Here is a 103,059-nt window from a genome sequence, read left to right as displayed (position 1 = left end):
CCTGTCTTCCTTCTTGCCTCAGATGGAGAAGTGGTTCCAGGAAAAACTGATCAATGGTGACAGATGTCAGAAGAGTGAGTACCTGGAAGGGGCATGAGGAACCTTCTGGAAACGATTCTTGCTCTGGGTGGTGGTGACATGGGTGTGCACGTATGTGAAGTGTTGACGAAATGTACACTTCACACTAGCACATTCCCCTCGATCTGGAAAGTATATGCCACCGAGAGCTCTGTAAGCAGTAGCCAAAGTGAGTAACGACCAAAACCACAACATAACGTTTTGCAGCCCAGTGGACCTGCACTGAAAACCTGGCTCTATTTTCTAGCTGTGCAACCTTAAGCAAGTTACTTAACCTCTCCGAGCCTCCCCTTTCTTATTGAGGTGTAGACTGTGAAGATTAGAAACACCACTTTTTTTTTTTAAAGATTTTATTTATTTATTTGACAGAGATAGAGACAGCCAGTGAGAGAGGGAACACAAGCAGGGGGAGTGGGAGAGGAAGAAGCAGGCTCACAGCGGAGGAGCCTGATGTGGGGCTCGATCCCGTAACGCCAGGATCACGCCCTGAGCCGAAGGCAGACGCTTAACCGCTGTGCCACCCAGGCGCCCCAGAAACACCACTTTTTATTTAAAAAAGTACCTAGCACAGAGCTGGCTTCCTGTGCATGCCCTTTACGTAATCACTTTCGTTGTTTTTAAAACCAGTGGTCCTCGCAAGGACAGAGCACGGAGTGGTTTTCCCTGCGTGCAGGCAGTACGAGGGGCACATGGTCTGCAGAGAGTTTAAAGATAAGATGAAACTGATGAGAAGTCAGTATATAACTATAAATCATGTCAGTATAGACGTGTAAATCCTGTCAATCATCAAGTACTTGTCTTGGTACAAATGTCTTGTCTTGGTCCAAGTTCTAAACAATTGATGCGGTAACTTTTGAATTTTAAGTAAGCTTCGAATTTTGTACATTTTAATTTCTTATCCTTTTTTTTTCTTTTAGAGAGAGAGCAAGAGAGAGCGAGTGCAGGGGAGGGGCAGAGGGAGAGAGAGACTCTCAAGCAGACTCCGTGCGGGGCCCAATCTCACAATCCTGAGATGGTGACATGAGCTGAAATCAAGGAGTCAGACACTTCACCAACTGAGCCACCCAGGCGCTCCCTAATTTCTTACCCTTTAATAAACCTATCCTGTGTGGAAGGGAATTTGCAGATGGCTAGGAGGACAGCTGCCCAGCGCACATGGACTCAGGAGCATGCGTTCACTGGGAGCAGAAGCTCTAGACAGCTCAGAATCTTGCTCAGCCCTGTCTCCGACCCTGGGGGTGCGGTTCTGCGCCCTGACAGCAGACTCACAGCAGCAACGGTCGCAGAGCGACGGTGAAGATACAGCTATTTCAATTCTCTCATTCTATGTGAGTTTGGGTTTGTGCTTAAAATTTCAAACAGTGGAACGGTGTGACCATGAAGCAGGGGGGAGCTGTTTTTATTTGGTAAATGCAATCTTTAGTTCCTACGTGAAAACTATTTGTCTGATCTCCTAGTTATTATTGAAAATAATCCTGTCGTGCAAAGGAGCGGGGTGCTCAGCAATGAGGAACGGGGCATAGAGCGCCCTCGGCATGCCTCGGACTCACACATAAGCGTGGACAAACAAACATATCTCCTTCCCTCCAGGCCTGGGGACACCGCCACCGCCACCCTGCCCTCCTCCCCCAGCCAGAACCCACCGAGACCCAGCATGCATTTCCACCTTCATCCTTCATCCTGTCGCCTCCCTCCCCAGGACTGCAGCTGGGATGGAGTCCCCCCTGAGCACATCACTTGGTCTGACCCTTTATCAGGTCACTCTTCTTTTTCCTCACCCACCACCCATTCTGGAAGCCAGTGCCCTCACTTTGAGGTTTGGGGTCCTGGTGGAGATTATGGGGACCAAAGCCTTCCTCAGCCTGCTCTCGACACCACCTGTTATTATCTTTACTAAATTCTATGGTCCAAGCCCTTGTCCTCATACCCCTTACCCCCGGCGGCTAGAACAATGGAGACGCCCCCAGAAACTGGGGGGTTTGAATTTGGGTGTCCTGCTCCCACACTTACAACACCACTCCTCACCTCCCTCAGCTCCAGCCGCACCTTGGCTCCCAGAATAGGCACGTTATCACGCTCACTCCCGCCTAGGCATACATGCTGTTCCCTCTGCCTGCAACATTCTGCCTTCTCTTACCCCCTCTGTCTGTGGCTCTCTGTAAAGACACCTCCTCCAGAAAGCCGTCCCTCACCTTCCATCGGAACAAAGACCCCTCCTCAGGATGCCCAGGAATTCCCCGTTTTCCCACTGTTGTCTCCCACTCTGGGCTTTGTCCCAAGGTCACTGTTGTGTCTCCCGTTCCTACAGAGGGGGCAGGATTAAACAGAATAGATTTGGTTCTTCCAGATCATCTGGCAGGGCCCGGCAAGTGCCGGCACACAGTAGGTCCAACCAGCAGGGGCTCCTCCACCGTGGGCCACCTTCCAGAGCCCAGGCAAGCAGGCCGGAGGGAGGCCCCTTGTTGCCAAAAGCAAACAGGCCGCCCAGGGAAGTTTTGCTCTGGGTCACACCCGCCTCTGGGTGGCTGCCAATCTTCCTGCCAGAAACCACAGGCCCAGCCGAAACTGCCCAGAGTCCAGGCCACAGGGCTTCGGAGGACTTGGGTCAGCGCTGCAAAGGGGGTATCTGTGGAGCTCTTGCTGGGTCCACAGCGCCCCGGGGCTTGGGCAGGGGTCTGGGGCAGGGCTGCAGCAGCCACAGAGGCGGCTCGGAAGCCCCCCTTGGGCTGGGAGGAGCAAGAGAGGCCCCTGCCAGCCTGTCACAGGCTCTTGGCACTGGCACTGGCCCTGGCTTTCACACACACACACACACACTCACACTCACACTGGCAGGTACCCTCTTGGTGGCCTCCACGGACTCATCTTCAGGTAAATGGGCTCATCAGTGGGAGCATGAGGATGGGGAGAGGAGCGGGAACGCAGAGACCAGCCCGTGTGTGCGTGTGTGTGTGTGTGTGTGTGTGTGTGTGTGTGCCCGGGAGTGACCTCACAGCCGCCGGAACATAAAGACTTACAGGTCCTGCCTCCCAGGCTCAAAGCTGGCTCCGTGGGGGACACAGTGACATGAGAGGCATGCCACAGACCCACCTTCTGGCTTTCTCCATCCTCTGCCTCCTGTCAAAGGTAAGGGGGCCCCGGGCCCCAAAACGTCCTGCTGACTTCCTTGGTGTGGTGGGGGAGGTGTAAAATCACTGCAAGGATCCCCTGGAAGAATTCCTGCAGGTCCCCAGGGGTGGGCACAGCTCAGCTTCCCTCCCCGGTGCCCAGACACTTGCCTCTGGCCAGCTCTGCTGTGTCACCACAGACGAGTCCCTTCTCTCGGAGCCTCAGCTGCTTCCTCAGCTAAATGGGCGTCATGACCATGAGACCTTTGTGAGGCTCACTGATGTAATTCATCAGAAGTGCTCAGCACAGGACCTGGAACGTGGCAGGTGTTCAAAAGAAGAGGGCCATGGGTATTCGCCGTCCTCAGAGCCCTTCTACAAAGCTGAAGGGGGTGTCCTCATTACACATGGGGAGACGCAGCATAAAACCTGCATTGCCTAACTGTGAGCCAGGATTTGAATGGGGGCTGGTGTCTAGCTGATTAGAAAGTTCACACTGCAAGGGCATTAATGCCGTTGGTGGTGAGTGACTGCAGACCTGGGCTGAAGGGGGGCAGGGACACACCTCATGGAATAATGATCTCCTCTTATGGAACATTTTTCAAAAGGTTTGTGAAATATCTACCTTGCCTAACATATCCAACAACCTCATAAGGAATTATTACCCCCTGTTTTTGGGCAAGCAAGGCTCAGAGAGGGCAAGCAACTTGCCTAAAATCACACAGCAAGAAACATCAGAGTGCTAGAGGAGGTGGAGCCCAGGCCAGGCTTGGGTGTGAGGGGGCTGGGGAAGGGGCACTTCTATTTGTGCTTCTCCTGCTGCCTGTGCCTCTTCCCCTACCTGGACCAAGGCCACAGCTGCCAAGCCCCATCATTCCCTCAGCAAATGCTGAGTTCCCGATGCCATGGAGATTGGCCCCACCATAAGCCATGATCTCACTGTATGATTATGCTTCTTTGAGGAGCACGGCAGGAGCGTTTCTCCCTGGGTCCTGAGCAGGAGTGGGGGCAAGGCTACAAACCCTACTGGCATCCCAATCCCACTGGTTCTTCTCCCGCAGGGGCTGAGCGAAACATGATGCCCAGGTGGGTGGCTTGGGTAGTTGGAGTGGGGGACTTGGGGTTCTGGGCCCTGGCTTAAGTGAAAGACCAAAACGCAGCCCTCTGGGACTCCTTGTCCACCCCTCCCTTCTTCCCTGTCCCAGGGAGCCGGGCGGCATCCCGCGCAGAATCAGGGACTTAGTCATCACGAACACGGAAAGCCACAACCATCCCCAGGGAGAGAATTCTAAGTCTTCCAGCAGCCTGTGGGCTCCTGGGCTCAGGCCTGTGAACAGGGGCAGGTGGCAGAGACCTGGAAACGGACAAAGTCACGGTGACTAAGAGCTAGCCATTAATCCCTGTCACCATTTCACGATAGGTGGTCTCCACCCCCATTTACTGAAAAGGAAACAGCTCCCTCCCCATGAAGCAGGGAAGCAGCGTGTTGAAGGTCACACAGCCCATCAGTGGTCCAACTTGGATTTCAACTTTCTCTAGAATATTCCACGTCTAGGGCTCTTCCCCCTGGTGATTGTAGCAAGTGTCTGGGGAAACTGCATGTGCCCGGGGTGGTGAGGAAGGCCCTGGAGATCCAGGGAGTCCAGAGAGGGCCTATCTCTCCTTGGCTGGGCTCCCTTGACCTGTCACCATCCCTCCTGAACATACAGGTAAATTGAGGCAGAGGCTAAGCTGCAACAGAGCTGCCCAAGGTCAAGAGGTAGGCGTGGTAATAAGAGCCCGGGCCTTGGATTCACATGCACCCAGATTCCAGTCTCTACCTGTTATTGGCTGTGTAGAGAGCCCACGGCGGGAATCCGAGTACAAAGCGGAAGGCCTGTAGCCTGGCAACCCTGCTGTTGGGTGCGAGGGACTCGAGAGCCAATTCTGGTGAGGGTCCCCACTTCTCCCTAACCAAGGAAGCCCAACCTCACTAAGCAAGGGAACCTCAAAGTCCAGCTCATGACTCCTCAGGCCAATTCCATGAGAATCATGTCCAGATTTATTACAATGCAGCACTGGATTCATACAGAGGGGTCCTAGGTGCTGCCGCAGACTTCCAGGTGATGCTGATGCTGTTGGTCCAGACCAGACTTTGGGGGGCAAGTCTAGGCCATCTTCTCTAGAATCGCTTTGGTATCACCCCGTCTCCAGCTTGGAATTCCTGCAGAGATGGAGACTCACTCCCCTGTGAGGCCCTGGGCACAGAGCTGCCCACCTGCCTCATTACCCGTGCTGTCCCAGTCTGGAACACCCCCACTCCCCAGGGCTGGTTGGCCAGTTTGGGGCAGCCCCTGGTGGCCAGGGTGCAAGCTGCATGCCACTGACCGCAGGTTTGCAGGACTGGGGGTTCCTAGGGGTGGGACAAAGTGGGCACTAGGCACAGAAGTTAGGAGGGGATTCATTCCATTTTTGCAAACTGTAAGTCTTCCAATCTCCAGATAAAACCCCCTGGTCCTCCAAGGATCCTACTGAACTAAAGATTGGTCCCTCGCCAAGAGGGCTGCGGGGAGCATCTTGAATTATGCCTGCCTCTGGGTCCCCACCTTCAAATGGATATATGGGGATACCCCGGCATCTGGTTTCTGGTTTGGTTATTTCTCTGTCCTGAATGTGGAGGAGCAACCAGGACACTTGGGTCGATACCTTGACCCTGTCCCTGGGGGGTGGGTCCCTGGCTCAGGCTTTTCCCTATTACAGGATCCTTAAGGAGGAGGCGGGCTCCCAGCTCAGCAACTAACACGCTGTGACTTTTGGCAAGACCCCCTCTCTTTCTGGAGCTCAGTTTCCCCCATCTCTCAGTACCCTGCCATTGTAATCCTTTGTTTCGCTGCTTTTGCCTTTCTGTGAGCTTCTAGAGGGCAGGGCCTAAGTCCCTCCTTGTAATTACCGATGGCGATCAGCATAGCTAAACGCACTGGGCCTCTACTGCAGGCCGGGCTGTGCGCTCAGGGTTTAACACGCATCATCTTATGTACTCCTAAAAACAACCCTCCAAGTTAAATATTACTATTGTCCCCTTTTCACAGATGAAGAAACTGAGGCTTGGAGAGCTTAAGTAACTTGCCCAAGGTCACTCAGCTAATAAGGAGCAGAGACAGGACTGCAACTCTAGTCCAAAGTCTTTGCTCATGACCACAAGGCCACACTGTGTTTTAGGCAGTCACCAGACTGCCAGGGTTCAAGGCCAGGTCTGTGTGACCCTGGGGCCAAAGCGTGGACCCCTCACTGCCCACCTGGAATGACTGTGGCCGAGTGACATGCTCTGTCTCTGCAGGTGTGTGCCCAGCTGTGCCCAACGCCATGTGCCTGCCCCTGGCCACCACCCCGATGCCCACTGGGGGTGCCCCTGGTGCTGGATGGCTGCGGCTGCTGTCGAGTGTGCGCACGGCGGCTAGGGGAGCCCTGTGACCATCTCCACGTCTGCGACCCCAGCCAGGGCCTGGTCTGCCAGCCCAGGGCGGGCCCTGGTGGCCGAGGGTCCGTGTGCCTCTGTAAGCAGGTTTGCGGAACCAATGGTGGGTGTGTTTGGGAGGGTCAAGGCTGAGGGGTCCTGAGTCAAAGAGAAGCTCTTCTCTCTCTACCTCCTCACTGCAGGTACACCATCCATTCCAGACAAACCTGGTGACCTATGTTTCCCTAGGCCCTCCCTCAGCTCCTCCCCTCTTGTCTTTGCTCCGACGATGCCCCCCACCTGAACGGCATCCCCCCCATTCCTACGTGTCCAAATCACAACCAACTGTTAAAGCCAAGCTCAAACACTCCTCCCCCGAGAAGTCCTCCCAGATTCCTCAAACCAGGAATCACTATCCTTTCTCAGGACCTTCACACTTCTGAGAAAATAAAAGTGCCACCGTTTATCTAGGGAGGGCGTAGAGTAATAGGTCTCAGGCTGTACGCTGAAACTTCCCACACGATCCTCGCATAAATCCCACAATCCTCACAAGGATCCTATGAGGTGAGTCCTTTCAGACTCATTTTACAGATGAGCAAACAGTCTCAGTAATATTCACGGGCATGATAGCTGTTACACAGCTTGGGACCGGGTCACACGGGTTCTGAAGCAACATTTCATTCTGTCTTCCTCCTGGATTGGGAGCCCTTGGACCAGAGTTTGAATCCTGAGCTTGCCATTTATAGTGACCTTGGGCGTGCGACATCTCCCACTACTCAAGCCTTGGTGCGCTCAGAGCTTCTCAACTTTGCTTTTTGCGCCAGATAATTCTCTGTTATAATTCTTTATCGGGGTGGGGGGCTGTCCTGTACGTGGTAGGACTTTCAGCAGCATCCCTGGTCTCTACTCACTGGATGCCACTACCATGTCCCCCACCTTCAAGTCGTGACAAATGTCCCCTGGGGAACAAAATCATCTCTAACAGAGAACCACTGCTCTAGAAAAACAGAAAAACGTGAGGGTGATCTTTCTTTTTTTAAAAATAAGTCTTGTAGAGCAATCTACGTCTTTCATCTATTTGCATGTATCACTTTAAAAAAAGAACGAGAGAGAGAAGGGCTCATGAATCACTGATAATGAGTCCACTTATAGAAAAAAACAAGGTTTAGGGGCGCCTGGGTGGCACAGCGGTTAAGCATCTGCCTTCGGCTCAGGGCGTGATCCCGGCGTTCTGGGATCAAGCCCCACATCGGGCTCCTCCACTATGAGCCTGCTTCTTCCTCTCCCACTCCCCCTGCTTGTGTTCCCTCTCTCGCTGGCTGTCTCTATCTCTGTCAAATAAATTTAAAAAATTTAAAAAAAAAACAAGGTTTAAAAAAACCAACAAGACTAGTAGACATAAAGTTATCAATATTTTTAAATCAGGGGAGTATAATCATGAGAAAATAGTGATTTATTTTATAAACTCATAGATGATTGCTAATAAAAAATGTATCCAGGGAAAAAATGAGATAAGTACTTCTTATCTTACCAGGCTGCTGTTTCAATGAGCCAGGACACATATAAAGCATTTGGCTGAACTTTAGTTATCGAACACTTGCATAGCACTTACCACGTGCCAGGCACTAAGGGCTTCATAAATATCACCTCATTTAATCTTGCAACAACCATATGAGGTTGGTACTAATGTCATCCGCATTTCATAAATGGAAAAAAAAAAAGGAGGCACAGAGAGGTTAGGCAATTTGCCCAAGGTCACACAGCTCATAACTGGCTGAGTGGGATTTGAACTCAGGGAGCTGGCTCCACAATCTTAATTTCCATCACTCTATGGCCTGACACTCAGCATTCGATGAGTACATATTGGCTGTTATTGTCACTAAGTTTATTAAGGGGCTTTTCTTTTTCTATCTTGATTCAGACTTCAGACAGCAGGAGGTCAAAAATCTACTTGGTCTTTGCTTCTTCCTACAACTTCCAGCCCTGGTCAGGCAGCATAGTTGGTACTTATGAGCCAGATCTGGGGGCTTGTGAACCCCACAGATGAGACCTCACAGAGGTGGAGTCTAGATCTTTGCTCTAGAGGGAATATGCTGCCCCAGACTTTCCTCTCAATTCCTAGTCGGGTGGACCTCTGACAGCAGACTCCAAGCTGTGCGTGTGTCCACCGTAAGCTCCTCATGCCCCACACCCCGAGTGTGCAGCCCCCCCCCCCCCAGCTCAGTCAAGGGCATCTCCACCCTTCCTGGGCTTGCGTTCAGAACCTTACAGTCATTCTTTTTTTTTTTTTTTAAGATTTTATTTATTTATTTGACAGAGATAGAGACAGCCAGTGAGAGAGGGAACACAAGCAGGGGGAGTAGGAGAGGAAGAAGCAGGCTCCTAGCGGAGGAGCCTGATGTGGGGCTCGATCCCATAACGCCGGGATCACGCCCTGAGCTGAAGGCAGACGCTTAACCGCTGTGCCACCCAGACGCCCCAGAACCTTACAGTCATTCTTGACATCTCTCGTTTTGCACACCCCACATACCGGCCACCAGCGAAGTCTTCACAATATTCTAGAACCTGAGATTGTAGTCTCTTCTTAGTCCATCCACTGCTACGCGCCTGGTCTGAGCCTTGTCATCACATGCTGGATGTTGCAGCAACCCTTAACAGTCTCCCCGCTTCTGTCCTTGCTCCCTGCTCCGTTCCCAACACTGCAGCCACAGGACCCCTTTCAATACATACATCAGATCACATCCTTCCTTCTCCCCCTCCCCTCCTCCTCCAGGCCTCCAATAGCTTCCCACCGCCTCCAAGTGGCTACAAAGTGGCTACAAGTGGCTACAAGGCCCCACAGGGTCCTGCTCCTGTTTTCTCTCTAACCTCATCTAACTCCCTCTCTCTCTCCTGCTGTCTGATTCAGCCATGCTGGCCTATTTTGTTCCTTAAATACCCAAGGGGGGCTCCCACCTCAGGGCCTTTGCACTGGCTGCTTGCTCTACCAGTGTTCTTTCTCCCCCAGATATCTGCATGGCAAGCTCCTGCATCTCCTTCACATCTTTACTCAAATACCACCTTCTCGGGGAGGCCTTCCCCGATCACCACATGCAACACCCCATTCCTGAACCCTGCCCTCCACTATTTTTCTAGCTCTAATCACCATTGGGCATCATAGACTACTTGTTGATGGTGTTTATTTCCACTAGAGCAAAAGCTCCAACGAGGGCAAGAGTTTTGCCTGTTTCAGTCATTGCTGTATCATGAGTCCCTGGAACAGTGCCTGGCACATAGTAGGCCCCCGGTAAACAAGGACTGAGTGAATGAATGATAGCAAGAGCTCTGGAGAGGCTAGCAGTAACAGATACCATTCAGTGAGAGTGTCCTTCAAACATGTGATTTCATTTTACCCTTAATCACGAGGTAGGTCCTATTATTAAACCAACTTTGCAGTTGCCGGAACTGGGGTTCAGAGAGGTGAAGTCACCTGCCTGAGGTCACACAGTGTGCAAGTGGCTAAAGGTTAGAAGCAAAAACAAAAACAAAAACAAAAAAACCCTCTGTTGTTCCTTCTCCTGCAACGGACTCTCAGAGGGAAAGAGGGACGCAGGGATCACCAGAAGACACAACTGGGCTCTGAAGTTATTTGAGGGAGGTTGCTGGACAAGGGGGCATTGGAAGGACCTGGAAGAGGAAGTAGGGTTTTGGCAACTCTATGTGTATATAGTTGGGGGGGGGTGGATTGAAGAGGGAGTACGTTTGGAGGTGCCTCCTGGTGTTTGGGACCATGCACAAAGGTGCACACAGCCCCCAGGGTGGGCAGTGGCCGCCCAGGGATCATGAGCCCCACCCCCAGCCAGCTCTGGGCTGGAGGACCAGGAGAGGTGCCAGGAAACCTTGCTAAAAGTATCACCCCTCCAGCTGACTTTCCGAAACAATCCCTGTGTTTACCAGGTCCTCCTGGAGACCAGGAGGCCCCAGGGCTGTGTCTCCAGGACTCTGGTGGGAGACCCCTCAGGATTAAGGTGCAGCTGCCCCTAGTTTCCAGGAAACCAGCAGCCACATGATCCAGGCCAAAGGTCAGGGATTTGGCATCAGAGGGCTGTGGCCTGGAAGGAGCAGGGAGAGAGCTGGCTCTGGTTCTGTCCTCCCCAGAGGAATGAGCATCCCCTATTCCTGTTCATTGAGCATCTGCTATGTTCCAGGCTTGCAGCGAAATGCTTTAAGTAACTAGTTCATTTCATCCTCCCGGGGTCCTGTGAGCTGGGTACGGCGGCTCAGAGACATGCAGTGATCTGCCCCAGGCCCCACAGTTAGCAAGTGGGAACAGGGGCTGGCACCCACATCTATGCAGGTCCCAAATTACTGCATGGGTCTGGGCCTGTTGGAGGTTTTTCTCTGAAGACCTGGGAAAACCTGCCTTTGGGCAAATCTCTCCCCAGACCCAACTGAACTGCCACCCGTGTCTCCAGGACCTCTGGAATCCTCACTCTGCCCTCCCTGGGCGGCTCACCTCTGCCTCTCCACGGCTTTTCATTCTGTCCTGCAGACGGTGACTTTCACATTTCTCCCCTGCCTGGCCCTCCATCTCTCAAGACAAGGACTGTGTCTTAGTCCTGTCTCGGAGCCCAGTGCTTGGCAGCCAGGAAGGGCACACTACGTATCTCTGGAACTATAGGAAATCAGAACTCTTTCATTAGTGTCTCTTCTGTGCAGGGCCTTGGACGAGGCATTCATTTAAAGGGCATTTCCTGAGGGTCTGTGTGTCCCATCCATGCTCTGAGCCAGCGCAGGGAGGAGCGGGGGAGGGTGCCAGCCTGAACACTCTCAGCCCCAGCCCTCAAGGAGTGCTTGTCCAGTGGAGGAAGCGGGGATTACGCCCGTATCTTGAGGGCTTCGTTTGAAGAGTGTTTCTTGAGCACCTACTATATGCCTAGCACAGTGACAATGCTATGGACATATTATGTCCTGTACCTGAAGGTACCGAGCTGTTCTCATCATTGCTGTTGTTAAGGTGACTCAGAGACGATAAGCAACTTATGCAAAGTCACAAAGACAGTAAGTTAAGTCCGGGCCTGACAGTGATGACTACAGCATAGCAGATGCACAATGAAGGTGTGTTGCATGAATTCTCAGTGTGATGTAAGTCCTATGTTATTCATATATAGTAATTAATTATGTTAATAGTAACAAGAGAGCAGCTGGGATCTACTGAAGGTCTCTTTTATGTTGGATTCATTACATACATCATTTCATTTAGTCTCTACCACAACCCTGTGAAATAAGTGCCATTATAACCCATTTTGCAGATAAGGAAACTGAGGCAAGAAGTGAAGTCGCTTGGCCAAGCTCCATAGCTAATAAAAAGCAGGGTGGGGGCTCCAACCAGGCCAGTGTCCCCACAGTTCCTGTGCCAGGATGTGGTACGCCACACTGCCTTCCCGCGGATGCCACAGCAGCCTGGCAATAGGGACGGGGTGCCTATGGCGGGCTGGAGCCCCTTGGCAGTGCACAGATGCCTAAGGGCCCTGGTCCCCAGCAGGATCTGGGCCAGCTCTGCAGAGACACCGTGTGCAGGATGTGGCTGGCACGGTCTTGCCCAGGGGAAAGTTGGGGGTCCTGAATGGGGGTCTGGTTTCTCCTCTGCAGGGGGAGAGGATGACAGGAGCTGTGAGGTGAACGGCCGCCTGTACCGGGATGGGGAGACCTTCCAGCCCCACTGCAGGATTCGCTGCCAATGTGAGGACGGCGGCTTCACCTGTGTGCCACTGTGCAGTGAGGACATCCGGCTGCCCAGCTGGGACTGCCCGAATCCCAGGAGGGTGGAAGTCCCCGGCAAGTGCTGCCCTGAGTGGGTGTGCGACCAGGGAAGGGAGCTGGGGGTCCAGCGCCTCCCGGCCCAAGGTGAGCACTGGGCCAGCCCAAGACTGGGCCAAGGCCACCTGGGGGCAGGGGCGGGGCTTCTCAGGAGCCGGGACACCTGGACCTGCCAAAGCCCAGGTTTCCCTGACCGCAGCTGGGAGGGGCTGGTGGTTGAGGAGACTAGGAAAACTGAGTGGGGAGTCACCAGACCTCTTAAAACTGACAAAACAGCAAGTATATAATTTTAAATCACAAATAATGGAAAGTAAAAATTGGTGGCGGAGCGGGGAAGGGAAAGGAGGGCTAGGATACTTGAACGCTCATACTTCATAGCAGAGGTATACTATTACGACATATACTATTATTCTATTTCTAATACATTGATATGTACTAATATTACATTTATATAATTTGAATATTACATAATATTAATAATATGTAGTTATTTGGGCTTATCCAAAGAGGAACTCAAAACTGAACCAGGTGAGGCCTCTGGGATGTGGGCTTAGGGTGGGCAGAGGTGGAGGAAAGACAGTTACTTCATGCTATAAACTCTTTAGTTTTAAAGAATTTGTTACTGTTACATCACTGGGTTATTATAATTATATGAACATGATCTTTTTAAAGAAAGGCATCCGAAAAGAAGGCATTGGTCCATTGATGACGGTGCCACATGAGAGGAGAGCATGGTGGGTTCAGCACAGAGCCTGCCCGGGTTCTAAGCCCAGCGTTGCTATTTCCTAGCTGTGTGACTCTGAGAAAGTTGCTTCACTTCTCTGTGCCTCAGTTCCTCCAACTGTAAGATGTGAGTAAGGGCGTCCACCTTGCAGAGTTGTGGAGGACTGGATGAGTAATGCCAAGGAAAGCAGTCACCGTGCCTTGCACCCAGAGCTTCAGCCGTGGTGGCTGTCACATCCCTACGATGGGATGGGACACATCCACTTAAACACACAGGAGAATGCCAGCGAATTCATCTCATGTATAAACCAGCAGGATGGGACACTGTAGATGCAAATCTGATCTCCGATATGTGTGTCCGTGTGTGTGCGCCCATTCACCCTGCACAAACGGGCCTATCGGGCTTTCTCGACCACGGCACCTGTGACACACCGGCTGGGTGATGCTCTGTCGTGTGGGAGCTGTCCCGTGCACTGCAGGGGGTTTAGCCGCACCCCTGATGGATTCCAGTACCCCCACGCCCAGTCGTGACCACCAAGATGTCTCCGGACATTACCAAATGTCCCGGGGCAGGGGGGCAAAATCGCCCCCCGTTGAGAACTATCTGGTTAATAAGGACCAGAAGAAAGGACACCATGATATTAAGAGAGCAGAATAAATGTGAGGAGGAGGAGAAGCTAGTCAGTGCTGAACCCCCCATCTTCTTCCAGGTACAGCCTCAGAAAGTCTAGCAGCTTTGCCACTGGGTCCCAGCACCTCTACACGCAGGCCACAACCTCCTTCCTGGAAGATGCCATGGGGTGCAGAAATGAGAAACCCACCACGGACTGGGGGACCATCACGGCCAGCACCATCGTAGTTGCCTAGTAACCGACACAAATGAGGTGCTTACAGCACCTTTCTAAGCATGTCCCCGCCGTTCTTTGATTCAGTGCTAACAATTGCCCATTAGGAAACTTACATAGGAAGAAACTGAGGTCCAGAGAGGCTAAGCCGCTTGACCAAGATGGCACCGCTAGCGGCTGGGTTGACTTGGCTGCCAAGCCCTGACCTCATAGTGCTGACCTCTCTTTCTTCTCCCCAGGACCCCAGTTTTCTGGCCTTGTCGCTCCCCTGCCCCCTGGTGTCCCCTGCCCAGAATGGAGCACGGCCTGGGGCCCCTGCTCCACCACCTGCGGGCTGGGCGTGGCCACTCGGGTGTCCAACCAGAACCGCCTCTGCCGACTGGAGACCCAGCACCGCCTGTGCCTGCCTGGGCCCTGTCCACCTGCCAGGGGCCGCGGCCCACGGAACGGTGCCTTCTAGAGCAGGGCTGGGCATACAGAGGCTCCGTGCCCGCCCTCCCCAACAGGCAGGCCAGTGCTTGGGCCCTGAGTAGAAGGAGGACGGCCCCTCCCCGCACCCTTGGCTGGGGCAACGGCATCCAGGTGCTGGAGGACAAGAATGGTCACAAGCCGTCTGGTCCATCTGGACCCTGAGATCGAGCCGGGATGTATGCCCCAGTCCCCCTTCCTCTACCTCACAGCCTAGGGGGCTGGCCAAGGTTTCCAGGGTCTTCTGGTCCATTCCCAGCCTTCACACAGCCTTTATCGAACATGTGCGTAGGCAAGGTTTCCAGCAGATAGGGCAACCAGCTGTCCCTTAGTCATGAGGCCGAGGCAGGTGCTGGCCTGGACTATTTTTCTGGGGCTGTGGTGAAGAGGGGCACACAGATATTCTGAATCTCCTGCTTCCTTTCCTGGAGTGACATACAAACGTCCCTGAATACACACCTAGGCAAGAGCTTGTAGGCCAGGCTCATGCTGTCTGAGAAAGCCCTCCCCATCCAGGGCAGAATTCAGAGGCTGCGTGCTTTGTGCAAATCACAAGGTGAAATCGCACTGTCTTGAAGAAAATCAGAAAACAGGCCTGAGAGTGAAACCCAACTTGTATTAATAAGAATGAACCTTTCTCAGGCACCTGCCATGTGCCAGGCGCTGAGCTATAGACACTTTATATATAGGTTGGTGCTTTGCAACATTTAAGACCACAGAAAAGTAGGGGAGAATGAAGGATAGCCCCTGGGGACTGGGGACGTGGCCTGAAATAAACCAACCCAAGCGTGAAATTCTGTCTGAAGTCTCATGTGTTACTGGTTTTTGGTTTTTTTTTTTAAACCCTACATATAAATTTTCCATCCTCCTCTGAGATCTACATGTTATGTTTAAAAATAAAAACTGTGTTTTCATCAGACTCCAGCCAGGAAATCAGAGAACACTCTCAGTATTTAAACAGGGATTTCTTCTTGGTAAACCAATTTTATCGAGGCATGATTTACACACAGTGAAACACGCAGGTCTTAACGTACGGCTTACCGAGTCTTGTAAACGTGAACACCTGTGTAATCAACACCTCAATCAAGGTACATGTTTCCAAAATCTCCGGAAGTTTCCTTTGGCCCCTTCCCGGCCGTCCCCTCCGCCCCTGAAGGCAACCCTTGTTCTGAGTTTTACCACCAAAGAGGATGGATGGCCAGTTCTCGAACCTCACATCAACAGAACCATGCCGTAGGTATGCTCCTATGAATGGCTTCTTTCACTTGGCACCAGCTGTTGGGACACAGGGTTTGAGGGACAGCCCAGAAGCTGGGACAGAATCACAGCAGGGCCTTCCCGTCGTCCACTGGGAGCAGGAGCATCGTTGTGGACCTAACACAAAGCCAAGAGAGCTGGGGAGGCAGACCTGGCTTCCGCTCTCTCCTGCCCCCAGTTTCTGGTAGTGCCTCCCATTGGTCAGCCCACTGGGAAGGTGAGACGCAAGGGAGCCGGGGAGTGTGGGGTGTTGAGGTATAAAGCGGAGCAGGGGAAGGGCACCCCCAGCTCCCAGGACCTGCATGACCCGCCCCTCGGAGTAGCTGCCTCTCGTACTTCGCTCAGGTTCCGCCTCCTCCCCAAAAACCAGATTGCCCGTCACAGACAGCACTGAGCCACCTGACGGTCACAAAATAGAACTAACTTTAGTTCACAGAGGAGGGGACTGCTTGGGAAAGCGACGCGCCCAAAAGCTGGTCGGCAGCTGAGGAGAGGCCAAGCTGGCCTGACTCAAGGCTGGGTGGATGGTCTCTCACAGGCTGAGTTTCAGTGGGTCAGGCTCCGCAAGGGTAAACGCTGAACACGTCGCTGGGAAAAATTCCAGTAATATCTCTAGAAATGGTGACAGCCAGGATGGAGACCACAGACCTGCACTGAGTGATTCCTGCACGTGGGGCCTTTGCTGCCAGGGGCTTTACCCACAGTTGCATGTTGCTCTTGGGACACCCCTGAAAGGAAAGTGCTACTGATGTTCCCATTTTAGAGATAGGTAAGCCGAGACTCCGAGCAATGCATGAGTTGTCCTGGGGTTGTGGTGCAGGACCCCGGGGCCAGCTGGCTGCAAGGCCCACGACCTCACTACCGAGCAGCTGGGAACAGAGCTGCATGGAGTGGACTCAGCCACCTGCCCTTGTCTTTGCTCTGCTGTTTCCTAATGTGATCTTAGGCAGGGTACCCAACTTCTTTGTGCCTCAGTGTCCTTTCCTCTAAAATGGGGATGAGGGCAGCACTCTACACAGAGGGTCGCTGAGTATTGTGTGATTTAAATAACAATTTTCGCTATCATTCTATTGACCTTTTAGTGCTTTAGTCTTTTCATCTGTAAAATGGGCATAAATAGCAGAGCCCACCCTAGAGGATCACTGTGTTGAGTGAGCTCCCATCACATAGGGGTGTTGTATTATAATGGTCAGTAATTCCTCTGTGTTCACTTATATAACCTATATAATCCTGCCTCCATGATTCTTTGCAAGTCGGAGATTGATATGAGGCAAAGGCTGGGAATTTTTTCATTTGTAAAGAAGAGGAGGTGGTGTTGGGGGCAAGGTCACAGGTGAAAATCAGACTAACCCCACTGAAACCTGTAGCCCAGAGTTACCAGGCCCAGCCATTCCCCATTACATATTTATTTTTTATATTTATATATAAATTATATATATTTTAATATATATTATATATAAATTTTAAATTATGAAATATACATATTTTATATATTATATCTAAATTTTCAATTATATAAAAATAAATTTTATATATGTATAAATATGTATATATTTAAAGATTTTATTTACTAAGTAATCTCCATACCCAATGTGGGGCTCGAACTCACAACCCCAAGATCAAGAGTCACATGCTCCACCGACTGAGCCAGCCAGGCACCGCCCCTCCCCCTGTTATATTTATATTTGTAATATCCATGTCATTGCAAGTAACAATAGTGCATTCCTTCTCAACACTGTATGGTATTCCATTGTATGAATATACTACATTTCATTTATCCATTCTATACTTGATGGCGTCCAGTCTGGCGCTATTATGAAAAGGGTTATTGTGAACATTCTAGCCCATGTCTTCTGCTGGACATTGGTGAACATTTTTCTGTTGGATAAACATCCAGGAGTGGAATTGCTAGGGTCTCCACTCTTTACCCGGGGTCAGGCTATCTCCCAGTACAATGCAGGTCTCTATACAGTAAGTGCTCAATAAAGACTGACTGCATAAATAATAAAAGTAAGAGCTAACATTTATTGAGTTCTAACCACATACAAGACTCTGTTCCAAGCATCTTCTATGTAATCACTCACTTGACCCTCCTAATAACCATGTGAAGTATAATTATGCCCAGTTTCACAGATGGAGAAACTGAGATATGGCAAATTAAAGAAATAGCCCAAGTTCACAGAGTTCACAGTTGGCAGAACCAGGATTGAGAGAGGCCTGCTCTAGAGCCCATGGCCTTGGCCACGAGGCTGCCCTGTGGGCAGTCGCTGCGGCGTTCAGGGGTAAGGCAGGAGGATATGGACAGGTGGTGGGAGTGGGAAAGAGGGAACGGATGGGAGAATCACCATGGCCCGACACTGCCTGTGAGATCTGGTTTGAAGGATGGATGTGAGCAGCAGGGGAACTAGGATACACAGCACATCCCTGGGCTTTGTGCTGGAGGATGGCGGAACGGAAGGGCCACGCTGGCAGACACCGGGGAGAGCGCGGGAGCCCCTGCAGGTGGCAGATGGTTCTGTCCTGGGTACTGTTCTATGTCCTCAATGCTTTGAGTTTGAGGAGGAAGTGGTCACCCAGGACAGTGTGGCTGGAGGCCGCTGGAGATCAACAATGGGTCAGGTGGACATGGACAGACACAGACACAAGCATTCAGGTCGGGAATTAGAGTCACTCACACAGAGAGGAGTCGATCACCAGATTGCCCTGGCCATTTAGTTACGGAAACACAGACAAGTACGTGTGTATGCTGTCCTGCCTTATCACCCCTGTCCTTCCACTGCTCCCCCAGGCGGGGCCACCGCCATCTCTGCCCTGATGACCCCTGCAGCCTCCTCTTGCTCTCCTGGCTTCCACCCTGCCCCTCAGCGTGTCAGAGGGATCCTGTGACCACCAAGCCAGACCATGCCACACAACCCACGGCCCCGCTCCGTGCCCCAGTCACCTCTCTGCCCTCATCCCCTTGCTCATGCTGGTCTGACCTCATTGTCCTCCTGGCTGATTCTTGAACATGCCAGACACACTCCCACCTCAGGACTTTTGCACTGGCTGTTCCCTCTGCCTGACATTGTCTTCCCCCGGGTAGCCCCATGAGTGATCCCCTTGCTGTCTTTCAGGTTTGACTCACAAGTTAACACTTCACGGAGAACCCACTCGGCCACTCTTCCATCCCCCCGATGCATGCAGCACATATGGTTTAACACGCTACCTGACTTGCTTGTAACACTTATTATTTGTTGCCTGACTCCACAAGCACTGGCTGAGACTTCTTTTTCCTGCTTTGTTCCCTGATGGATTCCCAGGACCTAGAACAGTGCCCAGGACAGAACCAGGCTTGGTCCTTATTGAATGAATGAAATAATATATCTTCCTTTTGAAAAGGGGATTTAATGAGGCTTAGAAAAGTAAATACGTCATTGTCAAATGGGAGTGGCTGCCCAGTTGACAGTGATTTCCCAGTGGCCACGTCTGGGTGGGTGAGTGCTCCCCCCATCCCCACCCAACGTCCAACCACAGTAGTTCTCAAAGTCAGGTCCCCAGACCAGAAGCATCGGCATCACCTGGGAACTGATTAGAAATGCAAATATCCTGTGTCCCAGTCCAGACTCACAGAAACTCTTGGGATGGGACCAGAAGTCTGTGTTATTTGAATAAGTCCTCCACCTAGTTAAAGTCTGTGTAAGATTATAGTGTGGCTCTGGAGGAGAATGGGAGAAGACGGTGGTGTGCTGCTGCCCCCTTGTGGCACTGCCGTGCACGAACGGACCAGCTCCCGGGCAGGGAGGAGCCCTCCCCCTGCGGCCCGCCCACGGGGAGTCTCAGCCCGCTCAGGGCCTTGGAGTGAGGCAGTGACGGAGCTGGGCCTGGGATTCCTCCCTATTTGCTCCAATACCGCAGTTTTCTTTACTTCAAATACTACACAGATGCCAGTGAGGACCCCTGCACTGCCCTGAGCCAGAGTCCCTTCTTCGGTCCCAGATGACTCCCAGTCCCTCTGCGCACAGCCCAGCTCCCTCCCCCCAGCCCTCAGACTCTGCAGCCCGAGGCTCTTTCTGGGGCACAGTTACGGTTACCTCACTCTGCTCAAACCCCTCCGAGGCTCAGCGCTGCCCTCTGGGATGGGTCCAGGCTCCTTCCATGACTCACGGGCCTCCTCTGTGCCCCACCACACTGGATGGTTGGGGCTCCCCACTCCAACCCAGGGGCATTCTTTTCCCCACATCTAGCCTGGATGACCCCCCATTATTCTCCATGAGTCCCATGTCCACCTGAGGCCCACCCTCCCCTTGTGCACTGGCTCCCACCCCTCTCGCCTTCTTGGGTGATGAAGCCCTGCCATGCCCCCTCTCCCCTCCCAGGCCTTCAATTTCTCCCTCTCTTCCAGATCATTCCCATCAACACACACACACACACACACACACACACACACACACACACGTTGACTACTCCGCTAACAAGAGGTAGGGTGCCCTCTTAAAAGGGCAGCTCCAGTAGCCTCAAAGGGGGGTTCAGGTGCTATCAAAAAATCCACCTTCTTCTTGATGGCTAAAATGGGGTCCAAGGTCTCAGCCACATTCTCAGCAACAGGGTTGTGATTTAGCTGATTCTCAGGAACTTTCTCTTCTTCTGCTACAATTAATGACAACATCAGGGGGAACCCAAGGGCAGGAACCCAACCTCTTGGATACCTTGAGGTTGGCCAATGTGCACAGTTGTAAGTGGTCCCATCATGTTGATATGGTTCCTAGCCGTGGCCCATCACTGCCTCCTGGCCCCTCGCTACTGGCTTTCATGAAAGCATTCTGAATCGCACCGCTGGGCTAGGTCTTTCCATCCACTCTGGGTGGGATGGGCAACATGAACACGAGCTGCTTCTCCCCAGCCCTGAAGCCAGCGGCAGCCAAGCGCAGGTGGTGGACTTTGACTTTCACCCTCTTCTCCCCTCAACGACGGACCTCCATGTCCTGATAACCCTCCTGCATCCCCCAGTCTTGGAGACATCCTCTTCACATCCCGTGACCCTCCTGTCCCCTCTTGGTCCCTGTTCTGTGCACCACCCTCACTCCCATCGAAGCCCAAGGTTTGGAACCGATGCGTCGTCTCACCGCTTACTCCACAAGCCCAGTCCGGGATCCTGACGGGACGTCTCCCTGGGGCCGTTCACTGAACAGATTTCTCAGCTATCCAAATTTGATCTCCAAAAGAAACCTACATTTATTTTAAAATTTCACGTCAACAGCCCTATGTGTAATGCTTCCTTAATCGCAGTGGGGTACATATGGGCCTTCGTCACAGTGCTACTTAGACCCTGATGTAGGTCTTTATCAACTAGGGTGAACCAGATCCCAGCAGCAAACAGGCCCCAGACAGGGAGCGTTCTTCCTGGGGAAGGAATATTTTAATGCTGACAATGTTTAGATTTATGGGTATGTGGTGATAATAAAAAGCAGATCGAATTTAGCCAGTTTTATTATAGTTTTAAAAGTCTTTAAAGACAGGGTACCCCTTTGTCACCTGCAACTGGGGGCAGACCTCTCCACCACCATGACCCCCCTTGGCACACCACGGCTTACTAGCTAAACCACAATTTCTCAGTTACATAACATTACTAGCAGGTGTTTCTGGAAGGTGGTCTCCTCCACAAAATGATTAAGAGACTCAGGCTCCTTCGATCTAATGCCCGCACCCCACCCCCACATTACCTGCACCCAGAATGGCATGAACAGGTCAGGTAGGTGGTTCGGCCATTCCATGCAAAGCCTCAAAACTGTTTCTGGAACAACTGGGATAGGGTTACCACCATTTTGACTCAAGTAGCCAAACTATTACAGGGTAAGCCTTCGATTGCCAGAGGCTATGTCTGCCACCCTGAGAAGAGACTGCCTCAAAAATAAAATCACACAGAGCCAAGTAATTAAGAGAAACAGATGCCAGGCAATAGGGCTTGAGCTGCTGGATCCAGCCATGCCTGAAGTTATACATCCCTAAACGTTTCGGTTATGTGAACTAATAAATTCCATTTATATTTAAACGAGTCTGAGTTGGGTTTCTATCACTTGAACTAAAAGAGTCTTGACAGATATAATTGTATAATGGCAGTGTAATTACCGGTCTATTCTTGGCTTTCTGTTGGGCTTTGCTCCCTAGAAGCCAAGTAGATTTCTGATTCATCCTTGTGTCCCTGAAGCCAGCACAGGACCTGGCACATGGTAGGTGTTTACCACGTGCCTGCTGAATGGTGACGGACACTTGGGTTCCAGCCCCGATTCTGCCTCTGGTTTGGGACCCTTGAGCATCTCATTCTCCTTTCTGAGCCGTTTCCAGCTGCAGTGGACACGGTCATCTCTGCCCTGCCTTGCTCGAGGGCTGTGGTGAGGACCAGATAAGTCCAGGCTTATGAAAGTGCTTGGCAAACTGAAGCTCTACAAACATGGAGCTATAATTATATTTTCAAGGATGTACATTTTGTCCTAATTTCACCAGCCCCCAACAGACTGTGGGTTCTTGGGACACAAAGCAGACAGTATGTTGGAAGAACAGAAGGAAGATCTGAGAAGAGCAGCCTCGGCTGCCCCCAGCACCACCTCCCTGCCACATCAGATTTGACGTACCTACAGGTGAGGCAAGCAAGACTGGCCCCTGCTGCCCAGCACCTGCCTCCCACAGAAATCACTGAGACGAGGGTCCCAGGGTCTCCTCAAATTTGAGTCCTTGGAAGTGACGTGATAATGGGGCAGAGGCTGGCTGCTTGTTCTCCAAACTGTCTCTCTTTTCCTCCTGGGCACCCAGAGAGAGACCACATCTTTGACCAGGTGACTAAGGTCTGGCCCTGGGCTATGATTCCAGATCTGAACCATAAGCCACCTGTACAATCCACCACACTCCCTCTCTGCCCCGTCTGCTGGTCCCATGCAGGGGACCCAGTGGAGGACTTCAAGGCTCTAGAACACTAACTGTTCTTCAGGAGCCTAGGTCTTCTCAGGTTGTTGGGGAACACGATCAAAAACACGTGACTACAGATTGACCCCTGAGCCCACCCGGCATTCAGAGGCTCCCCACCCCCTCCCCGGTCCTTGGAATGTGGCTTCCACTTGCCTTCCCCACTCCCAGAGACCATTCCAAGGACGCAGTCTTGAGATGGTGATGTGGCATGGAAAACACCTGCACGGCGTATGTGACTGAGCCCAGGTAGAGCCGCTTTATAAGCTTTTAAGATTTGGCGGGCTGGTGCAGGGAGCCACTAGTCTTGCTGCTGCCCAAGACGAGCCTCGTGTGTGAGTTCCCTTGGCTACTATTAAAACTGCCACCTACCTCCTTGGAGTGGCCTGCCTCTCCCTTGGGTCTCTCCCTGCCCTCTGCATATGGGGGCCGGCTTCAGTCTACAAACAGGAAGCTCCCAAGAGGGTTGTGAGCCTATGCTGGTAAAAATCTATGATCTCCTTCTCAGACTAGTAATATTACATGCATAAAATAAAATATATGGCATTACAAGGGAAACAAATGATCCAACTATGCTCACTAAAACAAAGAGGTTGAGACAACTACATATATCCTTCTTCTTTTAACACAGTAAATAAGATCGAGCCTAGTTATTGTACTTTTAGTGTGATGGATAAGGAGGAGAGGAGTATTTTGGCATGTCTGCGGTAACTGCAATGAGATGTGAAAGTCCCTGTGATTTCTACTGGCAACAAGTAGGTATGGCTAATACTGCTTTAAATTCCATCCCCAGCCCCCTCATCTCCAGGATAAGAGTCTCTGCGTTAGGGCATGATGGAACCACAAGAAAGAAGGAGCCTGGGTCCCTGGGTGACCGTGTGGAGGCCCCTGCAACATGTATTCAACCCAGAGGAAAAGACGAGTCTGTTCCAGGATCACTGAGGCTCTGGGTGAGTCTCAACGAGTCTTCCAAGCTCTCTGAGCCACAACAGCCTCATAAAGAAAATGTACACCACGGTCCCAGTCTTACAGGCCAGCCATGAGGATAGGGGACAAGAGCTCTAGATGCTTGCGAACTCTATGTCATTGGTATGTGAGGTCTTCCGACACCAGCCTGTGAACTGGGACTACGAATAAGGTCAACATGGTGGAATCTCATTAAGTTAAATGGATGTCATCTGTAGCATTGTCCTTTACTCTGAACTGATGACCTTCCTAATTGGAGGGGTTATGAAATTCATTCTTTTATAAGCTGAGGGTGATTATAAATAATACTTGTGGATTTTTCCCCCATTGTTCTTACTTTGCAAATGGGAGTTGGGAGTCTTAACATGAATTCACCCATATTTTATGAAATTTGGTGGTTTACGAAGACCAAAAAGTAGGAGACCACAAAAATCGCGATTTGTATTATCGCCTCAAACTAATCAAGCTTAGAGAGGATTTGATCCCCAACCTGGCAGAAGTTCGAATAACAATATTTAACATGTATTGAGGGTTTCAGTGTGCCCCAAATTGATCTAAATACTTGACCTATATCATTGGTTTCTTGAGTAATCTGAACTTGGGGAAGGACACACAGAAATGGGTTTAGTTTTTCTTCAACCACTGGCTTCGAATACATTCTGTCAAACCTCTCCTTGCCTGCACCTTCCAGTCTAGCTTGAACATCTCACCATATCCTATTGAACGTTTCTGCTTAATCAGGACTGACCCTTCACCTCAAGAATGCATTGCTATTTAACTTAACCTGTTAGTGGCCTAACGAGGTGCACCTTGCAACACCATGTGGTGGGTACTATTATTAATACCAGCTTACAGATACGAAGGCCCAGAGAGGTGAGGTAACTTGCTCCAGATCACACAGCTAGTAAGTTATAGACACAGCATTCAAACCCAGGCTGTCTGGCTCCAGAATCTTGCCCTTAATCTCTGCCTTATAGTCCTCTGCAGCCCTGAGAGTGGTGTGAGGGTCCCTTTCACACCTTTCTCACCCCCACCCCGTCCAAGTTCTAGCTTCTCCTGTTTATGAGGCCAGAAAGGAACAGTGGAGGGAAGGGGACAAAAATCTAGCTGGTGTTGCTTCAGGTCCTCTCAGGGGGATAAATTCCTTCTGTGTGGCAAGTGTTCAAGGGCTGGTATCTCTGGGTCACATGAGGAGGCTATTCAGGGCCCCTGTAGTGGTCCCCTGTCTGTTGGGGGAGACCCAGAACCCCTTGACCTCTCTCAAACTCTGTCCCCAAAGTACACTTCCCAGCCTCTTTCTGCCAGAGTCCTCTTTCCTGGAAAGCAAAACAATCATCCCTTTTGGGCAGGATACTGAGCAGATGGCCCAGCACCTACTCAGCTCATGGGAAGCTCGCCCATCCTCGCACGGCCAAATGGTTGGGTGTGCAGGACGCACACCCCCCCCCCCCCCCCCCGCCTGCCCTGCCATCTCTCTTGAACCACTTTCTCCGGGCTCAAACAGACACGGGGCAGATGTGCAAGCCTGCTTGATAAGTAGTCAGAGAATCAGATACCACTCACCACTTCTGGCAGGAACCCCAAATCTCTACCAGCAGAATCTCTCAGGACAAGGGGCGTACCCCTTTCTTCTTTCCCCAAGAAAACAGAAAAAGAAAAGGTATGTCATTTCTCTCCCTACTCTAGAAAATCATTCTCAAATTCTTATCTTCTGCTTATGGGGAAAAATCTTCTGCTTATGCTGAGGGGGCAGGGATGGGGTGGGAGAATTTTGGTATGACGTCCCTCAGGAGGTCCTACAGACATGGGTCTTGTGGCTTTCTGGACTATGGGGGCATTTAGCACCTTGAGGTTTTAACTGGATATATGAGGCAACAATTAAAGTCTCATTTAAGAGTCTGTGACGTATAGTCATCAAATTTCATCCTCACAACAGCCCAATTCAGTAAGTTTATTAATTAGGGTAATGGCAGTTGCTATAACAAGCAAACCCCAAAATTCAGCTGCTCAACGCAATGGAAGTTTATTTCTTACTCACATGATGTTCCAAGGCAGGTGGTTTCTGGCTGGAGTTCCTTCGTGTGGTGAGCCAGGAGGCATACAGGTTGTGACTCCGCAGAGCTCCTGGGCCTGAGGGCCTCCTGCAGCCAGCTCGCAGGCAGGGACGGAGAAACTCACCTTCTCCCTAAAGGCCCCGCCTGGAGATGACACTCAGCACGCCCACTCCCACTCTCACCCCATTGGTGGGGACGAGTCACGTGGTCGTGCTAGGACGCAAAGGAGGCTGGGAAGTGTAGTCTCTGTCTGGAAAGAGTCTCTCAGACCAGTCTTTCTTTAAAAAAAAAAACAAACTTTTTTTATTCATTGGAGAGAGAGTGAGTGAGCATGAGCAGGGGAGGGGCAGAGGGAAAGGGAGAAGCAGACTCTTCCCTGAGCAGGGAGCCCAAGGTGGGGCTCGAATCCAGGACCAGGAGATCAGGACCTGAGCTGAAGGCAGCCGCTTAACCATCTGAGCCACCCAGGTGTCCCACAAAAAAAAAACTTTCTTAATCAGCCCAACAGGCTAACCCGCGTTCTGCATTCCTGCCGAACACAACACTCCTGCCCGGGACAGAATGAATGCTTACAGCTGGTGGGCCACTCTCTGGGGTTCTTGCCCCCTTCTGCTCCCTCCCCCCACAGAATGATGTTATGAATTGAAAGTCTGTACACTCCCCACCCCCAAATCCATCCGTTGAAATCCTAATCCTCAATGATGGTATCAGGAGGTAGGGTCAAGAGAGTAGAGTCATCACGAATGGGATTAGCGCCCTTATAGGAAGAGGTAGGAGAGGGCTTGCTTCCTCTCTGTTCTCTGCCATGGCCAGCGAAAAGGAGGAGACAGCCGTCTGTAAACCAGGAAGAAGGCTTTCCCCAAGAACCCGGCATGCTGGCACCGTCATCTCAGACTTCCAGCTTCCGTCACCGTGAGAAATAAGCCACCTAGTCTATGGTATTCTGTTATAGCTGCCTGAGCTAAGACAAATGGCACGTTTGCCAAGAATCTGTTGGGTTCGTTCCCAAACCAGTTTGCACCGGCCACACTTGTTATTGTAACGATATTCCACAGGCTGATGAAATATGAGTGCAGAAAGGAAGAGATTTGTTTTCATGAAAAGTCGATAGAGACGAGTTGCTAAAAAATACTGTCAATTTAGGCACGGAAGAAACAATGACAAGAGAGCCAGAAAAAAGTTGCCACGAGAATCTAGAGAGATTCTGCACTCGAGTGGCTGTACAACATCTTCAAATGCTTGTTCTGCTTGAAATAAACCCAAACTGGAAATCAGAAGAGAGATTCGGTAGCTTATGTAAAGAGGGCAATGTGAAAAGTGAATTAGCAGCCCCACGCTCGAAGATACGAATGGCTCATGTTCAAGGTGTATATCATTTAAAATAATTCCGTGTTTTCATCAACTACCCCTGGTTCAGGCTCAGCTGGATAGGGAGGCTCTATAGGATTATTAGCCTCATTTTACAGGTGAACGAACTGAGGCCCAGGATAACAGCAGCTCAAGGGTGGAGCCGGGATTCAAAAGCAGCCAGTCTGGTCGCAAAGTCTGTGCTGACTCCCTACACCAGCGATGTCCAATGGAAGTTTCTGAGATGATGGAGATGCTCTGACCTGCTCGGTCCAATGTCCTAGCCCCTGGCATTGTGGCGAATGAGCATGTGAAATGCGTCTAGTATGATTGAAGAACTGAATTTTAAAGCTGAATTGAATTTTAATTAAGGTAAAGATCAATGGCCACCTAGGGCCAGTGGCTCCCACAGGGGACAGAGCAGCTCTGTGCTGCACTAACTTTAACCCATGCCTTGCTGAGCGAGCATCTCTTAATGTCTTTGCCTTGATCCTTTCCAGACAATGATGTCATCTGAAATCAAACCCCGCCCCCTTTGATTCAGATGTCCCTTGATTCCAATGCATTATGCTGACTTTGGAACAGAAGGAGAAGGGACAGGCCTGTCAGCAATGGCTGAACCCCAATGGCCATGTGGCCACGACCGCCATCCTCAGGACGGGGGGCGGGGGGGGACACACACGACTGTGGCCTTTTGGAGCAAGAGCTTGCCAGCAGGACAGGACGGCTCCCTCCCCTCTTGACAGCAGCGGCAGCTTCCTCCCCTGGGAGGTGGGATGAAAAGTCCCTGTGTGAGGAAGAGACACCTGCTGAGGGCCCAGCTCCCCACTTGGATCCTAGTAACTGCTCTGTAAATGTCCTTCCATTTGGTCCTTCCACTCCAACCCGCAGAGTAACCCTCCGGCTCAGACCAAAGGAAGAGCGGGAACAAAAGGGGGTGGGGATGGAGAGAGAGAAAAGATTCTCTTAAAAAACAATTTTATTGTGAAAATTCTCCATCGTACATGAAAGGCTACAGAATGGTTTAATAACTCCCCACACTCCTATCGTTCATTTTTAAAATTATTAACCAGAGAAAAGGTTTTAATCTCTCCATTAAACCAAAGATACCCACTCTCAGGAAAGTGAAGAACTCCCCGAGGCTCCAACTGAATGGCCACAAACTCACGTCAGGAATCCTTTGAGCAGCTCTGGTGGGTCCCAACAGTCAGAGACAGGGTCACGCTCAGACAGTTGCCACTTGTCCCCCGAGTAGTATTTGCATTAGCCTGGGAACAGTGGTGCCCCCCACACTGGGTAGGGCTATGGTGTTTCCCTGGTGGTAGGTTCTGTCTCTCTGGGTCCCTCGAACCATACAGTTGGTCATCCAGTGCCTAGAAGATTCTGCAAGAACCCCAGATCCTGCCTATAACGTTCTTTAAATTAGCAAGAGGCAGCTTTTGATTTCTTGCAACCGGGATCCCTAAGTGATACTCAGGCTGCAAAAGGTTACAGCTGCCATCTCCTGTGGCCAAAATAATCGTTCTTTGAGGACAGAGACAAGAGAGAGATCTTATCAGGAAACACACCTGGGTCCTCTGGGCTTCTGGGAAATTACTGAACTATATTCTAACTATAAAAATCAATCCTTTAAGATCCCAGGAGGCCTGGGGAATAAGCAGCATGGAAAAGGAAAACAAAAAATCAGTTGGGCAAAAGGGGTACTAACATTTGCTGGGCACCTACTCCGTGCTGAGCGCTCCTTCAGACTTTCATCTACTCTTCACAGAAACACTGAGAGGCCGATATCCTTACGCCCAAGCCACAGATGAGGAAACTGAGGCTCGAAGGTGAAGTTGCTTGTCGGAGAAGGAACTGAAGTCTGGCTCACTCAGAAACTCCTGTTCTCCTGCCCTACCCTGCACCACCCTACGTGGCAGCCACTTCCGCTCTGAGTCCGTGTCTTCTCTCTGACGTGGGAACCGCAAGGCCTGCCTGGCTCACAAAGCTTTCAGAAGGCGCTAGACTCCTCAGGGATGTGGAGTGCTTTCTTTGAAAGGCACCCAGGGTCCAGCCGGGGACTGGGATCACCGTCCTTGTTGTCCTCCAAGCTGACAACCCTGGGACCCTGGAAGACGATCCAAGGCCTCGTTGGGGGGCCACGCTTGTGACTCTGGCAGGAAGGGACAGAGGAAAATCACTGGGTCCCCTCAGGCTCCCGAAGGAGGAAGGAGGGGGGAGGCGGAGGGAGGGGCAGCTGAAGGGGGTGCCCTGGAGTGCTGCTGTTTTTGGTGACTGCTCAGCTGACGGTTCTGCAAGCTGCGAAATACACATCCTCGAACTCTAACCTCTTCCGGCTTAAAATAGAGCTGCTGAGCCCAACCGCCAAGCGCAGGGCGGAGTCACCTGCCCGGGAGGGCCAGACAGCTCCCCCCTGGCCCCAACAACACCCACCCCCAGCGGGCACACCCGACAAGACGCCGCTCAGCTGTGTGTCACAGGGGCCTCACGATGGTGGGGGCAGGCAGCCTGCCAGGGCTCTCAGCTCCGCCTTCGAGACGAGGAAGGTGGAGGCCAGAGAGGCAATGGGAGGGGTGGTAAAGCCGGGGGCATGATGCCTGATGAAGCGGTGTGGTGTATTGGAAGGACCATGACCTTGGGGACCACACGGCCCTGAGTTCAAGTCTTGGCAAGTGGGGCAACTTCTCTGTGCCTTGGTTTCCCGCACTGGCAAGTGAGGGCTCCGTTAGTAATGTCTGTGACTATGCCTAGCACAGACACGTGCTTCCAGAAAAAGAATTTTTTTTTTTTTAAAGATTTTATTTATTTATTTGACAGAGACAGAGACAGCCAGCGAGAGAGGGAACACAAGCAGGGGGAGTGGGAGAGGAAGAAGCAGGCTCATAGCGGAGGAGCCTGATGTGGGGCTCGATCCCACAACGCTGGGATCACGCCCTGAGCCGAAGGCAGACGCTTAACCGCTGTGCCACCCAGGTGCCCCATAGAAAAAGAATTCTTGACATCTACAAGCAGACAGTCAGTTGTACAAAGGGAGGACTCGCGGCTACTGCTACCAGGCTCCTGGAAAATGACACACAAGATCTTTCATGTTCCTCGGCCTGGTCCTCTGAGGTGGGCATTATTATCACCTGCGTTCCTCGGATAGGAAAACCAAGGCCAGAGAAGTGTTCTAGTCACATTCACCCACCTAGAAAGTAGAGGAGCTGGAATGTGAGCCCAGGCCTCGTTAACTGGCCCTGGAAGGCTCTTTTCAGACCCTTCTTGGGCAGTAAATTCATGGTGTACCTTCCCCACCCCCGCCGCCGAGACTACGGCCCAGGCTCTGGCTCCTCTGAAGGCTGGGCAGGAATCAGAAAAGCAAACTTGCTGATGCCACTGTTGCAAATGAGGCTTCTGGGCCCCGGAGCTGCAGTCTGGCTTCCCAGGGGAGCAGGGTGCAAGGCCCCCCATTCAGCCCCAGAGCTGAGTCAGAGCACCCGCTATAACGTCTCTGCGGGCCCGGGCGTTCGCTCACTTGTGATATTTGAGACACTGGCTAACACATGAGTCCTCAGGGCCAGATGCTTCTTCGTGCTTCCTGCCTACGGGCTCCTCCACCCTCACAGTCACTCAAGTCATTCCCTGCTGCTGCTCAAAGAATGACGGCCAGTGCAGCGGCCTGACAACACCAACGCGCCATCTTCCCACTTCCGTAGGATGGAGGGCTACACAGGTCCCCCACTGGCCTAAAACCGAGGGATTTGCAGGACTGCGTTCCCTTCTGGAGGCTCTAGGGAGGCATTTCTTTGCCTTTTCCAGATTCTCGAAGTCACCTGCACTCCTTGGCTTGTGGCCCCTTTCTCCATCTCCAAAGCCAGCAACCTCGGGCCAATTCCTTCTCGTATCTCCTTGGTTGTCCCTCTTCTGCCTCCTGTGTCCACGTATGAGGACCCTTGTGATGACACCGGGCCCACCCAGATAGTCCAGGATAACCTCCCATCACCAGGTCAACGGATTAGCAACCTTCATGCCACCTGCAACCCTCCCTCCTCTCTGCTGTGTATCCTAAGCTATTTATAGGTGCCAGGGAAAGAATTGGGCACCTTTGGTGGGGGTGCACAGCATCTTATGAGATAGGAACTTTTCTAACCCTGTTTTACTGGGGGGGGGGGGCACTGAGTCATGTGCATGTTTGCACACTGGTAAGCAGCACACTGGTAACCAGGCAGTCGCTGTGCAGAGTCCGGGCCCTTAACGTCTACAGGCTGCTCCGGCTCTCATCGGTGTGTGCTGTGCCCGAGCTGGGTGCCGGGGACAGAGAGGTGACCAAGGTAGGAGGAACACAGATATGGAATGTGGGGATCACACTGCAGTGGGACGAAGGCAAAACAGCAGGAGCTCGGAGGCCTCTGGCAGCACAGAGGAAGGCTATCTGTGGAGGGGCCGGGGAAGGACACGTACAGTAAACCGGGAGCTGAAGGATGGACGGGGCATCCGCCAGCCATGCCTACAGTGTAAGGAGACTGTCGCGATAAAATGCATTGACACTTGCAAAGCGCTTCACCCGGCGTCTAGCCCCTGGCAGCCATTTGATAAATGTGGGCTGTTGAGTGTGATGGGAAGGGAACTGTTCTAAGCAAAGCAAGAGTTTGTGCAAGGAGCTGATAGTTTAGTGTGACTGAAGAAAAAAAAATCACAAAGGGGCTGCAGGGAGAGAGGCTGGAGGAGAGATGGGGGGACAAGGGATACATGCCAAGGCTGCAGCAGAGACCAGGCCACGCAGGTGCTCTAGACACCTGCAGGAGAGGCTGTCGTGTGCTTGCTCAGAATCTCCACAATGACCCACCCTGGACTCTGGTGCTGGGTGGCAGGAGTAGATTCCTTGGGGAGTGAGGTCAATGGAAGGCTCCCCAAGCACCCAGCTGTTCAGGCCAAGGAGCCAGGGGTCATCCGGAGTCCCCCTTTGCCCTCCAGATCCAGCCCATCAGCAGGTGCTGCTGCTCCACGAATCAGCGTAACAGCAGCTGGGGTAACAGACTGAGCCCATAGCTCAGCAGCTCAATAACCAGAAGTTCAGAATTCGTGCTCCTGGCGTGGGGACAGCCTTGCGCTGTCATTCGGGCACCCAGGCTCCTTCCACCCTCCTTGGGGCTGTGCCTTCTCCTAAAGACTTTACACCCCCCCCCTTCAGCCTGCAGGTGGGGGAGGAGAGGTGGAGCAGAGCCCGGGGAGGAGCTTACCTCCTGGGAGTTGACACAGGTCACGTCTGCCCACAGGCCATTGATGATAGCTCTAAATGCAAAGGATGCTGGGAAATGTGGCTAGCTGTGTGTGCCCAGCTCCAGCTCCCCACCCTATCTCCTGTCCACGGGCTTCTCGGCAGCTCCAGTGCCGTGCCCCTGGTGCGCACCACCCCCCACCATGCACGTGGACTACAGAGTTTCCTAAGTGGCCTCACTCTTAGCCAGCACCCCTTTTCCATGGGACAGCCAGGATGCTCTTTTTGAAAAAATGTCAATCAAATCACTGGTGCCTGTTTGTTTTCCTGCTTACAGCCTTTCCACGCTAAGGGCCTGTAAGACCCTGTGTGAAGTTCCCTCTCTGGCTTCCTTCTGCTCCCTGCGCCTCCACCCCCCAGCACCCCAATTCCCTGCGTTCCAGCCACACCGGTTCTGGGCTTGAAGGATTTGCACTTGCTGCTTGGACACTTCCTTCCCAGTCACTCCTCAGCGAGGCCTTTCCCACCACCTCAGCTGGCAGAGCCCACCTCCCCCCAGAAACCGTTTCCCTCCTCACACTTGTCTGCAATGATCTTTGTGTGTCTGTTAGCTAAGCCTCGTTTCTAGGGTATCAGCTCTATGTACCCCAGGACGCTTGTTTGTCCGAGTAGGTGCTCAGTGAAATTTTGCTGGATGACTGGTTCAAGGTCACAGGACCATAGCGGTGGAGACCGGATCGCTGCACACCCCGGCTTTGCGCGCTCTGCTCCAGCCGGCACTGTTTGGAGACACCTGCTCTCGGAGCGCCGGCGGGGAAACAAAGGCAGGTGCTGCGAGGGGGCGGGGCGGCAGGAGGAGCCCTCTCGGCCCTCCGCGCCCCCCCCGAAGCCCCGCCTCCGTCCCCCCCCCACCTCCGTCCCCCCCCCCCACCTCCCCTGCGTCCGGCCGCCCGCAGCCCGCTCCCGCCGCGCGGGGCGGAGCGCGGGGCGGCCGTCGGGGCGCATGGACGGGCCCGGGGCGCGGGGCCCGCGGCGCCGCCATGAGGAAGCAGAGCGTGCGCACGGCCGCGCTCATCCTGTGCATCCTGTCCTACCTGCTGGTGGGCGCCGCCGTCTTCGACGCGCTCGAGTCCGAGGCGGAGCGCGGCCGCCAGCGGCTGCTGGCCCAGAAGCGCGGCGAGTTCCGGAGGAAGTACGGCTTCTCGGCCGAGGACTACCGCGAGCTGGAGCGCCTGGCGCTGCAGGCCGAGCCGCACCGCGCCGGCCGCCAGTGGAAGTTCGCCGGCTCCTTCTACTTCGCCATCACCGTCATCACCACCATCGGTGAGCGGCCCCGCGCCTCCCCGCGACGCCCCCCGAGCTCGAACCCCTCCTCTGCCCCTGCCTGGCTGGGTGGCTTTGGACCAGTCGTTTCAGCAGCCCTCCGCCGAAGGGGGCCGGCGTCCCACGCGGGCGGGGCTGGGAGGAGTCAGGCGCTCAAGTTCGCCCAGAGGTGGCACGCGGGAGTGCTCCGAAAACCTCCGGGGGCTGGGAGACAGATGGAGCGGGGCGAAGCGCCAGTAGCTGGAGATGGAGGCTTCCTTGCCGGGCTGCATCACCCTAGCTGTGTGACCTCAGACAAGTTGCTTAACCTCTCTGAGCCTCAATCTCCCCCTCTGGAAAGTAGGGCTGCTAATAGCCTTATCTCGGGGCTGTGCTGAGATCATTATTGTCAAGGAGATAATGTATGCAGAAAGTTTTAGCGCAGGGTCTGACACATACGAAGCACTGAAAAAGAGAGATTGATTTTTGTATTATAATTATTCTGTTACTCCATGAGAACGGGAGCTGGTCTGTCTTAGTCACTGCAGTGTACCCAGCCTAGCGCATAGTAGACACTCAATAAATATTTGTTGAAGGAATGACTGATTACCACAAGCTTTGGACCTCACCCTCGGGGATCCAGAGCAGTTTCTCTGCAGCATCTGGACCGGCAGCCGTTGCCATGGCTACCGTCTGGCTGGTACCTGCTGAGCAGAAGCCTGGGGAAGCAGGAAAGGAGAGAAGCAGGCTCTGCAGGGCTCCAGGCCGGGTGTCAGCTGCTTTCCAGGTCCCAGCTGTGGATGTCTAGGCATTCCCCCCCCCCGCCCCCAGGGCTTGGATCACCACTTTGGAAGTCTGAGCATTGGAGAAAGTTTTTTCATAATGCCCTTGCAAGTGGATGTGAGCTGTGGGTTAAAAGCCTGAGTTCTGCAATTACATAGCCCAGAGTTCCGTTCTCATCTCTGTTGCCGCCTGTCTTCTCTGGCAATTGGATGTACCTCTCTGAGCCCTAGTTTTCTCGACTGCAAATGCAGTTCTTGCTGCCTCACTGGGTGGTTGCCAGGTTTAAATGAGGTCAAGTGTGTAAAATGCTTGGCACGGTGCCCGAGGCTAAATAGGCACTATTAATTAGTAATAATAACAATTCATTGTTTGCCAGCTGTGGGCACAGCTCCCATTCAGCCCTTTATGCCCTCTCCTGTCAACATGGGCACCCTTACTTCCCTACCTGGGCTCAGCCCAAGACACCGTGCCCAGTGGGTGGGACCCCATCCACCTCTTCTGCCCACCCCCACGCTATCTGGAGAACTCTGGAGCTTCCTTTGGTCTTCTCTGCTGGCGGTTCCTCGCTGATATCTGGGAGCCTGGGGAAAGGGACAGAGTGGAAATAGCCAGAGTTTTGCCTTTTCTGGCCACCTGGGGGCGCTAGCTTGTGCTGTGTGATCCGGGCTGCATAAGCCAGCCTTGCAGAGAGCCAGGCGCCAGAACCCAGGAGTTAGAGCCCTGCATGAATGGGAGAGGCACTGAGAAGCCGGAGAAGGGTGGCTAATGGCTCAGGCCCTGTGACCTTTAGGCAGCTTCCTCGCTCTGAACCTCACTTCCTTCTCTGCAGAATGGGGGTAATAATATCATCTCATACAGTTACTGGGAGGGTAAAATAATCTATGCAGAGTACCTAGCATGCTTAGTTATCACCATTGTTTGCTTAACAGTGTCAAAGCCCGCTATACCCCCAAACAGCTGGACACAGCACTGCCGGGCCTCTTACTGCCAAAGAGGCTCCTCTGTCTCACGCTTAGCACCTCTTTCGATTTGATTTGATTACTGATGATGATTATTGATTATTAAACAGCCATTGAGCCCCTAGTCTGTGTCAGGCTCTGTGCAGGGCTGACTGTGCAGCGTGACTAGGGACACAGAGAATTGATTGGCATGGTCTCTGGCCTCCAGGAGCTCCCACTCTAGGGGTAGGTGGAGCTCCCCCAATAACAGATGGAGGCAAAGCGATAGGGCCATGCAACAGAAATGTGGACGTGGAGCCACAAGTCTTTAAAAACATGTATTGTGTTGATATTTTGAATAAATTACATGAGCCCACAGCACACACACACAAACACCTCACAGGGTACAAAAGAGTATAGAATGAACAGGAAGTCTCCCTCTCACCCTGTCCTTCAACCCATAAATTCCTGTCCCTGGATTAAATACAGTTACCAATTCTGTGGGCATCCTTCCAGATACATTCTCTGCTCATGTGTTCCTTTAAAACACGCCCATTATACAGACCTTAGGTTGTACACACTGTGTGGCCTCTTGCTTTTTATCACCTAATGTTTTTTGGTGATTTTTTTAAAAGTTCCCTAAAACCTGTGTCACCTTGGGGCGCCCGGGTGGCTCGGTCAGTTAAGTGTCGGACTCTTGATCTCAGCTCAGATCCTGATGTCAGGATCCTGAGTTTGAGCCCTGTGCTGGGCTATTTAAAAAAAAAAAAAAAAAAAAAAGCCGTGTCATGTTTTCCATGGCTGTAGAGTGGGGTTCCTCACCTTGGCACTAGTGACATGCTGGACTGGGTAGCTCTGTCGAGGGGCTGCCCTGTGCATTGTGGGACGTTTGGCAGCATCCGTGGTCTCCACCCGGTAGATGCCAATAGCGCACAGCACGGCCTCCCAGCCGTGACAACCAGGAGTGTCTCCAGACATTGGCAGATGTCCCCCTCACGCAAAATTACCCCTGGTTGGAGCCACTGCTGTGTAGGGTTCTGTCATCCGGTTGACACCATGATTGATTTCACCAGACCCCTCTCGACGGACGCTCAGGTCGTCCAGTTTTCACCATGAGCAGCGATGCTTCGGTGACGACGCTCGTGCGTATATCACTTTGCACACGTGTGCATTCCGGAGGACTAGCTTGCTCACCGTGGCACTGCACGGCTCAGGGGTTTGTCTATTTACATTTTGGCAGATGGTGCCCATTTGCTAGAGGAGGCATGTTCTTCTGGGGGAAGGTCCGCCTGACTTTTCCTGGGTTACGCACCCCTTTGAGAATACCATGAAAGTGTTCGCTCCTCTCTCCAGGAATGCTTATTCTCGGCGATGGCACCGTGGTCCAGGATTCAAGGATGCCCACTCACGTGTAGGTCCCCTACCACAGGGCAGAACTGCTACACCAGGCTGAAGAACTGCTTAGTGAGGGCTGGCTTGGGGCAGGGTGTGGGAAGGAGAAGTGGACCAGGGGGAGGGAGGGAAAGGGCGATCCAGGGGAGGAAAAACCATGAGAAGAGGCATGGGAAGGTGGGACATGCAGGTTGGGGAGCAATATGGGGTGAGGCTGGACAGGTGGGAGGGGAGTCACATCACCATGGAGCTCGGACACCATGTGAGAACTGGTGGATGCTTTAGCCTGTGGGGACTGGGGCACCATGGAAGATTTTGCTTTATTTTTAAATCAAGGCATAATTTACACACAGTGAAATGCACCACTTTCCAGTGCAGCAGCCTTCTGCCAGTTCTGACAAATGAAGGCCTGTCAGGCAACTGCAGCCACCACCAAGACAGAGTAGGCTTCCATCACCCCCAAATTTGTCTTGCCTCTTTCTGGTTACCCCTTCCTCAAGCACCACGACTGGCAACCACAGATCTGCTCTCTGTCGCCATAGTTTTGCCAGAATGTTTGCAGAATGTCATTTCAATGGGGCCATGCCGTATGTACTCTTTTGAGCTTGGCTTTCACTCTGCATAACGCAGCTGAGATCCATCCTTTGTGGCAGCAGGTAACCCTAGTCCTTTCTGTTCGGAACAGAACTGCATTGTATGGATGTACCGCACGTTGTTTATCCTTCCCCGGCTGAGGGACGCTGGGTTGTTTACAATTTGGGGCGATTAGGGAGAGCCACGCAAGGTTTCAAAGGCGGGGGATGACCTAGTTAGAAGCCGCATTTCAAGCTGCTGCGCCGGCTCGGCTCGGGCTCCGGGGCTGGGGAGGGAGCCCGGGCGGGGCGGCCGCGGCCGGCGCTCACCCGTCCCTCCCCTCCGCTCTCCCTCCAGGGTACGGCCACGCCGCGCCGGGCACCGACTCGGGCAAGGTCTTCTGCATGTTCTATGCGCTCCTGGGCATCCCCCTGACGCTGGTCACCTTCCAGAGCCTGGGCGAGCGCCTGAACACGCTGGTGCGGCGCCTCCTGCTGGCGGCCAAGCGCTGCCTGGGGCTGCGGCGGCCGCGCGTGTCCACCGAGAACATGGTGGTGGCCGGGCTGCTGGTGTGCGCCGCCACCCTGGCCCTCGGGGCCGCCGCCTTCGCGCACTTCGAGGGCTGGACCTTCTTCCACGCCTACTACTACTGCTTCATCACCCTCACCACCATTGGCTTCGGCGACTTCGTGGCGCTGCAGAGCGACGAAGCGCTGCAGAGGAAGCCGCCCTACGTGGCCTTCAGCTTCCTCTACATCCTCCTGGGGCTCACGGTCATTGGCGCCTTCCTCAACCTCGTGGTCCTGCGCTTCCTGGCGGCCAGCACCGACGCGCCCGAGCGCGCCGCCCGCCGCTCCAGCCCGCTCCGCCTGGGGGCGCCCGAGAGCCGCGGCCGCTCCCCGCCCCGCCGGCCAGCCCGCGCCGGGGGCTCCTGCGTCTCCTCCCGCGTGCACCAGCGGCAGGTGGGGGCCCGCGACAACCTGGGCTTCTCGCCCCCCTCGAGCCCTGGGACTGTGGGCGGCGGCGGGGCGGGCAGGCCCCCGGCCCGGCGGAAGTCCATCTGACCGCCCGGCTCCGGCCCAGAGCTTGGAGAGGGGTGAGGGGCCGTGGCCTCAAGGCCGTCTTCAGCCACGGGCAGTGCCTCCTTCCCCTCTGCGGCCAGCCCCTCCCTGCTCTCCAGAAATACATTAAAGCCGCACCATAAGCACAAGTGCGACTCTCAAGTCGCCCTGTAGGTGAAAATCCCTTGTGGTCCAAATTGTTTCAGCAAAGCGTGGCCACGCCAGCCTCCCGGGAGAGGCTCTCCACGGGCCCGCGTCAGCAGCTGGCCCTCTGGAGTGCAAACAGCTGTGGCCGTGTTTCTGTGGCGAGAAGAGGCAGGTTTTCCGTGTTGCAGGGGAGACGGGCGACTTTCGACGCGGGAATCCTAGCAGTGAGGCCCGCCGCTCACAGCACGAGAAGCATGGAAATCGGATGGACGGCAGGGAAACATCTGTCCAGTGGGGAGGAGTGGGCAAATCTGCACTATTTAAATGATCGTTCATTCTCTTGCTCAGTTGGTGTGGTGTGGACTGGCCCGTGTGTGAATGAAGCATACCCGCCCCCCCCCAAACCTGCAGCTCTTTGTCCTTGGCCATGCCACCTCAGGATGAGGGGGGCCTTGCTGACAGCCACCGCATCACTGGGGCCCCTGGACGCAGCAGCGTGCTGTGGGAAGAGCCTTCATCTAGGAACTGCCCGTGGGGAATGTCATCCCCCACCTGGGCTTCACTTTCCACCTCTGTAATAGGACTGGGCTCACCTGGAATAATGCCCCGCCCCCACCGCGCGCCTCTAGAAGGATCACGTGCCCTGCGCCCCAAGGTGCTCCTTTGAACACCAACTACCCTTGGCTTCCCCAACAGACCTCTCAGCACAAAGCAGAGCGAGCCAGGTTAGAAAAGCCAAAAACTTTAATTTTCAACATGAGCTACATGGTCATGAACACAATGCAACGTGACCCACGCCAACCCAGGGGCCCCGGAAACCCTCCCTCCCCCAAGTCCCGAGCAGCTCCAGCTCCCGGAGAGGAAGTGAGGGAAACGTGGGTGGATGGAAAGGCCCCTCAGCCCGAGGACCCGGGCTCCGGCCTCCCTGCCATCCCCTTGGGAGGCAGCCATAGAGCGAAAGGGTTCCAGATGGGATGCCTGGGGCCCCGGGTTCAAGTCTCCACTTCGCCCTCACAGAAGCTAGTACAATGGGCACAGCCTGCCTCCCCCACAGGGCTTGTGAGTCAGATGAGCTCATGGACATGGCAGCTTTCCGTCCACTCCGAGGTGCTGCTATACAGACAAGGGGCCCTCCCAGAGAGCCAAGGGGAGCACTGCAGGGGAACGGGAGGGGGCTCGGTCCCCTGGGCCGGGCACAGCGCCGCTGCTCAATAAATAAATGCAGGTAGCCTTGCGTGACGCAGCAGCTGTGCTCCAAGGGGGGGGGGCTCAGCGCCGCCTCAGCACTGGGGGGTGCCCAGGAGCTCCTGGTTTCAGGAACTGGATGGTGAACCAGCTTGTGAAGTGTGTAACCATCCCCTCAACGATCTGCCTCACCGCCTCATACAGCTCTCAACTGCTGGAGAACTGAGTTCTAGTCCCGGCTCAGCCCCGACCCCACGGTGGGACCTCAGCAGGTGCCCTCCCTCCCAGGGCTTCAGCTCCCTCCTCGGTAAAGCAGGGCTGATAATACTGGGCCCCTCTACTGCCCAGGGGCTCTTGGGAGGGTATACTTGACATAAAAGCACTTTGAAAGCAAAAGTCTGAAAAGCACTACAGGAAGGTCGGATAGCGTTACCTCTGAAGGTTTTGTGAGGCTTAAGATGAGGTGTGCCACGGCTGCCTCACTCCCACACAGCCCCAGGCAGGACATGGTGCTTCTCACCTCCCTCAGCGGGAGCCCTACCCAGACAGACACTGAGGCCTAGACCAAATCCTGTGCACCCTCAGTCGGCTGGGCCAGACCCCAGGAAAGCTAAGTGTCTAGGGCAGCCCTCTCCCCCAAACCCGGGCCCTCGGAGATGGAACCAAGCGGGGCTGGGGGCCCAGGGCTCAAAGGCCACAAATACTTATCACGGCAGACATGCCTGGGCAGTGGCTTCCGGTCCCAGGAAGAAGGGAAGCAGGACAGAGCCCCTGTTCTGTCCCCACTGATCATTTGTTGAAGGGTCTTGGGCAAGCCACTTCCTGATTCAGGGCTTTAATTGCCTCACTTCTCGGAGGGGCTACAATTTGCCCATCTTTTCTGGGCTGCTGGGAGGCTCTACAGAGAGAAGGGAGGAGGAAGTGTTGCGGGAAATGGCGGCCTCACTTGGTCCTGCTCTGGCTCCAGCTCAGCCTGGGGTGGGGGGAGGCCCAAGCTGGGGGAGCCAGTGAATTCACAGGTGATCCCAGAGGCAGGCCTTACCAGGCCTCGGTCCTCATCTGTAAAATGGACTTCATTAATGGTCCCAAAGGCCTTTTCCCAACTGTATGAAAGGCGGATTCTGGCGAAGGGAAATGGAGACTTCCTCCCACAGTACCCCTGCATGTGACTTTTGGCCCAGTGATTGAAAAAAGAATCAGCCCCTATAGACGCCAGGTCCTGGCTCCCAAATCCCTACAATTCCCCGTCTCTGCTCCTCTCCAGATGGAGTGAGAGTGGACAAAGGATCAGGAAGCAGGAGGGATGGGCTGGGCTTGAAGGTTCCCCAAAGCTAATACTGAGAACAGTCGCCCCTCCCCAAACCCCCATCTCTTGGTGAGGACAGACAGTGGTTCCTGCACCAAATGGTCAGAGCCCCTTGGAAGCAGGGCACGTGCTCACAACAATTATACAAAGAAACAGGGCTCCAGCCCCCACCCCACCCCACCAGGAGGTGAACTGAGATTTCACAGAACAAACAAGAAAGTCATTGAGGGGGGCCCTCGGTGACCACCCCCAGGATGTTGTTATTGCTTTGGAGCGCGCTCTCTCTCTTTATAAAGGCTGTGCAGACACCAGAGGGTAGGCTCGGGCCGGGTTGGGGGGGTGGGCACCAAGCCCTCTCTCCCTCTGTTTGGGACAGCCAGGCTCTGCCCCGTCTTTGAAAAGCTACCCCTGAACAACCAGAGCAGCGACGGCTGGAGAGAGAAGGCGCTCTCCTGGCTCAAAATATTCCAAATGGTGAGTCATAAACGAACATCAGAGAAATCACACTGGTTAAAAAACAAACGGGGGAGGGGCTGATTCTGGGCCTCAGACTGGAGGCCATCCAGAGCCCTGCTGCCTCCTGCCCCAGCACAATCCCAGGAAGCTCGGGAGAGCTCATCGATAAAAGAAAGGGGCATCTCCATCTCCCCTTCCCAGTGCAGCATGGGAAGCTCCATGGAGGCGATATAACTCATCCAGAACGTTCAAGGCTCCCCAGGGCTTAAATGGGCGGAGAGGAGGGGGTGGGGGAGAGGACGGAAGGGGTTTCAGGTGGAAGAAATGGCCTGGTCAAGAGCCTAGAGTGAGTCCAAGGACAAGGCGGATCTGGACACAGCTGGGCATCCCGGTGGAAGATGACGTTGTCCGATGGAGCCCAGGCCTCTCCACCGAGGCCCACAACCCTCAGGAGTGCTTCACAGATAAAACCAGTACCAAGGATAATACATCAGAACATCTGAGTATAAGGGGCAGCTCCAGCTACAACCCTGGGGATGGGGGGGAGAGCAGAGGAAGAAGGGCATGACCCAGGCTCCAGGCCCAGACCCAGAGTAGTGAGGAGACCGCCGTCTCCTCTCCACCCGTCTTGGAACTCTGTAAGGACTATATGCAAGCTAAGAACAGGCCCCAGGGCCTGGAACACTAACTCTACCCAGCTAACCCGGACTACGCCCTACACAGCAGGGACTGGGTAATGAGGGGTGGTGGGCTGCTGGGTGCCTCCCAGGGGGAGGTGGCAGAAATGTGCTTCTATAAAGAGGGGCCAGCCTGTGTCCTCCCAGCATGCAAAAGGGCTTCCGTAGGCCTCGGGGAGGGCCGGGCCAGGAAGGCAGCTACCCAGGCCTGCTTGAGAAGGAATCTCCCGATTCTTACACTCATGAGCCAAGGTAGTTGAGGCCGGGGCAGTGGGTTCTGCCCTTAGTACAGGATGGTTTGTTTAAAAAGACTAAAATAGGGAAGCTCTGTTGCCTCCCCAGACCCCTAGCCTGGAGGCAGAGGGGTAGACAAGACCTTTGACCTCATCCAACGAGGAGGGATTCTCCTATTTGAGAAACCCTTGCCTTGGCACCACCAGTCCCAATCCCCACTTTGCTCAGACTCCCTCTCCAGTCCAGCGTCCCCAAAATTCAGAGATGGTGAGCTCTCTGGACTTGGGGTTCTCAAAAATCAGGGTCCCGCAGCTCCTCCACCAAAACACAGATGACCCAGTTCTTTCCAGTCCACCATTCCAAACTAGCTTGTTGCCATCCCACGGAGCAAGGCACCCTGGGAGTCTGTGCCAAGCCCAGGGTACCACCTCCTTTCCTTTGGTCCCTGCTGGACCCCAATTCCTAGAGCCACCGGAAGAGGGGCAGGCAGGAAGGGACAGACAGATGGACTCAGACAGGCTGCGGCAAAGCTCCTTCCACGGGCAGGCGGAGGGAGGCCGAGCTCCTCTTCAAGTGGGAGGCTTTGGGCCCCCCGGAGCTGGCTCCGGATCCTTGCAAAGCTGCCCCATCGGCTTTGGGGCAGGAGTAGCTGCCTGAACCCGGTGCCGCAGGAAAGACACTTGCTGGTAATTGGCACCATGGAGATGGCCGCTGGGTTCTGGACTTGGCTCCGGGCAGCGAGCTTCCGAGGAGGCAAAAAGGGGGAGCAGTCGGACAGTGTCTGGGACAGGAGGATGGTTTGCTCTGCCACCTCAGTCTTTCCTTTCTCCGGATTGCAGCCACATCCACCAGGTCAAGAACTGGCCAAGCCAAAAGTGCAGCCAATCCCGTTGGGAGAGGGAAGGTCTTAGGGGGTAGGAGGCAAAGAGGGGGTGAGGAGGGGCCCTGGGGGGTAGGTTTCCCCGTTCTGCTTCCCCGCTGTGGGGGAGAACCCCGTCCTCCTCTGTTCAATATGCCCCTGGGCCTGGGGTCCCAGGTTGGGGCTGGGCGTTCTCCAGGCCTTGTTGGGGAGCCCCCCCCAACCCCGGCCCTAAGATCGCTCACCACAGGGCCCCACGGTGCTCTCGAGGGACAACTGGGACGCCTGCCGGAGCAGGGGGCCCGCAGCTGGGTCCACCATGGAGGAGGTGGGGAAGAGCTTGTACCAGCCCACGGCTAGGGTGGTCAAGTCCAGCTCCTCCAGCAGCACACGGGCCACACCCATGAACTGCTTCCGCTCCATCCGCCCGTAGTTCCCCCACACGATCACCTGCGGGGCAAGAGACACTGCGGGTCAGATCCTGCCAGTGCTGCTCACAGGCCCAGAGCCAGACCCCGGGTCACCCCTACGCCCGCGGCATCTCTGAGTCCTGTGGATGCTACCGCCTTAAAATGGCTCAAGCCTGACCGGACTTTGCTGGCTCTAGTGCCGCCATTATTGCTGGCTTGCGCGACTGGCTTCCCGCCTCCCACCCAGCCCTCTCCACTCCACCCTCCACACCCCTCCGTCTCTGACGCCAAGCCTTGAGGGCTGACCCTACATGGTGAGTCCCCTGCCCGGTCCCCCTCCTAGCCCCCACCAGGGCCTCGCTTCCAGACCTTGGAAACCCCCCGCGTGAAACAAAGTTGTACAAGTGGCTGAGAGATGCGCGGTGTGATACTAGCTCCCTCGTTTCCGACAGACTCCTTTCTGCAGTGCCTTCCCTGTTGTGTGGTCCACACGCTCTCCTGCAGCAGCCAGCTGGGGGGTTCCTGTGGCTGCGGGACCCTCGTGTGCTCTCCTGTGGCTCAGGTTTTAACCCCGTTCCCTCTACAAAGGTGGGCTGGCTCAGTGATTCCATAGAGCCTGTCGGTGTGCACGCCCACCTTCCGGGGTCAGACACTCGTAGGTTCAAATCCCAGTCCTGGCTTGGTGGTGTGGGCAAGGCACCTAACATCCCGGGGTCTCCGAGTTCTTGTTTCTAAATGAAATTATCCCCAGTTTACCTCGTGGGTAAGGATGAAAGGAGTGGATGTGAAAGTTCCCTGTAAACTCTCGGCAGCTCCCCAAGCACATGGGGGCGGGGGGGGGGGGGCGATGAGAACAGCATGAGCCCATGCTACCCTGCACTGTCAGGAACTGCCCCAAAGCGACACTGGCCTTAAGAGTCTGTCTTAACAACCCTACAAAATGCTCCCATTCCAGTTGTTTCAACGGAGCCTGGGAGAAGTTAAATCATTTGCCCGAGGCGGCTCACCTGACCAATCTTCAGGGCTCCTTGGGCACCTGATCAGAAGCCCACCTCTAGCGCATGGGTGGATTCATTTTCAACGGGGGTTATGGGCTCAGCTGTGTTCCAAAATTCATGTTGAAGCCCTAGCCCCCAGAATGTGACTGTATTTGGAGACAGGGCCTTAGATTCCAATGAGGCCATTAGGGGGACCCTAATCCAATCCCACTGGAGAAGAGATTGGGACACACGGAGACCACAGGGATGCATGTGTGCAGAGAAGACCACGCGAGGACCCACAGTGGGAAGGCGGCCGCTTGCAGGTCAAAGGCAGAGGTCTTGGGAGAAACTAAATCCCTTGATCTTGGGCTTCTAGCCTCCACAACCACGAGAAATCAGTTTCTATTGTGTAAGGCACCCAATTGGTGGTACTACGTTACGGCAGCCCTGGCAAACTACTACAACGGGCGTTCGGGCCTCACGTATGCTGCCAGTGGGTCTGTCCTGCTCTGACGTCAGTCAGAGAGCTCAGCAGCAAGGACCCCATTCAGATTTCTGTCGCCCCACCCTCTCCACATCCCACACAGGGCCCTTCTCTGGAGCTTCTCCAAAGACGCTCAGGCCAGAGGCCAGAAGGCACGAGCTCCCCCTAGCGGACCAGATGTGGCCCTTAGATGGTCTTCTGGGGTTTTACGTTGTATTGGCATGCCTCTAGGCTAGAAGACTTTTCCCAAGCTTTTTTGACAAGGATATACAGTAGGACCTTTACAGCATTACGCAGTGAGCACATGGGATTCCCAGCTGAAGCAAGTGCCTCACCAATAGGACTTGCCTCACTAGGAATGATAGATGTTCTCTTTCCTAGCCCACTCCATTAGACAAGCAGACAAACTTGTTGAGAGCCACTAAACTGATTTCACAGCTCACAGATACATTCTGCCCTAGACAAGCCCTGGGCAGTTTGGTGAAAGTCCCGCTGTCTTGGCAACTTGGAATGCTCAGAGCCTGCCCTCATTTGCTCTGCCTGCCCTGGTTAGAAACAAGACTCGGAGGCACCAGCTAGAGGTGCCCGAGTGGCAGCTCTCGGGCACGCGGTCCCTGCAGGTATCCGACCTGCGCCCTATCGATGCCCTCAATGGGCGGCTACTCCCAGCTCCACGTCTGAGTCCGCCCGAGGACCCTCCTAATGGCCAGGGGACCACACGCCTCTCTGGAGCCTCAACGCCTCCCAGTGGATGATGTCTGTGCTCCAGGCCAAGCCCCGGCATGCAGAGGTGGCCGTGTTGACGGTGAGTGATAACAAGAACAATGGCAGCAGCCACTGCAGAGCGCTCACTAGGGGCCGAACTGAAAAACACATTTCCTGCACAAAGCACACACTTCGTTGTCACAGTAATGTTCTCTGGAGGTAACACAAGCACCCCCATCTTACGGATGAAGCAGCTGAGGCTCAGAAAGGAACCTGTTCCAAGTTGTACCACGGAGCTCAGCTCAGCCACAGAGTTCTACTTCCTCCAGCAGAGGCCCTCCGGAGACCTCCCCTCTCCCCCGGAGCGCTCCCCTCTCCCTCGGGAAATGCGCGCACACCCCCTCAGGGCCCCTCACCTGCAGGACTTTGCCCTGGGGACTCTCAGGAAACAGCAGCACCTGGTTATACAGCGGGTCCAGAGATTTGCGAGCGACTTTGGTCTTCTTCTTGGCAATGCAGACGCCGTTCTCCAGCAGGTAGGCCTTGATGTAGGCCGCTGAGGACAGAGGCCAGCAGGCTGACTTCCAATCGGGCCCTCAAATGGTGGGTACATGGCACAGCAGAGGGAGGCTGCCCACCCACTGCTAGGGGTCACACTGCCCCCTCCCTGGGGTTTGGGGAGGCGGCCGCAGGGGTGGGTGAGGTGGTAGATGCGGATGATGGGGTGTAGCCAGTGTTGGGCGGGACCTATTCCACCCCCTTGGGGGACCTGCTTGCCTCCTCCCCGCCTTTGCTCACTCTGCACTTACCTCTTTCCTCTCTCAGGCCCTGATTTGCTCACCCCTTCCCTGGCTTCCACAGTCATCATGGACACATTCGCTCAGCCTGTCTGTGCCAAGCCCCACAGATGGGGCTATAGCCATACACAGGAAAGCTTCTGTCCTCCAGAAGCTCAAACCAGTGGGGAAGACCAGTAAGGTCAACGGACAATCTCAAGTGCGTCCCCAGAACAAACCCTACACCACTAGTCCCATGGGAGTCACTAGAGTTGGGACAAAGGGGTGCCCCTGTAGTTGGGCCCAGTTTTCTCTCTTCTAGACCCAGATACCCTTCAGGACCTCCTCCCCAACGTCCACCCCTGCCTTGCAGAAAAGGAAGGGCAGTCCCCATACCTGGCAGTGTCTTGGAGCCTGGCTTGGCCGTCAGTCCCCGAGCCTGGATGATGTCCACTTCGAGCTGGCCATTCCGCTCCTGCAGGCCGATCTCCACATCCCCTGCAAGAGGCCCCAAGCAAAGGGACTGGGAAGTGGCTTAGCAGCTCACCCAAGGGCTCAGCCCCTCCTCTCTACTTAGAGATGAAACCCCCTTCCCCTGCTCCCAGCCCAAAACAAGAGCAGAGACAACTCCAACATGACTGCCCGGGCTCCGCTGAGGGCGGCAGGTGCAGACCAGGCTCTAAGCTGGGTGCTCAGTGGAGGAAGCCAAGGTAGAAGGGGCGATAGGAAAGACGCAGGGCTTGTGGCGCTCCCCCCCTCTTGGAACAGGTCTTGGGGCACTCACCCATTGGCGTGGTGGCCAGGGTCTGGCGGCCCACAAACTGCGCCGGCCCCATGCTGCCCAGGAAGTCACTGAACTGCGCGTCTGATGCCAGGCAAACTCCCCCGTAGTTAAGGCTGCAAGGAGAAAAGATGAGACAAAACCAAATGTTCCCAGGAGCTGACTGAGGACTCTGATGACTCAGTCACTTCCAGAGCGCCCCTCAGTCCCTGGGGATTCTGTCCACATCCATCACCTGGCCTCAGACAGAGCTCTGTCCTGTCTCTCCCTCCTTCCATGTTCATGGCCCTGAAGTCTCCACTTCGACTCCAAAATTCTAGGGCTTTAGCTTTTGTGTCCTGTACCATCCTCTTGCCTCTCTCCTCACCAAGCCTCAGGTTCCACCTCCATGAAATGGGTCTGATGGTACCTGCCTCTTGGGGTGGTTGTAAGAAGTGTGGGAGGTGACGCTTACCAGTGCCTGGCTCCTGTGGCTTAGTGCCACGACACTGATTGTGTGGCCCAGAGCCCAGCAGCATCGCCAGGAGCTAATATTAGGAACAAAATTGCACCCCACTCCACCCCGACCTGCTGAATCAGTCTGCCTTTTAACAAGAGCCCCAGCAGACTTATTTGCACCTGACCATTCGAGATGCATAGGATCAGTGGCTCAGCCTCAGAGGCCTGCATGTGCTGTTGCTACGGGGCTGCCCAAAGGTCACTTCGCTGGGAATGAGACCTCAAACCTGCTTTGAGGAGTCCCGTCCCCAAGGCACTGATTCCCATGGAGCAGAGCAGAGCAGGTGCCAGGGCCTGGGTGTGAGCTCAGGCTGGCCGATGAGCACATTCCTTCCCTTGGCCACTGCTGGCTCAGAGATCTGCGCGTGGCCCGATTCAGCCCACAGGAATCTGGCTAGGAAGCTTCGTGTGAACTGCGGGGAGTGAGAAGCTCTCTTTTCCCACCAGACTTGAACCTCAGCCAGAAGACTGGAGCCACCGTGCTGCCGTCCCGGATCAAGTTCTGCGTGAAGCAAGATGCTTCATTTCTTTCGTGGTTCCATAAGTCAATAACAACTGTTATTATTACCAATCATTATTATTTTACCCCAGCCAATTTCAGTTTTTCTCTCTCATCTCTGAAATGGGAATAATAATGTTCCCATCTCCTAGGTCTGTTGTATTAAATGAGATGATTACTGTCATCTTTAGGCGCAAACCACTGGCAGCCCACTTCCTCATCTGACCTCGCGCCAACCCCAGGAGGTTGGTACCTCGTATTTACCACCACCGTTCAGATGAGGCTGCCCAGGTCCTGCTCCGCCTAAAGCCACAGAGCTCCCGGGGCAGTCAGCACTTGAATACAACACTCCTAATGCCAATCCCTGGTGACTTTCCACCTGGGCAGGTCCCAAGAACACTAGTGGACTTTCGACAAGTGCCTACTGTGTGCCCCATTGCCCACAGCAGCCAGGGAGGTCTCTAAGCAGGAGGAGGAAACCTCCTTGGGGCCTCGAGGGCACAGCATGCTTGGTTCACTGCCTTAGTGCACCCCTTCACCACCACCGCCGCCAAAGCTCCCCTCTTCGGAAACCTGCTGGGATCTCAGGCTTGAAGGAGCAAGACAAGCTTCCAAGTGCTTCCAAGGAAGGTGGGGTTTGGGGATCCACTCCACACGGATGTCCCCTCCTGCTTCTGAACCACTGGTCTGCCTTTCCCGAGACAAGACCCTGTACACTAAGAACCTACCATTTTGCTGGGGAAGAGTGTTGCTCCCAAAGAAATGACAAGAGAGGACAATATAACAAGACACACCCAGTCCCTGACCCACCTATTTCAGGTTGGGTGTCTCAGTCCCAAGGGCTTACTATGTGCCAGCACCCCTCTGGGCTCTAGGGCGTATTCGAGTCTTGTCCTCATGGGCCACACCCTCTGGTGTGACTCCTGCAGTGGGTTCTAGGGAAGCGGGCATGATTTTATTTAGCTAACATCAAGGACACTGGGGTTCAGCGAGGGAAAGCCACTTGCCTAAGGTTGCACAGTGAGAGGATGGAGAGGCAGGATTTGAGCCTAGGTCTGCCTGTGGAAGACACCTTTCAGACAGCTGCCACGGCACACAACAACCTCCCCTGTCCAGGACCAGTCCCAGGAGGCGGGGTGGGCTCCGGAAGCCCGCTTTGCTTTTCTGAGCGTGGGGAATGCTGCGTTCATCTCTTTCACCTGGAGAGACAGCTCGATCTGTCTCCCAGCCTTGTAACCAAGTGTGGCCGATGTGAGCTGAAGGGATACAGGCCACTTCCAGGCCCAAGCCCCATGCCGTCTGTTTTGTGGCAGTGTCAGCCTATCGACAGTAATGCCAAAAGCTAGAAATGCCTGGGGCACTCAGCGGGGCCACCGTGCACTTGCCACAGACATCTCCCCTCTGCAAACCAATGTCAGGACTGGACCAAGCCTTGTGGTTCTTACTATGATTGCAAGAGGCCCTTCAGCAATAATCATCAGGAAACTTTGAAAAAAATGAAGGCTTATTACCTACAAGTCCTGGGACATTGCACAGCACACCTGGGGCTACACAGTGAAGAAGGGGGGGGGCGCAAGAGAGCACACAGACCAGGGGTTCTGCTTTTATTGGGGTCAAGGATGGGGGCTTAGGGGTTCAGGGCTTGCTCTTTCTTGGTGAATTTAAAACATACGAGCAGGAATTCAAAGCACAGGAAGAGAAAAGACAAGTGGCCCAAATGGTCAGCTATCAAAATCAGTAAAGATCTCTAAAACAAAAGAGCCTCAATTGTGGAGGAGGTGGCCCGGCTCTTTGTGTGGCTGACAAATTTGTTTGCCTCTTCGAAATGAAGGCCTCAGCAAACAAAGCTTAAATCAGGCACGGGCATTGCAGAAAAAGAAGAATAAAAAAAAAACTGCCAGGGCTCACAGGACACCATCTCACACCCATTGAAATGGCTACTATCAAAAACAAAATAAAATTAAGAAAACAAAATAACAAGTGTTGGCAAGGATGTGGAGAAATTGGAATCCTTTGCACTGTTGGTGGGAATGTAAAATGGTACAGCCGCTATGTAAAACAGGATGGCAGTTCCTCAAAAAATTAAAAATAGAATTACCATATGATCCAGCAACTCCACTTCTGGGTGTATGCCAAGAAAACTGAAGGCAGGGTTTCTGAGACACATTTGTACACCCATGTTCACAGAAGAGTCATTTGCAATAGCCAGAAGGTGGAGACAACCCAGTGTCCATCAGTGGATGAATGGTCTGTACATACAATGGAATATTATTCAGCCTGAACAAGGAAGGAAGTTGTGACATATTTTACACACGGAGATGAATCTTTAAGATGTTATGCTAAACAAAATAAGCCACTCACAAAAGGATAAATACTAGGTGATTCCATTTATATGAGATATTTGAGCAGTCAAATTCAGAGACAGGAGGATGGTCACCAGGGGCTTGAGGGGAAGGGGAGAATGAAGAGTTCATATTTTATGGGGACAGGGTTCACTTTAACAAGATGAAGAGTCCTGGAGGTGGATGGTCGTGACAGTTGCACAATGTGACTGTCCTTAATGCCACCCAACCGACACGCTTAAAAATGGTTACAACAGGGGCGCCCAGGTGGCTCAGCAGTGAAGCATCTGACTTGTGATTTCAGCTCAGGTCATGATCTCAGGTCGTGAGATTGAGCCCCACGCTGGGCGTGAAGCCTGCTTAAGATCCTCTCCCTCTGCCCCCTCCCCAAACCCCCCCTCCTCTCTCTAAAAAAAAAAAATGGTTACAGTGAGGGGTGAATGGGAGGGAGCGGCTCAGGCTTCGTTATGGAACGGTAAGTCACAGATGAAAGGCACAGCAGAGGGCATACAGTCAGTGATATTAGCGCCGTATGGGGACAGATGGTACCAAGGCTTACGGTGACCAAGCATAGTGTACAGCTGTCCCATCACTATGTTATACACCTGAAACCAACGTAACACTGTGTCAACTCTACTTCAAGGAAAAAAACTGTTACGATGGTAAGTTGGAAACCTGTGTATTTTACCACAATTAGGAACCTCGTATATGACCTTCTCTCTTCCCCTATCAGAGACCCTAATGATGGTCTTCATCATTAGGCCACAAGAAAAGCCACAAGAAAAAGGGAGCCTGGGCCCAACGACCAGAAACACCTGCACCAAAATTGGCATGAACAAGAGACAAACGTTGTCATTCAGTCATTGATTAAAGAGGCCAGTTATGGTAACCGGCTTTACTTAAATACAGGGCCCCTGGCCCCTGGCCAGAGCTGATGGACCCACGGCGTAGACACCAGACCCAAGCTCAAACAAAAACTCTGGGAAACAAAAAGAGAGAATCCCAGGGACGGAAAGTCATGAGGACTGAGCCCTGTGTGTGGCCCTCGCTGAGAGCCCCAGACCAGCTCCCCAGTCCTGGCTGGTCACGCTCCTCCCCCACCCGTGTGAGGTACTTGAGCGGCATGCCAGTAAATTCTGTTTCTACTTAAGTTACTGGCAGGCTTGATGGCAGAATGATAATCTGACATTGTAGCCTGAGAGTTTTTCCTTTTCCTGATCTCCTACCATCCCTGCCACCCTCTTCCATTCAGGCAGTAGCCTCAGACAAGTGATAACCCAGAAGGCAACCAACAAGCCGGTCAGATTCTTGGCTTTTGAGTTTCAAATCCAAGAAGGAAGAGACTTAGAAGGATATGTGCAAAAACCAGGCTGTCCTGTCCCCAGATAAACAAACGACAACTCCCCAGCCTGAGGGAGCAGCAGAAGTGGGGGAGGAGGGGACAGCGGGGATGCTGGAGGGTCCTCGGGGAAGGTCTGGGTCCCTGGGCGGGGCTGGTGGTGCTGAGACCCGAGGGGAACCCCCACACAGGCCTGGGGAATCTGCAAACAGAGGGGACTTGTGCTCATCCTTCCTATTGGGTGGAGCTAAGAAAAGGGCATGATGCTTTGCAGAAATGGCTGCCTGGTGTCTTGTCAAGTGACCCCGTGTCTCTGAGGCTCTGTGTGTCCCTCCAAGCCCAAGAGAAGCATATGTTCCTGCCGCACCCAAGAGAGAGGGCCAAACCAAGACAGGCAGAGGAGTACTGAATCCAAGCAGTCCGGCTTCTGAATCTATTATCTCAGCAATTATGCAACAGTCTCACAGAGAAAGTATGGGGAAAATAACTTAAATATCTAGGGATAGAAATGTGTACCTATTATTCTTGCAAAGATCCTTAATTAACAGCATCAAAGCTAAGGCCTAGACTCTCTCACGACTGGTGACATGGGCCTTCCTCATCGGCCCTGTCTTTTTTCCACCCCACACTCCTGGCCATCTTGGGGTCCAGGCTCCACTTTGTAAGGAGAGTCTGGGCTCCCAAAGCCCAAGAAACGGTGGTGCCTCTTGGGCTCCAAGTCACCAAAGGGCCCAGCCTCCCCGGCAGAGCGAGCCTTCTGCAGCCTGAAATTGAAAGGTCCCTCCAACATCATCATTGTCTGCTCCTCAGTTCCTGGTGGGATTGTGAGCAGACAATGGGGAACTGGCAGGCCTGGTAATTAGCAGTAATTGTTTATAATATCTGGGCGGCTGCCTGATTTCCCATCCCAGGGTGCCTCGCCGGCTGCCAAGGAACCAGGCAGACACCCCAGAAACCCTGAACGGGTTATCACATCCTCCATGGGGCTGGAGGAAGGAAGAAGAAAGCAGTGGCAGGTTCCTGCTGGCCTGAGGACCGACTGTATCAGAGAGCTCACTCCACTTCGGGGTCTTCCCCAGAGTAAGACAAAAGGCAGAGGACGTAGAGTCCGAGGTGGTTCTAGTCACTGGTCACCTGCTTGCTGTGTGATTTCTGGCAAGCTGCTGGTGTCTCTGTGCTTAACTCTTCTCATTTACACACAAGACCATACCCACCTCCCTCTTGGACAGTGTGCAATATTCCATCCGTGGGTGCCTGTGCTGTACCAGCTTTCAAAGTTTCACAAATCTCTGTTCATAGGGTCCATTCACAAAGGGGTGGGAAAGAGCCTGCTAAATTAAATACCAGACATATGCTACTACCTAGGCCATGCGTTGTATGCAGTAGGAACTCAATAAATGTTCACTGCCAAACCCTTCAGCTGGTCCCAGACTGAGAAAATACAGTGGCTGAGACTGGACTTTGGCCTAAGACAGACCTTGGATTCCAGTGCTGTGCAACCTGGGGTAAGTTTTGTAACCACTCTGAGCTGCTGCTTCCTCATGGATGCAATGGGGATAAACTGTAATCACCTTACTGAGCTGTTGGGGAGAGTCAGTGAGATCGCACAGGCAGGGTGCTCGGCACGGGACCCAGCACACATTATATGCCGGATGAATAAATGCTGGCCCCTGCTGTCTGGCCTGGGAGAGCCTCTTCTCCCTCTCCATGGCACTACCCATGGCACTTCTGACTCCAGACCTGTCTGGAAGTACAACATCTGGATGCCTGAGACCAAGCCCAGGCCATGGGGGGGCTAGGGACAATGGGGGGACAATGGGGGGATGACGGGGGGAGGGCTGCAGCAGCTGGTTCCTCCTGAGGACACACGCCAGCCACACGGGTAGAGGCACAGGCCTGAAACAGGATTACAACCCGTGGGCCGCTGGCCTTTTATTTTGTGTTAATGGCGAAATGAGATTTCCTGCATTTCAAATCTTGTTAGTTTTATTTGTGGAACTGAAACCCATTTGTCTTTTATTATTAACCTTTGAGCTCCGTTTGGCTCCTGGTTTTTCTGCGCTCTCGACAGTTAAAGAAGTAACTGGGTTACCTGGGGGTTGACTCTTCTCTTTTCTGGACGGATCACCTGTCTCGACTGCATTCGAAATTAAAAGGCTGCACAGCCCTCATGGTGATTATAGGTTATGTGGCTCTGAAAGGTTTTAGTAGTTTATGGGTTCTCTGCTCTTCCATTCACTGTCTGCCCCCATGTTTCCTCCCATCCATCTGCCCTCCCACAGGCCTGCAGAGCCTCCACGACACTACAGTTTGCTGTCATGCAGACCAGACATTCCTAAAAATCCCTCTGCAGGGCAAAATCCTTCCAGAAGAAATCACAGAGCTTCTGCGGAAAATAGGGTTAGGGGCACACCACCCAAACACTATGTCAGTATCACGTACACACACACACACACACACACACACACACACACATACACACACAAGAAAGACAGGAACATAATAAAAACAGTAGCACAGGGGCGCCTGGGTGGCATAGCAGTTAAGCGTCTGCCTTTGGCTCAGGGCGTGATCCCGGCGTTATGGGATTGAGCCCCACATCGGGTTCTTCCGCTATGAGCCTGCTTCTTCCTCTCCCACTCCCCCTGCTTGTGTTCCCTCTCTCGCTGGCTGTCTCTATCTCCGTCGGATAAATAAATAAAATCTTAAAAAAAAAAACAGTAGCACAGTCTTCATACACATTAAATGGTTAAGAAATGCATACATACTACAATAACTACGGTGCTTTACCTAGTGGAGGAGAAGGGCTGTCTGAAACGGGATAGAACATCATAAGGCCCGGTGTGGACAGGACACGGGGCAGGAGCTGTGGATGGGACATCCAGCAGGGAGCAGCTGCAGGGCTGTTTAGTGTATTCCCGTGTGGGTGCAGTTTTCTGCGTTCCCCTCGTGTGTTTCATGGATGAGAAACCCACCTGAGCAAAGGTGAAATCTGTATTGTGCTCAAATTATTCCCTAATACTTCCACTGTGTTGGAACAAATTCACGTTTTCAAAACAAGCGGTGTCGCACAATCGACTGTACGCCGGGAGACACAGAATCCACAGTCCTGACCGGCTTCTCAAGCATCCAGATGTTTCCAAACCTGCCCCCAAGCACATGAGTGTGGCTCATGGGCATGATGTCAGGGATTTGATTTACTTTTTTATTTATCCAATAAACAACAGAAGGGGAAACCAAGGCACAGAAATGTTACATAACCCCAAGATCACTCTGCTAGAGACTGGCAGTCTGGCTCCAGAGCGCACCTGCTTAACCTCTCTGCTCTCCTGTGTCTACACGCCCTGGGGAAACCTTCCCCTTGCCCAGAGCAGAGCACTGGGGTTTGTAGTCCGGGCTCCAGGTGGGGCCAGGCAGGCCTGGATTTGAATCCTGCCACCACCCCCCCGCCACACCCCCAACTTGCTAGCTGTAGAGATAAATTCTTCACCTCTCGGAATCTGGGTTTCCGTTTTGGTGAGGCAGGAATAAACGACAGGATACCCCTCAGTGCTGTTCTAAGTACTAAACGAGATGAACTTCTGAGAACTCAATCTGGCACAGTCAAATGTTCCATAAATACTAGAGCTTACAAAACGGAAGAAAACAAACCCCCCTGTCTCCTAGCCCACAGCCACATCCAGTCCCGGTCTGTCCTTCAGGCATGCACCATTACAGAGCAGAGGTGGGCAAGAGAAAGGAGGTCCCACCCACCCACCGGGCCTCCAGGGCCTTTGGTGATTAGGGAAACAGCCTCGGCAAAAACGTGACCCTGAGCCCAGGTGCAGTGGCCACACGCCAGCTCACACATCCTGTTTTCCAGGGCTGTGGACACAGTGACCCAGACGCCCAAGGAGCTGGATGTCAGTGACCCAGACACCTCAGGACAACGAGGAACAGAGGAAGGAGGAGGTGGAGCTCTGGGAGCCGGCTTTGAGAGCTTCTGGGACCCAGAGAGGATGCCAGGTCCCCGATTCTGTGTGATGGAGGCTGAGGAGGGGCGGGAAGGAGTGGAACGTGGGTGTGCTTCTGCTCATAGCACCTACCCATTATCCACCAAAATTTGCAAAACGTCACCTGTAGGCCAGGTCCTAGGCTGGGCAGGCACTGAACTCGGTGTCTAGCGGGACAGGTAGACACCCACAGATAGACAATTACGACCGAGTGGAGGGTGCTGTGGTGGCCAGAACAGGCCACGGAAGCCACTGATGCAGCCAGAGGAAGGACAGCCCCTGCCGTTCCCCCTCCTCCGTCCACACCTGGGGCAGACATTGCTAATCAAGCTCAACACTCCTGCCAAGGCTGGACGAGGCTCCAGAACCCTTCCCAACACAGCATTCCAGGGAGCCACTATCAATGACACGGAGCTGGCACAGGCGATGAAGCCTGTGTGCCAGTTCTGAGCTGGGATCTGGAGGAGGAATGAGTCAGAGGGTGGAGAGCGAGGAGAGGTGGGAAAGGCAGCGCCAGGTAGAGGAAGCGAAGACCTGCAGGGGAGACAGAGGGCAGCATAAGAGGTTCAGGGAGCTGGCGCAGGGGGCACATGGTCGAGGCATGGGGGAGGCTGGCAGGGATCAGCGGAAATCAGTGCTGAGTGACAGACTACGGAGTTTCGACCAAAAGGGAGACTTGCGTGCATCCAGGCAAGAGTGATGAGTGGCCTCACCAGGGGGGTGGGAGGGAGAGAAATGGATGAGTCAAAGATAGTTAGGAATAAACTGGAAGAGCCCAATGAGGGGCTGGATACGGAAAGTGAGGGAAGCCGCCTGGGAGAACCCCAGGTTTCTGGTTTGGGCAGCCAGGAGACAGAGGCGCTGTGCGCTCAGATAGCCGGCTTTGCTCGTCCCCGCTCCCCACACCCGACCCTCACTTCAAGGGTCAAATGTGACTACTTCAGCTCCCCCTACTGCCGGGGGCGGCTCCCAGAGGCCCCATGAGGATCAAGCTCTTGCCTGCAGTGGCAGCTCGCTTCTTAAAGCACATGTTCCCGGATGCCTGCTCTGCTCTGCTCCTCTCACATGCTCCTCTGCCACGGTTTTCTGGAATCATCTCCCAAGTGAATGACTTGCACTCAAATCCACTTCTCGGGTCTGGTTCTGGGGAACCCAAACTAAAGCAGTCACCAGGGAGCAGCTCAGGATTCAGGGGTGTCTGGGGAGGCACTATTCTCGTGGACCTTTCTCAGGCAGCTTGAACCCCTGCCCTTTATCTGGGAGAGATGGGCCTGCTGGAGGGGAGGTGGGGAGCTTGGCTCTGCCAAACCCACAGCTGTTCCCTTCCATCCTTAACACAGAGAATTCCAATTTTCAACCAGGCAGAAAGGGGCTCAGGGAAAGAAAGCCCTTCCCCAGCCCCAGGAGATACACCAGGATCAGTCTGACCTGCTGAGATCTAGGGAGGGAAAAGATGAAGGGACTCACTGAGCTACCACACCACCCTGGAAGCATCCACCTCCCGAAATCTCGATGGGCACAACCATTAAATGAGGGAGAGGGTCAAGTGTAAAGGTGCAGGGCAGATTCCAAGGCCCAGATTTGATTTGAAGCCTGGCATTTGAAGCCCCTTACTGGCTGAGTGACCTTGGGCAAGTTAATTAACCTCTTTTGGCTTCTGTGTCCTCGTGTGTAAAATGGGACACTCACAGTTCTCAGCGTCATCGGGTTGTTGTGAGGATTAAATGAGCCAATATATATAAAAGTGCTTCGCACGGTGCCTGCCCGTAGCAAGTGCTCCATAAGGGTCAGCTCTAGAACATTATTCCCACTGAGCCAGGGCCTCCCAACCTTAACGTGCATGTGAACCACCTGGAGATCTTGTAAATCTTCAGATTCAGATTCAGTAGGTCTGGGGTGGAGCCTGGGGCACTGCATTTCTAACAAGCCCCCCGGGGATGCTGATGCTGCTGGACTGTGGGCCACACTGGGGAAACAGCAAGGGCTGACGTCACCGTCAGCTAATATCATGCAGCCTGGAGCCCAAGGATCTTCACTGACAGAATGGCCCCACCCGTACGCGCCCCTTCCCCAGCCCAGAGACCTGGTGAGAATGCAGCGTTTCCAAAGTTCTCTATGCTTGTCCTTGGCAGCTCTCACCTCACTTCGAGTTGCTCAGTCAGTGCCAGGCAGGGGTTCCCAGGTGCCCCACCCAACGGTCTAGCACACTGTAGGTACTTGATCGTGTTTGCTCAAAGAAAACCCCTTGCGCCCCCTTGCAGGAATACACACGCCAGTGAGCCAGGGCACGGGAAGACAGGTCCCGCAGTGCCAGGCGCTGCAGGCTCGCGGGGACTGCTCAAGCACACTGGCTCCTCGTAAGCCTCAGCTGGGCTGGCAGGAGCCCAAGGGGAGGACAGTCACACCCCCTCCTATTTCAGAGCCTGGCATCTGGGTCCCACCAGTACCCAAAATACCTCCAGAACAAGGAGGAGGCCGACCACAGCTCCACGTCCCCCCTTGTCCTTTCTATGCCCCTTCCTTGCCCAGGTGTTAGGTGGAGTGGTGGAACCTGGCTGGGCTCCATCAAGACTCAGACCCCCTCCAGAGGGCAAGACTCTCCCCCCTGCTGGAACCAGCACCCTCCAACCCACCTGATCCTTCCTCAGTTGGGCTCAAGACATCCACACTAAACCTTCTGATGATCATAAATGTCACAGCCAACATCACTCCTGTGCTTGCTCTGTGCTAAGTACTTTACAGACACCATTGCGTCTGGGGTGGCTCCATGTCCAATAGATGCAACTGGCCACAAGGAGCAAAATACCCAACTAACAGGGGCTGATTCAACAACAAACAACAATAATCATAGCCAATAACAACAGAATAATAGTGCACGCTACGTGCCAGCCACTGCCCTAAGCGCTCGTACATACATTAATTCATGTAATCCATACAAGTCTAAGAGTAGTCTCTGTGTGCTATTACTGTCCCCTTTCCATAGATGAAGAAACTGGGCTCATGGAGGTAGTGTCACTTCCCCAAAGTCACACAGCTACTAAGAAGCAGAAATGAGGCACAAACTAGGCCTGACTCCAGAGCCCTGGTTTGGAATCTCTCTAACATGATCAGACTCTCCGGTCCCTTAAAGCGCATTTCAGCAAACAACAAAAAGTGCCCCCTCCCAAGCACCTGTCATGTGCAGGCATCAGCTCATTCCTCCTTCAGGACGCCCTCCTGTGCTGCTCTCCTTGGACAAGTCTCGTGGCTTCTCTGAGTCTTCTGTAAAATGGGGCTCTGGATTTGACTCCCCACTCTTGCTCACTGCACCACACTGCCCTCCCCCTGAGCTGCCTGCGAGACCAACAGACAAGATGTTTACCAGCCTCCTGAAGCTTAAGAGGCCAAGAGATGTGCCCAAGGCCACCTGGGGGTCAGTGGCAGAGCCAGGACTAGGCCCCAAACCTCCTGACCCTGTGGAACTCAGCAGAGACCCACTGCTACCCCGATGCCTATGATACCTTCCTCCAAGCACTGCTGCCTTGCCAAGTTTCTCAGGTTAAAGAAAACATTTGTTCCCTTCCTCCTCCTCCTCTTCCTCTCCCTTCTGCCTGTCCTCCTCCTCTTCTCGCCCTCCGGAAAGCCTCCCTAGGAGGTGGGTGGAACAGCAGCATCTGCCAAGGCAAGGCCATTCACAGAGGCCGGAGATGCCCAGTTTAGGAGGGGCTGGGGGTGGGAAGGCTTCCAGCCAGCAGGAACCCCCAGCTGGGAGGTAGCGCCAGAAACGGGAGAAGAGCAGAAGGTGGTGGCCAAGCCCCAGCCTCGCCCTGCCCTGCAGTGGCTTGGCCGCTGTCTGCCCCCTGACAAGCCACTCAGCCAGTGCTGTCCAATGGAACTGTCTGCGGGGGCAGAGATGCCCTACACCTGCACTGTCCCAAAGAGCTGCCATGGGACACGTGCTGCTGAGCACTTGGAATATGGCCAGCACGATGGAAAGACGGAGTATTTCATTTTATTACGTTGAAATTAATTTACATTTAAATAGCCACGTGCCTAGCCATCCACTGTACTGGACAGCACCACTTTAACCTCCCCAAGCCCCAGTGTCCTCATGAGGGTGACGAGAGCCCCCATACCCCTGGCTGAGGACGGCTAAGACAAGGGAGTGACATGTTGCCATGGAATGAGCCCCCAGTGGGAGTCAGGTCTCTAGAGTTCCAGACCTGTTAACGTGCTGTGTGACCCAGGACAAGCTCCCCAACCTCTCTGAGTGCCTGGTCATCGGTACATTAAGACACACACTTGGGAGCAAAGTTTCTTGCTAGGGATCCATGGATGGGCTCTAGGGGACTGTGGGAACCCTCTATAATTATGAAAAGAGTATGTTTGTATGACTGTGTGTGTGTGTGTGTGTGAGAATGAGTGTGACTGTGGGGGGGTGAGTGTGACTTTGTGTGTATGTGTGTGTTAGGGTGTACATGCATGTATTTCTTAGTGGAAAGCAGGCCCAAAACTTGCCCCAAATTCTCAAAGAGGTCCAAAATTGCTGCAAAGACAAGAAGCCCCAGTCTAGAGCAGTCTTCCCTCAGAAAAACGGAGTCCCGAGCTCCACTCTGGACCAGGGCATGGGGCCTGCCATCTGGACTGGGAACAAGTACCCAGTGGTGCTGACGTACAGTCAGGGGAGACAGAACGCTGGTGAGGAGGCGGTCATACCTAATATTTTATGGTTTGACAAGTGTGAAACTCCTTATCAAGCAGTAATATGTATTTTTAAAAGCCAATCATGATTTAAGAAACCAAGAAAGTAAAGAGGAAAGAGTAACATCATGATAAAACCCCTCTCAACCCCCTTCTTTATTTCCCAGCACTGACACATGGCACTCACGTGCCAACACTGTCCTGTGCTCTCGGTGAATATGAACCCACTGAATCCTCACAACGTCCCTGAGGCTGCCACTATCACCGGTTCTACAGATGGAGAAACTGAGGCGTAGAGAAGGGACTTGCCCAGCATGGCGCAGCCGGCAGGCAGTCAGGCAGCGGAGTCTGCTCCACACGGCTCTCTGCGCCCTTGGGGCCTGCTTGCTTTATCACCTCCCTCTGAATGACCAGGAGCGCTGAGCCAATGCCCCACCCGGCCTGAGGCTGAGCCTGGGCTCCCAGACGGTGTTGCTCGGCCCCTCCCGCCCCACACCACAGGGGCTGCAAGAGCCAGGAGGGCTGGCAGCAGGCCGGGCCCCACACTCACTTGCCCTCTGAGCCGTAGCTATTCATGCTGTCCTCAATGGACTCGTGGCTGGCCTGGCGCAGTGTCCGGCTGGGCATCTCCACCGCCAGGCCGGTCTCCGTGCTCCTCTGGATGGCCCCCTTCAGCCTCCGGCTGTCCCCTTCTGGGCAGAGAGGCCAAGAGAGATGGGGAGAGAGACACAGGGCGGGAAGGGATAGAGAGACAAGTCGTCTGGTTAGTGTTACAGTCGCTGGTGACTGCCCAGTGTCGGCCCCCACCCCCAGCCCACCAAACTCTTCCTATCAGCTGCCTCACTTGTACCCCCCTCTGGGGTGGCCCTGCCCTTCATACCCACCCAACAGGCAGAATCACGTGAGTCCTGTTAACTGATGGATTCATTTACAGGTACCTTTTCTTCCCCTGGAATTTATCTCTCGCCGGCAACTTTCTACAGATCACTTCTCCTCCTCTTCAGCTACTCTTTATGGAACACCATTACGTGTCATACTCTGCTGAGTGCTTTGCGTGGATTTGGACCAGGTTTTCCCCACCTCAGCACAACTGGCAATTCAGATGGGATCCTGCTGAGCTGTCGGGGGCGTCCTGTGCACTGTAGTAGGTCTGTCGGTATCCCTAGCTTCTACATACTAGACGCTAGTAGCACCCTCCAATCAAAAATGTCTCCAGGCATTGCCAAATATCCCCTGGGGCGGGGGAGCAAGTCACCCCTGACTGAGGACCACCGATTCAGCCAGAATCGGTGGCTAAATCCAGACTGGCTCTGAAACCAGACTGCCCTGGTTCAAATCTGGATCTCTTTCACTGGCTGTGAGACTTCGGGCAAATCACTCAGCGTCTCTGTGCCTCCATTTCCTCAACTGTAAAATGGGAGAACAACAGGCTTATAACAAAGGGCCTCTGCCCTTGCCATTCCCTCACCTCAAACACCGTCTCCTCTGCCAGCAGTTCACTCCTTTGCTTCCACTCTGTGATCAAGTGTCATCTTAGCTGAGACCTTCCTTGACCATTCTCTGGCCCCTACCACCCCCTGCCCCTCTCTGTCCTATTACCCTGCTTTGGCTTTCTTCTCAACACCACCCCAGACATGTTTGTGCATTACTGGTTTATTGACCAGCTTCCTCCCCATAGAAGGTGAACTCAGGACATGGTCCTTTGCTTTGTTGACTGTTGAAGTCCCACGGCTGAGAAGAGGGTCCAGACACAGTAGGTGCTCAATTAATAACTGCTGGATGAATGGATGTCTGCCGTGAGAGTGGTCCTAATCCTCAACCCCCCATGAGGTAGATGAGTCTGTTCTCCCGCTTTAGCATCAAGGACACAAGACACAGAGGTTAAGACACTTGTCCACACCCACAGAGCCAGAAAGGGGAGGGGGAAATGACGGCACCAGGAAAGGATGCCAGGAGGGTCTCTTTGCTCCAAGCTCCACAGCCTGGAGATCGGGGTGAGCTTTACACCCTGCAGGAGCTGCGGGTGTACGAGACGCAGGGGCAGATCTTTAGGGGGATCTCCCCCATGGCTCTACAAAGTCTGGGATGAGCTCGTATACCTCAGGGGCTTCCTCAGTGCTCGCTGGCCAACCCACTGGAGCAAAGCCGAGTCACCCAAATCCCATCATCCTGCTCAGCAAGAGATCTGCGTGCCAGGAGGCAGAGCGAGACCAGGACGCCTCCTAGTAGGCTTCTCCTGGCCTCCCTCCTCCTTCCCTTCCTGACTTTAAAAGACAGACAGACAGACACACACACACACACACACACACACACACACACACACACACACTGTGTACCCACATTTGTATCCCACATGTATCTGCATTATTCAGGCACACAGATGTCCACACACTCAGAAAAACACACAGTAACACAGAAACACGCAGGAATATACATGCAAAGACACAGAGTATGCTAATGTATGTCTGAGTGTCTCTATTTGTGTGTTTCCATGAGCTCCATATACCTATCATTCTTTGTTTCTGAGGCTAAACGGGTATGTGCCAGTCATACACACAGATGCACATCCGTAAGAAATATACGCCAACCCACTCAAGAAAGCACACAGAGAAACTGACACTGTGCATTTCTGTGTGTGTCACCTGTGTGTTTCTGGACACATGGGGGAACACGTGTGTCCCCATCTCTGTGCTTCCCTTCATCGCACCATTTGTTCTTTCCCTAAGCTGTATCTGCAACCCACCCAACCACTTCTATGTTCCTCTGTGTGTAGCAGGTGCTAAGACAGAGTAAGATTGAGAACCACACACGCGCTCACTCAGAAGCACAGACTCACAAGCCAGAGAGATGTCCCCCAACTCACACACACACAGTGCAGACATGTGTCCAGGGACGAAACCCACTCCCCCACATTGGGGATACAAACCCACAACCTGGCACCTTGCAGGCAGGCTGCAGACGCCTGCCTGGGCTTTCCACCTCCCCACAGAGCCCTGTTCTAGAGACTCACACTGGTTTGTCCCCACCCACCAGGGTCTGACACATTTCTCCTGGAAGAGGGAGAACCAAAGCATGACACAACTCAGTCCCCACGGGGGCTAAGGAGGAGGTTTGGAAAGGTGTGCTTCATATCTGTGTGGCATTCTGCAGCATCAAAGCATTTCACATATGAGTACCCTATATGTGCCTCAGTCACCTGGTGTTGCAGTCAGCTGGTGTTGCAATCAGTCGGGGCAGGCACAGAGTCCCAGCTCTGCAACCACTGGGGGCCAGACCTTGGGCAAGTCAGGTAGCACCGACCCCATGGAGCTGTTGGACATCTGCCACAGAGCCTGGCACATAGTAGGTGCGAAACAGAAGTAGCCACAGTAAGACCTTCCAACACTCCCCAAATTTGCTCATGCCAACTATCCTGCATTTCCCCAAACATCTCACCTTCCCCACCACGGGAGTCCCCAGTCTGGTGCCCAACCACACCAACAAGGTCCACCATCTAACTTCAGCCATCCGATCCTCCACTGGCCATCTCCTGATGACTCAGTCAAGGTCCCTAAAGTGACTGTGCCTGTGCTTTCAAAACACTCCCCACCCCATCACCCCAACCAATGACCTTTCCCCCACTGAGCTGAAAAGATGTGTCTCTTTGACTTGCTCTTTCTCACTTCCACCTTGCACCATCTTCAGACCTTTCAACATGCCCCTCAACCCTCCCCTGCTCTCTCGGAGGAGGGGGTAACCCTTCTCTTGGCTGAGGCTGATCCGCCACCTGTTCTCCTCATCCCACCTCCTCCCACCCGCACCAGGAGCTCCTATCATTTGTCCTCTCTGGGCCTTGAATCTGCCACCTCTCCATCTTCTGGTTCTTTCCACTCCTCCTGCAAGTCTGCTCAAGGCTTCACTTCTTCCACCACCGCCTTCAACCAGCAAACTCCTTCCGAGCACAGAGACAACCACACGCTGTCATTTCTGGCACTGTGGCTTCCACTCCATTCACACAGCTTCCTAAGCTGGTCTCCAATGAATTGCTCATGACCAAGTACAAGCACCATATCTCAGCCCCAGCTCCTGAACTGTGGTGCTTCCAGCTCACTCAGTGAACACCTACCAAGTGCCTTTGGCCCAGCGGGAAGCCTTCATGAAGATGTGAAATGTGCGTCTAAGTGCTGGTCTCCACTGATAGAGCACACGTGGATGGAAGACAGAGAGGAGCTTCAGCCTCTGCTTTGGGTCCCTTGGGTCCCAGAAAGAGACCCTGGCTTGACCCCTGTAGCAGACAATGCTGACACTCCACCCACACCTTACAGATCTCCCTTCTTGCCACTCCTGTGAGCCCCCCACCCCAATGGCTCCTGAAAGCCACCACCTGCCAACTTTTTGTTTGTTTCTCGGTCTACTGAGCCCACACTGCCCCCACACAGGCAGAGGCAGAAGTGCCTGGGAGTTCATGACCCGTGATCCCCTTAATCAAAGCCTAAATGGAACAGGAGAATGAACCCTCAACTCAGGTCCTTTGCCTCGGGGCAGAATAACTCTGAGGCATAACATAGGCTCCAAAGAAACCCTATGCGGGGGGGGGGGGGGGCGGTGGAGGCTGAGGCTGCCCTCTGTGGGATCTGCCTGACCCCACATCCCTGCAGGCTTCCTGCTTTCCTGGTCTCCTGTGGGGGCACTTCTGTCACCCGTACACGATCTCATCTCAGGGTACTTTCTGGGGAAATCTGACTTAAGACATCTGCCCTGACTGGCACCCTAAGGAAGTCAAAGTTCAAAAATCTTTGCACAGGTGGGTTCCAGCATCACAATGGGAACACCATTCCCTTCGTGAATGCGGTGATAAAAAGAGCTGCTGCATAATGAGCGCAGGCATGGGGAAGGGCATGCTCTCCAAAGGGACGGTTAAGGGGAGCAAAGGAGAAGCTACACTGTCCACGGTTCTCACAATGCCCCATCGGAGAGGGTTGGAGTTTGAGTTCTATAAGCTTTGGGCACCAACTGTAGCTGGCTACTGTAATGTACAAATAAATGGGAGTTTGGATGACCCACTTTTGGCCACCCACTCACACTTGCTGTAACCAAAACTTGAACTGAGCAGCTTGAATTTTCTCTCGCAGGGTCCTAAGTCCCTCTTCTCCCAATTTGCACAGAGGGGGGTTCTAAGTGTGAACAGCTGGAGTCCTGCCAGGAAACAGCAACAACTTGGGTACCAATACCATGGTGTGCTAGACACCGTGCCTGATGCTGGAGATAGAAGAGTATGAGAGTGGCACGGCCCTTGCTGCCACAGAGCTCACAGTTCAGAGGGTGGGTGGGCCCTGAACAGATGATCACACGGATTAATCACAAGTGCGGTAAGTGCTTTGAAGACCAAGTACAAAATGTAATCACAGCACCTACTGGGGGGCCAGTGGGAGGGGGAGTAACGTAGGCTACTGATCACTTCATCCTTTGAACAACAGTCACTTCAGATCTCTCCTTTGGCTTCCTTGATAGTAAATTTTATGAATCTCCTCCGGTCCCTATGACCATAGCCTCCATCCCTATACATGAGGCCCTTAGCACTCAGTCCTTGGGTTCTCTCTCTCTAGACCTTGCCCCCTGATGATTTCATCCCCCTCCCACAAACTCAGGACTGCCCTCGCAAATGAATCCCACCCCCAACCTGCAGCCCTTACCTCTGGCCAGAGCAATACTTTCAACTGCATTCTGAACGTCACCACCTGGATGAGCAGAATCCTTGAAAGCAACCTGGCCAAAACTAAACCTACCCCTGGTCCTACTTCCCCCAATCAACTCAGCCACTCAGACTCTGAACCCCCTCAGGACCGCTCTGACTTTTCCCCTCTCTCAGCAAATGGCAGGTCTGATAAGGTCTTTGCCTATAATAGCTCTTACTTCTCCCCTTTCTTGTCCATTTTCACAGCCACCCTGATTACCTCAAGTCTAAACTATGTCCACAGCCTCCTAACTGGTCTCCCTGCTTCCAACCCACCCACCCAACAAGTCATTAAGAGATTAATCATCTTAAATTGTCACTTCAGACAAAGATAGTCCACTCCTACTAATTTATTCTACACATATAGTCACAAAAGTACACAAAGATATGCATGAAGAGGTTCCCCATGTATCATTTACACCAATGAGATGCTGGAATTAACTGGAATCAACAGGGGACCAGTTTACTAAATGAGACATCCCCACAATAAAATACTGTGCAACAGTTAAAAAGAATCATCAAGGGGTGCTTGGCTGGCTCAGTGAGTAGAGCATGCAGCTCTTGATCTCAGGGTTGTGTGTTCGAGCCCCACATTGGGTGTAGAGATTACTTAAAAATAAAATCTTTTTTTTAAAAAAAGAATAATCTAGATCTAAACATACAGTGACACAGAAAGACTGCCTCAACATATTGTTAACAAAGGATACTGCGGGACACTATGGAAATCATAATACCATTTTTGTAAAGCTATAGATAGCTTATATATATTTGGGTGGAAATCTGGGAGGATATAAACCAAACTGTTAATGGGGAATAACTGTAGGGAGAAAGACTGTCAGAAGAGGGGTATGAAAGATGTGTTTCTGTAACTTTCAAATCTAAGTACTACAAGATCTATACAGCAAACCCAAAGCGTACAGCTTGATTAATTTTCACAAAGCAGACATACCAGTATAACCAGCACCCAGATAAAGAAACAGAGCATTGCCAAGACCCCCAAAACCCACTGTACCCCATCTTCTGGTCTCTCTCACTCTACAAGGGTAGCCACTATCCTGATCTCTAGCGCCAGATATTAGTTTTGCCGTTTCTGAGCTTTATAAACAGAGAATGGCTCTGGGGAGGGGGAAGCTGGCTGCTTCTGCTCAATGTTATGTTGAACGTATAAGATCCACTCATGTTGTTGTGTGTAGTTGTAGATGGTTATTATCCCTGCCATACAGTTTCCACTGTATGAATATACCACACTGTATTTATCCACTGTACTGTTTAGGGTTTTTTTTCTTCCCCAGTACGGGGTGATCAGGAACAATGTTGCTATGATTGCTTTGGTGCTTGGCCTTTAGGGAAGATTCACACGCATGTCTCAGAAATATACCTAGAAACAGAACTTCTGGGTTATAGGGCAAGAATTTGTTCTGCTGCCAAATGACTTGCCAAAGTAGCTGTCCAATTTACACCAACCAGCACATTGGGAAAGTTTTATTTCTCTTTTGTATGCTTCTATGACCTTTGAATTTTTCATGGTTAAATGTATTAATTCTATAATGTCAATGAAGATGAAATATAAATTTATAAGTAAGTCACTTCAATCATGTCATGATCTTATTTAAAACCTTAGAATGGCTCCCCGTTGCCTGCCAAATTAGGTTCAACCTTTGCATCCAGGCATGTAAGACTCCATTATCTGATTCCCAGCCCATCTGCTACTGGTCTCCCCCCAAGTCTTCACACCCCAGCCCAGCTGGGCACCTCACTCTAGGTACATCCTCAGTAACTCCTCACCTTGGTTTTCTCTCCTTTACTTTCCTCCCTTCCTCACCTTCTCTATCAAAATTCTAACCATCCTCCAGAGCAAAGCTTTAAATAACACCTATAATTTATTCAGCACTCACCAAACTCTTAGGGCTGTTGTGACGATTAACTATAACAATAAGGTAACATAATGATACAAATATTTAATCTTCAGGATGTCCTAGGTGGGCGGTGGCAAACCACAAGCACTTGACAAAGATGGCTATTATTAATATTATTATTACCACTGTGTCAGATGTTATGCCCAGTGTTTTAAGAGGCACTGTATCATTTAATTGTCACAATAACTGTGAGCAAAATAGTTACTGCCCCATTTTATAGAAGGAAATGAGAATTCAGAAGGTTAAGGAACTTCCCCAAGGACACACACCTACTAATGGCAGAGCTGGAATTCAAACCCAGGTCTTTTTTTTTTTTAATATTTTATTTATTTATTTGAGAGAGACAGAATGAGAGAGAGAGCATGAGAGGGGGGAGGGTCAGAGGCAGAAGCAGACTCCCTGCTGAGCAGGAAGCCCGATGATGCGGGACTCAATCCCGGGACTCCAGGATCATGACCTGAGCAGAAGGCAGTCACTGAACCCACTGAGCCACCCAAGCGCCCCAAACTCAGGTCTTTCTAACTCCAATAGCCATGTTTATAAAGAACCACTAAACTAAACTCACTAAGCTCTACTGCAGAACTCAAATGCCATCAATTCCACAAAGACTTCCCTGATCAGACTCCCTGAGTCCCAGGGGCACTTCATCTTCACCTCTCCTGAAGTATCTACTCCACTGCACCTCAGTCAACCAAGTCAGTACTTACGTCTATAGTAAGCGTGCTCCTCCCTTACTTCCCTTCAGCACCAAGGACAGCACCCAACGTTGCCCATCCTCAAGAATAGTGTTTAACTGAATTGGGTTTATATTTAGGATGTGCCCTCAAGAAAAATGCAAATTTTCCAATAAAGAAAACAAGTAAGTTTCACTCAGTTGTTTATACCTGAATATGAATGTGTTTAATGTAGCTTCTCCCAAAAATAAGCATTCATAAGGAACAGGGTAATAAAATGATCAATTAGAGTAGATACCATTATTCTTAGCACTTACCCTGTGCCAGGCACTAAACAGACAGATGTAATTTAACCATAACTCTGACAGTCAAGTGTTGTTATCCTAATTTTACAAAAAGAAACCACGCTCAGAACATTTCAGCAACTTTCCAAGTTTACACCAGACAAGACAGAGCTAGGTTTTAAACCCAGATCTGTGTGAAAACAGATCCTATACTCTTTACCACTAGAGATTCCAAGAATGTGGCGGTGGGAGGTAGAGGAAGAAGAAGATACAACTATTCTCCAGTTTGACATTTTATCGAAGATGGGTCTTTACAGCTTTGTTTTCCAGATGAGGAGCCCAAAGCTGAGAGACGTTATACGACTTACTCCAGGTCCCCAGGCTCTAAAACCCCTCACCACGTCACTGACCAGAGTGTGATCTTGTCTCTGTGAAAGGCCCACTAGGGATCCATATCACAGTCTGTGAAGTCCCCTGGACACAAGAGCTCTGGGTCAGTCTGTTATTTTAAACCAGGACAGGAGAAGTACCATGGCCCCTGGGACTCTGCTTCCCCTGCCCACTAGCACTGCCTTTCTTGTTCCTCTGAGATGAATACCCTGGAAGCTGCTGCCTCTTCTTCCTCCAGGGTCAACCTCTCCCTGGCCTAGCTATTCCAAGTGACTTCAACCTCACGTCTCCCTTGCCCACGCCTTAAAACTCATCTGAAAATCAAGGCTGAGATGACATACAGGCACTCAGACCTCCTTAGCCTTGATGTTGCCTCTGGCTGTGTCTCCAAAAACAGGCCAAGGTAGCATAAGCTCTGATTGAGGGCCCTTTACCTCCCCCTCTTCTCTCCAGGCTGTCAAAATCTGCCTTCCATTAAAATCAGAGAAGATTCCATTTAGAGGGAACTTAGGGGTCATCCAGACTAATGCCTTCCTGTGTGGAGGGGCAAATGAGGTCTCGAGAGGGACATGAGTCAATGACTATGTTGAAATTAGAATTCAGGTCTCTTTGCTGCAAACCTCTCAGCCCCTTTCACCATAAAGTCGTTCACCACTATTTCTGCAGCATGTTCAGGAAGGAGCAAAGCCTAGTGACTAAAACTAAGGACAATGGCACCTGATGGCCTGAGCTGTAGAGCTGGCCCTGGTCACTTTATTAGTAATGTGATCCTGGGCAAGTTACTTAACCTTTCTGTATCTCGGTTTCCTCCTCTTCAAAGAGATGGAGAAAATAACAGTAATGCCTCATAACATTTTTATGAGGATTAAGTGAGTTAATATTTGGTAATAAAAAAAAACACTCAGAACAGGGTCTGGCATATAGTAAGTGCTATTTAGTAAATGACATATAAGTATTTGTTAATTAAGTAAACTGTGTCTCCACACTTCCTTCTGGGGACTCAAATTGAGTCCTACTCTTCATCAGCAGGGTCACAGCCTTAGCTCACCCCCTAGCCTTCTCTTACCTGGACTGCTGCAATAGTCAACCAACTTAGAGGCTCCCAAACACCCACCTGGAGGCCAGTGCTGGTCCGACGGTTTGGAATACACTGGGAACTTAGCTAAAACCCAGATTCCTCTGTCCCCTCTCCTGGGGATTCTGGTTCAGTAGGCCTACGGTGGGGTCTGTGAATCTGTAATTTCAGAAGATTTCCCAGGTGCCTGGAATGCCTGGTCAGGCAGTCAGCCTCTACTCCAACTCGTGTCGCAGCACCAAAGCATTCTCCTCCGCCAGTTCCCCACTCTGTGGCCTGCATGAACCTTCTAAAACTCAATCCTGAATATGTCATCTCTTTGATTAAAAACCTCCAATTGTACCTCAATGCTTGCAGAATAAATTCCAAAGGCCTTAACATACACTTGCCTTTCGGATCTGGTCCCAATCTACATTCTCAGCCTATTTTTTCCCTTTCCTCCAATGTGCTCTCCATTCCATTCACACTGAATAATTCAGGTAATTCCAAACATCCCATGTGACCAACTACCCCCAAATGTCTTGCCAATCATCCTGCATATAAAATTCTCACCATCCCCTTCTCTTCTGGAGAAAGATGCTTTTAAAAACAACTGTTTGGGGCGCCTGGGTGGTGCAGTCACTTAAGCATCTGACTCTTGGTTTCAGCTCAGGTCATGATCTCAGGGTCATGAGACCGAACCCTGTGTTGGGCTCTGTGCTCAGCACACAGTCTTCTTAAGACTCTCTCTCCCTCTCCTTCTGCCCCTCCCCTAAAATAAATAAATAAACGAATCTTTAAAAAAACCTGTTTGTTCAAGTGTAATATATATACAGAAAAGTGTACAATTATATGATGTACAATTTTAAGCATCTAACTTGATGAATATTACAAAGTGCACTCATCTATGGAACCAGCACCCAGATCAAGAAACAGAACACGGGGCGCCTGGATGGCTCAGTTGTTAAGTGTCTGCCTTCGGCTCAGGGCATGATCCCAGCGTTCTGGGATCGAGCCCCACATCAGGCTCCTCCGCTGGAAGCCTGCTTCTTCCTCTCCCATTCCCCCTGCTTGTGTTCCCTCCTCGCTGGCTGTCTCTCTCTGTCAAATAAATAAAATCTTTAAAAAAAGAAAAAGAAAAAAAAAAAAAAGAAACAGAACATTGCCAATGCCCCAGCAGCCCCTCACAAGCCATGGTTACTTCTCTAAGAGTAGTATCATCTTGACTTTTTTTTTTTTTTTAAAGATTTTTTATTTATTTATTTGACAGAGAGAGAGACAGCCAGCGAGAGAGGGTACACAAGCAGGGGGAGTGGGAGAGGAAGAAGCAGGCTCATAGCGGAGGAGCCTGATGTGGGACTCGATCCCGGAACGCCGGGATCACGCCCTGAGCCGAAGGCAGGCGCTTAACCGCTGTGCCACCCAGGCGCCCCTCATCTTGACTTTTAACACTGCATTTGCCTCTTTTGTGCTTTTGTATACACAGAATCATCTACTATATATTCTCCACTGTCAACTTCTTTAACTCAACACTATGTTTGTGGGTCTCATTCACATTGTTTCAATGCAGTTCATTCATTCTCATAGCTTTATTGTCTTACATATCAAAACTCTATTGCTGATGAACATTTGGGTAGTTTCCCATTTGGGGATATTACAAAAAGCTCTGCCAAAGACATTCTTGTATGTGTCTTTTGTTGACCATTTGTGTACTTTTTTCTGGGCACAAACCTGGGGGCAAAACTGCTGGGTCATTAAGGATATGCATTTAAAATGCTTTTTAAAGGGATTAAGCATGATGTAGACTGGAAAGGTTAACATGTTATCCTTCAGCAGGAAGCAACATTCTGAAGAAATGAGGCTCAGAACTAAAATATTTTGGGTAGAAGGATGGTGGGAAAACTGCTGATTAACTGTCTATCTGGCTCACATTTATATTCCCCAAATGTAACATTTGTTAAGTAAATGTATAAAGGGCAGACAGCATCCAAGACAGAAGAGGGAGGGGTGAAAAAGGCCTGGAACTCAGTAAGCATTCAATAAATGCTGGCTATTAAAATTAACCTCTTCAAGGGTCATTGGCCAAAGGCTCACTGATACCACCTTTCAGATATTGTCGTCATTTCATTGATTCTAAGACACACATTTTCAAGACCTCTGAAATTAAGATGTGAATGACAACCAATGACAAGTCAGTTAAATTCTGACATGTTTTATCTCTCTTGATGGTATACAAAATAAAGCGTGACTTGGAATTGAAGGCCTCTTAGACCTATTACAGAACAGGAACGGAGTAGCCAGACGTGCTGGGAACTGTCCGTGGTGCTGACCCAAATGCTGAGCCTTAGCTTGCCTGGGACAGAGGTCGCAGTTCACAGGGAGGAGAGATCTCAGAACAAAGCAGCCCCCACTCCATGTTTGTTTTTAAGCCACAATTCCTTTCCACAGGCTTAATGATGTCTCAAATTCCACCCTTCCACATAAAGACAGGAACTCCCACTTACTGAGCTCCCAGAGCTCAACCTACGTTACCTCATTTAATCCTCACAACCACTATTGTCTCAATTTTCAGAAATGGAAGTTGACTCAGGGAGGTTAATGAACCTGCCCAAGACGGCAAAGCTGTTAAGTGGGAGAATGATCTTGGTTCAGCGCAGACCAGGGAGTAATTTGCCCTTTAGGCTGCTTTACAGTGGGGGGATGACAGGAGAGAGTTGTGTGTGAATTCCTCAGAACTTTTTCCAAGATGATATGGAGGGGGAAGAGGGAGAGCTCATAAAGACGCAGACTGAAACTGGTGGGAGCAGAGAAGGCAAAGGGCACATGATAAGAATCTGAGAACACGAGACAGGGAGAGTCTAAAGATTTTAAAAGAATTAACTGGGTAAAGTATATGAATGTGCTCTGTAACTCTAAAGAGTTCTGCCCCTGGGAGGAAATACTATTCTCATTTGTCCAGTGAAATATGCACTTACTGAGCTCATTTCTTCTCCCGTGCTTTTCCTGGCCTTGGAGATTAGAAGAAGACTTGTCCTTAAGGAGCTTATAGTTGGTGGAGGGGGAGGGGAGCGATAACAGATAAGTAACTGTCATTCATTCAACAAACTCTTACCAAGTGCCTATTCAGTGCCAGGGCCTGTGCGGGAGACTTATAATACAGATGAATTAAACCCAGACATTGTTGAAACTCCCAGTCTATGGGGAGACAGACAAGTAAATGGGCAATTATAACACAAGCTGTTATAATTACAACATACAATAGTTCAAGGACAGAGATATACACATAGTACTATGGGAACTGAGGAGTAATTAATACAGCACTGGAAGTAGAGGCAGTGCTTGGGTTTTAAGAAGAACTATTTCCATACTGAATTATACTTGGTTGCAAAATAAAATCAAGCGAGATTTTATCATGGATGCAAGTGCTACCTTCTGGGAGTTTACAACCGAAAGCCATATTGACAAATATGTAGGGAGAAGGCAAAAAGGAGGAACCAAAATGTCAACTGAGGACAAAGAACTCTGAATGCAGAGTAAATGCATCTGGGGAAGGAAGGGATCCTATGGTTACCAGGGGTCGTCAGGGGAAAGTCATTCACTCTCCTCCTGCCGGAGTGGGAAGACTTTCTAGAGGAGAGGCATTTCAGCAATCACTGGAAGGAAGACAATTCACAGTCCCCACAAGAGGCTGCCTTTCCCCAGGAAGCCATTCCCAATAGCCCTTGGGACAAGCTGAGCAAGCTCTGGAAGAAGCTGGGTTGTGGGCAAAAAGGTAGAGTCTATGTCCCATATGGCACTAGGAACGCTCATAATTCACAGCACTCAAGGCTTCCAGGATCTGCCCCAAACCTATACTACGAGTCTGACATCATGAACACACCAGGTGTTCCGTCCACACTGGATTACTCATCATTAACCAAACACAGCCCACATACTTCCATCTTCTTAAGAGCACAGGCCTGGGAGCCAGAGAAACTGGGATCAGGACTTGCAGCATCCTCCCGCCACTGTCTGAATAAACTAAAGAAAGTTACTGAACCTCTCTGGACCTCAGTCCCCTCATACAATAGAAATCACAGAACCTATTTCTCATTGTTGTAATACTGATCAGCTCTCACTGGGTTATGCTACAGGAACAAACAACACCCAAATCTCCGTGGCTCACAGATTAATGGCTTAGCATTTGCTCACATGAAACATCCCTCATGATTAGCTGTGGCTCTATCCCATGAATTCTTCTGGAATCCAGGACGAAGGAGCAAACACTATCTGGGACATGCTAATTGCATGAGAGAGGGGGAAACAGAAATGATGAAACCATGAGACAGCTCTTCCAGCCACTGCGCTTTTCTCTATCTATATTTAAGCATTTTTAAGAATATACAAAAGGATAGATAAGAAATATGCCCCCTAATTATGTGGAAAGGCCAAGGTGCCAGTGGGGAGCCGGAGGCCTCCCTTGCACACACACTGCAAAGAGAACCCATCAAGCCACCGAGTGATTTGTTATAACAAGGCAGCGTGTTAGCCTATTTTAGCGGAGATTCGCATTAATTGTGAAATAAATCCTCTCGTGCCCCGTGCGGGGCTGACCTCAATGACAGAACACATGTACAGTGACTGCCGTGGTAAGTTAACGGCACTCAGTAAATTATAGGCACTATTCTCAACAATATTCTGAGATGGACACCAGTGTCCCCAGTTCCCAGAAACTCTCAGAAAACCAAGGCTTTGAGAACTGAAGCGGTTTGCCCAAGGTCCCCCAGCAAGTTAACAGAGGGGCAGAATGCAAAACAAACCTGTCCAACCACACGAAGAGTTGAGCACAAATGTTCACTTTTGTGTTCATTCACAAGTGATCAGCATTATTCGCAAGAGTCAAAAAGTGGAAAACAGCCCAAATGTCCATCAACTGATGAACAGCTAAATAAAATGTATTCTATATGCATGTGCGTATATATGTATTTAGTAGAATATGACTATATTATTCAACCACAACAAGGAATGGAGAACTGATGAATGCTACAATACAGATGAACCTTGAAAACACACAAAATCAAAGAAGCCGCATGAAACATGGAACACCACAGTCTATGACTATTTATATGAAATGTCCAGAATAGGCAAATCCACAGAGATAGAAAGATTAGTCATCTCCAGGGGTGGGGGTGAAGGGACATGGGACAGTGAGTACTACTGGGTACAGGATTTCTTTTGGGGTGATGGAAATGTCCTACAATCGGTATGGTGATTCCCGTTCAATGGTGAGTGTGCCAACAACCACTGAGGTGTCTGCATTACATAGTGACTTGTATGGTTTACAGCTATAGCTTTCTTTCTCTTTTTATATGCACCCATTTTCTTTCCCAGGCCCTGCTCTTATCCTCTATTCTACACTGACACCCCCCCCCCCACAGAGCCAGTAACATGGGGGTGAGTAAGGTTTCTTCAGGTCAGCGCTGGCCTCCGATAGGAGCAGCAAAAGGCTAGCGGAGCAAGAGGCCAGCATGGGAAGCCTATTGCAGAGGCCAGATGAGGCCTGGGCTGTGCCCTCTAGACCCTAGGCATGCCATCTTCAAAGCACACCTGTACACTCATCTCCCCACAAAGGCACACGAATGAGGACATGCAGTGGGCACATGGGAGAGAGGGGAAGGAATCCCTTACTCCCAGCCCTACTGGGGCAAGCCTTCTGTTTGTGCCTCCGGCTCCCCACTGGCACCTCCTCAGTCTACACATGGCCAGCTTCCTTCAGAGCCTACTGGACTCAGAAGAATTAACCAGGATCAGCTGAGACCAGTCAGAACCAGCTGGAACCATCAGCCCCAGCACTCACCAGAGCAAACCCACCTTCGATGAACTGGTCTCAGCACCAGAGGCCACTGGTAAACCTAGCCTCAAGCTCTTGCTCAGCTCATCCAAATATCATGGCTGCTTAGCATCCAGGCCCCCTCCGCACTGCTCTGCAGAAGGAAGCTAACCAGGAGCCTACTAAGGCTTTCCGGGCAAGAACGTCCCCCCAGCACTTGTTTAATGCATGCTGCAGTCTCAGACTCCTTGGACAGAAGTGCTACTCTTTATCTTCCAACAATTTAAACAAATGCCTCCCTTGATTTGGCCTTAGCAGAGCTACTGAGCACAGCTGGGCCCCATCCTGGCCAAGGAGCCTCAGTTTCCTTCCACTCCTTCAAATGAGGGCAGACATGGTGTCTGCCCTGCAGACTGGCAAAGGTATCTGGCCCCCAGCGGGCACTCCATACACTTCAGGAAACCAAAGGCAGAGCTTCCAAATTCCAGCCCTGAGCTTCTCAAACTTTCGTGTGCACATGAATCATCCAGGGATCTGGTTAAAATGCAGACTGGATGCAGTAGCTCCTGGGTGGGGTCTGGAATTCTGCATTTTTAACTCCTAGCTGAGGTCCCTGCTTCTGGTCTGTGGCCCACACTTTGAGTAGCACTTGAGCCCATTCCACTCACTTTTTGGATTTCTTCTCCTTTCTTGATTGTGCAAGGAGCCTCTTGAGAAGCTGACAAGAGCTATTCTCTCTTTCCTTAGAAAAGTACCTGTCAGCACACATACACAGTATGTGGCATAAAATTTTGAGGTTTGCAGTCCAGTGAAAAGCCTTTCTTTTGGACAGACACACTAGTTCTCATAAAAAAGCAGATGCAGTAGGGGACAGAGAACAAAAAAAGCCCCAGCAGAGTTAGGACTCCTGGGGTCTGGTCCTTGCTCTACTACAGACTTTCTGTGTGACATCAGACAAGTTTCTACCCCTCTCTGAGCTCAGTTTTCCTACCAGCAAGGGACTGGACTATATTACAATGATAAATTGGTTTTCTCTTTTTTGCCAGCTCTGATAGCTATTGCCTAAAATACTCCTGTGTTAAGAATTCTTAGACTGTGTCTGGACTTGGCGGAAAAGGGTGCTGTGATTGATCGGTGATGCCTGCCATGTGCCCAAGAAAGAGGGGCCTTAATTGATTGGTGATGTCTGCCAAGGTCCCAGGCCTGGAGGTGATGGGCTTCCTGCCAGGTATCAGCCTACTCCCTAGAGGCCCTCCAGCTGTGACATTCCATAGCTCATCTAGAGTCATCCCAGACTGGGGAAAGAGAAGTCCGTGCTTGTCCTCGAGGGGGCAGGAAGGGATAATTCTTTAAGTGGCTGGCTTCTCACACCTGCCGCCCTGCAGCCCCCTTTGAGATGCGGTAGCAGAATCCCCGCTCCATGGCAGAGAAGGACAGCATGTCCTTGCACTCCCATCCCTGGCTATTTTTAACTCCAAGGACAGAGGCCCAGGCAGAAGCCGAAATATAGAAGGGCTGCGGCGGGCTACCCAGCCTCCTGACGGAGGGGAAGCCACCATCCTCCCATGGTTCCCAAGCTGCTGCATCGTTGGCCAAGTGAGAGTCAAAGCAGGCTGCCAAGGGACAGGAGAACATTCCTCTCCTCCCGTGCGAGGGAGGCTGTGCTCCTCCTCGGCACAACCACAGACCCTCTGCCAGTCCCTGTCCCACTACACCCTGTATGTGCTCACTGAGGCATCCGGCACACACATGCGCGCCGGCCTTGGACAGTGCTGAGGACGCAGCGTGGAGCGAGGTAGACGGGGCCCTGGTCCACCCGGCCCTTCCAGGACAGGGTGGATGACAGACTCCAGTGTCGTAGCACAGTTCCGCAGTTACAACTGAGGGGACTACACTGTGGTCACTTCCCCATCTGTGAGCTCCTCAAGAGCCGGGATGTTCTCCATCTTTCCATCCTCGGAACCTAACACCTAACCTGGCACAGAGGACGCTTCAGAGACTACTTGTCGATTGACGGTACTACATAGGAGACATCTTCTGGGAGCTCGAGGGTCCTACAGGAGCCTACCTCAGACTGAATGAGATCCAATCATCCATGCGCTGGCTCACCAAGTGTTTTTCTGAGCACCTTTCCCTATGTCAGGGCCTGTCCTAGGCACTGGAGCTAGACAGAGCAGGGAACAAAATAAGGGACACAAACAGCCCTCCTGAAGCTCCAGCCCAGGAGGGGGAAGGAAACACTGAACCACCCAAATACACGAAGATACAGAGGGTGCCAGAGGGTGATGAGTGGAGGGACGGGTGGTCAGGGAGACCTCATTATAATATGCAGGGAAAGATCTGAAGGAGGGAAAGAACAAGCCAGATGGATACCTGGAGGCACAGCGCTCCAAGCACACAGACGTATGTCTGCAGAGCCCGTCCGACAAACAAGGAGGCCAGAGCGGCTGGAGCAGAATGAGCACGGGAGAGCGGTACGAGGTGAAGTCTGAGACGATGCGGCAGGTGTGGAGGGACAGACTTTGGCAGACAGACACAGCTTGCATCAGGCCTGGCATGCAGTGGATGGAAACAATGGGCGGTGGTGGTGGTGATGATGATGTTAGAAACAGCCAGCATTCACTGGACAATGATCACATGCCAGGTGCTATGCTAGACAGTGAACGTGGATTCATTTATTGAATCCCTACAGCAGCCCATGAAAGAGGCTCTATCTTATCCCCATCCTACAGATGGGGAAGCTGAGATTCAAGGAGATTTATGCAGCTTGGAGGTGGCAGCGTTGGGACAGAAATGCTGGCAGTCTGGGGCCAGAACTCTCTGTCTTCCCGAACACACCAGCCCTGCTGCACACGTACCGTGAGGACCAGTTTCTTTCCCTCCCAGAGTTCTTAAACTTCTTGGACTCCTTTGAAAATCTTCTGAAAACTGTTTATCTGTTTATCTGTATTAAAAAATTCCGATTTTCTCCAGAAAAAAATACAGATGCACAATGACACAACCTACACATCATTTCAAGAGGTTCAAGGTGAAAAGCCTCTGGCCCTAAAAGTAAGCACGTTTCAAACATTTGTAGCAAAAGCAAGAACTGTCAGAGTCGTCAAAGAGGCAGAAGGAGAACACGGGCTCCTATAAGATCAACTGAAACTACTTCTACGATTTGTCAAGAGCCTCCTGGGAGTGAGTCACCTGTAGATTTGTTTTATCTCATTTAAACCTCATTTAAACCCTGTGAAATGACTGTTATTACGCCCCCTTTACAAATGAGGAAACTGAAGCACAGAGAGGTTAAGTGACTTGCCCGGGACCACACAGCCGGTTTTTGACAGAGCTGGAATCTACGCCAGATCTAGCTGACCTCAGACCTCAGTCTCTATTCCAGATAGTCTCCTTCTGGTTTCTCCAACTGCACCCCTTCATAATGCCGGAGAGGGCAAGAAACTTGCTCAAGGTCTCACAGCTCAGCACGTACAGAGCTGGGTCTAGGGCTGTGCTGCCCAATATAGCAGCCACTACTTACATGTGACCACTTAAATTAATTACAGTTTTTAATAATGAAGAATTTGGTTCCTCAGTTATACTAACCACACATCAAGTGCTGAAACAGCCACATGTGGCCAGTGTCCACCCACTGTGGGTAGGACAGATACAGAACATAGTCATCATCACAGGAATTTCTGTTAGACAGCACTGGTCTGCAACTCAGGCTCTTGACTCCTGACCCAAGGCTTTCCCACAGTCAGAGGCTACTAGAAATGAGATCTGCCTGATGAATGAATGGATGGAAGGGGAGGCAGGAACAGGGCAGCTGAAATTGTACAAGAAAGCAAGTGAACTCAAAGAAAGGCTCACAGGAAGGAAGCTGAGATGGACCTCCAATATAGCATAAAAGACACGTGAGTCACTGGCTTGGGCCCCACCTCGCCAGCAGCCAACACTCCTGTATGTCTCATTACAGCGACCTTCTTCTAACCACAAGGCTTCTCCTTTCTTTGTTGATGTCTATGGTTCCTTACCAGGAGATGGGGCCCTTCATCCAATGCAGAGAGATCAGGCTGAATAGCAGTTCCCTGGGAGAGGGAACTCAGTGCCCCGAACTTCTGCTCACCTTCCCAGGACAGTGAGAAGGCTGAGAGCAGGGGGCGTTCTGCAGCCAGCCAGCGCCAGCCTTGGACCTGATCAATCCGATGTTGAACTCAGGGAAGTCATGCGGTGGGCACCAGGTAGTGACTCTGGGTGGAGTGGGGGCTGTAGCTGCAGTTGCCAGAGCAGATCTGAAGACCCTAACCCCGCTCAGGCTGCAAACCCAGCCCTGCAGAGCCAGCTGAAGAGCCAAACCCTACACTTCTCCCCAAGGACTCCTTTATGCTTGCAAGATGCTCGAAGGCACCAGAACTAGATTTTTCCAGTGGAATACCGTGGAGGAAGAGAATAAAGGACACAGCTGTCCCTAAACTGTCCAGCGCCAAGGAAATCATGGGTTGCTAAAGTGTGTGTCTGGGAGGGGGGAGTTTAACCTTGGGCATAATGGTCTCTCCTCCGTCCTCCCTTCCTTCCTTCCTAGAGGGACTGATGCAAAAGCCTGCTGGAGGTGGGAGAAAAGATGAGAATTAGCAGAAGACACCAATTAAATTCCCTTCCCATCTCTTATCAACGGAGGAATTCCCCCAACCCTCTGAGCTTCATCTTCGTATCGGTAAAAGGTACATGCTTTTGGGACCTGCTCCAGGAACTTTGTAAGGTTCAAATAATATTAACAATACTGATGCTGACTATAAGCGAGTGAGAGCTTTTTCACGATCACCCACAGTAGTGCTGGGCACACATCAAGAGCTCAATGAAAACCTCTAAATGCTGAATGTAAATGTCTCATGTAATAGTAGCAATAATATAATATTATTATGATTACGAAGTCGGTGTCTTACTCCTGTCCTGAGCCCATATCACACACTACTCAGTCCTTCCATTGACCCCTGATACTATGATTATGTCCATTTAAGGGATGAGGACACTGAGACACAGAGAGGTTCACTGGTTTAAGGACACAGCCAGTAGAGTAGGCCAAGAAAAGCGGGAAGGTTTTAATGCAGGTCCCTCTGAATTTAAAATCTATGTGGTTTTTGCCTCTCAAATTAAATAAATAATTGTGTAGACAACAAAGGGCTATGCAAATTTCATTTTCAGCATCATTACTGTATTAGGATTACTGGTGAAGGTGACTCTTGGCACAAAGGAAGGACTTTCTGCAGTAGAGCTGTCAATGGAAGGAACTGCCCTGGGCATTCAGGACTGTCCCTCACTGTCATCCAAGGGAGACTGGACAGGGAACCAAGGCAGGACCCCAGATAGAGACTGGATCAGTACAGCAAATCCCAAGTGTGGTCAAACATGAGAATCACCTGGGGAGCTTGTGAAGAAATAGGTTTCCGAGTCCCACCTGAGAGTTTTAGTTGAGTAATCTGGGTTGGAGCTCAGGATCCTGGTGTCAGCAGGCTGGGAATCACTGGACTAGTGAAAGGCTGAACACCCTCCTTACCCAAGACTGTGAGATTCTAGAAGCCACAGGAGCCACTGAAGGAAGCTAGGATGTGCCCTCAAGAAGCACACAATCGCTGAGTAATAACAAAACCTTGCTCGGTACCAAGCAGCACACCCGTCGCCCCAGAGACCCCTCCTCTCCGGGGCTCCTGTCTCCTCCTGCCCTCTTTCACCTCCAGCATCCCATCCTCCAGGATACCTTGCCCCACTCCCAGAGCTAGGGACACCCCCCCCCCCGCCGCCTTTGGGCTTCTGCATTGACAAGGTTTCCATTTGTGGACAGCTGTGTCTATGTCTACCCCCACCACCCCAGGCTGTGATGGGGCCAGTGGCTCACTCAGATCCGTGTGGCCAGCACCCAGGGCCTGGCCCGGGGTTGGTGCTCACTGAACACCTGCCAAGAGGGACTTGCACCACTCCATGAAGGATGGGCAGAGGAGGCAGGGAGGAGAGCCATCACTGCAGGAAGGAAGTAATCCAGGTCACCAGGTTGGGAGGAAACAGAACCTACAAATTCTCGCTGCCACTGTTCAGAATCGGCCTGCGCTATTTATAGCTCACAAGCCTTCTGCTTCTCGCATTTAAATGCGGGGCCGGGCATGGAATAAAATCCTGGGTAAGTCTGTCAGTTTCCAATTTATTTATTTACTTATCTTTTACAAGAAGAAGAGTGAAAAGCAGGAACAAAAATGAGCTGTGGCTCTTAGGGTGAGCGGCCCTGTGCTGTCCCCAGGCCTGCCTTGGTCGGGCTGTGGTCTACAGACGGATCATAACACAGTTCTAGACCTGATCCTAGAAGTCAGAGTGTCCCTGTGAAGACCAGCCTGTGAAGGTCCTTTTAAGGTGATTTTTAAGTAGTGGCTTCAGCTTACAAAACAGTATCACAGCATGACCCTGCCTTGGTTTAAACACATTCCTGCACGCACACACACACACACACACACACAACTGGAGAGAAACATCCCCAGTGGCTCAACATCCTGCTTTTGGATGATAGACTCGGAGTCATTTTTATTTTATTTTTGTGTGCTTTCTCTGCATTTTTGCAAAATCTCCACCATGGGTACGCACAGCACAGACTGAGGACGCTAGGCACAAGGAAACTGGCTCTGCTGTTTGCTAGGTTGTGACGCTAGGGGAGTCCAGGAATAGCAACAGGACTGGACAGGACTGAAGACTGTACAAGGCAACATGCGTGAAATCTTAGCACAGCATCTGGAACATGGTATGTGCTCAGGAAATGTCAGCTAGTATAACCGTACACGTGTTTGTGACTAGGGAAAGCACAATATTGTTTTAAAAAATTAAAGCGATAATCAGTGACTTGACCACTCCCAGCATAGCAGGAGTCCAGTGAAGGGACTGGGCCACAGTCTGGGAGGGCTCAGAGGCCCAGGTCCCAAATCCATCCCAGCCGAAAACACCGCAAATCACCCTCTCGATCTCACTTTTGGCCTTTGCAAAAGATGGTGGTGGAGGGGGGACAGTAAGTCTCAGCCCTCTCAGCAAGGGCCGAGGAAGCCTGAAGGGGAGAGTTCTAGTCTCCCAGGAGGGTGGGGGCACTAGAGCCTTTCCCAACCACCCACCTCTTTCCTGGCCCCACCTCCTGATACACCTACCTTGCCCCCACAAGACATCGATAGACCACAGTCCTCCCTGACTACACAGCCTGATAAACAGCTACTCACGCTTCAGGGCCACACTCAGCACCCCCTGCTCAATGGGGTCACCCAGTTACCTGCTCTGCTCATCTTTCCTCCTCGGCTGAGGGAGGCCCCCATCCCACCTCAAGTACCCAGGACACTGGAGCAGGGGTCAGCAAATACGCTGACTACATAAACAGTGCTTTAAAAAATGATAAAGGGCCGTGCATGGCAGTGGTTAGGCTAAGAGACTCACATGCCAGGCAGGCTTGTTTAACCTTCCCGCTGAGTGACTTTGGGCCAAAGATGAGCCTAGCCTCTCTGAGCCTCAGTTTCCCCATCAGTACAACGAGTAGGACAATTCTGCCACCTTCAGATGCTGGTGTTTCAACAGGATACTCCAGGAAAAGTGCTCTGAGCACCAAGCATGTATGAAACAAAGATAAACATCTGCTACCATGAAGAGAGTGATCATTAAAAACGTCAGGTGACTTGATGATTATCTTGGGATCCCAGAGTACCAGCACTTTCCCTCTGGTCTTGCCCACCGCTCCTTTCTGGTTCAGGTTCAGGGGGGACTGCAGACTACTGGACAAGCTGCTACCTGCATAAAGGTGCCCGGCAGACGGTGGGCCCGGGGCAGAAATACATCCTGTCTTCCCGAGCTGGCACTGGAGAAGGGGGGGCCTTTCCCTGATTCATCCGTCTGCAGGACGTACCATCTCTTCATTCAGTCAGCCAGGCTGGGGGTGAGAAGTGCCCTTCTCTAGTCAGCACAAAGGTCCCGTACAAGCCATGTGTACCACAAATGGGACCGTGAAAAGGGCCATCCCTGGGCTGTTCTCACTCTCAGTTCATAGAAGGACATAAAGGCCACCCCCCCCCCCAATATGGTGGGGCCCAGGGCAAGAGCACAATGGAGGCCCTCACACTTATTCTAAATATAAAAAGTTATAAATTAGGCTATTGAATAAAATATGTTCTATCCTTCTACTCTGACAAATAGGCCTACATAATGACCTTGAAGGCCAGCACAGGTTCAAATTTAGAATCCACAGTGTTCCATGGCTGAATAAGGCGTGAGGAGGGAGCCGGGCCTCAGCTGCATCCTGCCCCTCCTCTTCATGCCCACCCCCTCATATAAAGGGCCCACTTTGCACATCTGTGTTCTGTCCTCACCTACACAAACAGCCACTTTGGAGCCACTTATCAGGACACCAGCGATGGGCAGAGTCCACCCTCGGGAGGATGGAGCTAGGGAAGGGGCCTGGACAGACCCAAGAAGTAGACTCAGGCCCATTTGGACAGAAGATTCCAGGGTCCCACATACTCAGGCCTAGAGAGAGGGGTCCAGGTGGGTATATCCCCTTCATCCATAGATTCCTCATCCAGTGAGGAGGGCCAGAGAGCTGCCCAGTAATGCTGCAGGCCCCAAATCAGGGCCCTTCCGGCCAGGTGTAAAGGCAGTAACAATACGGCCCACGGCTCTCCCAGCAGCCAGGGCTACCACTCACCACACAGGTACGAGAAAACTTACCATAGCCCAATGTGGCTCCACTCTTTTGGGAACTATGGCCTGATTTTTACCAAACCCTTTCAAAAATCAACAAATTTGCCAACTACTTGGAGGTGAGGTGAACATGAGGCTTCTCTCACCTTTTTTCCCTGGCAAGGCCCAGATTTAGGGGTTTAAATTTCTGGGGCAGCTCCAGGTATCTGCAGGCCCGGTCCTTCTCTGAGCCCTTTCTGGGCCTGGAGATATATAGACCCTATTCCCAATTCCCGGTCGAGGCTGGGGTTTCAGACAACCCTTCAAGTCCAACCTTTACCTGAAACAGTAGCTTTCCTTTATTTTTTAATTTTAATTTTTTTTTTAAGACATAGACATTCACCTCTGGAGAGAAATTATGGGTTTCAAGAGCTCTTGACAAAGAGCTTCATTCCAGAAATGTAAAGCCGGCATTTTAAATTTGGTTCTTATTCACTGCTGGGAAGTATCAGAATGAAGATTACAAATTTAATAATGTAACACGGCAGGAATTGGCCCGGCCTCACCTCCAGGAGAGTAATTTGTTTCTGCCTTCAAACCGGCACTTTCCAGCCTCCCAGCATCACCAGACCAGACTGGTGACACACTCCTGACTTTTTTGTGTCTTGTGCTCTAGCCCACGCAGCCAGCCCAGACACAGAAGATCATCATTGCCACAGTCTGAGGATTCAATGCTGGAGTGGTCGGACCCATTTGGGGAGAGTCGCTATAACCAAAAGGAGCCATCCCTGGGCCTCTTGGCTCCATTCTTCCCACCTACAGCCAGAGAAGTCTCTGCAAACTGCAGATCTGAGTCTGTGGCTTCCCTGTTAAAAACCCAACAGGGGCTCAACTGTCCATAAGCTCAAGTCCAGGATTCTTGACTTTAAAGATCTAGTACGATCCAGTCCTGATACTTTGCCAACTACATGCTCCCCCCGCCCCCCGCTGCCCCAGGCTTTCAAAATACCATGTGCCCTTCCCACCAAGGGCCTTTGCACAGCTGCCATAACAGCATGCACTAATACTGATAGAGCACTATGTGCCAGGCACTATGCCAAAGGCTTGACAGGTGTCCTCTCTTTAATTTCCATCCCTACCCTATGAAGTAGGTGGTCCAGCCAAGTGATAAAGCTCAGACTTTGGAGTCACACAGCTGGGTTTGAATCCTGCCTCTGACTCTTACCAGCAGTGTGATCTCGGGCAACATATTTAATCTCTCTGTGCCTGTTTCCTCATCTACAGAACAGGCATAGTGAAAGTACCTACCTCACAGAGTGGTTGTGAGACTTGAATAAATTAACGGAGGTGAAGTGTCAGAACGTGATGGGCAGCGTGTGATCCCCATTTTACAGAGAGAGATGGAGACCCAGAATCACATGGTCAAGGTCACCCAAATACCAGTGGGAGTGTGGTCTCCAGGCTCTCAAGCCCTCAATTTTCACCATGACACATCCATTGTAGAAAATTCGGAAAATACAAAAAAAAAAAAAAAAAAAAAAGGCACAAACTAGAAAGTAAACACTACCCATAATTCTGCCATGAAGAAGCAATTATAGCTAATATCTCCATTTATGTGCATGTGTGACAGACAGGAGAAAAGGGGAGATAGCCATAGAGACTACAGACTGAGAGAATCCAGGATTTGACCCCCTGCTCTCACTTCCAAGTCTGTCCTCTCAGCATATGGCATCCTGTCTCACTCCCGCCTCCTGTACTTGGCCAACTCATCTACTCACCCCTTAGATCTCAGCTTAGCTGTCCCCGCCCCCTTCTCCTCCCAACCAGGACAGGTCAGTTCTCCCAGCTCCAGCCCTTCCTGGCACCCTCCACTTGTCTTGTATGGCACTTACCACAGTAGTGATCAAATTATTCATTGTTCCTTTGGGTAATCTAATGCCTAACCCCACCTCCCACCAGACTGTAAACTCCATGAGACCAGCAAAGACTAGGCATTACCCAGGTCATCAGCACCTAGGATAGGGCCTGGCCCTCAGCAATGACTGGTGGAAGAAAGGGAGAAGTAGAGATGGTAGGGAGCATAGGAGGGAGGGAGGGGTTTGGGATTCAGCTCCACCTTTCCCAAGTCAGTGCTCCTCAGGTGGGATGCAGACAGGGAATCACACAGTCCTTGACCTGGAGGGCCTCTCGGTGTGGCAGTGGAAACATGACAGCAGCCACACTTTGCATGATCAACTCCATGTGAGAAAAGACAGGTGTACTTCCGGGAGGCAGCGGCATTGGAGCCCTGGAGGGGGAGGGGGAGGGGAAGGGCATCCCAGAAAAGGGAACTGAAGCAGAGGCATGGAGGCAGACAACACGAACAAAACTGCCAAGAATGGAGAAGATGATTTTTGCCTGAAAGTAACGAATGGCTGGAAAGCTTGGAAATAGGAAATTAAATAATCTGGCCCTACCCAAAAATGTGATTTCCTGTTCATCCTGCCACCTTCTTTCCAGTACACGCTCCAAACACAGCCATGCCCCAGAGCTGGCATGAGCGATGCTGGTGGTCCCCTGTCCTGTATCCCTCATCTTTACCCCTGTCAGTGACCACTGGTCCAACCTCCTGGTGCCAGGAACCATACTTCCTGGCCTGAGGGCTACCGCCTGGTAGCAAGCCGCAAATAACTGCAACAAATACTCCCCGGCCCAGCCCCCATGGCCCTCGAGGAGTGACTGATAGGAATTGGTGTATAAATACCCCAGCTCCCTCACTCCTGGGTGGGATAACCGAGGTGCATGTTCTACTCCAGGGTTCTGCAAACTACCCCCATGAGTTAAATTAGCTCACTGCTTATTGTTATAAATAAAGTTTTATTGGAACACAGCCTCATCCATCCACTTACATATTCTCTGTGGCTGCTTTCAAGCTCCAGCTGTGTAACGGACCAGATCTTTTGGTAAGAGAGACCTTATGGTCCACAAAGACTAAAATATCCATGTCTGGCTCTTTACACAATCTCCCAGAAGCCCCCAGGAAGTCTCAACCCCACTTGCCCTCAGTTAGGAGCAAATTGGCTGATAACACAGTTTCCTCACTCCATTCCCTGACTCCTTTTCTCTACTGCCTCTCCTGCAGTTTCATCCATCACCTTTGTGAACCATACAAACCACATACAATTGCTGTGACTGTTTCGACCCCTGAAAATGGCAATTTCATGTGGCCCATCCTAATACTTGTACTCAAAGCCTTGTTTTGGGACCTGCTTCTGGGGGAACCCAACCCTGGACAACAGGGTAAGTGTCACTGTGCCCATTTGACAGACAGGCCCTAATTTGAGACCATTCCCTGTACACACATGGCAGAGGTCAGCCCTGGTTTTGAACGCCCCACCCTCACGGCAGTCAAAGCCTTGCCAAGTCCTTGCAGTATTATTAGAATATCTGCAGGGTCACCTGTGGCTAACGGCCATGGACTTTGTTCATCCAAAGAGGCAAGCAAGGGTCAAAGAGGAGAATGACTTGCCCAGGGTCCCTCAACTGGCAACCTGGCAGATAGGGGGTCTCAAATCCGGGTTTTCTTATGACAAAGCCAGGGCTCATTCCATGACAAATCAGCTACCCCTTAACCTTTCCCCTCGGGCAGCCTGTGAGGGCCCCTGCCCACCTCCCTGGAAACAGGGCCAATTTTCCACGAGGATCAGGTGAGATCAAAACAGGCAAAAATGTTCTGTCAAACCCAAAGGGCTTGAACATCAAGATAGACACCCTTCAAAGAGGTACTTAGAAGCCCACTAAGAAGCAGGAATTATACAAATATATTCACGAAAAAAATGAAATGCAGTACACACCACAAGTGTTGGAGGCAGACCCGGATGTGAAGCCCTGTGCTACCCTTCACGAGCTGTGTGACCACGGCCAAGTCAAGGGTCCATCCGGATACTCGATTCTTCCAGCCCACCTACTGCAATGATCACACACACCTTGTGGGACTGTGGAGAGGGTGACCTGAATTAGGGGTGACCACTACTCAGCCAGAAATCCCCAGCCCAGCCAGATCCCCTTTACCAAGCAGGACACCCATCCCATAGCTGCTGTGAGTAGCTGCAGGTCCTGGCTTTCCCAAGTCAATGCTTGGGAGAACCTCTTAGAAAACTGCTCTTAGATAGATGGGAGCTGCCTTGCCCCAAAAGTTATGTCCTGACCTTCAGGACTGCCCACAGCCAATGACTGATATGGAAATACAGGAAGCCAGTCAACTCTGCAATGCCATCTGCTCCCAAGAGCTTCCCCCAAATCAGGCTGAGGCTAGCCTGTGGCTGAGGACCCACCTTTAGCTGCTGCTTTTCCTGCCTGCCATGCCTCCCTCTCATAGGCCTCCCCCAAGAGCACCGCACGGCACCTCACCTGCACAAGAGCCCATGTCCCAGGCTGAGACAGCAGCAACAAGAAGAAAGAGTTCTTCCTTCTCCTGTATTCTTTTCCAGGATTCCTAAGAATCCTCCTTACGTTCATTTCTCTCCGGCTAGCAGCACCCACCTGATTCCCATCAGGACCAGGCTTCCCAGTATGGGGGTCCCTCTCCCAGAACTCAGCACACCCAACAGAGGCTGGGCAAAAGGGGCAGATTCCTGGGGCCAGATGACTTAGGAATGGGTTGGCCTGGGGCTGGGTGGGCCCCAGAGGCACCTGGTCCAGTCTTAGTGTTGGGTCCAGGCAGATGAGAAGATGTTTCTTGAGACATTTGCTGAAGAACTAATTAATTTCCATTACAGGCCCCAATTAGTGACACATCCCCCCACCCACTCCCCAGGTGACTCCAGGCGGCACTTCCCAGGGACACCGAGTGCTAGAGATGCAGGGTGAGGACTTAAAAAGCTTCAGGTACAGATCGGATCCGAGGCAGGTGCTCGGAGTACCTCAGGGGAGAGGAAAAGGCCTGGCTGGGAAATACAGAAACATCAGTTCTCTTCCCGGCTTTGCCACAGACTTGCTGTGAGCCTTTCGGCAAACCATGCAATCCCTCTCTGGGCCTCGAAAGAAGATAAGCAGATGACCTCAGAGGGACTCCCAGCTTGGAGGCTCTAAGACAGTAATAACTAACATTCTTGATAGACTTTTACTGTGTGGGGGCTCTCTACAAAGCACTTCACAAATATTTACTCATTTAATCCTCATGATAACTACAGGGCAGGGAGGGGTTATTATTAACCCATTTCTGGTTCTTTTTCTTTTAAGCTTTTATTTATTTATTTATTTGTCAGAGAGAGCAAGAGAGAGAGTGCACGTGCTCGCACAAGCAGGGGGAGGGGCAGAGGGAGAACCAGGCTTCCCGCTAAGCAGGGAGCCCAACGCAGGACTCGATCCCAGGACCCCGATCATGACCTGAGCCAAAGGCAGACGCTTAATCGACTGAGCCACCCAGGCCTCCCTTAACCCATTTTATAGTCATGGAAACTGAGGCTCAGAGAACTTCACTAACTTGCTCAAGGACACACAGCCAACAAGCAACAAAGCCAGTATTCAAACCCAGGCCATCTGGCTGCAGAGTCTGTATCAGAACCAGCACCAAGCTATACTGCCCAGTTCAATCTGACTACTCGCAAACCTTCAGGTGCCCGCACAGAGCTAACCACCCCCTAAGTGCCTAATAAGAATGTGGTACCTGGAAAATAGAGAGAAAGCTGGTAGCCTAAATACCATGATGGTGTTGGGAATGGGCCTGGGTGACTGAGATGGGAGGGAGACTGATGCTTCCTTGGGTGCCCACTGGTGCTGTCTGGCCCGTTTACTGTAACATATCATCAGTAACAGCAGAAAGAGCTGGAAACAGTGTTTGTCCTGGGGAGTGGACAGGAGAGTCAGGCGACGGAGGTGCCCAGGACACTTTTCACTAGATACTCTTCATGCTTTTAAAACGCTCCACCATCTGCATTTATTACCTACTTCAAATAGCACTTAATCTTTTCAAAAGTATTCAATGACCAGTCAGCCAAGGACCAGCCAGAGAGAAACTGCAGCAGGAGGGGACACTGGGGCTAAAAATGACCATACAGGGGCTGTAGCTGAGTGGGAGAGGCATCCAAAGGAGGAGATGGAGGGTCTGGACAACTGTCCTCTGTTTTCTGGGAGACTCTGGTTGTATGTAATAAACAAGCCCCCTAGACTCTTGCTCTGCAGGTGGGAATTCTAAGGCCCAAAAGACAAAGGGAAGTGGCCAGAGGAGACACTGAAATTTAGCAGCTGAACAGAGACTCCTTTTGACTCCTCATGCAGCCTCTCAGCACACAGTGAACACCAGCCATCCAGACCAGAGCCACGAGTCCCAACCCCAGGTGTGCACTCCCACCATCCCACCCGCCCTGCACCTGGGACAGTCAACCCTAGCAGGAAAGGCAGCAGCTTCCATTTCCTGGATGCCCTATGAGTAGTCCAAACATGACCTCTAATTCTCACAAGGTGGGAGTTATTCATTCCATTTTGCAGAGGATGAGGCTGGACAGAACAGTTACATAGAGTCAAGAGACTCGGGCAGGGGGATGCCTGGGCTGCTCAGTCCATTAAGCAGTTAAGCGTCTGACTTTGGCTCAGGTCATGATCTCAGGGTCCTGGAATCGACCCCCCTCGTTGGGCTCCCTGCTCAGCCGGGAGTCTACTTCTCCCTCTCCCTCTGCCCCTCCCCCCACTTGTGCACTCTCTCTTTCTGTCAAATAAATAAATAAAATCTTTAGAAAAAAAAGAGAGAGAGAGCCTCAGCCAGTTACATGGCAGAGACTCAAACCCAAAGCCGTGCTCTTTTATGATCCCGAGCGCCACCCCTCTTGGAATGTTTCCCATCAGTTTATGACATGTCCCACCTGGAAACTATTTGTAAACACCTTTGGCTTCAGACTCAGAGTTTCATGGGACCAGGTGTGAATCTTATCATATCATAAGGTTTGTCCCCCCGCCCTGCCTCCAACCTGAGCTAAATTTCAAACCTTGCCTAGAAAATTACCAGCGACCCTTTTCTTAGAAACATCTAAATTAACTGACTCAGTAAATTCCCTTGGTAGCATTTTCCAGCATTTTGCCCCTTTACATCAATGATTCCTTTGATTTACTTCTTCCCAGCAGAGGCTTGTCCTGAAATGAACCTCCTGATTTTAAGACGTAGCCCTGCCTTTCTCCAATTCAGGAAAGGGACTGTGTCCTGTTCCCTCTGGTAAAGGTGCTAGACGTGAACCCCTCAGAATCCCCAGAACTGTCTGACTCCGATATCCCACAAAAGGATATTAAGGCCTGATGTGTTATTCCTGTCGACTCATTTATCATTTATATAGATGACTTCCGAAAGGATTTATGGGGTCCCACACATTAAACCCGGTACAAAGCAGAGCAGCATCGGAGGCTCATTTGATCTAAGACCATGTGCTGGAGACAGGAACGCCTGAAGACTAGTCCTGGCTCCCGCATTTGGTACCCAATGTTCCAGCATTCAAGACACAGGTAGCCAGCAGACATCTTAAGTCGAGAGGAACCCTTCATTTCTCTCCAGCTTTCTTCCCTAACCCCGCGGTTCTCAAGGTAGGGTCCCTGGACCAGCAGCATTGGTATCAGCATCACCTGGAAACCTGTTAGAAGCGAGATGCTCAGCTTTACTCCAAACTGAAGAAGACACGCCGGGATGGCACACAGCAATCCGTGTTTTTCACAAGCCCCTTAGGTGATTCTGACCCACAGAGACTGACCGGAACAACCACAGGGCAGTGGCTACCCCTAACTGAGCATGTACTATGTGCTCAGCACGGAACACACGAGCTCATTCATCCCCGTAACCAAGGAAACCACCCCACGTGTCCTGCTCGGACTAGGTGAGTTCTGTGTATCACATCTTTCTCACAATAACCCTTTGAAGAATGCCTCCCCCCTTTTAGAGATGAGGAAACTGAGCCCCAGAGAGCTGAAGCCGCTTGCCCAGAGTCACACAACTTAGAAGTGGCGGGAGCAGGATGAGAATTCAGGTCTGCCGGATGCCAAAGCCATGTTCTTTCCATCCCACAACAGAAGCTCCCAGAGGTCTTTCACAGCTACATCAGCCTGAGGAGCTATAAAGCTAGGTCAGGAGAGACTCAAGGAGGGGAGGTGGGCGGGGGGGAGGTGCAGAGAGAGCCCTGCTCAGACTACAATGTGAAAGGAAGCCACATGATGCATTTAAAGGCACAGCAACCTAGGTCTAAGGAACAAAAAAGACAGGGATTCAGGAGGCAAGAGTTTTCAGCCTCTCTCTAACTTTGCACAGCTGGGGGCTTTTCTCTTCCCAGCCTGGACCTTGGATTCACCACCAGATACTCCTCATTGTCGGCAAGGTTGAGTGATCTGCCCCCAGCTCGTCTCTGACCTTGTCTCCCCTCACCCATTCTCTCTAACCACATTGGTCGGCTTTCTGTTCCATAAACACCCAAACTCACACTGACCTTTGCACCAGCAGTTGCCTCTGCCTGGATCATTCTACCCCCTCATATTCCCACTGCTGGCTCTTTGTCATTTAGGCCACAACTCGAATGTCACCTCCTCAAGTGAGCCTTCCCTGACTACCTTACCTATTGTTATCTGCTATCCCATCAGTTTTATTTTCATTTCACTTAACACCATCTGAAATTACTTACTTTTTAATTGCTTGCCTGTTTATTGTCTGCCTCCCCCACCACAGAACATAGCTCCATGAGCCCAGAGACCATGTCTGCCTTGTTCCCCAATATATCCTCAGCACCTAGAACACTGCTCGGCACCGAGCAGCCAATTAAATATTAGGTGAGTAAGTAAATATCAAAGAAGAAAACCTGGACTCAGAGGCCAGAGCCCTGGATCCTTAACATGTGACCTTGGCAAACCACTCTGCCTCTCTAAGCCTCAGTTTCCCTCCTTGCCTAATGAGGGGAATGGACTCGAAGCTCTCCAGGGGTCCTTTGAAGACGGCCAGTCTTGGGAAGCCAGGCCTGGAACCTGTCCAGTTGGTCTGTCCAGAAGAGGTAGCTGGCCAGGTCCCCGCAGCAGCTGCCCCCTCTGCACCCCCACCCGTGTCCCTGCCCAGGCACGCAGTCATCTCACTCCCCCATTGCAGAAACTGTTAATGAAGCGCGCACTGCTAAATGCAGTTACAATTACGGGGGCTAAGAATAAGGCGCTGACATCAGCCACGTCAGTTTCCGAGTGAATCAGAAAGGGAGGAGGGAGGAAGGAGAAAATGGGAGGGGGAACGGCGCTCTGGGGCTGTGAAGTGGAAATAGCACAGCGTTAAATATAATCCAGCACTGGCCTACATCGGTCTGGAGACGCAGGTGATGGTTCGGCCCGCAGGGCAAGGGCAGACAACTGGATTCTTCAAGGAGGCCAGGCAGCCCCGTGATGGGGGTCATCCAGGAGATGATGGCCAGACAGGCAATCCGGCGGGGCTGGGGTGGACTGTAGTGGGATGGTGGACCCTGGAGGGGCGCATATGAATCTGAACAGGACCCCACACCCAGCCTCTGTCACTTGCCCATTTTGTTAGCACAAGCAGGGCCCCCAGGGCGTGCACAGCCCTCTCCTACCTGGAATGCTGCTTCATGCCAAGAGGCAGAGGGTGGCCTCTGGAGTCAAACACACCTCAGTCTGAATCACCACCGTGCAACCCAAGCAAGTCACTAAACGACTCCAGGGTGACTGGCTTTTCCTCGTCAGCAAAATGGGTACATCTGCAAGAGCAGCTCTCCCTTCTGGTTGCTACAGCATTCAGTAAGATCATGGAAAGCACAGAGCACAGCCAAGCAACACTTTCAATCATTTTATTTTTACCATCCTGAGAAATGCTCAGACAAGGATAATTAACCCTTTTTTCCAGAAGAGGAAACTGAGGCCCAGGAAGGTTGAGGGACCTGCCTGAGTCCCCAGAGCCACGTTGGGAGTCCAATCCCAGCCCCACGAAGTAAACTGGTGGGGGAGAGACGGGACTGCAATGCGGTCACTCCAGGTGACTGGAGCTGGGGGGACCTGGCGCTCTGCCAGTAAGGCAATGGGATTGTGAGTAGCCCTGGAGGGGGTGGGGGGCACAGATTACAGTGCAGGATATGTGTGCACCCTTGTGGACACATTCTCCAAAACTAGCACCTTTCCAACAATTCTTAAAAGACATGGTGAGACGACGGTTGTTAAGGCCGTAATGAAAAGACATTCGAGGAGGCCAAGTAAAAGGCCCGGAGCCTGGAGAGTAGGTCAGCTGACTCGGAGGCTCGCTCACACTCCAGCTCTTCCTCCACACCTCCGCCCCGCCCTCACTCAGCCCGCCTGGAGAACTGGCTCTGCCTCAGGGCCCAGGTGGGTGGGGAGGGAGCCAGAGCACCACCCTCCAAGGGAGACGAAGCGCATGGAGCCCTCCTTCCCGCTTCCCACCCATCGGAACCAGACAGGCCCTCCTGCAACTGCAAACTCCAGGAAGCCGGAGCCGGGAGTCTGGCTGCCTGGGGACAGGGAAGAGGGGGTGCCCGAGGGAGAGGGATTTAAAGAAAGAGCTCTGACGGCATAGAGGCAGACCTGTAGGGCAGTGGTCTGGGTAGTGGGGGAAGGGCTAAATCCCCATGCATCCGATTTTTCTAAGATGCTTCTTTCAGGATAATTTGATTCAGATAAAGTAGTTTGGGTCCACACTCTCACCCCACCCCGCGACATGAACCAGGGAAACATTGGTTCAATTCTTTACCATGCCTCAGTTACCCAAATCTAGAAGAGTTCTGCCCAACTCCCGAAACTAAAGGACATGACAGCACTTGGTGGTAAATTGGGGGAGGAGACAAAGAGGGGGAACAGGAAGTGGCCTGCCCTAGAAAAGAGGGTGGGAATGGAGGCTTCAAAGCCCCAGCCTCACACCTCAAGTGGACCTGATTCCAAAGGATACTTTAAGGCCTCTGCCTCACCATTCCCCCTTATCCGCTGGGCCCTAGCCCCCCTCTGGGACTGAAGTACTCCGGTCCCACCCACCCTCTTAGCAGGAAGAGGTGGGACAGCATGACATTTTGTTTCTCAGAAAAAGCTCAGGTCAAATTTCAAGGACAAAAGTTAGCACTTGGTCTGGGAAAGAAAACTCTGCCAAATGTAGCAAATTGGGGGTGGGGAGGGAGGTCCGGTGCTGTCATTCCAGGTGCCCCGGGTGCGGGCAAGAATTAAAGCTCTTAATTCCCCCGGCCAGGATCTGTCTGGCAAGACGCAGGCATCTCCACCCCACAATCCAGGAGAAGAAACCCAGACAACCCCCTCCATCTCCCTCTGTCCAAAAACAGAGGGAGTGGGCTTTGGTACTAGTCGGTGGGATCCATTCACCATGCCGCCCCACCCACCAGATTTGGCCTGAGCCGAAGAGGGCGGTGCAGCGAAGGGCTCTGCAGCCCAGAGATGTGGCCCTAACCGCTATGAGAGGGACCGGTAGCCGGCCTGGTGTTGCCATGGCAACTTCCTCCTGTGCTGGATCGAAGCATCCTATGGGCAAATCAGAGCTGGCTGCACCAGCTTCTCCGCCCTTCTCCCAGACCAGGGAGAATTGGATGCTGAAACCACTTGGTCAGACTCAGGGACACCATCCTCAATTCCAGACCCTGATGTTAATAACCGCCTTTGGCATTTGTTGGAAAGTGGAGACACCCTTGCTCCCCAGCCGTGCCCCAGTGCACTGTAGCAGGGCCAGGACTACAGATGTGATGAAAGAATGTGTGTTCCGGAAGAACAGGGAAACAGGGAGTTGGACTGCTCCCCACCCCCCTGTTCCACATGCAAGTCCCCCAGATCCCCATCTTTAAATCACTGCCAAGAAAGAGGGCCCATCACTGTCTTAATAGCTACAACAATGCAACAAATTAGCTTATAAGAATTATAAAAGCTAACATTTTGCGAACCTCACAGATTCTTTTTTATAGTCATGCTCAAAAAACAAGTCTTGTTTGATAATTAGATAATAGCTAACAGGTATTGAGAGCCTACCTGGTGCCAGATACTGTACTAAGCCCTTTGCAGACCACAAACAATATAATAATCAAAAGCGTGGATGTTTCGGTCAGATTGCTCAAGTTCAAATCCTAACTCCCTCTCTTCCTGGCTGAGTGACCTTGAACAAATACTCTCTGTGCCTCAGTTTTCTTACCTGAAAATGGGGATGTTAAATGTTACTTTAATAGGGTTGCTATGAGGGAAGAATTAAAATAATACATTTAAAGTACCTAGGAGGATGCCTTTTGAAACGTAATCATTTTTAAAATGTTGACCCTATGCAGTCCATGCTATTATTTTCCTCCTCATCCAGGTGAAAACACTAAGGTCTTGCATTGAACTCCCAGTGCCAGCAAGGCTGAGCAGTGAAGACACCTACACAATAATGCCCCAAGTCATGTCTCTCTAAAGCCCCAGCATCTTTGGAAAAGGGACAAAAGCAGCATAAGAAACGAGGTCAGAGTGCAAGGAGAGGGAAGACGCTCCTTGGGAGGAATTCTACGAGCCTACACTGACCAGCCTCCCAAGCCTCAGGGTTGGAGAAAGGAGCCGGTTCCTATGCCCACAGAACGTCCAAGTCTCCCAAGCCCAGTATAGGAAAGTACTCTGGCCCAGTTAAGACTAATGGGAGAGCCTTCTCCTCACACAGTTTCTCAGGAAACCAGCTGAAGGGGCAGGTAAAGCCCACAGATGGCTCTGGCTCGACCTGGGTGATGGACAAGATGCATTCCACGGGATTTGGAAGCAGCATCAAAGAGGAGGCACCACGATGAGCCAGAGGCCGTCAGAGACACACCTCCGAGCCATCAGACAGACTGGCATTCATGGGCCAGGGGAGGGATCAGGGAAGAGGAAGGTGGAGCGAAGCCAGGTCTAGTAGCCCTCCTACAGAAGCGGTCTCTGTCCAGTAGGTGACAGATTATTCACACTGCTTTTAGAAATTAGTTCAGCACAGTGCTGTTCTACAAGAATAAATCCAGAAGGCTTTTTTTAGGAGAAAATTAATGACTCTGAGAAGAACAAGAGAAATTACGCACCGAGACAACGTTTCCTACTTCCGATTTTTACCAGACACTCATTAGTCTCCCGGAAATGAAACTTGACTATCCCCCTCCCCCTCCCAAACTCGAAGCATCCCTTAAGATGAGCAGACAATGAGCGCAAGATGCCCAAACCAAACTCTTGGCTGTCAGCCGTTCCCTGGGGCCCCCTCACCTGGGAACCATTTTCCACACAGGGAGATTTGGCTTTTTAAAAAAATCCTCTTTCAGACAGAAAGCTAGTAGTTTACTGGAAAGAGAACCGGAAACCTGATTTTTGTCTCAGCTCTGTGCCTACCTCATTGGGTGACCTTGGGTTATACACACACACACACACACACACACACACATGCATGCACACACACTCTTCCATTGGAGGGCAAAAGGGGTTGGACAGGATGATTTCTAGGTCTCTTCCAAGGGGAAAACAAGAATTTGAAGAAACTTGATTGAAAAAACATCAGGTGGACCTTTAAAAAAAAAAAAAATCTCTACTATTACATGAAGTTCTCTATTCTGACTTGAGCGAAATCAGAGCAAGTTGCCTACAACCAGCAATGATAACCAAGGCATCTGACCGAGGACATGGAGCATGACTTAGGAGAAAAAAACCTAACTGTCCCTGCTCCTACAAACCCATGCTCCTGCCCCACCTGCCTCTTGAGACCCAAGTGGCCTGCTGAACTTCAGGAGAGTCCCTGACCATTAGCCAAAGGGTGGAGGAGTCAGCTCGCCTATGCTGGTGGGGGTCCCTCTCCCAGCCCTCATACTAACCTGATTTCCTCCAGTGGAGGCCACTGTGTTAGACAGCCTCGCCATCCCTCATCTCGCCCTGTGCCGAACAGCGACCTCCCTCAGCTACATCAAGGGGGAAGCTCTTGATGCTCTGAGCCTCACTTACTTTTTCCATAAAATGGTGATTCTGTAAAATGGCTCTGCAAGAACCATCTTTACCCCACCCCCAACTCTAGGTCTGTCAGGAGTCTGCCTCATGTACCCCTCATTCATTTCCTTGGCCAACAAATTCTTCTGGAGAACCTTTTCCCCTCCTGCCTCCCTCCTGCTCCAGCAGGAAGAGGTGAGCACCCATTACCCACGGCTCCATCCCATGTCTCACCAGATAACCTGGAGACCAGGCAAGGGTCCCTGCAGTCAGGGAGTCTTAAGCAGGACCCATAAACTCCCTAAAACTGCAGACAAAATTTTGAGGATAGTTCATATGTGTATTTTTTGAAGAGAGAGTCCATATTTTCATCAGGTTCTCAAAGTGTCCATGAAGCCATTTTGCTCCTCCCCACCACAAACGCCCCTCTCCTTTTTGTCCTCTCCCTGAACTCAAATACTCTCAGATGGTCAGCTTCTGTTACATCAGATATTCAGTAAACACTTTCAACTGCATCCTGTGTCTGAGGCACTCTCACCCCATTTTACAGATGAGGATTCGAGGCTAGGGGTGACAGGACTTGCCCAAGGTCACAGATAATAAGTAGAGAAGCAAGACTGGAACCTGATTCTGACTCCCAATTTGGCACTCTTTGGGGAACTCTCACCCAAGCCCTCTAGCTACCCCACCTGTTGGTGGATTGGCTTCCTCACCGCAGAAACATATCTGGAGCCCTCATGTTCCCTCTGCCCGGTCCCAGGGCCCCAAAGAGCAGGTTTCCCTACATTTCCCCGCCCCTCGGGCTCTGGCTGAGGCTGCGCACAGGCCCGGGAGCTCGAGCTTCCTCGGGCCGCTGGATGGTGGCCGGGTTCAGCCCACCCAGAAGGGCTACTCCAGGGACAAGAGCACCCAAGGTCCCGGCACATTCCGGGGGGTGCGCAGGTGAGGAGTTGGCGCCGCCCTACGCCTCCCTCCGGGACCAGCCGGGAGGAGAGGGGTGGAAAGGCCGCACCCGGCCAGTCTCCCCGCGGTCCGCCCCAGTATGATAGGAACCGGGAGTCTGGAGCCCCAGGCTCTGGGGGAAGGGGAGGAGAGCCAAATGAGGACTCTCAAGGCCTTAGGCGCATGGCGGGGGTCCTGGGCAGGGAGCCTCCGGATGCAGGCAAGACAAAGATGGAGAGGTAAGGTCTGCGCGCCACCTCCAACGACGGGGGGCGCGTCGGAGCCCCAGGGGTGAGGCGGCCAAAGCCCCGGGGCTCGAGGTGTAGGGTAGACAGGAGGGAGGCTCAGGGAGGGTGGCAGGTCGGAACCAGGGACAAGACAGGGGGCATCCAGTAGGCTCAGGTGAGTAAAGAGAGCTGGCCCAGCCAACCCTAAGGGCCCACCTGCGGGAAAAGGGTGAATGCAGAGGAGCTAGGGGTCCCTAGGGGCGGCTGGAGGCTAGAAGGCACCGCATGCTCTAGACCTTGGGGCCCCGTGGGTGGGGGCGTATCCCGAGCAGGGCTGGCGGTAGGGAGGAGAGAGTGGCCCCCTCTCGGGGCGCACCGGGTCGGGCAGGGGGCCTCCGGCCCTGGCTCCCGGGACCCCCCACCCCCACCCCGGGGATGAGGGCGGGCCGCGCGCTTACCCGCGTCCTCGTCGTCGAAGGAGTTCATGCACGGGAAGTAGATGGCGAGCGCCTCGAAGGAGGCGGACAGGCTGAGGCGGCTCTGCGAGCGCTCCATGCCCGCGCCCGCGCCGGGAGCCTCCGCCGCGGCGGCGGCGGCGGCGGGCGGCTTGGGCAGCTTGGCCGCCCCATTCTTGACGCGGAGTACGGCGCGCGGCGTGGTGGCGGCGGCCCGGGGCTAGGCCGGGGCTCCGCGGCTGGGCTGGCGGGCGCGGCGGGGCCGGCGGGCGGCGGGCGGGCCGGGAGCTGGCGGCGCGCGGAGCCCGAGGCGCGCTGTGCTCCCGGCGGCGGCAGCGGCGACGGCGGCGGTCGCGGTGGTGGCGGCGGCGGCGGCAGCGGCGGAGGAGGTGGCGGCGCAACGCTCTGGCCCGCGGCGCCCCCAGCCGGCCGCGCGGGGCGGGCTCGAAGCAGCCGCAGCAGCCAATCGGCGCCGCCCGGGGGAGGGGGCGCCGCGCGCGGGGGCGTGGGAGCCGGGAGGGTGCGGGCGGGGCCGGTCCTCGCCACCCCCAGCCCGGCAGGTGTGCGCGCCCCGTGGGAGGAGCGGGCCGAACGGGTTGCGCCCTGGTCCCGGGGCCGTGCCCCCGGCTCTGGGCCGACCCTCCACGCAGCCCCGGATGCAGGCATCCAGTCACCGACCGAGACAGGCCTCACCCGGGGACGCAGACAGGCTCAGAAGGGACGCACTCAGAGCGACCAGCTCACAGCACTCGGCCTCCCCCACAGAGACCCTCGGATTCACACGTGAACCCGCAGAGGAGTTCAAACAGGCTCCCACACGAGGGCATTCTCTCTGCAAGACACCTTCAGACTCACACACACCCAGAGAGATGCACCCACAAACTCACTTGCTCGTAGAGATACTTGCTGAATCAATCCGCAGACACCCTCTGACAGTCTCCGGAGACCCACACAGGTAGATACACCTGTGGACACCCTCAGACTCACACAAGACCGACAAAGGTAGACACACCCACAGACACATACTGACTCAAAAGGAGACCCGCACGTGCAATCAGAATGAAAAGCAGGGACGCCCCCCACCCCTGGCCATGCAGGGAGACCCTCAGATCCCACAGAAACCTACAGAGTTCAGACAGGCACACACACTCTCATGCACCCACACTACTCACACACATCCTAAAATTCACACACAGAGACACTCATACACTCCGGTGACGCACACTCTCAGATCTGCACACAGAGACACTCAGCCCCCCCCCCCCATTGACTCCCTGAGCACTGATTCACTCAGACACACAAACGCTAGCAAACACTGGGCGACTCATACACGGTGACCTTCAGACCCAGACCCAGTCACTGAAACACACTTCACCCGACACACGCATGCTCACACCCAGACACACACAGCCTCAGTCACTCCCGGTGACAGATACATTCCCCCAGATGCACACAGACAAGGAGACACACTGCACCAGGATCACACGCTCACAGACACACCCACAGATACCTCCAGGGACCCATAGTCTTCAGACTCACACACACACTCAGAGCCCCCAGGATGAACACAATCACAGTCGGAAACCCGAACTCCATTCTCTGTCTAACCCAGGGCCTGAGGTCCCCATCTAGCCAAGCCCCAGATGTCTAACCTCTGCCAGCTGCTCTCACTCACTCTTTACAAAGCAGCCTGGGGAGATGGCAAGATCCCAGAGTTTTGATCCCAGCTGTGGCACTGCCCTTCTGTGTGGCCTAGGGCAAAGCCCTTCTCACTGACCTGTTCCCTCGTCTGTATAATGGGGAGACCCTCTACTTTGGATGGCCGTGAGGATGAAGATAACATGTGCGTTAGTTTTCTGTGACTGCATAACAATCTAAGAGGCTTAACAATATCCATGTATTAGTGGACAGTCATGTAGGTGAGAAATCTAAGCAGTTTTGACAGTGTTCTTTGCTTGGGGCCTCACAACGTACCAGCAAGATGGGGCTCTTGTCTGATGGTTCTGCAGAAGAACCTGCTTCTAAGCTCATTCACGTTGGTAGCAGCATGCAGTTTCTTGTGGCTGTGGGACGAGGCCCCTGTTTCCTCGCTGGCCTTTTGCTGGGGAGTTGCTCTTGAGTTGTTCTTAGCTCCTAGAAATGGCTCTCTAGTTCTTGCTCATAACCTCCTCCATCTTCAAGGTCAGGATCGGGATGTCGAAAACGGAAGTCAGAGGCTGCTGCTCCTTTGCCAAAAGCCCTACCATGGTTTCATTTCACTCGGGGTAAGAGTCCAAGCTGGGCGTGGTCCTAACTCCTTTGGCTCTGCTCCCTGTCTGTCCAACCTCTTATCACGCCCCTGGCTCCGTCAGCTCCAGATGCCCTGTCCTGACCTTGCTGTTCCCTCTGGCTGAAACACTTTTCCCTCCAGGGAGCTGTGT

At 52.3% G+C, this 103,059-nt stretch overlaps 3 protein-coding genes across 8 annotated transcripts; 2 read left to right on the top strand and 1 right to left on the bottom strand.

Moving 5' to 3' along the window:
- The first annotated feature begins 2,495 nt into the window (after positions 1–2,495).
- CCN5 (cellular communication network factor 5) lies at positions 2,496–15,244 on the top strand. 5 transcript variants are annotated; one of them, XM_026503588.4, is made up of 6 exons: positions 2,626–2,946; positions 3,109–3,201; positions 6,499–6,715; positions 12,247–12,501; positions 13,848–14,021; positions 14,222–14,297. In XM_026503588.4, the coding sequence occupies exons 2-5, from the start codon at positions 3,142–3,144 to the stop codon at positions 13,994–13,996; spliced, it is 681 nt and encodes a 226-aa protein (XP_026359373.2). In that variant the 5' UTR covers positions 2,626–2,946; positions 3,109–3,141; the 3' UTR covers positions 13,997–14,021; positions 14,222–14,297. The 5 variants fall into 5 exon arrangements, with proteins under 5 accessions (XP_026359372.2, XP_026359370.2, XP_026359373.2 ...); XM_026503587.4 differs by having other exon boundaries at positions 2,496–2,946; positions 13,848–15,244; XM_026503585.4 differs by lacking the exon at positions 13,848–14,021 and having other exon boundaries at positions 2,548–2,946; positions 14,222–15,244.
- Positions 15,245–33,186: 17,942 nt separating this feature from the next.
- Positions 33,187–39,168, top strand: KCNK15 (potassium two pore domain channel subfamily K member 15). Its single transcript, XM_026503590.4, has 2 exons — positions 33,187–33,530; positions 37,553–39,168. The coding sequence occupies exons 1-2, from the start codon at positions 33,248–33,250 to the stop codon at positions 38,257–38,259; spliced, it is 990 nt and encodes a 329-aa protein (XP_026359375.2). The 5' UTR covers positions 33,187–33,247; the 3' UTR covers positions 38,260–39,168.
- On the bottom strand, positions 39,135–100,799 carry RIMS4 (regulating synaptic membrane exocytosis 4). 2 transcript variants are annotated; one of them, XM_026502929.4, is made up of 6 exons: positions 100,643–100,799; positions 61,157–61,298; positions 47,260–47,372; positions 46,872–46,973; positions 46,116–46,255; positions 39,135–43,570 (listed from the first exon to the last, which is right to left on the bottom strand). In XM_026502929.4, exons 1-6 carry the CDS (start codon positions 100,737–100,739, stop codon positions 43,352–43,354), a joined length of 813 nt encoding a protein of 270 aa, XP_026358714.3. In that variant the 5' UTR covers positions 100,740–100,799; the 3' UTR covers positions 39,135–43,351. The 2 variants fall into 2 exon arrangements, with proteins under 2 accessions (XP_026358714.3, XP_057168486.1); XM_057312503.1 differs by having other exon boundaries at positions 61,157–61,295.
- Positions 100,800–103,059: the final 2,260 nt, after the last annotated feature.

This window comes from Ursus arctos, unplaced genomic scaffold, assembly GCF_023065955.2.
Source record: "Ursus arctos isolate Adak ecotype North America unplaced genomic scaffold, UrsArc2.0 scaffold_16, whole genome shotgun sequence".
Classification (NCBI taxonomy): domain Eukaryota; kingdom Metazoa; phylum Chordata; class Mammalia; order Carnivora; family Ursidae; genus Ursus; species Ursus arctos.
This window is presented reverse-complemented; position numbering and strand designations above follow the sequence as displayed.

Excerpts from the sequence above, each read along its gene's own strand:
- CCN5 (XM_026503585.4), top strand. The coding sequence starts at position 3,142 with ATGAGAGGCATGCCACAGACCCACCTTCTGGCTTTCTCCATCCTCTGC. Across the intron at positions 3,202-6,498 it reads TCCTCTGCCTCCTGTCAAAG|GTGTGTGCCCAGCTGTGCCC; the intron begins GTAAGGGGGCCC and ends CTGTCTCTGCAG. Across the intron at positions 12,502-14,221 it reads CCAGCGCCTCCCGGCCCAAG|GACCCCAGTTTTCTGGCCTT; the intron begins GTGAGCACTGGG and ends TCTTCTCCCCAG.
- RIMS4 (XM_026502929.4), bottom strand. The coding sequence starts at position 100,739 with ATGGAGCGCTCGCAGAGCCGCCTCAGCCTGTCCGCCTCCTTCGAGGCG. Across the intron at positions 46,256-46,871 it reads AGGCTCCAAGACACTGCCAG|CGGCCTACATCAAGGCCTAC; the intron begins GTATGGGGACTG and ends CTCTGTCCTCAG. Across the intron at positions 43,571-46,115 it reads CCCAGGGCAAAGTCCTGCAG|GTGATCGTGTGGGGGAACTA; the intron begins GTGAGGGGCCCT and ends CTTGCCCCGCAG.
- KCNK15 (XM_026503590.4), top strand. The coding sequence starts at position 33,248 with ATGAGGAAGCAGAGCGTGCGCACGGCCGCGCTCATCCTGTGCATCCTG. Across the intron at positions 33,531-37,552 it reads CACCGTCATCACCACCATCG|GGTACGGCCACGCCGCGCCG; the intron begins GTGAGCGGCCCC and ends CTCTCCCTCCAG.